This window comes from Drosophila virilis, unplaced genomic scaffold (genome assembly GCF_030788295.1).
Source record: "Drosophila virilis strain 15010-1051.87 unplaced genomic scaffold, Dvir_AGI_RSII-ME tig00001170, whole genome shotgun sequence".
In the NCBI taxonomy this organism is placed as follows: domain Eukaryota; kingdom Metazoa; phylum Arthropoda; class Insecta; order Diptera; family Drosophilidae; genus Drosophila; species Drosophila virilis.
Window position 1 is genome coordinate 1,716,544 of NW_027212828.1, and position 144,179 is coordinate 1,860,722.

The following is a 144,179-nucleotide window of genomic DNA, read 5'->3' on the forward strand; positions in this document are numbered from 1 at the left end:
TTTATTCTGTGGAAATGACATAGGTCAATTTTCTGCAGAGTTTTCATTTTCGGCCTTCTAACTCACGATAGTATCACTAACCAAACAACATATAGACTAGACATGAGTACCAGAAGTAGACACAAAATGTATCGGTGGCATCTGGTCCAAAATCGCGGGTAAGGGAGTAAGATATACATATGATGTATTTTTGAACCGCTTACTCTACAGAAAAGTACTTGGCGCACTCTCTTCCATAGGATTTGTGCGATAGAACGGCAACGCTGTTAACTTTTATCTCGCTCGCAAATACTCTCAGCCAACAATGCTTTCTCTTTATGTTTAGCGATCGTTTAAGTGCCTTCTAAAGGGTAGAAATGCCTCAGCATTTGGGAAAAATTGAATTTGTGCGCAGTTTTGTTCGTCGGACAAATACACACACACACACACACATTAAAACGATCCCTAAACATAGAGAGAGCATTGAGAGCTGAGAGTAAGTGCGAGCGAGATAAAAGTTAACAGCGTTGCCGTTCTCTCGCACAAATCATATCGAAGAGAGTGCGCCAAGCAGTTTCCTGTAGAGTAAGCGGTTCAAAAATACATCATATGTATATCTTACTCCCTTACTCGCGATTTTGGACCAGATGCCTCCGATACTTTTTGTGACAACGCTGTTTGTATGTGATGTCCAGTCTATATGTTGTTTGGTTAGTGATAGTATGGAGCTTTAGGTTTAAATAATGGCAACAAGCCAAAAACAATGTGCCGATACATTCGAAAATACTTTCAAAACTACACAATTGATAGCGCATTTCAATCTACAACAATAATGCAAAGGAAAATTTATGTTCATCATTAGAATGAAAAAATGTGTCACATAGTGTTCTTATAAAATTATTGTAGCTTTAGTAGCAAACGCTTTAATTCTAATGTATTTTATTATCGAATAAGAAATATTCATCGATAGCCACATACATACGCTCTTGATGGTACTATGTTGCTAATTCTTGATTGGATGTTGATACTATATGAAATTTAAATGAGAAATTATAGAAGTAACAGATAATTAAACTAACACAAAGATATTTTTATTAAGTGTGTAATGCATTGATTTTGATATATGTATATTGATTAAAAAGTTATAAAAATGACTTGTCGATTAATATATCATCAATTCTATTTCGTACATTTATGTACGGCTACATATTGATGCATTTATTTGCAAATATTCATATGTATATGCTTAAATGGAGTTTAAATTGTGCGCGCTCCATTACATAAATATAAATATATAGCTTATCAACATATATTTATTTACATACGAGTTCAAATAAAATTTTGTAACTATGTAGGAATATATACTAATCTTATTATATATATATATATATATATATATATTTTTTTTTATTATTATATATTATATTATAAGACATGTACCTATAAATATGTGTTGTGTATAAGTATGTATACATACGTATATGTATATGTGTGAAAGGTAATGGATCTTTGAAGATACACATACATACATAAATGTTCAAAGATTTTAGTACAGCCAGTGCGTCGCAATTGCTCGGAGTTCGCTTTTCAGAAATTAAAGCTTTAAAAGCTACCTTTAACTTAACTTTTACGTGAAGCTTAACTAAACAACACGAATCCTTTCAGTCTTTTTTAAGATTCTACCAAGCATAGAGTAATGTGGTTTAATTTTCTACAAAAAAATTGAACAAATCAATTTTATATAGTAAGAGTTTTAAAACATAAATTAGCTCTATCTGTAAATAGTCTGTGTGTGTTAAATTTATACTGAATAATGCAGTTAAATTTTTATTATAATTATATTCATATTGTGTGTACACACAAATTTTTTATTATTGTGTGAATGCATGAATATACATACATACATACATATGTACATATGAAAATCCTTATTGTATATACATATGTATGTACATAAATTACGTGCATTATGAATGAATATGCATTGCAACGCTGTAGGGCCATGTGAAAACAAAATGTACATACGTATACATACTACATTTATTCATATATAAACTGAATTTTTAAATATTGGAATTCCAAATGACCAAATAAATTCATACAGTGGCTTGCGAATGATGTACTTTGTGAGTAGGTGTAAAATCCATATATGTACATCATTTTTTTTTTCTAATGTAAAAACAATTTCTTGACATACTGTAAATATATGTACATACATACATACATATCATTTCTAAAGATACATATGTAAGTATGTATATGAGTACGGACATAGTACCAATTTGTATATATGTATGTACGTACATACATATACATATTTATGTCTATGAAGTTGTCGTCGTATTTAGCTTTGACGATTGAATATTTTTTACGATTGTACGGACGTTTGTTTTGATTGGTACATACATACAATGCCTTTGCACAGTTACAGCCATATAAGTGTTTGTATGTATGTACGTACATAAGTGCATATTCTTACTATTAAAATAAAAAACCCTCTTACGCATTTCCATAAATTTATTTTTCAGTAATACTTATTTATAAAATCGTAAAAAATAAAGTAACTTAATATAGATTAAAAAAAGGCCACAACTAATACGAATGTACCGCTTTAAAATATGTAGTAAGTGTACCGTTTAAGAAAATTTAAATATAATTGAAATTGACAGGTACTAGTTTGGTTACACATAAAAAAATATATGTAAACATCGGCTTATTATACCAGCGGGTTTTGGCCGAAATTGCCCATGGAAAATTTTGGGCTACAAATTTTAGAAATTACTTTGTCACCCAGTTCCCGTCCGCGGAAAATTTAAATTTACCCGCCCATCTTGATTTTCATTTCTTTTTAAAATCTTAATTAACCCTTTGACCCACATTTTCCATTCATTTCACAAGGATCTTTGAAAATAAGAATGAAGCAAATACGATAGTAATAAATAAATATGAAAATTTCCGCCAAATTTCCGGTTTTGGAAATTCATTTTCTCGAAGAACTTTGCAAACGACCTTACATTCGAAACTTCTCTCATGTAGTTAAGATCCAAAACTCTCAGATATTGGCGAAACTGAATTAATTTACACAAAGATCTGAAAAAAGCCATTTCCGTTTTTTTCAAAATCACACGTAAACACGTATTCATTAGGTTCTTAAGTAGGGCTTTAAAAATAAGTTTGAAGCAAATCAGATCGAACTAAAAACTTTTGTCAACACATCTTTGATACGCATTTCCCATTGAGGAAGCTAGGAATGAGTTTTCAATAAGATTCCTAGAATTGAATATCAACTAGAAACTCATCAAATCCTTGATCCCTATTTGGATGGATTTTCCGCTCAAATTAATTTAATAAGAGTTAAGGAACCAAACTTGACATGTAGCTTCTAAAATAGTATATGAATTCAAGCATATTTCATATAATGGCTATCTCCGATCCCGGCTACCACTACATAGCCATAAATAAAGTTAATAAACCAATTTATATTTCCTAAACCAACAATTTCAATGCAAGTGTCTTTTTGGGAGTATAAAATTTTACAATAGCACATTAATATGTACTGCAGAAAATTGATTAAGATTGATAAAGAAAAACACAAAAGTTTTGTGTTTTGGCTGGGCACGTGTTAGTTACAGCTAGCGCAAATTGCAAGAATTTCTGTATACATATTTATACACACACATACACATTCATGCGCACCTTCTCTGAATTTAATAAACAGCATAGCAATTGCGATTGTATTGTTTTCCGTGCTGCTATTTAAATTAGTTTTTTTTCTTATTACGACTCAATTGTTGGAGTGACTGTTTATTGAAGGCAGTTGCAAATAGTGTGGGCTGTTACGAAGCAAACGAGCTCGTAGCGCGAGCTGAATTTGGTGTTTGTAGAAGAGGAGCTCCCGACTAGAGTCTCATATTTTTTCCACTTGCGGACGCTCTTCCGGCTTGGGCGGGTGCGTTAATTAACAATTAGTCATGCAGTCAGAACAGTTTTATATATAGAGATAGAGATAGAGCAAAAGTACCGCTTCCTTAAATAAACAGCTTATCAAGTTGTTTTTATTTACATAAGTGCCCCAAAGTTTTTCTTCCAAAACTTTAAAACTGCGCTCTCGAAGTAAGGGCTCCATTTTAGGTACTCTTTTGGAGATGTCGTCATGTTTATCAGCTGTTGATACATCAGCTGTTTATGGTTATGATACTTTACCATTTTCTACAACATCGATAAAAATCTCGAGGCTATTACTTAGAGGCTAGCAATTAAGAGTTTTTTATTCTCCCAACATTTGATATAGTAGTCCTATATAGAAAGTATTTTGCTCAAAATTAGGGAGTATATTGATACTTATACATGCTGGGTATGTATAAGTTTATTTTACAAGAACTTAAAGCATTAACTTATCGACAGTTATGTGACATAGTGCACGGGTCCGGTTGATGAATGAATATTGACCCCTTATTACCTGAAGCAGCCTGTTAGGCCGAAAGGGTCAACGTTTGGCAAGCACTAGCACCTGCATATGTACATAGGTTATGTGACAGATCACTTATGTTTGTAAATGATTTTAAGACCAGCGGAAATTAGTTTAATAATTAAAATCTATAAATATACGAAATACAAAGGATCGATTATAAATATAAATACTATTATATACATATATATGTATAATTCATCACAATGCCATTATATATTTATCATTTATCAATTCAAACCCAAAATCATAAAAAAGAAGGGCGCGCGTCAGACGCGTGTCAATAATTAAATTTTCCTTTGCGCCCATGATCTGCCCATTCATACAAATTAGTGTGTGCAACCAACAGGCACACAAGCGCATTATTGCCCTATTCATATACAAAATATGCAAGTATACGTGAATGGCGAGTCCAAAATATTTTTAATGCAGACATGGCAAGATTTAGGTACCAACGTTATCGAGCTAAAATGAAAAAATTTCGCATCGACGTGGCAAACCCTTTCTCTATTTTATATTACTCGTACCTTCAAAAGTGAAGATATGCCACCGACTTTTGAAAAAATTGAATTTGTGCGCATTTCTGCTTGTCGGACACACATTGAAACGATCCCTAAACATGAGAGAGCACTAAGAGTAAGTGCGAGCGAGATAAAAATAAATAACGTTGCCGTTCTATCGAACAAATCATACGGAAGAGAGTAAGCCAAGCAGTTTCCTGTCGTGTAAGCGAATAAACAGATATCATATGTATATCTTACTCCCTTGCCCGCAATTTTGGACCAGATACCACCGATATTTTTGTACCCATTTTCCTTCTACAGTCGCGGACAAAAGTATTAAGTTTAATATCATCTCATTTTATTGTATGCCCTATTGGGGTTTCTCGATACTTTAATTCGGTCTTCTGAGCGTAAAATATTAACCTAGCTTTCGTCGGAGAATAGAACATCGTTCCAGTAACGCTTCGATTTAAACTTTTTGGCAGATGCCAATCTCTTCGATAAGTTAATACTCGAAATAAGTGGTTGCGTCTTGCAATTCTCGCATTGCACTCAGCCTTGGTTAGTACCCTCTGTACAGTTTTGAAGCGAATTCCTTTAACAGTCTCTTCTTTAACCTCTGAACCAATTTTTGGGGTTTTCTTGATCTTACGTATTATTTTGGCGAAATGATAACCCATATCCTTTAGTGGGCGGCTGTTCAGCATTTTCTACCGTAAGCTCGTCCGAATGCAAAAAAATATATAAATTTATCCTTAAAGAATTTTTTCTAATATTTTTTTATTTTAAAATAACGGTTCGTGCAGATTTGCATTGACGTGAAAAAGTCTAACCATATCAAAAATAATATTTAAATAACAACATTACATTGAAAATTGCCAACACTTTTGTCCCTATAAAATTACGGGTACTTGGAATTAAATAATTATTAAAAATTAACCATGGCACCAATGCTTATAAAAATAATTGAATTGCTTCCACGAATAGCTAATAATCGCATAAAAATATAAAATTATTAAATATTGGACGGTATATTGGACAAAATCACAATAAGACTTAATAATACTAAATTGCCAATGCTCTTGTCCGTGACTGTATGTATATTTAACGAAAAAGTTTTGAACTTCCGATGAATAGTACTTTTGCTTAATCCACGAAATTCATGCTCTATATAAATTATACATTGCCCTAGATACTAACGATAAAATTAAATTCTTAATTAAATTATTATTATTTGTAAGAAATAAAAAATCAATTAAGAAATAAAAGGGCACATTTGTGTTTTAAAGATATATTTTACTGTTTTATTTTTATTTTAATTATAAAGTACAAATGTCTAAATGGAGGAATAAAAATGTCATTAATTTAATTTAAAGGAATTATATAAATATTTGCATCGACTTATAAATACATATTTTCTATGGAGCCAACTTCGTTACAAAACTTGCTTCCATATGTCAACACAAATTTGGCAGAGCTCATGATCAGCGCTAGAAACCTAAAAAAATTTATTTTGTCGCCAGTCAGGGACTTTGTCAGAGCAGTAATAGCAACACATTCAATTGTGCTGTTATGTTTGTATATTCACGCGTACAAACATATTTGTTTGCACAGCCCTATGAGGGCTGAAGCTGAGAAGCTCTGAAGCTGAGAGTACATTCTATTTTTAAATATTTCGCTCTCCGGCTGTGAAAGCGCAATGATACAGATTTCGTTTTCGTTCTCAATTTTCAAATAATCAAGCTGTATAGTATTTTTTTTGTTGTATGGCGTTACTTATTTTTTTAGTGTTTGTATTGTCTTTGTCTGAACCCTTGTCCGACACCAAATGCAACTAACGCTACGCGCTCGTTAGAGTAACATAGAGAACTTAAAAAAAATCTTTCCTTGGCAGGGTTCGAACACGCAACCGCATTCCTTGCTGCCGACTCTACTCAACAGCCACACTAGCCAAAAAAATAGTTTCCTCAGTAGGGTTCCAACTTTGAACAGACCATGCTGCTTGCCGCCGCCTCTACTCAACAGCCATACCAATAATTGAGTCTAAATGAGAAAAAAAACGCATTAAAATAGCAGAACAGAAATCAATACAATCGCAATTGCAATGCTGTCGATAGAATTCAAAGCAGGCTCGCAGGGATGTGTGTGTGAATATGTGTACAGAAATTCTTGCAATTTGCGCCAGCTGACCTAAACGCGAGGCCAGCCAAATCGAACTATAGATTGTTTTATTTATTTGATTTATATCTATAAGGTAGTAGTGGGGAGATAGTGATAACTATATTATGAAAGATACATTATATATATATATATACTATTCTTGGTGACTATGCTTGGTGACTCCAGCTCTTATTATTTATTGCTCAAAAAACGGGTTTGGATAACGATTTTTATCGATGAGGCGAGTTATCGCAAATAAACTTTTTCTGCGCAGGCACTAGAAGGACCTACAGCTAAAATTTCAAATTATCTTTAGCTGTTATAGGTTCTGAGATCCTTGCTTTTAGACATACAGATGAACGGACGGACAGACAGAATCGGCTCGGCTGTTGATGTTGATAAAAAATATATATAGTTACTTTATGGGTTCGGAGATGATTCCTTCTGCCTGTTACATACATATGCACAAATAATTTATACCTATGTGTAATGGGTGCAGGGTATAAAAACGATTGCACAATACTTTTCAAATTCACTTTACGAGTGCTTCACACTCATCGTACAACTCACGCCTCTATTGTGAAATGTCAAAAATTCGGTGGTTGAAGTTTCGTGTTCGAATTCATAGCCAAGAATGAATGTCAAACATTTTGAAAAATACAGGTCTCTTTTTCGCAACATGCAATAAATGCCTGTTTCAGCGATTTTTGATAGTTGTATGCAAGTTTTATTGTGAATATTAGTCAGACAATTTTTGCAAAGTCCGCAGTTTTTGAATGGTAAACGCGAAGCTATCTTAAAAAATTCTTTTAAAAATTCATTTAAGACTTGTGTGAGACTATTCGGAAATTTGTCTCCTGGGTAGCTAAAAGTTTTAAGAGTAGATCGGTTTAAACTTACAGGAAAATTGATCTGATACATGCTTCACGCTTCATGCTTCAAAGGTCAATCGCATTTTTTTTTCAAATATGTGTGTTAAATATAATTTTGTATCTTACATTTTAAGTTAACTATGTGGACCGGGTATGCCCAGAAAATCATTATTAATCTTTATTTTGTAAGGAACCTTTTGGCCGGGGTACTGCGACTCAGTCTCACCAGCGACTAACAAGACATTTATAAGTTCGCTAGGATTGAGGGTTTAAGGGAGGTGGAGGGGGGGGGGGGGTGAATGTAGTGAACGTACCGACCAAAACCCACCTCTCTCTCTATGTCTACAAAAACTACTCCACTAGCTCACAGCCTCGTACTACCTATTCTAGCGGGCAGTAACCTCGCTCCAGCTACACTATCGAGCCTTGGCCTCTCACCAACTACACTAGCGGGCCTTGGCCTCGCATCTCCGTCACTAGCCGGCTACAGCCTCGCGCCTCCTGCACTGCCGGGCCTTAGCTTCGCACCAAACACAATAGCCCTTTAGGTTAGGGTGAACCTCGGATATTTCCGATGTTTAGTACATGTATGTGACCGCCCCAGAATAAGAAAGTCAGCATTTTCTCGTCGTTACTTTAATTACATTCAATTTATTCACTAGTTTTATTCACTTCTAACCCACTGAGCTTGCTAAACTGGGACCCTGCCGCACTGCTTTGGAGCCCTAGCCCTCCGCTGTACACTTGTTTGATATCACTCGCGCTCCTTGTTCGACACGTGTACTCACTCTGAACGTTGTCCAAAAAGTGCCGGCTCGCTCGCTAGCGAGCTGTGCGCTTGCCTCGGCCGCGAGCTTTCACAGCCTCGCTTCGGAGCTTTCGCTCTTCGCCGCCGAATTGAAGCTGTACTCTCGAAGGCAGTGTTGAGCAACCGATCAGCTTCAATTAATTAGCTTCAATACCTCGGCATATTGCCTTAACTGGTCTTATTACTAATACAATGTTTACATACTATACAATACTTATATCCTATAACTATAATTATTAACTGTTGGGTGGCTACCTTAGTGGGCGCCTCACAATTTAAAAAGCTGATGTTGATCAACGAGCAGCCCATAAAAGCCAGGAAGCTGAAAGTTTGATTGTTGTTACCTTACGTGATGTAGGAGCGCGTTGAGATGCATGTGTGGAAAAATCGCGACTAATGCGGTGAAATAAGCGGACGTTTATAATTCGGTTTTAAAAGTATCTCCACAAGACTTACATTGGTGGACGCTATTGATTTCAATTCTTGGTTCTTTATTCAATTAGCTTAAAGCTTGTAAAATTTAACCTTCGATTTAAAGATACTACTCACTGTCTACAGTCTATTGATAGTTATAGATTTTAAGTCAATGTTTTCTTAAAGAAAACTTATTGTGTAGGTTATTGAAAAAATCTCATTGTTATCATACAAACTTCTAGATTATTTTAAGCGTTGGTTGCTACAACACTCATCAAATTTCTTACAGGTCGAGCAACATTAAAGTTATTGATAAACGCATATTCTATAATGTAACGGCTAGAAGAAACAGCAACCGAAATAAGGCTATATCAGCCAATTTAGAATACATAAACATATATATTTTGAATTGATTTGAAGATATCTTTCTCAATTCTTAGCACAATAAAAATGACAAGTAAGAGGTTCTAGTCGGGAGCTCCCGACTAGGGAATACCCTGAACCCTCTCATTCCAACACCAAGAGCATTTCACTCAACGTTTGAAGTAATAAAGATGAATTTAAAAAAATAAACGTTCCCTTGGCAGCTACACCAGCCAAAGAAAAAAAAATGTTATCCCAGCTAGGGTTCGAACTCGCAGCAGACCGAAACACTTGCTATGCCTCTACTCAACAGCTACACCAATAATTAAATATTATCGAGAAAAAAAGAATTAAAATAGCAGCACAGAAAATAATCGCAATTGCAATGCTATTGGTATATGTATGTATGTATGTATGTATGTATTGTGTGTATACATGTATAGAGAAATTCTTGGATTTTGCACCCCATCCAATTGCGCAGTAAAACATAACTGGGGTTTTCTTAAAGAAATTTTCTACAGCATGTCTTATTGTACCATATAATATTTGTGTATCCTCAAAAAGTCAATTGCATAAGAAGTCTGGTGACTGTAGCTCTTAATATTTACCAAATGAATCGATATTTATCGATTGCTCGTAAACGCACTAAGTTATCGATTATCAAAAACAAACTCGATCTGTTTAGGTACCAGAAGGACCTACAGCTCAAATTTTAAGTCTCTAGCTCTTATAGGTTCTGAGATCCTTGCGTTCATATATACGGACAGACGGACGGACGGACAGACAGACGGTCATGGCTAGATCGACTGGGCTATTGATGCTCATCAAGAACATATATACTTTATGGGGTCAGAGATGCTTCCTTCTGCCTGTTACATGCATTTGGATTCTGCACAAATGCAATATACCCTTATACCCCTTTTTAATGGGTTCAGGCAAAGTCAATCTAAGAACTTAGATGAGTAACGCCATACAACAACATGCTGCCAAAGACAATCTAAACACTAAGATGAGTAACCCATACATTTGCATGCGACGTAAAATTTCTAGCCTGGCTTCCTTAACTGGCCTTTACGATTTCGCACGACATGGCACCCGAATGCTGTTCATTTAGACGAACTAATGCCGAAGTCATGGCTTGCTGAATATGACACTAGCAGCAAAACTAATCGAAAACGAAATCTGTATCATTGCGCTTCCACACCTGATAGAGCGAAAAAGCTAAAAGAAAAAAAGGAGCACAATAAAGTTTGACTTCGTAGACCCCCAAAACCCCAATAAACAGAGGCACTCGAAATGTATGACCTGCATAACCTTATTCAATCAATGTTTTGTCGTCTGCGGACTGTAATAGATGCTAATGGCCAATATACTTAATATTAGTACCACAATGGCTGCTTCCTAGATTAAGTTATGTATATATGTATATAGTAATAGTTTGCATTTTGCAAAGAATTATTTGACAACGCAATATTTGCCTTATTTTAGTTTTGACTGTTTTTTTTTTACATTTACGTTTTGAATTTTGTTATGTTTTTGGCTTATATCTATAAAGAATACTTAGAATAATAATTATATGCAAAGAAAAAATTAAGAAGAAATAGTTTAAGTCGGTAAAATATAAGATTAACAAGTAAGAGGTTCTAGACGGGAGCTCCCGACTAGGGGATACGCTGAACCCTCTTATTCCAACACCAAATAAATTAATAAAAAAAGTTCCCTTGGCAGAGCTCGAATTTGCAACTGACCGCATTACCTACTGTCGACTCTACTCAACAGCCACACCAGCAAAAAAAAAATAATAATACTTTCCCCGGTAGGGCTCGAACTCGCGACAGACCGCACCACTTGCTATTCCTCTACTCAGCAGCCACACCAACAATTAAGTACTTATGATAAAAAGAGGAATTAAATAACATTACAAAAAAAAGATGCCTTTACCATGCTATTAGAATGCGAAGCAGACGCGTATGAATGTGTGTGTGTACATGTATACAGAAATTCTTAAAGCTGCTGCCTCATTCAATTGCGCAGTTGAATATAACTTTGGTTTTCTTTAACCGATCTTTATGAAATTTTAAAAACACAATATCTTATTGTACCATAGAATATTTGTGTATTCTGAAAAAATCAATTGCATTTAAATTGTGGTTTAAATTGGTTGGCAATAAAAGTTGGGTTATAAACTTGATTTATAGCTCTGCGGTGGTAGCGGGGAGGTAGCGATAGGTATGAAATGAAAGATACTTGAAATATCTATAATATTCTAGAAGCAACATATCATGTATGGTGGCTCTAGCTGTTATTATTTACCCAATTTGCTAAAAAAAAAAAGGGTGTCGATATCGATTTTTATCGATTGCTTTGAAACGGAGTAAGTTATTGATTATCGGAAACAAACTCGATCTGCGCGGGAACTAGGATACATCTAAAATTTCAAGTCATTAGCTCTTATAGGTTCTGAGATCCTTGAGCTCATACATACGGACGGACGGACGGACGGACAGACGAACATGGCTAGATCGACTCGGCTATTGATGCTGATACTTTATGGGGTCGGAGATGCTTCCTTCTGCCTGTTACATACATTCGGAATTTGCACAAATACAATATAACCTTATACCCATTTTTAATGGGTTCAGGGTATAAAAATGAATTTGTGTGATGTTTTTCATTTTGCAAACAATTACTTGACCAACTGTTTGTACTTATTTAAACTCATATTCTTGCTATAAGCACAGTGCGCCTTCGCTAAACGTAACCCATTAAACTTGGCAAAAAGTTTATAGGCACACATTCAACTTTTAATAAAAGTTTACATATATTTTTTGAGTAATAATTCCATAACGTTAAATTAATATTTTTTTAACGGAAAATTTGGGTCTACAAATTGCTATAATATAAACTTTGTTATACAGCAGTTTCGCAAGATCTTGAATAGGCTGCAGCGTCTATCTATACTAGATTGCATTCATATTAAAAAGTATATAATGCCGATTTCGTCTGTTTCAACTTTTGTCTTTGCCTGATAAGGCACATATACATACACGTTTATGTACATGTGTACGTACCTAGTACATTTTCTGGCGTATGTTGTTGAAAGTTATAAGTTTTAGCAAATCCATTTTTCTCTACTTACCCTTTTAATTATTAATGTAGTATAGATTTGCCTTAAATCCGAATTCCAGTTTGCATTCGAATACACAATCATATGTACATACATACATATACACATATTTGCTTTTAATAATCCATTTGTATATATTTATATACACATGGCCTTCATCAGAAAATCCATTTTTTTAAAACAAATATATATGTACATATATACATTGAAGTACGATCAGTGATTAGAGTGGACCAAATTAACTAGGGCTATAAGATGTGATTGGTGTGTGGATAATTAAAAAGGCAGAATAATTTTTTTAATGCATACTAGGAGCACGTAATAAAACCGGTTGAAAAATCGTTGTTTTCTATGTAAATTGTATGAATTCAGAAAGAAGTTCGTTTCGTTCATCCTAAAGAGTTTGTTAGCAAATACAGTTCAATCTACTGTTCGGACAGTACTTAGACTTAATCAATTGCAATGGGATGCCTATCTCGAGCTATTCAGCTCATAATATTAGTTGGCCTAATGGCATCTGTAAAAAATACTGCGGTGTATGAATACGAAAAGTGGCCTCAAAGCGGCAATGTGATAATCAAATTAATAGCTGTTATGGTTGAACCCATCAGTTATATACAGAAGAGTCCCGACAATGACTTTTTAGTTCGTATCTTCAACTTGTTTGGTGATGTTATATCTGAGCTAGATGAAGTTGGCGAATTTAATGTTGCTCAATCATTTCGGTCGGTTTTACGAAATATTGAAAACGTCAAAAACAAATTGACTGGTGTTCCCCAGAATATTGAATGGGCATGCAACGTTGGAAATAAAAATCTTTTCGATCTGGCAGTAGATTCCAAACAATGGAAAACGAAGCTTACAGATAAGAAACGTATTTATAAAAGCGATTGTCATGTTGTGGAAGACTTGATTTACATGGGAATTATACAATTGCATGATTGCTGCAATGTAACCATAACACCAATTATATCAATATGCCAGAGGTTTCGTACTCTACTAGCTAATGGTTCTGGTTATATGTCTAATATGGGTCATATTCTCAATCGCATTAAGATTTGCTTGGAGAATAAGTCTATTTATTTAGAATATACGATTCGATTTTATCATTTTATTAACAGTGAGATTAATAATCTTATTCGTAAATTTATTAGACTACTGCATATAAAAGTTATGTACTCGAAATGTTGTATTTCATTGGCACTAGCCCAAAAATCTGAAAAAAAAACATAAAAATATAATAAGGAAGTAAAATATTTGTCTTTTATTAAAATCAACTTATTATAGATTGTTTTAATGGGATATATGCTAAACCCAGGTCGGTAAAATGTTGAATTTATTATTTACAAATATTAAATAAGTCCTCGATTTTTTATTACAAAGAAGTATACTTATTGTGCTGCGTTGTAACATATGTAGTTTTTCTGGGCGCACTGCACATTTTGTATAGTGCAGGAGTTCAGAAATTCTATTGATATATTGAAAATGATCGTAGGAAAAAAATCTGTGCTGGTACTAATTGCGTATTATATAAACGTCCCCGAACCCATAAATTGTACATATTTATATTTTTAATATATTATATATGTATGTATACTTTTAAGCAGAATCAATAACCGAGTTGATATACATACATACATATGCATATACAAAGGCGTGCCCGGTTTACGTCTGTATCTACGAAAACAAGTCTCAGTCATAAACATATCGCATTTAAATCGTGTTTTATTTTGTGCAGCCAGAACAACGATCAATTAAAAAGTAAGTTCTTGTAACAACAACAAGATTTTTGTTTTCAGTATAGCTAGACAAATCCCGGGATTTATTAGTGTTACCGTGACCCTTATATATAAGCATATTTTATTATTATCGGTCTAGTATAGCATTAAGCTCTTTAATAAGTATTCTTTTTGAGGGCTAGAGAGGGATTTTATCTTTGGCGTGTCGAAGTCACCTGCTCTTTCTTCTGTTTGGGTTTTCAATACAAGTTTAAAGCAGATTCTCGGCCTCATGTTTTTTTTTCGCACTCAATATATTTAAATTTATTTTTGAAATCAAAAACTTAATAAAAATATTATGCTCTGTGCATTATCGATACGTTTTTATTTATGCTGTATGCCTGTTCCTTGTACGCATTCATCGTAAGACTTCCGAATTTGTAAATGAACAATCACGACTTGTTGGGAATAAAATAACATGGTTGAAAATGTCAGTAAATAAAATAGTATAACAAATAGTTAGTACATAAAATATTTTCTGCAATATTGCAAAAACTACATTGATGATGTTTGCTGTTTACATAAATTCTATTAAACATCAACTGTGTAATATCAGTTGCCAATAACGTGAAATTCTGGAAAGAATATCTATTATCACCGCATAAAAAATGTTTTCCCCATTTTTTGTAAATGTACATTATTGACAGCAATAAGAACGTAAGTACTCAAAATAAAACTCTCGCCAGGAAGTACTATCAGGCAACGAGTATGTTTATTTTGAAGCAAGCGAAATCATGTTGAAATTATAATTGATGTATGTATGTATTTTGTAAGGTAATTCTGAATTGGTGGTAGAAAAGTTGATTCTTTCGAAGCATTACGATATTATTAATATTCGTTTATATTATAAAAACATCGCTTTAAGCTCTGATGCATTTGACTATGTGGAAAGTCTTGAGGTATGCAAGCATCATAAGATTTTACTCCAGTCAACACACCTTCTTCAATTTGAGCTTGACGTCGCACTCTAAGTGCTGAAACGCGACCATTTTTTATTTTAATGTCAAAAAATATTTCCAACTCCTCAATTTTACTAAATAATAATTCAAAGTCACGTTCAGCATTTTGAAGAAATTTACATCGAATTTCATAATTTCCAAAATAAAAACAGTTGAAGAGTCGTTGAATCCGAAACTCAAGCTGCCGCATAACATATTTGCTAGTAAGCTCAGTCATGGCGAACACGTCAAATGCAACGTCAAGACCGTGTCCGGCGGCACATTTAAAGATTTGGGACGAATAAAGTTGGGAAAATTCCATGTATTCTTTACAGCAGCCTATATCACACTTAAATTTCCAGTTTTGCAAAATAAATCGTTGAACATCTGCGTAGTATGTAAAGGTCTTTTGAGTCGCGAATAATATGTTCTGTGTGTATTCCAGTGCTTCGTCAATAACCTCGGAAAACATTACATGAAAAAATTCCATTTCCGCAAAATAATTGGTTAGTAGTAATTTAATAGCAGTAGGTTGAGTTGCTGGAATTTGGCGAAGCTGTAGCAACAGGGTATAACTTGAGTTCTTGGCAATTTCGAAGAAAATCTCAGAATCTCGGGCAAAAAATCTAGCCACGTCGGCCGCTGTATAAAAAAACACCGATAATTCATATAATTTTGTTAATTGATGCTCTGTATTTTGTTGGGTATTGTCTATGAGAGATAGCAAAGTAGACGTCGTTAGATTTTTTTGTAATTGCTCCAAAAAATTTCTTAGTTGGTTTTGTAATGATTGCTTAGAGGCCTCCGCTGATCTCATAGCATTATAAAATTGGATCGGGATATACTCTCCATTAAAAGTTTGCGTCCATTTATCGTGTCGAGAAAAAGGCTTGCTTGCATATTTACTGGATTCAATGGATTGTAATGTTGCTGCTACACACAACAGCAATAAAGCAATATAACTCCAATGGCTCATCACTACCACTAAATGGGACAAAATGTAAAAATTATTTAATACATTCGCTATTAATAAAGTATACAAACTTGGCATACTTACACATTTTTTTACAAGTAAATAAACTTATTGACGATTACTGTTGAAAAGCCGAATACCGAATGACGTAAAACGAACGTACGTTCAAATATAGAACATATATGCTGTATGTGCAAGCATTAAGAGATCTAAAAATAGATTATTTTTCAAATTAAATTGAATGTGGTCTTTTTGAAATTGTTAAAGCCAAACAATTGGTATTAAGCATGTATAGTCATGTTATTTATATACTTTTTAAACTAGATCGATTTTCGCGCTTGACTGGCTATTCTATTTTCAATGTACCCCCTAGTCGGACACCCGGGGGTAAAATGTTTTAGTTCTTATATATGGATCTGAAACCGGTTAGGGTTTTGTGGATTTTGTGGATATGTTAAATTCTTAATCAACATCAGCAGTCCATCCAATCATGTTTTTATACTTGTCTGTCCGCCGTTCCCATTAAAATTTAAATGAATGAAATTATAAAGTATTGTCTTGGGATTTTTATATACGCTGAACCCATTGAAAATGGGTAAAAAGGATATAATGTACTTGTGCAAGTGTATGTAATAGGCAGAAGAAGGCGTCTCCAACCCCATAGTGTTTTTAAATTCTTGATCAGCATCAATAGCCGGGTTGATCTAGCCATGTCTGTCTGCCTTTTCATATGTTTAAACACAAGGATCTCAGAAACTATAAGAACTAAAAACTTGGCAGCCGAACGCCGGCCTCAAAAGCCGAACATTCAGTATGAAGCCGCATCTCGCTCAACGCATAACGTCGCGGCTGATGCGTTTTCTTAATATATGTATGTATGCCATTTTTAAATCCTTACAGCCCAAAAACATATGTGTGTATGCATGTGCCTCGCTCATTGCTTTGCGCACTTGCGTCCATCTCTTTCTCCCTCCCCGAGATCTACAAACATTCCTATGTTTGTATTGTGTGGATGTGCGCACAAGTAGATCGCGGCGTTTGTCGCCAGAGGTTATTTCTTCAATTGTGTGCCTTTTGTGCCTGTGGTAGCAATAGGCACTCACATTTAAATGCTCTATCATGTATTTCTTCGTCCAGTCAGGCATGATGAGAAGAATTTGATCAAATTTTATTTAATACACAATTAATTGACCTAAACAAAATATTTATATTTATTTTCTTTTTTCTGTAGGGACCTATTTTGCTTAAAATACAAAAATATCTTAGTCGTATTTCTGCCAGGGTAATTCATCGTTGGCTTGTCGAAGAATTTAAGAAAGACCAAAAATTGAAGCACACTCTTTCAAGTAAGCAGTTGTGTGAAATTATTAAAGGGTTTGTTCATGTGCAAAATTGCTATTTTCCATGCTTGTTGTAGGGGTAAGGATACCTGATCGCTGGCATGTGTGCATGAGAACTAACCACGCACACTAACACACTTTTCTATATGGATGGAAGCATTAATGCGCTTGTGTGCGTGTTGGTTGCCTGTCTGCCTGCCCGATGCAAATTTGACAAAATTTGAAGTTTTTGGCATTTGTGAATTTCGAGCTCTACACACACACATATACACACTCACAAATGTGTGCGAATGAGCTGATCAAATGTTTGTCGTGAGGCAGAGATATTTTTATCAATGGGTGCTTAAATTTAGGCGACTGACACTGTTTTTGTTTTTTTTTTGGCATGCCTGCGGTGGGCTTGCAGCCGCAAAAGGTACAAATGTATAAAAAGGCAATGAAAATGGTAAGGATCCAGACGCAAGCTATACATTCTGATCGTTAATAGCCTGTCATAAAACCCTTTAAAATCATTAAAAAGAAGGGCGCGCGTCAGACGCGTGCCAATAATGATATTTTCTTTGCGCCCATGATCTGCCCATTCACAGACTTTTTTAATGGGGGTCTGTGTGTAGAGGTCCAAAATCAGAAATCCTAAAATCTTGTTAAATTTGCATCGGGGACAGGCAGGCAGGCAAGCAACAGGCAAAGCGCATAAATGCTTATATTCATATACAAAGTATGCAAGTATGCGTGAATAGCGAGTCCAAAATATTTTAAATGCACACATGGCAACGCTTGGGTACCAACGATAGCGAGCTAAAATGCAAGAATTTCGCATCGACGTGGTAAACCCTTTCGCTATTTCATATTAGCCGTGCCTTCAAAAGGGTAGAAATGCCTCAGCATTTGAGACAAATTGAATTTGTGCGCAGTTTTGCTCGTCGGACAAATACACACACACACACATTGAAACGATCCCTAAACATAGAGAGAGCATTAAGAGCTGAGAGTAAGTGCGAATGAGATAAAAGTTAACAGCGTTGCCGTTCTATCGCACAAATCATATGGAAGAGAGTGCGCTAAGCACTTTCCTGTAGAGTAAGCGGCTCAAAAATACATCATATGTATATCTTACTCCCTTACTCGCGAGTTTGGACCAGATGCCTCCGATACATTTTGTGACTGCTTTCCGGTACTCATGTCCAGTCTATACGTTGTTTGATTAGTGGTATAAGGGTATATTGTATTTGTGCAAAATCCAACAGTAATAGGTAGAAGGAAGCATCTCCGACCCCATAAAGTATATATATTCTTGATCAGCATCAATAGCCGAGTCGATCTAGCCATGTCCGTCCATCCGTCCGTATGTATAAACGCAAGGATCTCTTGAAATTTTAAATGTAGGATCTCCTAGTGCCTGCGCAGATCGACTATGTTTCCGATAATTGATAACCTGCCCCGTTTCCAAGCAATCGATAAAAACCAATATCGATATCCTGTTTTTTGGGAAAATTGGGTAAACAATAAAAGCTAGAGTCTCTTTTATTTTATAACTATCGCCACCTGTTCGCTACCACCCCACAGCTATAAATCAAGTTAATAACTTTGTTTGCCAACCAATTTGAGCCACAATTTAAATGCAATCAACTTTCTCAGAATACACAAATATTTTATGGTACAATACCGTATACTGTAGAAAATTTCATAAAGGTCGGTTAAGAAAACACCAAAGTTATATGTAACTGTCCAATTGGATGGGGCAGCCTGCGAAACTTTAAGAATTTCTGTATACATGTACGACACACATTCATGCGCGTCTGCTTCGCATTCATTCATTCAGTAGCATGGTAATTGCTACTTTTTTCTGTAATGCTTTTTTAGTTCCTTTTTTATCATAAGTACTTAAATATTGGTGTGGCTGCTGAGTAGGGGCATAGCAAGTGGTGCGGTCTATCGCAAGTTGCAGCCCTACCGGGGAAAGTTTTGTTTTTCTGGTGTGGCCGACAGAAAGTAATGCGATCACTTGCGAGCTCGAACCCTGCCAAGGGAATTTTTTTATACCATGAACGCATTAAAAATGGGTATAAGCAAAGACATTATAAACACTAAGATAAGTTACGCCATACAACAAAATGCTACTATGCAGCTTGTTTTATTGAATATTGAGAACGAAAACGAAATCTGTAGCATCAGCTTCGGCTCTATGAGGGACGTGCAAGCAATTATGTTTGTCTGCGTGTGAATATTCATATATAACAGAATATTTGAATTTGTTGTTATTCACTGCTCTGGCAAAGTCTCTTGCTGACAAAGAAACAATTTTCTGTAAAAATTATATAAGTTCTTAAATTTTCCTGTAAAGTTAATCGTTAATATCTAGGGTAATATATCATTTAAATAAACCATGCATTTCACAAGCACTGACAAAGAAACAATTTTCTTAGTTTTTTAGCGCAGATCACGACCTACCCAAAATTTATGTTGATATAGGAATGCATTTTGTGTACTGAGTTTGGCTCCGTACAAATAAATTTGTATTTTTAAGTCGATGCAAATATTTATGTAATTTTTTATATTTCAAATTACTAATTAAATTATTATTATTTCTAAGTAATACAAAATAAATTAAGGAAATAAACGTGCAAATTTGTTATTTTCAAAGATACATTTAAATAATTTTTATTTTTTTTATTTTATTATTTTTTGTTCGAATGATAAAGAAAAAAGTACGCAGGGAACACCGCGAGGAGGCCATTATAATTATAATAGGGTCATAACTAAATATGACCTTCGAGTCGACTTGGAATGTAATTGTATTTTTAGCACTCTTTTATTTCTTAATTGGAGAAGAAAAATAATATTAATTTAATTTAAAGAAATTATGTAAATATTCGCATCGACTTTGAAATACATATTTTCTGCGGAGCCAACCTCAGTACACCAAATGCATTCATATATCAACCCAAATTTGGGATAGGTCACGATTTGCGCTAGAAAACTAACAAAACTAATTTCTTGCCAGCTAAAGCCAGAGCAGTGAATAACAACACATACATATATACTTTAAGGTTCTTATGCATGTATAATTCACGCATACAACGAAAGCTGCACGCACGCTATTGGCTGAGACAAGAACTTTTCTCGAGTAAACACCGTCCAAAAAGAAAAGTGAAATCAATCTATGTGTGCTATTTTCTTAACATAGTTATTGCACAAGAAGCGACTTCTGTAAAAATTATATAAGTTCTTAAATTTTCCTGTAAAATTAATCGTTAATATCTAGGGTAATATATCATTTAAATAAAGCATGCATTTCACAAGCACTTGCGTCGATCGTAAGTTCTAAACTTTTTTGCTCAATGTACTTCGAAAACGAAGCGACGCAAAGCAGCATCGACCAGCTTTGCTGAAGGCAGGCAACAAACTTCGTAGCTCGTGTCAGCATCAGCAAGCCGCGACTTCAACATTCGTTTGTCTGGTCTTTGGAGACAAACAGTCGGCAGGCATGCCGTACGAAGCCTCAAAGGCCAGATGAAAGGCCAGGCTAGAAATTTAGCGTCGCATTCAAATGTATGGGCGTTGCTCATCTTAATGTTTATATTGTCTTTGGTATAAGGGTATATTGTATTTGTGCAAAATCCAAATGTATGTAACAGGCAGAAGGAAGCATCTCCGACCCCATAAAGTATATATATTCTTGATCAGCACCAATAGCCGAGTCGATCTAGCCATGTCCGTCTGTCTGTCTGTCCATCTGTCCGTATGTATGAACGCAAGGATCTCAGAACGTATCAGAGCTTGTGACTTGAAATTTTAGCTTTAGGTGCTCCTAGTGCCCGCGCAGATCGAGTTTGTTTCCGATAATCGAGAACTTACTGCGTTTTCAAGCAATCGATAAATATCGATATCGATATCCTGTTTTTTGGGCAATTTTGGTGAATTATAAGAGCCAGAGTCACCAAACTTGACATATAGCTTCTAAAATAAAATATAGATATGTATTTGATATGTTCAGGGTATCCCCTAGTCGGGAGCTCCCGACTAGAACCTCTTACTTGTTGTTAATGCGTTCGTTACGATGTTAAAAAAATTATTTATAAAATAATATTGTTACAACTTTTTGCATCTACGTTTTGCATTCTCTTTTCTGATCTACAATCGAGATTATAATTGGTCTGCAATTCAAGACCCTACTTGCAATATGAAGATTCAACACTTATTATACCCTAAACCCATTAAAAATTACTAAAAATGGTATATTGTTTTTGTGCAAAATTTAAATGTTTGTAACAGGCAGAAGGAAACATGTCCGACCCCATAAAGTATATAGATTCTTGATCAGCATCAATAGCCGATTCGATCTAGCCATGTCCGTCTGTCTGTATGTATGAGCGCAAGGATCCTAGAGCCTATTAGAGCTACAAACTTGAAATTTTAGATGCAAGTCCTCCTGGTGCCTGCGCAGATCAAGTTTGGTTCCAATAATCGATAACTTCCTCCGTTTCTAAGTAATCGATAAAATCTACGCAAATCCTGTTGCTTGGGAATTTTTTGTAAATAATAAGATCTACAATAAACAAAGTTGACATATAATTTCTAGAATAGTACATATATTTGCATGTGGTGCTAGAAGAAGAGGGTTCAGGGTATCCCCTAGTCGGGAGCTCCCGACTAGAACCTATTACTTCTTTGTTTTTGCTTAGTGTTTCTTCTAATGAATTTCAGTCGGGCACCATCTTGAATTTGATGCCATGTACATACAAATCTTTTCATTGATTTATGATCGCTAAGGTCTCTAACTCGAGGCTAAGGAATATTGAATCTACCATTGTTAATCCTTATGAAAAGTAGAAAAAGGATGAACTTTACTCTTTTTTCTTGTAAAATATGTCCCCGTAGCCTAGAGAGCTTACATTGCTCGGCTTAATGTCTTGGGTAGTTGTTGTAGTGCATTGAAGGCAACTAGTTATATTTCTTAAATCACAAACTTTTTATCTCTCTTTGTTACATGTCACTTACATTCTAATTGTAAAAATATATCTCCTTAAATGTGAGCATAGGCTAATTAAAAGTAATGGACTTTTGTATATAGGAAATGAATTAATTTCTTTCTAATCCAGCCGCATTAGGTTTTTTGCTACCTTTTACACAAATAATAAATTGAAGACTGCGCAAATGTATATTTATCTATTCTAAGATGTAGTATGTTATCTTCGCCAATTTTAAAAAGTGCAGAAGTCTGTCATTGTGCTCTCGTGCTCATTCATAAAAAAGTTGTAATTAGAATTCGGCGACACCAAACGGGTATTAGCTTATTAAAGGCATTATTTCTCCATATTAACAGTACCGAAAGCACGGTGTTGGTGAATAATAAGCCAAATAAAAATTAAAATTTCAGATATGCAGTTGCTACAAAAATAAAACTGAATGGTTTATAGGCATTGATAATGCGGAAAAACACTCAAGATAAAGAAAATTCACTCAGATCGAACAATGAACAAAATAGCTGGTAACTACTAGCCAACTACAACCACAAACACAGTAAGGCGACAAAAACAGGAAAATTAATATGTCCTTTGTATATATATAATATTACCCAGCATTGCAAATTTAAATAATACGCAGAACACGCCGACGCTATTAAAACTCAAAAGTTTCTTGTACCTGTCACTAAATAAGGCATCATTGATAATTATATTGCAGAGGGATCTTACCTGCTTATTATTACTACAATTTGGAAATATGTGAATTTTTCATCGATTTAAATTTAGCGCACAGTCCAGTTTTTTGAGTATTTCCAAGTATTTAGCTGCTTTAGCTAAGATGTGGGCTCGCCAGACGAGTTTACGTTCTAAAAAAGAGAAGGCAATAGCATATTGCATTGCTTTTCAGAAGCGCGGTCCATGGTAGTTATCGGGGCGCAGCGTCAACATTCGTGACATTCGTAGATTTTTACAATTCAGTGTGATATAACAATAAAGAGGTGAGAAAAATAAAAAATTTCTCTGAAATCGTAAAATTTACGGAACAATAATAGTTCTCCCAAATTTAAAATAAATAAATAATTAAAATATATATAGATAGCTAATGTAATGCGAAACGAATATGTAAAACCAATCAATTGTGGACAGAAGAATTCCCACTAGATATATCCGTTTTAATGTCAGAAATTGATCGAAATTGATTGAAAGCAGCTACCAGTCGTCTGCAGTAAGTAAATAGTTTCCAAAATAGTTGAAGTTGACTATTAATTTAAAAAGCAGAAGCCGTAAGGAAACGTGTTGAACGAAGCATTGAACAAAAAATAGCAAAAATATACATTGGAATTTTTTTTCTGGTAGCAGGCATTGAATTTTGTACAATCATGTGGTTGGTAAATGGATTTTCCATGTTACTTTTGCGAAAAGCAGTTTTGCTTACATTGCATTCGTGACACGAGAGTGTCCTTTTGCAGCAGGCTGTTTACGTTTGGTTAATTACATTTCCCAGAGTCATGTAAATGTGAAAATAAACAAGCTCTATTAGAATGATATAAAAGTCGGGTTTCTTTCTGCGAAAGGTAATTTACTCTTTGCTGTTTTGGTCCCGTGTACCTTGCAGTGCCACTATTTGCTCTTTTTGAGGGGTTTTGGTTGATTTGTCAATGTCCATAGGTTGGGGTAGGTCCTGTTTTGGGAAAGGCATGTTATTCTCAGCGTTTGCTTGCTGAAAAATATGCTTTTACCTACTTGCGATTTGTTATTGTCTGGCAGAGCTGATGCAGGTCTTTAGGACGTGCCAAAAAATATGTCGCTCAAAGAATTTTTTCTGCCAGAAATAAATAGCCTCAAGGCATCTGTTCTGTATTTCTCGTTAAGAGATGCAACCAAAGTACTGTCGCACGTCATTCTTGCTTTATTAATGGGGAGCGTTAGTGTACGCTTCATCTCCTCGTAGTTCTTTATAATGGTCAAACTTCCTTGGCGCAGAGTCCTCACTAAATTAGATAAATAGTTCATTTTAGCGTATGCAAAGTCAAGTCTGTTAATGATGGCTTTAAAATTCAGTGGCGTGTCATACTAACACAGCACCATATGAGCAGGGCCTTTTGTTTTATTTCTAATAATAAAGTGCCTGTTAATGTTTGGAACTTCCTGAATAGTTTTCAAAACATTTTATTCGTTGTATGGGCGGCTTTTCGTCATGAAACGTACGTTTCTTATTTTCCCTTAAAGTGAAGTACTGACTTCTCAATATCTAATGTTTCGTTGCATTATATGTCTTTTAATATTTCTACTTTGGTTACAGTCGCAGACGTGTTGGCAATTTTGCTTTTTAAATCTTTTAATTTTTGTTCAACCAATTGAGCCTGACTTGCATGTGCACCGGCACATTTTGTATTAAGTTTTGTCGGACCACTATTTCTCGTGTTCGTTTGTTTAACATTGTTTCAACGTGATTTTTGTGTAAGCTGGATACTAATTCTTCTAGCTCACTAACACTCGGAAGAGTATTATTCTATGTTGAACATAGTTCTCACAAAGATTTATTTTACAAGCAAGCTAAAACGATCTTATGATTACAATTTTTGCATGTAATTTTTCCATAACATGAATTTTAAATAGGCACTCTTCTTATATGCCTTTTTGTTTTATGTGTGTGTTCTTTTCAAAAATTAAAGTAACCGTCCGCCACTGTGGTTTGCGTTGTCTTTTGCAAGTTCATATATCTTGGGCTGTTGCTGCTCGTTTTGTTCTGGGTATTTTATTTTTTCAGTGGATCGCGAATTCATTGTTGGACGCCAGTTAAGCAATTTCTCGCGTGCGCCGTCACTCACAGACGGTACAATGGCAAAGTCTCTGAAGATTATGTTCTCCAGTGGTTGCCCAGAGTTGATTCTGTTGCTTTATTGTGGCGCAGAAACAGTGCGCTTGCTGGATGTATGAACAGAACTGAATTGCAATTACAATATTAGTGCAGCTTAAGCTAAAAATAATAACTCCAAATAACACACTACAAAATCATGCTCGGCAAGTCGACTCAGCATAATTGTAGGCGATAACGAAAACTCCTGCTACAAAGTATCTGACTGTTGCATCTAGAGCGCCGAACTCAAATGTTTGTGTGTCTGTACATATGAGGATTACTTAATAGCTAAGAGGATTACTTGTTAACTTACACATTTATTTGACCGCGAAACGTTACTCACCAAAGTTTGACCCCGATTTCCACCAAGGAGGACTGAATTTTCGAAAAGAGTGAAACCTGAAAAGTGAATTTAAACAACGATTTTTGAAAATAAGTTTGAGGATGATAAACAAAAAAGTTTTATACAAACGTTTGCGTTTGATCACCAATAAGTCAGTTAGGCAGGTCAAACAGTTTAAAATATAGAGATATAGTGCCTATAGATATCCATTGTATATGTTAATTATATAATTTATTTAATTTTTCAGATTTGCAAAAAGTTGTTCACAAATGCAAATATGCGCATATAGTGACATTATGTCGGATTTGAATATAAATAATGCAGGCACTACCAACGTCTTAGATCCTGGAAAAGTTTTGGAAACTGCTGAGAAATTATTACGAAAGAGGCATGAACATTCATTCGATGGGGAAAGTGCCGTCAGTTATTCATGGGATCATGACGACAACGATGTTATTACAGGCTGTGAGCACGAAAACTCTGAAACCACCAATAAAAGATTAACTTTATCGTTGGACAATCAATTAGAAAAAATGCACATTGACACTTCAGATTTAACTTGCACTTTTTCCACAAGGATTACCGAAATTCCTGAAAGTTCTGGAGTTACGCAGCTAAATATGCAGGATTTTGAAGCTCAGCGCTGTCAAAAAATTAACGCCGATAAAACTGATGGTAACAGTGTTGATTGTGATACTTCTAAAAATTATGTTTTGCATGAAAGTGTTGCTTCTCAGTTAGTAACAATTCAACACGGAAAGCCTTTATTTCCCCCCAATTCGGTTAGTCCAACTTCCGGAAATGAGTTGTCACATATACTTCCTAGTGGGACACAAAGCACGATTGCTAGTCCGTCTAAATCAAATGAAACGTGCTGCTCGAAACAAAATCTTCCATTCCTTTTGAAATCGCAATCACTTGACTTATACAATGAGGGCTGTGCAATATTTAATATTGATGAACACCATAACCATCATCTTCCTAATATCACAGAGCATCGGTCTATCGAGAGCCAGTTTCAACTGATAGCGCCAAACACCGACTCATTGAAACATTGTCAAGGTGAGATCATTGACAAGTATGCTGGAGAATTACGTCAACGTCCAGCACAGCGACCAAATATTGCATCAACATTATTTCAATCTGCAGAATCCCGACCAATTTATCCAAACGTTCCATACAGTCCATATGGCAGTCCGTACGGTAGTCCTCGGTCAGTTCGACGCAGGCCTCCTTTACGTGAATCACGTAGAATATCCATTGAGAAATCAGGAAGTTTTCTTCAGCTTAATCAATATAAACTTATGGATCAAATAGGCCAGGTATTTAAAATGTAATTTTTAAGCAAATGACTTTTATTAAAGACTTTTTTGGTAGGGTTCATATGGACTTGTAAAGTTGGCTTATTCTGAAGAAGATTCGACACATTATGCTATGAAGATTCTCTCTAAAAAGCGCCTACTACGACAGGCTGCTTTCATGCGTCGTAACCCAAAACAGACAACATCTCCGCTGGATCGGGTTTATAGAGAAATAGCAGTTTTAAAAAAACTGGACCACCCTAACGTTGTAAAATTAGTGGAAGTTCTAGACGATCCAATGGAAGATTCCTTATATATGGTTTTTGAGTTAGTTAAAAAAGGAGAAGTCCTTTCAATACCTACTGAAAAGCCATTATCAGAGAAGCGGGCGTGGAGTGTGTTTCGAGACTGTTTACTAGGATTAGAATATTGTAAGTATAATTTTTTTCTATAATTTAAAATAAACAATCATATTCGGCTTATTTAAGATGGTTTCTAGTAATTAAGAAAATATTAAATTTAGGAAGATTAAAGAGATTATCTGTCTAATGCTCTAATCCTTATACCCCCAAAATATGGCCAACTTGTAGCAATGATATATACTCGATCTGTATATACTTAGCTAGTTAAATTAAGTTATTCTAGCGGATAAAACCTAAAAGGAAGCTCAAAAATCAGTATTTGGATATCGATTGCTCGCAAAAAGGGAATGTTCTCTAGCTCTTATAGCTTTGAGATCGACGCGTTCATATATATTGACAAAATGATGATGGGCATGGGTCGATCGACTCCACTATTGACAATATGCATACAGTATATACTTTATGGGGGGATACTGTTTTCTGTCATTTACATCAATTCGCACAAAACCGTTATAATCTTTAATAAAACATTTAGGTGCACATTGAGGACCTAAAAGAATATTAAAAAATTTGTACTGACTGGCGGGTCACGACGGGACACATGAACAATACACAGAGGAAACGTTTAAGAGACTGACAAGTTGAATTTGGAATAGAATTTTGAAAATATCTTATCGTGCATTTTCAACAAATAAGGTATCTACATTTATAATAACAGTTTCATAGCATTTACAGTTACAGTTACAACAGTTGTATCTATAGCAGCGACTGTGTCCTGGCCTGCCCAGTACAAATTTGTTGCTTCAAATTCAAGACTTCAATCTACGATCTTGAACGTTATGCCTTAGTGTCCTATAAAATTTAACGAAGATAGCGGATTCTGTAATTAACAGGAGCCACCGTATCTTGACATAAAATATGCCTACCTGCTTTAGCGCAAACGTGCACTGTTGGCTTTTATTACCATGAACAGATATGTTTCATCGCGTAGCCCAGCGACTAAATTCTTCCAGGTTGATTTGGAACGTGCCAAACAACTCACTATTGATGTGGTCCGATGCTATAAATACATCTGCGTCGGTCGCTATGATGGTGTCATTGATATCGGAGTCTGCCAAATCGGGTACAGGATGTCCAGTATGGGTATTAACTGCAGCTATGCAATATTGGATATTGTATCTCTCTAGCCAGCAATAATGTTCCGACTTTCCAGAAAGGAATACAGAGTAAATTCCGCACTAGGAAGAGAGACTTAAGTTTGCACTTGACTAATGATGATACTCAATCAAACGCTTGCAGAATGTCCGAAAAGACAGCAGAATAGTATTTGTCGCATTCAAGGGCATCTAAATTATAGCTACAAACGCGATGGACTTGCTTTGGCCCCTCCGTGAAAGGAAATACAAATCGGTGCGACTGAATAATCTTGCATGTACGGCGATATTATTTTAAAATTTGCATATCCTTGCGTTTCTTAAATTTCATTATAATAACTGCACTCCATTCAGACGAGAGTGGCAACAGCGAAACATGCAATTAAAGAGGAATACCAAAAATTAGACTGATTTGGAATAGACTACCGGGAATTGTTTTTAGGAAACCACATGTAACAGCAACTTTTTTTGGACGAAGCTAAGTTGAAATACGTAAGAATCGTTGCATGCTAAAAGTTAAGTCCTCTCCATCATCGTATTAGATGTGCACCAGGTAGCAATTTTTTAAATCGTCTGATGGAGCAGCCTTTATCCAAGTCAGGATAAATTCCGGAGCTTCAATTCTGAACAAGATACTTACTGAGTTCATGATTTGCTCTACGATATTCCTGTTCGTTTAAATGTATTGAACGATTTTCTGTTGCTTCGCCTTACATTAAAAACGGGAAACGTTCGCAAGCCTGGGGAGTCGACTCAACTTCAGCCCTCACAACCTTGATTTATTCCCAATGTTTTTTTTATTGTGCTCTCCAAGCGATTATACTAAAATCTATAATCTCTATAGACCACATCTTATAACCCGCTTGGGTCAGCGATATAACAGCATCACCTTCATTTTCTAGCCGTAAGTGTAGACCTTTGCAGAATATTGCTCAAATGGCTTACAGTAGACAGTACATCTTTAGCACCGCGTTGTTGCCCCTTGCAAACCAATTTTTGCGCCCGGTCTTCGTCTGACACTACTTGCCTTACTGCTCGCAAATTTTTGGCTAATATGTCTACATTGAAATTCAATTTCACCATTCCTTGTGAAAATAAATGTTTCTCATGATTTGTTCCCAATTTAATGGGATGATTGTTCGCAAGCCTAAAGATGGAAATCACCCTTTCTCTGTCAACCTTCAAGCCCCTTCGATACAAGATGCTGCCACAAAAAACGAAATTTGTCTTCAGTTATTTTCTCTAATCGGTATCAGTATGTTAGAGGCCTTATTTTTAAACTTACATTTTTTTTATAGCTGGCACTTCCCTAGATTCGGATATAAACGCATAATCAGGAACATAGTTAAATTCGACGAAATCTGATTTTGATATCGTAGCGGGTTTTCGTTATACAGTGAAATGATCGGTCGACTTAAGGTGGTTATGTATTAATAGCCGTTAAAGCCTTTAACAATTCTGAACCTTCGTGTCTTACTGAGCTTACTGATGCTGAGATTGTTAAAGTTACTTTTTCAGTTAAAGTTACTTTCTCTCCAAGCGCTCTGGTGCTATTTTTCCAGTCACTTTTATAATATAACTTACTCTAATTGTACATATTATTTCTCATTTCCCTCTTCTAATAGCTATTTACTGAACAAATATTCTTCCTGGGCCTGAGAATATTCCTAGTTGTCTACTATAGAAGTGTCCTCTCTTCCTTTATTCAACCACATCTAATTCCTTTTTATCAATGCCATAAGTCTTCTTTCTTTCCATTTTATTGAAAATAACCTTATATCGAAAAATGGAAAGTCTGATATAAGAAAATACAGGGGTGTTGCTAATCTGTCTGATATCTCCTAATTATTTAAGATATTTATTACTTTGACTTTTCCGCATTACTGCAAAATAGTTATCTCTTCTATACATGGGTGCGAAAACAAACTTTCAACTGCGACCAACCGGTTGACTACCTGGAAACTGGTTAATATTGCATCAGGTGTAGCTCAATGAAGTCATCTTGGAGCTGTTTAAATTATCTTCCTTCTGTTATATCTCATGCTTATGTACTTATGTATGTAGATGATGTGAAAAAAATGCTTTCTTACATCACTTCTAACTGAAAGATGATTTGAACTCCTTGCAACTCTGGTGTTCGGCCGATCATTAACATTTAAATTGTCCAAAATTTATGTTTATATCCTTTAATTGTAATTTGCTTTATCGTGTTAGCTCTACAATCGAAAATAATAATAAAGACCTAGGGTTTTTTTTATTCTAAGCTCTTCAATCTCCAAATTGCTACTGTTATTACTGAGGCCAAAGATGTTCTTTTTTGTATTAAGCTGGGATCCCAATCTTCGGTTATATTCCATCCATATTCCAGTAGGCTTCTTCCGGAGGCGTTGTCTTCCTACATAAGGTAACATTGATTCTCCTTTTCTTCAATTCTCTGCTCCCTCCAAATTATTGCCCTTAATTTCTACGTACGTACACGACAGACTACACATTGCACAATTCATTTCGTGTTTTATGCAAGAATCATAATAGATTGTACTTCGTGTTCTCCATAGAACTCTCTCTAGTTGCTTTCAGGATATCTTCGGGAACTCACTAACCATTTCCATCTATGAGTAGTGCCATATATTGGTGGTGGTTTTGTTATCAACCCTATAAACCTAACATTATAGTCTCTTTTAAATTTCTTCTCCCTTTTATATCCTTTTTCCTCTGTCTTTTTTAACGTGAAATACTCTTGTTACCTAAAATAAATGTAGTTTTTTTTAGTTTCTTTTTGGTAGTAGACTCTTATTACGTCACTCACAAATTCAGATGTGGGGGCATAGCTGGCGTGTCGGGCGAATAAAATACGTGGGTGTATTAGAAATATTTGTCATTATGGTATCTAAAAAGAACATAGCGCTCCATCAATTCCGAAACTTAACTTAGCTTTGTGGAACACTTCATACATATATCGCGTCTTAGCTCCAGTTTATTTTCCTCCAGTCGAACAAATATATTTTTTTTAAATATCTGCATATGTATTTCAGATACTCAAATTTCCCTTAAAGTGTAGTTAACGACGAATACTTTACTCAATCAGGTTGCATATAGACATGAGTGTAGCTATATTTATAAATATTCGCCAATCCATCTAATAAATCAGGTATAATGATTTTTCTTTTTAAATATAAGTAATAGATATAAATACTTTGCTATCTTTAAGTATTATCTGAATTCGGCAGTTTATAGCCGGCTCCGCAGGACAAACAGTTTTTAAGTTATGTTCCTCAAACATCCCTATCGATTCCATCTTGCTTTATTTTCTCCAATAATTTGCTTTCTCATATATTATTTATTATTTTATGTCTAATAGTGTTTCTCTAAGTTGTCGGCACTTTGAAACTCTATAAACTTACATTTCTTATAAAGCTATAAAACGTCGCTTTCATTTGTTTCCTTTGCACTAACATTTTTAAAATCATAACATCTATCATTTGTATTTCCATTTTATCTCTGCCAGTTTCAATCATAAATTTTAATTAACACTGTTTGAAAAAACCTGTACCCTAAAAAACCCATTGAAGACAAATGTGACATTTTTTAAAAATGTGTGAAATGTATTTACTTATGCTGCATTTTACAAATTTTGCAAAAATGTGACATTTTCAGAAATGTATAAGAAATGTGTTCAGTAAACAGAAGCTAATACTTCTAAATAACTTACATATTGTACGGAAGCTATTGGCTGGGATACGACTCTCAGTCTTACCAGGCCCAGCAAGTTACAAGATATTCATAAGTTCACTGGGATTGTTTGCATAAAGGAGGGGAAGTGAATATACCAACCAGACTATACTTCTTTCTGTATGTTCACAACAACGACTCTACCGGTCCGTGCCCTCGCACCCCTTGCACTGCATGCTAACACTCTAGGTTAGGTGGAACATCGGCTATTCCCGATGTTAGCACAAATATGATCGCCCGAGAATACAAAGATCAGTAATTTCCTTCATGTATTTCCTTATATTCACTTTATGCACTTGTTCATTGGCTACTACCCTACTGTATTTCCTGAACTAAGGCCCTGCCGCACTGTCTTGGCGCCCTAGCGCTCCGCTGCATTCTTTGCACTTCGTCGCTCATACTTCTATTTACTGCACATTTACTCAACCTGATGGTCGTTCAAAAAGGTCGTCACGCTCGCTAGCGAGCAGTTCTCTTGCCTCAGCCGCTCGACTTCGACGCGAGCTTTCGCAACTTCACCTCGGAGCTTTCGCTCTTCGCCGCCGAAATGAAGTTTCGCTCTCGAAGGCTGTGTTGAGCAACAGATCAGCAACGCAAGGTTGCTCCGACGGCCGGTGGTTAATTTCGGACTTAATTCAAACTGGGCTCCTTGCCCTTGACTAGCTTTAATACATCGGCACATTGCCTTAACTGTCCTTATTACTAATACAATGCTTATATACTATATAATGCTTATACCCTATAATTATAATTATGAACAATGGGAAGGCTACCTTAGTGAATCCGCTCGATTCCGCCACACTTGTATTGACCGTCAGCGATATCTCGGGCAATAGCCCGTCCCACGAACTTTGGTGGCCCTCGATAAATTGAACCATCATGGTCTTCACGGTCCGGTTGGTCCTGGCGTTAGGATTTTCTTGCGGACAGTACGGGGCGGTGTACTGGACCTCTACATCCAAGGACTTCAGAAAAGCCTTGAAACTACGGCTATTCAATTGTACTCTGTTGTGGCACACGAACTGCCTGGGTACGCCGAACCTACTTAGAATCCTATCTCGGAATGCGGTCTGCAGGTGTGCTGTGGCACTCCTGAGAGGGACCAATTCCGCCCACTTTGAAAAGGTATCATGGAACACCAATAGTATCGACGCAGGGAACTGCCATTGGCTCTGGTACCTGCCTCGTCAGCATATGTCAAGCCGGTTTGAGTTGCTAGCTCTTGAACTTTTGACAGATTTCGCAGCACTTCACGTACTTGGCGGCGTCGCGGAACATACGTAGCCCAGAGATATCTGGGCCAATCGCGACAGAGCGTCGTGGCATTCCTGCAATACCTTCTGTCGCTGATCACTATACACGCGTAGTTTCTAAGGAATGTAATCCTCGTCATCCGTTCGGTGACCTTCTATGTATTCTCTTCTATGTATTCCGAGAATTTAGCCGGCTCTGCGGTGATTCTAGCACGCATACTCGGGTATGCGTGTGTGACTTGGCTACCATTGCTTGTTGACAGGACTCTAGAGGATGTCTTGATAGTGCGTCGGCCACGAGATTGAGCTTCCCTCGACGGTAGTGGACGTCGAATTGGAGCTATTGTAGCTCCAGTGCGCATCGCGCGGTCCTTCCTGAAGGGCTCTTGATCTTGTTCGGCCACTTAAGTACCAGATGATCCGTTATCACGTCGAAACGGGACCTCCATAGGTAGCATCGCGTCAGGCTGCAAGAAAGTGGTGGAAGTGGTGGAAAAGTCCGGACAAGCCAGCACGGAAGCAGTGGTCAAGCTATCCTTCAATTGACGCAATGCCTCCTCCTGTTCTTGTGTCCATGCCTATTTTCCCTTCTTTAAGAGCGCTTTGAGCTGCTGTACATGAGTCGCGAAGTTGGGAACGAAGCGCCTGTACTATGACGCCACCCCGAGACATTGACGCAACTCCTTACAATTTGTCGAGACATATCGTTACGTATCGCCTCCACCTCTTCTGGATCGGTACGTATTCCTTCCCCGCAAATTACGTCTAAGGTAGGCCAACCTCTCCCTGAAGAAACTGCACTTCTTTCTATTTAGCCTGAGATTGGCTGCCTTAAACCGGCGAAATACCTCCCTTAAATTCTCTACTTGTTCTTCTCTCGTTGCCCCTATTACCACGATATCGTCAAGGTAGGCAAACGCATGAGGCTCCATTTGCGTCTAAGGCTCCTTGAAAAGTTGCACATGCCGAATGCAAGCCAAATGGGTTTGCCGCCGCGCATTGGAACAGACCTCTTCTAGGGATTGTGAATGCTGTGCATTTCAGACTATCTGACAAGGATGTGGTTGATCCGGGGGACGGGATAAGCATCCGGAATGGAATGCACATTGACCTGCCGGTAGTCGATGCGCCACTCGCCAGTCTTCTTCTTTACTGGGTTGATTGGGGCGCAGTGCGGATTACGCGACGGCTCGATGGCATCTGCCTGGATCAGCTCATCTACCTGTTCGTCGATCACCCTCTGCATGGCCGGATTATTCGGGTAGTATTTCTGCTCCAACGGCTTGTCATCTTTCAACCGGATGTGGTGCTCAGCGGTGTGCGAGACGCCCTGCTGCCCCTCGAACAGTGCCAGTTCTGATTACAGGAACTCCCTAATTTCCGGATCCAGATCCGCTGGCCACTCTGCCTCTCCGATGCTAGGCTCACATTTTGGTCGCCTAGATTGTGCAGGTGTTCATATCTGCCTAGCACAGGGTATGCTCGACTACTTAATGCCCTATTCTTGTAGCACTGCTATTTGTGAGCTCGAACTCTGTCTTTGTTTTTTAAATTTATCTTTATTACTTCTAACGAGCGCGTTGCACGAAGTGTATTTGGAATTGGAATAAGAGGCCTCAGAGTTGTCCCTATTCGGGAGCTCCCGACTAGAACCTCTTGTTGCATGTCATGGTGTTCAATTTTAAATTAATTGTATTTGAAATGTTTATTAAATTTTTCTGATTAAAGTCGAAATTGATGTCGTGAATAAAACCATTTCTGATATGTAGACACTGTCGTTCGACGCACAAGCACGAATTAGTGTTATTCGACAATCGATCTCCATTCATATATACTATGTATGTATCAATACTATCACTAACCAAACAACATATAGACTGGACATCACATACAAACAACGTTATCACAAAATGTATCGGAGGCATCTGGTTCAAACTCGCGAGTAAGGGAGTAAGATATACATATGATGTATTTTTGAACCGCTTACTCTACAGGAAAGTTCTTCGCGCACTCTCTTCCATATGGTTTGTGCGATAGAACGGCAACGCTGTTAACTTTTATCTCGCTCGCAAATACTCTCAGCCAACAATGCTCTCTTTTTATGTTTAGGGATCGTTTAAATGTGTGTGTGTGTGTGTGTATGTGTCGGACAAGCAAAACTGCGCACAAATTCAATTTTTCTCAAATGCTGAGGCATTTCTACCCTTTTGAAGGCACGAGTAATATGAAATAGAGAAAGGGTTTGCCACGTCGATGCGAAATGCTGGCATTTTAGTTCGCTATCGTTGGTAAGGGTACCCAAGCGTTGCCATGTGTACATTTAAAATATTTTGGACTCGCTATTCACGCATACTTGTATATTTTGTATATGAATATAAGCATTTATGCGCTTGTGTGCCTGTTGGTTGCCTGCACCCGATGCAAATTTGACAAGATTTTGGGATTTCTGGTTTTCGACCTCTACACACAGGCACACACACACACAAATGTGTATGAATGGACAAATCATGGGCGCAAAAGGAGAATTCATTATTTATATTATCTTTATGATTTTGATGAAAGAATGTTGATCCCTGCAGCACCCCGTTGGGTCGAAAGGGTAAACTTTTGGCAAGCACTTGCACCTGCAAATGTATGTCAAGAGACTGATCACATTACTAATATTATGACCAGCGGATGTTTGTGTAAAAATTAAAATCTGTAAAATATTAAAATATAAAAAATAAATATCATCGATCATATATTTATAGTTCTAATACTTATTTTGATTGATAAGCTTTTTCATATTTGAATTTGACGATTTACCAAGGGGTTAACCTTCATTCAACAATTCAAACTCAAATCATGAAAAAATAGGGCGCACGTCAGACGCGTGGCAATAATGAATTTTTTTCCCAATACTTTAAATACTGGAACTCATTCATTTGCCAAACCTTAGTCATCCTTAATAAGTCGTTTATATCTGTCTCCAACAAAAACAATTTTTTTGTCATGCTACTGCAGACTACTGATAAGCTGTCTTATTATCGAGTCTAGAAAAATATTGCGGAGTCTCTCGTTAATGGTTAATAAGCGCTAAACTAGCCAATATTCATATCAAATTAATAAATATTAAAATGTTATGAACATATTCCTTTTATAACAGTGCATTATCAAAAAATTATTCATGCGGACCTAAAACCCGGAAATTTACTACTGACAGAATGTGGGCATGTCAAAATTGCAGATTTAGGAGTATGTAATGAGTTTCTTGGAGAGGATTCTATAATGAGTAATGGCTCAACAGGCGGTACACCAGCTTTTCGTGCACCCGAAACTCTCGCTTTGGGCAAGGTATGTAACATCAAAAGTATGAGATATCCTCTTGTTTAAGAAGGCTTTCGTTTCCTCAGAATGTGTACTGTGGTCGTGCAGCGGATATTTGGGCTTTGGGAGCAACGTTATATTCTTTGATTTTTGGAAATGTTCCATTTATAGCAAACTCCATACCCATGTTATATGAAAAAATAAGAAACGAGGATGTTGTTTTTCCAGGAACACCAGAAATAAGCAGTGATTTGAGAAACTGCATTCTTCTAATGCTTAAAAAAGATCCAGCAAAAAGAATAACTCTGCCTCAGCTGAAGGTAGTACACAAAATTTATACAAAACAAGAAAAATTACATACGTTGAGAATCTATTCACATTTAATTTTAGATAAGCTCATGGGTCACCAGTAATGGGTTGTATTGCTTACCAACTGAAGAAGAGAACTGTTGTTTGGTACAAGTAGACGACGAAGATATAAATTCTGTTGTTCGCAGTATTCCAAAGCTGGATACTCTTATATTAATCAAAACAATGCTTAAAAATCATTCCTTTGTAAATCCCTTCATGAGGGGTATTTCCGGTAGAGCTCCTCAACCGGGCGGTTCCAGATTCGAAAAATTTATTCAAGCTGGTAGATCAAACTCAGCACCGGGCTCATATTTTGTGGCATTGGACAGGTAAATTATATATTTAATTGTATTGCAAAAAAATATTTATATATTTATTTCCAGAGACCCATCAATGGACAGTGTACTTCCGGCGTTAACTGAACATTGTCCTATCCAAAAAAATGATGAATTTTAAGTAATTAATAAAGTTATCTTAGAAAGAACAGGGACCGAAAATAGCCATTTATTATATACATTATTGAACATTTGTTAAGAATACCTAAGATGCATAAAACTAATAGTTTTTATTCCGTCTATATACGATAAGTCGGGATTTCGCGAAATTCCATCCAAAGGGTTACATTCAACTTTTTTGCTTACTATCTAGGTTCAGAGTATCTCCTAGTTGGAATCTTAAACTATAGGACCTTTACTATTATTAGTGTTTATAACAATGTTCTGATTGTATAATTTAAAGAATCTGGGTTGTAGCAATTGTGACGTAGTGCAACTTAACAATCAGTGATAATTGATATTTTAGTTTTAACCGTAAGTCCGAATAATATACATTCTTTAGCAGTATCAACAGTCGAGTCCATATAGCCATGACCGTTTTTGCGCCTGCCTGTTTCTAAAAACTCATTTTTTTTCAAATTATCGTCATGAAACATTGGAAAGGTCTGTCGTTCTGTTGCAGGTAGTACATTGTCGGAACCGGCTGGATCGAAGTATACAATTTAGCTCTTTAAGAGTGGGCTAGAAAAAATGTTACGTTTTTTTTCCAAAATACCTACACAACGTTTTGTAATTATGAGCTTTTTATGTTTTCTCCCATATTTGGAAAAATAAACCATAATTCTAGAAGGGCATTAATTAAATCCTATTTTAAGTATTTGATCGGATGTCACTCATTTTGCATTTTGAAGCCTTCGAGCCTTTTTTATGATTTTCTTTGTATCAGAAATAGACATAGGTAGTAAGTATATCAATAGTTACTCCACCATTCTATCGGACTTATAATATTTTGCAAATATTTGTGAAATTTAATTTAAGGTGTTGAAAAACTTTCAGGTGTAAGCTCATTCGCTAAGATATTAGTGAAAATTTATTTGAAGCGTGTTTCGCAATCTTTAGAAAATTTAGCCCCCCCTGGGTGATAACTACGAGTCAAAGGTTGTATGTGCAAAGTTTCAAGTTTTGACCAATCGGCTTCAAAGAGCTATATAAGACCATATTTTTTGTATTTATTATATTTTATGTATACTGGTATTGTGAAAATTGGCGAAAAAATACACAATATGCAACTGTTTTTTTTTTATTATACGATGTATTTGATTAATTTTCAAAGACCTGTTAAAAAAGTTTATTTAATATGCATTCCTCTTGGATGGTAAATATAGGTCTAAGTTATATGAATTTTATGTGCTTCAAATTGATTATCAAATTTGAGATTGTACGGATAAATTTAACAATTCTATGGGCGGAAAATGGGTAAAATAATAACATAGGAAAGGTTACTTAAAAGAATCTTGAGTTAAACAATTATCGCCAAAGGCGTTCAATCATTATGATAGTTCTTTAATACATTATATATCAAGAATTATGGTTAAAGCTTTAAATCTCACAGTTTTTTTTTATATATGCTGTTAAGGATTTACGTAATAAATGCTTACAACATTATACAAAAGTGTTTTTTTTTTTAAATTGTTTGGATCTTAAATTATTTGGTGCCACAGGAAACTCGTTTAAAAAAAAATTTTTTTACTGTTTTAATGATATGTCTCCAAACACCCACAAATATATTTTTAATAGATAAAATTATAGCAAGATATAAAAAATGTTTTAAGCCCGGAAAAAAATTAAAAAGCTTTCAAATAAATATACATTTATTAACATTGTCAATGTTTGTCAGTGTCTTCAAAGGGCGGCATTCATAAACTCGAATTGTGATATTTCTTATACAACTAGATTTTTAATAGAAAAATATCAAAAAACAAGAAAAATTGCTCCAGCCTGGTTAGAGGATACCCCGAACCTTCTTGAGCTAACCAGATGCAGGTCGCTCTCCTTGCTCAATTCCTTTCATAAATCAAAATACATTTTAAAATACGAATTAAGCTCCCCTTTTTGGAGTCAACTTCTCAAATACCTTCAGCACAAAAACAGAAGAAAACATACGTTACAATCGCAACCATGTAGTTCTGATGGTGTCAAGCGGAGAACCTATTTTAATGACCTGATACATCACCGTTCGTTAGGTAATTCGCTAATCAACCGTCATGCGATGGTCCCCTAAAAAAGATGACTACTAACGAGTTTTTTCAGAGTCCATATCAAAGGGAGTTTGCCGCTGGCTCTCCAGAAGACCAGCTTCAAAAAGCAATACAGCTTCACAAAAACAATAATAAAAAAAACCTATAATGCTTTTGTGCAAATGTATGTAACAGGATCAGCATAAATAGCCGAGTCGAACTACCTATGTTCTGTCTGTCCGTCCGTATGTATGAACGCTAGGATCTCAGAACCTATAAGAGCTATCAACTTGAAATCTAACGTTGATCCTCCTAGTGTTTGCGCAATACGAGCACTAACCATTGAAATGCCTTGCGTTGTATGGTTATTTGTGTGAGTTTTTTCCTATAATCGATAACTTACTCAGTTTCCAAGTTGTCGATAAAAATCGAAATCCTGTTTTTTGAGAAAATCTCGATAGTTATAAAAGCTAGACGAATACACATCGCTTCTAGAATAGTATATATATATATTAAGTATCTTTCATTTTTTATACCCTGATATATATATTCTTGATCAGTGCCAATAGTCGAGTCGATCTAGGCATGTCCATTTGTCCGTCTGTCAGTATGAGCGCAAGGATATTAGAACCTATAAGAGATAGAGACTTGAAATTTTTGCTGTAGGTCCCCCTAGTGCCTGCGCAGTTCGAGTTTGTTTCCGATAATCAATAACTTAATCAGTTTCCAAGCAATCGATAAAAATCGATATCGACATCCTTTTTTTTGAGAAAATTGTGTGAATATTAAGAGCTAGAAAACCAAACATGATATGTTGCTTCTAGAATATTATATATATTGTAGGAAGCTAATGGCCGGGGTAAAGTCTCGATCTTACCAGGCTCAAAAACCTTACAAGATATTTGTTAGTTGCTAGGATGATGGTTAAGGGAGAGGAAAAGTGTTGTAAATGTCGCTACCCTGTCTTCAATCCTCCTACCAGAAATGCCTGCGCGTATCTGAAACGACCTAGCTGACCTTCTGCGTTCTATGGATAGCGCAGCGGTTCCTGCCGAAGTCTCAACACTCACGCAAACTACTGCTGGGATTGCTATCATGAGCGATCTTATGATGCCTTCTCTCTCGATACGCTACACTTTAGGTTAGGAAACATGTTGTTATCATGAACGACGTAATGAAGCCTGGTCTCCCGTTACACTACGCTTTAGGCTAGGAAAAGGGTTATGTTGAGCACCGGCTTGCAACGGTGCCCGAGTTTAGTGTTAATAGAATATGAAAAGGATTAGTATATAAACATTACTTTATTCACATTTCTTTCGTTGTAATTATTATGCACTACCCTACTCTGTTTCCCTATGAAAAAACTATGCCACACTGTCTGCAGCTCTAGCGCTCTGGAACCTATTTAAGGTTATGTTTTTCTCTATTTTTTTCGACTCACGTCTTTTCGCTCTGATCGTCACCGCAATAGTGCCAGCGCGTTCGCAACTTCGCCTACCGAAGCTTTCGCTCTTCGCCACCGAATTGACGTTGACTATCGAAGACGGTGGCTGTGGCGGATGGCGGCTAAATTCAAATTAAAATTCCTGTGCTCGCCCCTCCACGTTTTGAGTTGCAGTTGCACTACTCTCCTCGGGGATCTTTGGGAGACGGCGTAGAGTATTCCGAGGAAATTGGCTATTCGGGTCAATCTCCAAATGGTGGGTGGCGAGGCGGCGGTGGATTAACGGTTCTTCAGATTCGTCATCCTTTACTAACTCGTAAGGCACCGAGGGCTTCGGTACCGGCTAGTCTCATTCCTCGACAGGGGTCCTAGCTGTGGCAGAGCTGGTCGGCTTCCGTGCCGGCTATTAAGGCGTGCTACCTCCGCCGATGACGACTCGACTTCCGACGAGGACGAGGACGACGAGGAAACTCCCGTTCCCGCCTACTCCATCGTTCCGGATTCCGGCATTGATATCGTGTGCTCGCCCGTCCCGAGCGGTATAAGTTCTTCCACGTCCGCTGGATCGTCCGCCTCGTCGGCGACATCGGCGAGGGCGATGCTAACGGGGAGACGGGGGCTCTTCTACGTACGGTGGCGAATTCCGCGAAAACGGAGCAGCGACAACCACGGTCGTCACCTCGACGACTATTAGCCTGACCATCCCGTCCAAACCTTCCATTATTGGTCCGTTGGGAGTATACTAAAAAAGTCGCGACCAGGCGGGGGTCGCGGTGGCGTGCTCCGGCGCCGGTTCCGGGGAAAGGCTCGGTATTCCCGCTGCTGGCGTCCTTGTCCAACGAGATCCAAATAATTTCTGGGTCTATCTATAAATTCAACTTATTCGTTAATTTATCCATTACTTATTTGTTATAACCTATCCTCACAGTGCGGCTTACATTCAACTTAGCTTATTCTTACTACGCTCCTAGTGTTAGTCAAATCTAAGTTTAGTACAGGGGTTACGGTCGGCGTGTCGCTCTCACTCTTCACAAACACGTGGGCCTCCATAGGTAATAGTTTCTCTTCTTCGTCATCAATCATCTCTTGTTAGAATGGCTCCAACTGCGAAATATTGGCCATCCTCTTCTTTCGTTCGCCTGACTTGATCACCGCACGATGTTGGGGGACTTAAGCTCGGCGACCTGATAGCGACCTGCCCTGGTCCTTTGATGCTCGCTGGAGATTGCTGTTGGCGATATAAAAGATTTCTTTTTGCCGCCGTGGCTTTCCTGAGAGGAATCAATTCCACCCACTTCGAAAAGGCATTATGGAACACCAGTAGTATTGTGTTGCCATGTTAAGACCGTGGAAGGGGTCCGACGAAATCCGCTCAGAGTACTGCCATCGGCTCTGCTACCTGTTTCGTCAGCAGACGTCCAGCCGATTTGAGTTGTTCGCTTTAGAACTTCTGACAGATTACAAAGCGCTTCAAGTACTTGGCGGCATTACGGTTTTCCTCACGCCTTGATGTCCGGCCGTGGAAGCGCCATGGCATTCTCTCAATACCCTTTGTCGCTGAACATCAATTGCAACTGTTGCAGTTCTAGTGCCCATCGCGTGATCCTTCCTGAAGGAACTCTATCGAGTTGAGCCGCTTAAGTTTCAGATTATCCGTTATCACGTCGAACCAGTACCCTTCTAGGTAGCATACCATACGTTTGCAGGCACTCTTTCTCGGTGACGGAATGGTTCACCTCAGCTTTCAACTAAAACTCAACTTCAGGCTCGCGTACGCTATAGCCCGCTCCAGTTCCTCAATCGTCTGCAACACTGCGCCAAGGCCACCCACGTCAGCCTCCAAGACGAATATGGCGAAAAAGTTTGGACAAATCAACAAAGTAGCAGTCGTCAAGATGTAGTTCAATTGAAGCAATGCCTCCTCCTGTTCTTTCATTTCTACCCCTTCTTTAAGAGCGCTGTGAGCGGCTGTACCTGAGTCGCGAATTTGCGAACGAAGTGCCTGTACCATGATGTCATCCCGAGACACTGCTGCAACACCGTACAATTTGTCGGGGCCCTCAGGTAACGTATTGCCTCCTTCTTCTCTGGATCCGCATGTATTCCTTCAATGCAGATGACATGTCCCAGATAGGCCAACCAGTCCCTAAAGAGGCTGCACTTCTTCCTATTCAGCCTGAGATTGGCCGCTTATTGCCGGCGGAATACTATTCTCATATTTTCTACATGCTGCTCTTTCGTTGCCCCTATTACCACAATATTGTCTAGGTAGGCGAACGCATGAAGCTCCATCTCCGGCCCTATTACCGTGTCCATGGCTCGCTGAAAGTTTAAATACGCCGAATGTTATTGAATGAATGTTAGCCATTGGTAAAGATCTCTTTCTGGGACTGTGAACGCCGTAAATTCCCGACTATCGGCTGCCATTGGTATCTGCCAGTACCCGTGCTTCAAATATATAGTGGAGATGAACCGCGATTGACGCAACTGCTCGAGGATGTGATTAATCCGAGGAACAGAATAAGCACCTGGGATGGAATGCGCGATAAGTTGCCGGTAGTCGATGCACATGCGCCTCTCGCCAGTCTTCGTCTTGACTTAGACTAATGGGCCCTATGCGGACTACGCGACGGCTCGATGGTGCCTGCCTGGATCAGCTCAGTCCCCTGTTCGTAAACGACTCTCTGCATGGCCCGATATTTCGGGTAATATCTCTGCCTCTTTGATGCTGAGCTCGCTCTACGCCTCGCCTTCTCTGTGCACCACTCCAACACCAGGTGCATCTCGATTATTGCTCCGCTCTTTCAGTTGCCAGATGGTAGCAGGCGTTTGCCCGCCTATCTCCACTGTAGCGACGATCCGGCCTTTCAGTGGGTGTCTGATTAGTCCCATGCTCCGAGTCCCATGTGTGTCGGCGGCGACCCGATATCGGCCTGGGCGGCGCCGTTGCCCGTTTCCCAGTTCCGTGCGGTGACAACAATCCTGGCTACTTCTGCCTCGGTTTTTACATACAGAAAAAGACGGGTGCGTTGGGACATTCACTGGCAAAGTGCCTTTCCTGTATGCACCTACGACACGCTCGTCGCGGATCATATCCGGTTCCGGACTCCTGGCTCATCATCTGGTGGCAACTTCAGCAGGGGCCGTCACCGGCGGGTCACACAACGGTCGGCCCGGAACCGATGGGAGTAGACCGGAATGGGTTGACGTGCCTCCACGGAGGCTGTACCGTCCTCGCCCACTCTGCGCTACTCAAACTCGAGACAATCTGACTCCCTGACCTGTTTCCCGAGTATTCCGCTTACCGTCTAATAGCCGTCTTATACTCTTCTTAATACTGACCATGTCCTATTCCTCAGCCCACTACTCACGAACCAACGAGCAGCCCTGTCGCAGACTAACTTACCCATTCTTCGAGGAAATCTATCAAGCGCAATACCATCCCGCAAATTTTTTTCTATTGCTTTTCGCACCAAACAATTTGTTTGTGTACGAATAATTGTTTTTTGAGTGTTTACTTGCTCTATCTTGCGCACCGTTTTCGTTTTGCTCTGCGCTCTCGCAACTTGCATACGCATTTAATAATTATGTCGTGCTGTGAGAAACCGTGCACGTTCAAGCAGGCTGACGATTCTGCACTGCCGCAATTTGTTAATTGCATGCTAAATGTGCAGGTCTCACTGGGCGTGATTGCGACAAGATCGCTGCAATTGCCAAGAAGGGCTGCGGTGGCTTGCGTTGGTCGTGCCCAGAATGCATCGACAAGCAAATTAATTTCTCCAGAATGTATAATTCTGTGAGAAGTCAATTCTTAAAATTAAATAATGTGGCTAAGCAGCTCTCGAGTAATTTCGACTCGAGTTTCGAGTTGCTTGGCAAATATAAATTTGAGTCCCCAACCAATCGCCGGTTGAAGCCTCAAGTTTTGCAATTGCCCTCTACGTCTGTTCAGACACCTATGACTTTCTTGTCCCTTCCTAGCAACTTGGAGGTATCTCCAATGTTGTCTTTATCGCCTTCTCCAAGCGACTGTTCAATTACCCCTGTTTCAACCCTTGTACTAGTCCCAGTAGAGCCCGTACCTGATCCCGTCCCAATCAATCAAACTGCCTCAGCCCCGTCAGTTCCTGGCCGCAAAGGTAGACCTGCGCGCAATATTGCCCAGATTGTTAAAAACAATCATTGTGCCTCTTTAGCTCCTCCAACTCCTGTATTACCTACAGCCCCATCAGCGCCTACTTTAACGGTATTTGCCCCTCGTAGGCAAGTTTTTGTGTCTCGACTTTCGTCGGACACCACTTCTGAGTCATTGGCAGCCTATATTGCTAGCAAATCTTCTGCTAGCGTGTCAATAACCAAATTTAATTTTTCCAGCCCTCGTGAAATATCATCATTCAAAATAAATGTTTCACATGATATGTTCCCAATCATTTATGATCCCAAATTTTGGCCACCACACAAGATTGTTCATTAGTTCAAGCCTAAAAAGCGTAACCAGCCTGTCACCCTTCCAGTCCCTTCAATACAGGGTACCATTTCTGCCACAAAAAACTAGCTTCATCTTCTGACCAAATCTTTATTCATTATCAGAATGTCAGAGGTCTCATTTCAAAGCTTAAAAATCTTTTCATGGCCAGCACTTCCTTCGATTCGGATATAATAGCATTTTCAGAAACATGGTTAAACTCAACCATATCAGATTTTGAGATTTTACTGAATAACTTTATTTTGCTTAGAAATGATCGGCCGACTCGAGGCGGTGGGGTGTTAATTGCCGTTAAAGCCACTCTCTAGTCTGAACTATCTTTTAGTACGCCTTCTGACGCTGAGATTGTCTCAGTTAAGGTGTCTTTTCCTACACGGAATATCTATGTAACATGCTCTTATGTCCCACCTTCTTCTGATATTCAAGTTTATATGAATCATATTACTTGTATTAAAGAAGTTTCTTCACACGTGCGTGATAATGACCTATTAATGGTGTTGGGTGATTTTAATTTGCCGAACGTCTCTTGGTCATTATTCACTGCTGAAAATATCTAGTACCCTCAGCACAGCACGATTTTGTAGACTGCATGCTTGATCTTTCGTTGTTTCAAATCAATTCAATTTCTAATCATATGAATAGAACACTTGACCTTGTATTTGTTAACGACTACCTTATTTCTAATGTTTCTAGGTCCCCTCCTTTATCTCATCCTGAGGATGTCATCCAACTTTAGAGATTGCTTTCGCAAAGGAAATTATTCTTTGCTGAATCAGCTTATTTATTCAACCGATTAGTCTTTCTTATATGATTCAGTTGATATGAATACAGCCAATAATTTTTTTTATATCACCTTAAACTCCCTCTTAGATGTGTGTATTCCTAAGTCAATTCCTTCGACTACTTTTTCAAAACCACCCTGGTTTACTCCCAGATTATCACATCTAAAAAATGTAAAATCCAAATATTTTAAAAAGTTTAAAAAGTCTGGTTGGTGTACAGACTTGGCTAAATATTCCATAGCCAAGTCGAACTTCTTTCTTCTTAATTCTCAATGCTATGAGAATTATCTAACTCGTTGTAAAAGGCAGTTCGCCCGAAATCCGAGACAGTTTTATAACTTTGTAAACTTGAAGCGTAAATCTTCAAGTTTGCCATATTCTTTCTCTCTTGGGATGGATAAAGCTAGCAATGACACTGATTCTGCTAACCTCTTTGCTAATTTTTTCCAATCAACTTACTCTTCAGTCTGTTCTAATACTAATTCTTACCCTTATACTATTTCTTCCGCTAGTTCTATACCTCCCCCATTATTTCATACTCCTCTCTCCTACTAGCTATAAACTCTTTAAAATCTTCTTACTCTCCTGGGCCGGACAATATTCCTAGTTGTCTACTCAAGGAGTGTAGTTCTTCCCTTTTTTATCCATTGCTAAGGCTTTTTAATCTATCCCTTGAAACTTCTGTCTTTCCATCTCTTTGGAAAGAATCTTATATCATTCCGCTTCACAAGAAAGGTGGGAAGTCTGATATACAAAATTACAGGGGCATTGCAAAACTGTCCGCTATTCCTAAATTATTTGAAAAATAATATGCGGACGATGTCAAACTTTTTCTATCATACACTAACCCCCTACATCATTCTCGTCTACAAGACGATGTGAACGCTATGCAACTTTGGTGTTCGGCTAATCAATTGCATCTAAATTGTTCAAAGTGTGTGTTTATGACATTTAATCGTACTACACCTTATCTTGTCAGTTATACAATCGACAATATCCCTGTGCAACGTATACTAACAGTTAAGGATCTAGGCGTTATTTTTGATTCTAAACTCTGTTTCAATCTTCATATAGATACCATTGTTAATGAGCCAAAAGGTGTACTTGGATTCATTAAACGATGGTCTAAAGAGTTTAACGATCCTTTTATAACAAAACTTCTGTACATCTCTCTTGTTCGCCCTATCCTTGAATACTGCTCTTGCATCTGGTTTCCACAGTATAACAACAGCCAGGATCGTATTGAATCTGTTGAAAAGCAATTTCTGCTGTTTACCCTACGAGGTTTAAATTGGGACCCTAATCTACGGTTGCCGTCCTACTCCCGCAGACTGCTTCTTCTCAACCTTCCGTCGTTAACCAACCGTAGGACAATTCTCGGTGTTTTCCTTCTACATAAGTTGATTATTGGCGACATAGATTCTCCTTTTCTGCAAAGCTGGATACTCTTATATTAATCAAAACAATGCTTAAAAATCATTCCTTTGTAAATCCCTTCATGAGGGGTATTTCCGGTAGAGCTCCTCAACCGGGCGGTTCCAGATTCGAAAAATTTATTCAAGCTGGTAGATCAAACTCAGCACCGGGCTCATATTTTGTGGCATTGGACAGGTAAATTATATATTTAATTGTATTGCAAAAAAATATTTATATATTTATTTCCAGAGACCCATCAATGGACAGTGTACTTCCGGCGTTAACTGAACATTGTCCTATCCAAAAAAATGATGAATTTTAAGTAAGTAATAAAGTTATCTTAGAAAGAACAGGGACCGAAAATAGCCATTTATTATATACATTATTGAACATTTGTTAAGAATACCTAAGATGCATAAAACTAATAGTTTTTATTCCGTCTATATACGATAAGTCGGGATTTCGCGAAATTCCATCCAAACGGTTACATTCAACTTTTTTGCTTACTATCTAGGTTCAGAGTATCTCCTAGTTGGAATCTTAAACTATAGGACCTTTACTATTATTAGTGTTTATAACAATGTTCTGATTGTATAATTTAAAGAATCTGGGTTGTAGCAATTGTGACGTAGTGCAACTTAACAATCAGTGATAATTGATATTTTAGTTTTAACCGTAAGTCCGAATAATATACATTCTTTAGCAGTATCAACAGTCGAGTCCATATAGCCATGACCGTTTTTGCGCCTGCCTGTTTCTAAAAACTCATTTTTTTCAAATTATCGTCATGAAACATTGGAAAGGTCTGTCGTTCTGTTGCAGGTAGTACATTGTCGGAACCGGCTGTATTGAAGTATACAATTTAGCTCTACACAACGTTTTGTAATTATGAGCTTTTTATGTTTTCTCCCATATTTGGAAAAATAAACCATAATTCTAGAAGGGCATTAATTAAATCCTATTTTGAGTATTTGATCGGATGTCACTCATTTTGCATTTTGAAGCCTTCGAGCCTTTTTTATGATTTTCTTTGTATCAGAAATAGACATAGGTAGTAAGTATATCAATAGTTACTCCACCATTCTATCGGACTTATAATATTTTGCAAATATTTGTGAAATTTAATTTAAGGTGTTGAAAAACTTTCAGGTGTAAGCTCATTCGCTAAGATATTAGTGAAAATTTATTTGAAGCGTGTTTCGCAATCTTTAGAAAATTTAGCCCCCCCTGGGTGATAACTACAAGTCAAAGGTTGTATGTGCAAAGTTTCAAGTTTTGACCAATCGGCTTCAAAGAGCTATATAAGACCATATTTTTTGTATTTATTATATTTTATGTATACTGGTATTGTGAAAATTGGCGAAAAAATACACAATATGCAACTGTTTTTTTTTTATTATACGATACGCATTTGATTAATTTTCAAAGATCTGTTAAAAAAGTTTATTTAATATGCATTCCTCTTGGATGGTAAATATAGGTCTAAGCTATATGAATTTTATGTGCTTCAAACTGATTATCAAATTTGAGATTGTACGGATAAATTTAACAATTCTATGGGCGGAAAATGGGTAAAATAATAACATAAGAAAGGTTACTTAAAAGAATCTTGAGTTAAACAATTATCGCCAAAGGCGTTCAATCATTATGATAGTTCTTTAATACATTATATATCAAGAATTATGGTTAAAGCTTTAAATCTCACAGTTTTTTTTTGTATATGCTGTTAAGGATTTACGTAATAAATGCTTACAACATTATACAAAAGTGTTTTTTTTTTAAATTGTTTGGATCTTAAATTATTTGGTGCCACAGGAAACTCGTTTAAAAAAATTTTTTTTTACTGTTTCAATGATATGTCTCCAAACACCCACAAATATATTTTTAATAGATAAAATTATAGCAAGATATAAAAAATGTTTTAAGCCCGGAAAAAAATTAAAAAGCTTTCAAATAAATATACATTTATTAACATTGTCAATGTTTGTCAGTGTCTTCAAAGGGCGGCATTCATAAACTCGAATTGTGATATTTCTTATACAACTAGATTTTTAATAGAAAAATATCAAAAAACAAGAAAAATTGCTCCAGCCTGGTTAGAGGATACCCCTTCTTGAGCCAACCAGATGCAGGTCGCTCTCCTTGCTCAATTCCTTTCATAAATCAAAATACATTTTAAAATACGAATTAAGCTCCCCTTTTTGGAGTCAAGTTCTCAAATACCTTCAGCACAAACACAGAAGAAAACATACGTTACAATCGCAACCATGTAGTTCTTATGGTGTCAAGCGGAGAACCTATTTTAATGACCTGATACATCACCGTTCGTTAGGTAATTCGCTAATCAACCGTCATGCGATGGTCCCCTAAAAAAGATGACTACTAACGAGTTTTTTCAGAGTCCATATCAAAGGGAGTTTGCCGCTGGCTCTCCAGAAGACCAGCTTCAAAAAGCAATACAGCTTCACAAAAACAATAATAAAAAAAACCTATAATGCTTTTGTGCAAATGTATGTAACAGGATCAGCATAAATAGCCGAGTCGAACTACCTATGTTCTGTCTGTCCGTCCGTATGTATGAACGCTAGGATCTCAGAACCTATAAGAGCTATCAACTTGAAATCTAACGTAGATCCTCCTAGTGTTTGCGCAATACGAGCACTAACCATTGAAATGCCTTGCGTTGTATGGTTATTTGTGTGAGTTTTTTCCTATAATCGATAACTTACTCAGTTTCCAAGTTGTCGATAAAAATCGAAATCCTGTTTTTTGAGAAAATCTCGATAGTTATAAAAGCTAGACGAATACACATCGCTTCTAGAATAGTATATATATATATTAAGTATCTTTCATTTTTTATACCCTGATATATATATTCTTGATCAGTGCCAATAGTCGAGTCGATCTAGGCATGTCCATTTGTCCGTCTGTCAGTATGAGCGCAAGGATATTAGAACCTATAAGAGATAGAGACTTGAAATTTTTGCTGTAGGTCCCCCTAGTGCCTGCGCAGTTCGAGTTTGTTTCCGATAATCAATAACTTAATCAGTTTCCAAGCAATCGATAAAAATCGATATCGACATCCTTTTTTTTGAGAAAATTGTGTGAATATTAAGAGCTAGAAAACCAAACATGATATGTTGCTTCTAGAGTATTATATATATTGTAGGAAGCTAATGGCCGGGGTAAAGTCTCGATCTTACCAGGCTCAAAAACCTTACAAGATATTTGTTAGTTGCTAGGATGATGGTTAAGGGAGAGGAAAAGTGTTGTAAATGTCGCTACCCTGTCTTCAACCCTCCTACCAGAAATGCCTGCGCGTATCTGAAACGACCTAGCTGACCTTCTGCGTTCTATGGATAGCGCAGCGGTTCCTGCCGAAGTCTCAACACTCACGCAAACTACTGCTGGGATTGCTATCATGAGCGATCTTATGATGCCTTCTCTCTCGATACGCTACACTTTAGGTTAGGAAACATGTTGTTATCATGAACGACGTAATGAAGCCTGGTCTCCCGTTACACTACGCTTTAGGCTAGGAAAAGGGTTATGTTGAGCACCGACTAGCAACGGTGCCCGAGTTTAGTGTTAATAGAATATGAAAAGGATTAGTATATAAACATTACTTTATTCACATTTCTTTCGTTGTAATTATTATGCACTACCCTACTCTGTTTCCCTATGAAAAAACTATGCCACACTGTCTGTAGCTCTAGCGCTCTGGAACCCATTTAAGGTTATGTTTTTCTCTCTATTTTTTTCGACTCACGTCTTTTCGCTCTGATCGTCACCGCAATAGTGCCAGCGCGTTCGCAACTTCGCCTACCGAAGCTTTCGCTCTTCGCCACCGAATTGACGTTGACTATCGAAGACGGTGGCTGTGGCGGATGGCGGCTAAATTCAAATTAAAATTCCTGTGCTCGCCCCTCCACGTTTTGAGTTGCAGTTGCACTACTCTCCTCGGGGATCTTTGGGAGACGGCGTAGAGTATTCCGAGGAAATTGGCTATTCGGGTCAATCTCCAAATGGTGGGTGGCGAGGCGGCGGTGGATTAACGGTTCTTCAGATTCGTCATCCTTTACTAACTTGTAAGGCACCGAGGGCTTCGGTACCGGCTAGTCTCATTCCTCGACAGGGGTCCTAGCTGTGGCAGAGCTGGTCGGCTTCCGTGCCGGCTATTAAGGCGTGCTACCTCCGCCGATGACGACTCGACTTCCGACGAGGACGAGGACGACGAGGAAACTCCCGTTCCCGCCTACTCCATCGTTCCGGATTCCGGCATTGATATCGTGTGCTCGCCCGTCCCGAGCGGTATAAGTTCTTCCACGTCCGCTGGATCGTCCGCCTCGTCGGCGACATCGGCGAGGGCGATGCTAACGGGGAGACGGGGGCTCTTCTACGTACGGTGGCGAATTCCGCGAAAACGTAGCAGCGACAAGCACGGTCGTCACCTCGACGACTATTAGCCTGACCATCCCGTCCAAACCTTCCATTATTGGTCCGTTGGGAGTATACTAAAAAAGTCGCGACCAGGTGGGGGTCGCGGTGGCGGGCTCCGGCGCCGGTTCCGGGGAAAGGCTCGGTATTCCCGCTGCTGGCGTCCTTGTCCAACGAGATCCAAATAATTTCTGGGTCTATCTGTAAATTCAACTTATTCGTTAATTTATCCATTACTTAGTTGTTATAACCTATCCTCACAGTGCGGCTTACATTCAACTTAGCTTATTCTTACTACGCTCCTAGTGTTAGTCAAATCTAAGTTTAGTACAGGGGTTACGGTCGGCGTGTCGCTCTCACTCTTCACAAACACGTGGGCCTCCATGGGTAATAGTTTCTCTTCTTCGTCATCAATCATCTCTTGTTAGAATGGCTCCAACTGCGAAATATTGGCCATCCTCTTCTTTCGTTCGCCTGACTTGATCACCGCACGATGTTGGGGGACTTAAGCTCGGCGACCTGATAGCGACCTGCCCTGGTCCTTTGATGCTCGCTGGAGATTGCTGTTGGCGATATAAAAGATTTCTTTTTGCCGCCGTGGCTTTCCTGAGAGGAATCAATTCCACCCACTTCGAAAAGGTATTATGGAACACCAGTAGTATTGTGTTGCCATGTTAAGACCGTGGAAGGGGTCCGACGAAATCCGCTCAGAGTACTGCCATCGGCTCTGCTACCTGTTTCGTCAGCAGACGTCCAGCCGATTTGAGTTGTTCGCTTTAGAACTTCTGACAGATTACAAAGCGCTTCAAGTACTTGGCGGCATTACGGTTTTCCTCACGCCTTGATGTCCGGCCGTGGAAGCGCCATGGCATTCTCTCAATACCCTTTGTCGCTGAACATCAATTGCAACTGTTGCAGTTCTAGTGCCCATCGCGTGATCCTTCCTGAAGGAACTCTATCGAGTTGAGCCGCTTAAGTTTCAGATTATCCGTTATCACGTCGAACCAGTACCCTTCTAGGTAGCATACCATACGTTTGCAGGCACTCTTTCTCGGTGACGGAATGGTTCACCTCAGCTTTCAACTAAAACTCAACTTCAGGCTTGCGTACGCTATAGCCCGCTCCAGTTCCTCAATCGTCTGCGTCAACACTGCGCCAAGGGCACCCACGTCAGCCTCCAAGACGAATATGGCGAAAAAGTTTAGACAAATCAACAAAGTAGCAGTCGTCAAGATGTAGTTCAATTGAAGCAATGCCTCCTCCTGTTCTTTCATTTCTACCCCTTCTTTAAGAGCGCTGTGAGCGGCTGTACCTGAGTCGCGAATTTGCGAACAAAGTGCCTGTACCATGATGTCATCCCGAGACACTGCTGCAACTCCGTACAGTTTGTCGGGGCCCTTCTTCTCTGGATCCGCATGTATTTCTTCAATGCAGATGACATGTCCCAGATAGGCCAACCAGTCCCTAAAGAGGCTGCACTTCTTCCTATTCAGCCTGAGATTGGCCGCTTATTGCCGGCGGTATACTATTCTCATATTTTCTACATGCTGCTCTTTCGTTGCCCCTATTACCACAATATTGTCTAGGTAGGCGAACGCATGAAGCTCCATCTCCGGCCCTATTACCGTGTCCATTGCTCGCTGAAAGTTTAAATACGCCGAATGTTATTGAATGAATGTTAGCCATTGGTAAAGATCTCTTTCTGGGACTGTGAACGCCGTAAATTCCCGACTATCGGCTGCCATTGGTATCTGCCAGTACCCGTGCTTCAAATATATAGTGGAGATGAACCGCGATTGACGCAACTGCTCGAGGATGTGATTAATCCGAGGAACAGAATAAGCACCTGGGATGGAATGCGCGATAAGTTGCCGGTAGTCGATGCACATGCGCCTCTCGCCAGTCTTCGTCTTGACTTAGACTAATGGGCCCTATGCGGACTACGCGACGGCTCGATGGTGCCTGCCTGGATCAGCTCAGTCCCCTGTTCGTAAACGACTCTCTGCATGGCCCGATATTTCGGGTAATATCTCTGCCTCTTTGATGCTGAGCTCGCTCTACGCCTCGCCTTCTCTGTGCACCACTCCAACACCAGGTGCATCTCGATTATTGCTCCGCTCTTTCAGTTGCCAGATGGTAGCAGGCGTTTGCCCACCTATCTCCACTGTAGTGACGATCCGGCCTTTCAGTGGGTGTCTGATTAGTCCCATGCTCCGAGTCCCATGTGTGTCGGCGGCGACCCGATATCGGCCTGGGCGGCGCCGTTGCCCGTTTCCCAGTTCCGTGCGGTGACAACAATCCTGGCTACTTCTGCCTCGGTTTTTACATACAGAAAAAGACGGGTGCGTTGGGATATTCACTGGCAAAGTGCCTTTCCTGTATGCACCTACGACACGCTCGTCGCGGATCATATCCGGTTCCGGACTCCTGGCTCATCATCTGGTGGCAACTTCAGCAGGGGCCGTCACCGGCGGGTCACACAACGGTCGGCCCGGAACCGATGGGAGTAGACCGGAATGGGTTGACGTGCCTCCACGGAGGCTGTACCGTCCTCGCCCACTCTGCGCTACTCAAACTCGAGACAATCTGACTCCCTGACCTGTTTCCCGAGTATTCCGCTTACCGTCTAATAGCCGTCTTATACTCTTCTTAATACTGACCATGTCCTATTCCTCAGCCCACTACTCACGAACCAACGAGCAGCCCTGTCGCAGACTAACTTACCCATTCTTCGAGGAAATCTATCAAGCGCAATACCATCCCGCAAATTTTTTTCTATTGCTTTTCGCACCAAACAATTTGTTTGTGTACGAATAATTGTTTTTTGAGTGTTTACTTGCTCTATCTTGCGCACCGTTTTCGTTTTGCTCTGCGCTCTCGCAACTTGCATACGCATTTAATAATTATGTCGTGCTGTGAGAAACCGTGCACGTTCAAGCAGGCTGACGATCCTGCACTGCCGCAATTTGTTAATTGCTGGCTGTGTGAGAATATGATGCATGCTAAATGTGCAGGTCTCACTGGGCGTGATTGCGACAAGATCGCTGCAATTGCCAAGAAGGGCTCATATGAATAGAACACTTGACCTTGTATTTGTTAACGACTACCTTATTTCTAATGTTTCTAGGTCCCCTCCTTTATCTCATCCTGAGGATGTCATCCAACTTTAGAGATTGCTTTCGCAAAGGAAATTATTCTTTGCTGAATCAGCTTATTTATTCAACCGATTAGTCTTTCTTATATGATTCAGTTGATATGAATACAGCCAATAATTTTTTTTATATCACCTTAAACTCCCTCTTAGATGTGTGTATTCCTAAGTCAATTCCTTCGACTACTTTTTCAAAACCACCCTGGTTTACTCCCAGATTATCACATCTAAAAAATGTAAAATCCAAATATTTTAAAAAGTTTAAAAAGTCTGGTTGGTGTACAGACTTGGCTAAATATTCCATAGCCAAGTCGAACTTCTTTCTTCTTAATTCTCAATGCTATGAGAATTATCTAACTCGTTGTAAAAGGCAATTCGCCCGAAATCCGAGACAGTTTTATAACTTTGTAAACTTGAAGCGTAAATCTTCAAGTTTGCCATATTCTTTCTCTCTTGGGATGGATAAAGCTAGCAATGACACTGATTCTGCTAACCTCTTTGCTAATTTTTTCCAATCAACTTACTCTTCAGTCTGTTCTAATACTAATTCTTACCCTTATACTATTTCTTCCGCTAGTTCTATACCTCCCCCATTATTTCATACTCCTCTCTCCTACTAGCTATAAACTCTTTAAAATCTTCTTACTCTCCTGGGCCGGACAATATTCCTAGTTGTCTACTCAAGGAGTGTAGTTCTTCCCTTTTTTATCCATTGCTAAGGCTTTTTAATCTATCCCTTGAAACTTCTGTCTTTCCATCTCTTTGGAAAGAATCTTATATCATTCCGCTTCACAAGAAAGGTGGGAAGTCTGATATACAAAATTACAGGGGCATTGCAAAACTGTCCGCTATTCCTAAATTATTTGAAAAATAATATGCGGACGATGTCAAACTTTTTCTATCATACACTAACCCCCTACATCATTCTCGTCTACAAGACGATGTGAACGCTATGCAACTTTGGTGTTCGGCTAATCAATTGCATCTAAATTGTTCAAAGTGTGTGTTTATGACATTTAATCGTACTACACCTTATCTTGTCAGTTATACAATCGACAATATCCCTGTGCAACGTATACTAACAGTTAAGGATCTAGGCGTTATTTCTGATTCTAAACTCTGTTTCAATCTTCACATAGATACCATTGTTAATGAGGCAAAAGGTGTACTTGGATTCATTAAACGATGGTCTAAAGAGTTTAACGATCCTTTTATAACAAAACTTCTGTACATCTCTCTTGTTCGCCCTATCCTTGAATACTGCTCTTGCATCTGGTTTCCACAGTATAACAACAGCCAGGATCGTATTGAATCTGTTGAAAAGCAATTTCTGCTGTTTACCCTACGAGGTTTAAATTGGGACCCTAATCTACGGTTGCCGTCCTACTCCAGCAGACTGCTTCTTCTCAACCTTCCGTCGTTAACCAACCGTAGGACAATTCTCGGTGTTTTCCTTCTACATAAGTTGATTATTGGCGACATAGATTCTCCTTTTCTGCAAAGCTGGATACTCTTATATTAATCAAAACAATGCTTAAAAATCATTCCGGGGTATTTCCGGTAGAGCTCCTCAACCGGGCGGTTCCAGATTCGAAAAATTTATTCAAGCTGGTAGATCAAACTCAGCACCGGGCTCATATTTTGTGGCATTGGACAGGTAAATTATATATTTAATTGTATTGCAAAAAAATATTTATATATTTATTTCCAGAGACCCATCAATGGACAGTGTACTTCCGGCGTTAACTGAACATTGTCCTATCCAAAAAAATGATGAATTTTAAGTAAGTAATAAAGTTATCTTAGAAAGAACAGGGACCGAAAATAGCCATTTATTATATACATTATTGAACATTTGTTAAGAATACCTAAGATGCATAAAACTAATAGTTTTTATTCCGTCTATATACGATAAGTCGGGATTTCGCGAAATTCCATCCAAACGGTTACATTCAACTTTTTTGCTTACTATCTAGGTTCAGAGTATCTCCTAGTTGGAATCTTAAACTATAGGACCTTTACTATTATTAGTGTTTATAACAATGTTCTGATTGTATAATTTAAAGAATCTGGGTTGTAGCAATTGTGACGTAGTGCAACTTAACAATCAGTGATAATTGATATTTTAGTTTTAACCGTAAGTCCGAATAATATACATTCTTTAGCAGTATCAACAGTCGAGTCCATATAGCCATGACCGTTTTTGCGCCTGCCTGTTTCTAAAAACTCATTTTTTTCAAATTATCGTCATGAAACATTGGAAAGGTCTGTCGTTCTGTTGCAGGTAGTACATTGTCGGAACCGGCTGGATTGAAGTATACAATTTAGCTCTACACAACGTTTTGTAATTATGAGCTTTTTATGTTTTCTCCCATATTTGGAAAAATAAACCATAATTCTAGAAGGGCATTAATTAAATCCTATTTTGAGTATTTGATCGGATGTCACTCATTTTGCATTTTGAAGCCTTCGAGCCTTTTTTATGATTTTCTTTGTATCAGAAATAGACATAGGTAGTAAGTATATCAATAGTTACTCCACCATTCTATCGGACTTATAATATTTTGCAAATATTTGTGAAATTTAATTTAAGGTGTTGAAAAACTTTCAGGTGTAAGCTCATTCGCTAAGATATTAGTGAAAATTTATTTGAAGCGTGTTTCGCAATCTTTAGAAAATTTAGCCCCCCCTGGGTGATAACTACAAGTCAAAGGTTGTATGTGCAAAGTTTCAAGTTTTGACCAATCGGCTTCAAAGAGCTATATAAGACCATATTTTTTGTATTTATTATATTTTATGTATACTGGTATTGTGAAAATTGGCGAAAAAATACACAATATGCAACTGTTTTTTTTTTATTATACGATACGCATTTGATTAATTTTCAAAGATCTGTTAAAAAAGTTTATTTAATATGCATTCCTCTTGGATGGTAAATATAGGTCTAAGCTATATGAATTTTATGTGCTTCAAACTGATTATCAAATTTGAGATTGTACGGATAAATTTAACAATTCTATGGGCGGAAAATGGGTAAAATAATAACATAAGAAAGGTTACTTAAAAGAATCTTGAGTTAAACAATTATCGCCAAAGGCGTTCAATCATTATGATAGTTCTTTAATACATTATATATCAAGAATTATGGTTAAAGCTTTAAATCTCACAGTTTTTTTTTGTATATGCTGTTAAGGATTTACGTAATAAATGCTTACAACATTATACAAAAGTGTTTTTTTTTTAAATTGTTTGGATCTTAAATTATTTGGTGCCACAGGAAACTCGTTTAAAAAAATTTTTTTTTACTGTTTCAATGATATGTCTCCAAACACCCACAAATATATTTTTAATAGATAAAATTATAGCAAGATATAAAAAATGTTTTAAGCCCGGAAAAAAATTAAAAAGCTTTCAAATAAATATACATTTATTAACATTGTCAATGTTTGTCAGTGTCTTCAAAGGGCGGCATTCATAAACTCGAATTGTGATATTTCTTATACAACTAGATTTTTAATAGAAAAATATCAAAAAACAAGAAAAATTGCTCCAGCCTGGTTAGAGGATACCCCTTCTTGAGCCAACCAGATGCAGGTCGCTCTCCTTGCTCAATTCCTTTCATAAATCAAAATACATTTTAAAATACGAATTAAGCTCCCCTTTTTGGAGTCAAGTTCTCAAATACCTTCAGCACAAACACAGAAGAAAACATACGTTACAATCGCAACCATGTAGTTCTTATGGTGTCAAGCGGAGAACCTATTTTAATGACCTGATACATCACCGTTCGTTAGGTAATTCGCTAATCAACCGTCATGCGATGGTCCCCTAAAAAAGATGACTACTAACGAGTTTTTTCAGAGTCCATATCAAAGGGAGTTTGCCGCTGGCTCTCCAGAAGACCAGCTTCAAAAAGCAATACAGCTTCACAAAAACAATAATAAAAAAAACCTATAATGCTTTTGTGCAAATGTATGTAACAGGATCAGCATAAATAGCCGAGTCGAACTACCTATGTTCTGTCTGTCCGTCCGTATGTATGAACGCTAGGATCTCAGAACCTATAAGAGCTATCAACTTGAAATCTAACGTTGATCCTCCTAGTGTTTGCGCAATACGAGCACTAACCATTGAAATGCCTTGCGTTGTATGGTTATTTGTGTGAGTTTTTTCCTATAATCGATAACTTACTCAGTTTCCAAGTTGTCGATAAAAATCGAAATCCTGTTTTTTGAGAAAATCTCGATAGTTATAAAAGCTAGACGAATACACATCGCTTCTAGAATAGTATATATATATATTAAGTATCTTTCATTTTTTATACCCTGATATATATATTCTTGATCAGTGCCAATAGTCGAGTCGATCTAGGCATGTCCATTTGTCCGTCTGTCAGTATGAGCGCAAGGATATTAGAACCTATAAGAGATAGAGACTTGAAATTTTTGCTGTAGGTCCCCCTAGTGCCTGCGCAGTTCGAGTTTGTTTCCGATAATCAATAACTTAATCAGTTTCCAAGCAATCGATAAAAATCGATATCGACATCCTTTTTTTTGAGAAAATTGTGTGAATATTAAGAGCTAGAAAACCAAACATGATATGTTGCTTCTAGAGTATTATATATATTGTAGGAAGCTAATGGCCGGGGTAAAGTCTCGATCTTACCAGGCTCAAAAACCTTACAAGATATTTGTTAGTTGCTAGGATGATGGTTAAGGGAGAGGAAAAGTGTTGTAAATGTCGCTACCCTGTCTTCAACCCTCCTACCAGAAATGCCTGCGCGTATCTGAAACGACCTAGCTGACCTTCTGCGTTCTATGGATAGCGCAGCGGTTCCTGCCGAAGTCTCAACACTCACGCAAACTACTGCTGGGATTGCTATCATGAGCGATCTTATGATGCCTTCTCTCTCGATACGCTACACTTTAGGTTAGGAAACATGTTGTTATCATGAACGACGTAATGAAGCCTGGTCTCCCGTTACACTACGCTTTAGGCTAGGAAAAGGGTTATGTTGAGCACCGACTAGCAACGGTGCCCGAGTTTAGTGTTAATAGAATATGAAAAGGATTAGTATATAAACATTACTTTATTCACATTTCTTTCGTTGTAATTATTATGCACTACCCTACTCTGTTTCCCTATGAAAAAACTATGCCACACTGTCTGTAGCTCTAGCGCTCTGGAACCCATTTAAGGTTATGTTTTTCTCTCTATTTTTTTCGACTCACGTCTTTTCGCTCTGATCGTCACCGCAATAGTGCCAGCGCGTTCGCAACTTCGCCTACCGAAGCTTTCGCTCTTCGCCACCGAATTGACGTTGACTATCGAAGACGGTGGCTGTGGCGGATGGCGGCTAAATTCAAATTAAAATTCCTGTGCTCGCCCCTCCACGTTTTGAGTTGCAGTTGCACTACTCTCCTCGGGGATCTTTGGGAGACGGCGTAGAGTATTCCGAGGAAATTGGCTATTCGGGTCAATCTCCAAATGGTGGGTGGCGAGGCGGCGGTGGATTAACGGTTCTTCAGATTCGTCATCCTTTACTAACTTGTAAGGCACCGAGGGCTTCGGTACCGGCTAGTCTCATTCCTCGACAGGGGTCCTAGCTGTGGCAGAGCTGGTCGGCTTCCGTGCCGGCTATTAAGGCGTGCTACCTCCGCCGATGACGACTCGACTTCCGACGAGGACGAGGACGACGAGGAAACTCCCGTTCCCGCCTACTCCATCGTTCCGGATTCCGGCATTGATATCGTGTGCTCGCCCGTCCCGAGCGGTATAAGTTCTTCCACGTCCGCTGGATCGTCCGCCTCGTCGGCGACATCGGCGAGGGCGATGCTAACGGGGAGACGGGGGCTCTTCTACGTACGGTGGCGAATTCCGCGAAAACGTAGCAGCGACAAGCACGGTCGTCACCTCGACGACTATTAGCCTGACCATCCCGTCCAAACCTTCCATTATTGGTCCGTTGGGAGTATACTAAAAAAGTCGCGACCAGGTGGGGGTCGCGGTGGCGGGCTCCGGCGCCGGTTCCGGGGAAAGGCTCGGTATTCCCGCTGCTGGCGTCCTTGTCCAACGAGATCCAAATAATTTCTGGGTCTATCTGTAAATTCAACTTATTCGTTAATTTATCCATTACTTAGTTGTTATAACCTATCCTCACAGTGCGGCTTACATTCAACTTAGCTTATTCTTACTACGCTCCTAGTGTTAGTCAAATCTAAGTTTAGTACAGGGGTTACGGTCGGCGTGTCGCTCTCACTCTTCACAAACACGTGGGCCTCCATAGGTAATAGTTTCTCTTCTTCGTCATCAATCATCTCTTGTTAGAATGGCTCCAACTGCGAAATATTGGCCATCCTCTTCTTTCGTTCGCCTGACTTGATCACCGCACGATGTTGGGGGACTTAAGCTCGGCGACCTGATAGCGACCTGCCCTGGTCCTTTGATGCTCGCTGGAGATTGCTGTTGGCGATATAAAAGATTTCTTTTTGCCGCCGTGGCTTTCCTGAGAGGAATCAATTCCACCCACTTCGAAAAGGTATTATGGAACACCAGTAGTATTGTGTTGCCATGTTAAGACCGTGGAAGGGGTCCGACGAAATCCGCTCAGAGTACTGCCATCGGCTCTGCTACCTGTTTCGTCAGCAGACGTCCAGCCGATTTGAGTTGTTCGCTTTAGAACTTCTGACAGATTACAAAGCGCTTCAAGTACTTGGCGGCATTACGGTTTTCCTCACGCCTTGATGTCCGGCCGTGGAAGCGCCATGGCATTCTCTCAATACCCTTTGTCGCTGAACATCAATTGCAACTGTTGCAGTTCTAGTGCCCATCGCGTGATCCTTCCTGAAGGAACTCTATCGAGTTGAGCCGCTTAAGTTTCAGATTATCCGTTATCACGTCGAACCAGTACCCTTCTAGGTAGCATACAATACGTTTGCAGGCACTCTTTCTCGGTGACGGAATGGTTCACCTCAGCTTTCAACTAAAACTCAACTTCAGGCTTGCGTACGCTATAGCCCGCTCCAGTTCCTCAATCGTCTGCGTCAACACTGCGCCAAGGGCACCCACGTCAGCCTCCAAGACGAATATGGCGAAAAAGTTTAGACAAATCAACAAAGTAGCAGTCGTCAAGATGTAGTTCAATTGAAGCAATGCCTCCTCCTGTTCTTTCATTTCTACCCCTTCTTTAAGAGCGCTGTGAGCGGCTGTACCTGAGTCGCGAATTTGCGAACAAAGTGCCTGTACCATGATGTCATCCCGAGACACTGCTGCAACTCCGTACAGTTTGTCGGGGCCCTTCTTCTCTGGATCCGCATGTATTTCTTCAATGCAGATGACATGTCCCAGATAGGCCAACCAGTCCCTAAAGAGGCTGCACTTCTTCCTATTCAGCCTGAGATTGGCCGCTTATTGCCGGCGGTATACTATTCTCATATTTTCTACATGCTGCTCTTTCGTTGCCCCTATTACCACAATATTGTCTAGGTAGGCGAACGCATGAAGCTCCATCTCCGGCCCTATTACCGTGTCCATGGCTCGCTGAAAGTTTAAATACGCCGAATGTTATTGAATGAATGTTAGCCATTGGTAAAGATCTCTTTCTGGGACTGTGAACGCCGTAAATTCCCGACTATCGGCTGCCATTGGTATCTGCCAGTACCCGTGCTTCAAATATATAGTGGAGATGAACCGCGATTGACGCAACTGCTCGAGGATGTGATTAATCCGAGGAACAGAATAAGCACCTGGGATGGAATGCGCGATAAGTTGCCGGTAGTCGATGCACATGCGCCTCTCGCCAGTCTTCGTCTTGACTTAGACTAATGGGCCCTATGCGGACTACGCGACGGCTCGATGGTGCCTGCCTGGATCAGCTCAGTCCCCTGTTCGTAAACGACTCTCTGCATGGCCCGATATTTCGGGTAATATCTCTGCCTCTTTGATGCTGAGCTCGCTCTACGCCTCGCCTTCTCTGTGCACCACTCCAACACCAGGTGCATCTCGATTATTGCTCCGCTCTTTCAGTTGCCAGATGGTAGCAGGCGTTTGCCCGCCTATCTCCACTGTAGCGACGATCCGGCCTTTCAGTGGGTGTCTGATTAGTCCCATGCTCCGAGTCCCATGTGTGTCGGCGGCGACCCGATATCGGCCTGGGCGGCGCCGTTGCCCGTTTCCCAGTTCCGTGCGGTGACAACAATCCTGGCTACTTCTGCCTCGGTTTTTACATACAGAAAAAGACGGGTGCGTTGGGATATTCACTGGCAAAGTGCCTTTCCTGTATGCACCTACGACACGCTCGTCGCGGATCATATCCGGTTCCGGACTCCTGGCTCATCATCTGGTGGCAACTTCAGCAGGGGCCGTCACCGGCGGGTCACACAACGGTCGGCCCGGAACCGATGGGAGTAGACCGGAATGGGTTGACGTGCCTCCACGGAGGCTGTACCGTCCTCGCCCACTCTGCGCTACTCAAACTCGAGACAATCTGACTCCCTGACCTGTTTCCCGAGTATTCCGCTTACCGTCTAATAGCCGTCTTATACTCTTCTTAATACTGACCATGTCCTATTCCTCAGCCCACTACTCACGAACCAACGAGCAGCCCTGTCGCAGACTAACTTACCCATTCTTCGAGGAAATCTATCAAGCGCAATACCATCCCGCAAATTTTTTTCTATTGCTTTTCGCACCAAACAATTTGTTTGTGTACGAATAATTGTTTTTTGAGTGTTTACTTGCTCTATCTTGCGCACCGTTTTCGTTTTGCTCTGCGCTCTCGCAACTTGCATACGCATTTAATAATTATGTCGTGCTGTGAGAAACCGTGCACGTTCAAGCAGGCTGACGATCCTGCACTGCCGCAATTTGTTAATTGCTGGCTGTGTGAGAATATGATGCATGCTAAATGTGCAGGTCTCACTGGGCGTGATTGCGACAAGATCGCTGCAATTGCCAAGAAGGGCTGTGGTGGCTTGCGTTGGTCGTGCCCAGAATGCATCGACAAGCAAATTGATTTCTCCAGAATGTATAATTCTGTGAGAAGTCAATTCTTAAAATTAAATAATGTGGCTAAGCAGCTCTCGAGTAATTTCGACTCGAGTTTCGAGTTGCTTGGCAAATATAAATTTGAGTCCCCAACCAATCGCCGGTTGAAGCCTCAACTTTTGCAATTGCCCTCTACGTCTGTTCAGACACCTATGACTTTCTTGTCCCTTCCTAGCAACTTGGAGGTATGTCCAATGTTGTCTTTATCGCCTTCTCCAAGCGACTGTTCAATTACCCCTGTTTCAACCCCTGTACTAGTCCCAGTAGAGCCCGTACCTGATCCCGTCCCAATCAATCAAACTGCCTCAGCCCCGTCAGTTCCTGGCCGCAAAGGTAGATCTGCGCGCAATATTGCCCAGATTGTTAAAAACAATCATTGTGCCTCTTTAGCTCATCCAACTCCTGTATTACCTACAGCCCCATCAGCGCCTACTTTAACGGTATTTGCCCCTCGTAGGCAAGTTTTTGTGTCTCGACTTTCGTCGGACACCACTTCTGAGTCATTGGCAGCCTATTTTGCTAGCAAATCTTCTGCTAGCGTGTCAATAACCAAATTTAATTTTTCCAGCCCTCGTGAAATATCATCATTCAAAATAAATGTTTCACATGATATGTTCCCAATCATTTGTGATCCCAAATTTTGGCCACCACACATGATTGTTCATGAGTTCAAGCCTAAAAAGCGTAACCAGCCTGTCACCCTTCCAGTCCCTTCAATACAGGGTACCATTTCTGCCACAAAAAACTAGCTTCATCTTCTGACCAAATCTTTATTAATTATCAGAATGTCAGAGGTCTCATTTCAAAGCTTAAAAATCTTTTCATGGCCAGCACTTCCTTCGATTCGGATATAATAGCATTTTCAGAAACATGGTTAAACTCAACCATATCAGATTTTGAGATTTTACTGAATAACTTTATTTTGTTTAGAAATGATCGGCCGACTCGAGGCGGTGGGGTGTTAATTGCCGTTAAAGCCACTCTCCAGTCTGAACTATTCTCTTTTAGTACGCCTACTGACGCTGAGATTGTCTCAGTTAAGGTGTCTTTTCCTACACGAAATATCTATGTAAAATGCTCTTATGTCCCACCTTCTTCTGATATTCAAGTTTATATGAATCATATTACTTGTATTAAAGAAGTTTCTTCACACGTGCGTGATAATGACCTATTAATGGTGTTGGGTGATTTTAATTTGCCGAACGTCTCTTGGTCATTATTCACTGCTGAAAATATCTAGTACCCTCAGCACAGCACGATTTTGTAGACTGCATGCTTGATCTTTCGTTGTTTCAAATCAATTCAATTTCTAATCATATGAATTGAACACTTGACCTTGTATTTGTTAACGACTACCTTATTTCTAATGTTTCTAGGTCCCCTTCTTTATCTCATCCTGAGGATGTCATCCAACTTTAGAGATTGCAATGCTAAATTGTAATCCTTTCATTTCGTGCTCATCAGCCAATAAGCCCCGCTATTGCTTTCGCAAAGGAAATTATTCTTTGCTGAATCAGCTTATTTATTCCACCGATTAGTCTTTCTCATATGATTCAGTTGATATGAATACAGCCAATAATTTTTTTTATATCACCCTAAACTCCCTCTTAGATGTGTGTATTCCTAAGTCAATTCCTTCGACTACTTTTTCAAAACTACCCTGGTTTACTCCCAGATTATCACATCTAAAAAATGTAAAATCCAAATATTTTAAAAAGTTTAAAAAGTCTGGTTGGTGTACAGACTTGGCTAAATATTCCATAGCCAAGTCGAACTTCTTTCTTCTTAATTCTCAATGCTATGAGAATTATCTAACTCGTTGTAAAAGGCAATTCGCCCGAAATCCGAGACAGTTTTATAACTTTGTAAGCTTGAAGCGTAAATCTTCAAGTTTGCCATATTCTTTCTCTCTTGGGATGGATAAAGCTAGCAATGACACTGATTCTGCTAACCTCTTTGCTAATTTTTTCCAATCAACTTACTCTTCAGTCTGTTCTAATACTAATTCTTACCCTTATACTATTTCTTCCGCTAGTTCTATACCTCCCCCCATTATTTCATACTCCTCTCTCCTATTAGCTATAAACTCTTTAAAATCTTCTTACTCTCCTGGGCCGGACAATATTCCTAGTTGTCTACTCAAGGAGTGTAGTTCTTCCCTTTTTTATCCATTGCTAAAGCTTTTTAATCTATCCCTTGAAACTTCTGTCTTTCCATCTCTTTGGAAAGAATCTTATATCATTCCGCTTCACAAGAAAGGTGGGAAGTCTGATATACAAAATTACAGGGGCTTTGCAAAACTGTCCGCTATTCCTAAATTATTTGAAAAAATAATCACTTCGAATTTGCAGCATTTCTGCAAATCAGTTGTTTCCCCTGTTCAACATGGATTCGTAAAGAATCGGTCAACTACGACCAATCTGCTTGAGTTTACTTCCTTGGTAAATGATGATTTCCTTTCGAAAATGCAAACTGATGGCATTTACACTGACTTCAGTAAGGCGTTTGACTCTGTGCACCATGGCATTTTACTTTTTAAACTTGACCTATTGGTTTCCCTCTGTCCCTTTTACTTTGGATTAATTCTTATTTAAAAGGTAGGACCCAAAGAGTAATACTGAGGTTGACTACCTCTAAAAGGGTTCACGTTACTTCTGGTGTTCCTCAAGGTAGTCATCTTGGACCTTTACTCTTCACTCTTTTTATAAATGATCTTCCCTCTGTTATATCACATGCCCCTGTACTCATGTATGCGGGCGATGTCAAACTTTTTCTATCATACACTAACCCCCTACATCATTCTCGTCTACAAGACGATGTGAACGCTATGCAACTTTGGTGTTCGGCTAATCAATTGCATCTAAATTGTTCAAAGTGTATGTTTATGACATTTAATCGTACTACACCTTATCTTGTCTGTTATACAATCGACAATATCCCTTTGCAACGTATACTAACAGTTAAGGATCTAGGCGTTATTTTTGATTCTAAACTCTGTTTCAATCTTCACATAGATACCATTGTTAATGAGGCAAAAGGTGTACTTGGATTCATTAAACGATGGTCTAAAGATTTTAACGATCCTTTTATAAGAAAACTTCTGTACATCTCTCTTGTTCGCCCTATCCTTGAATACTGCTCTTGCATCTGGTCTCCACAGTATAACAACAGCCAGGATCGTATTGAATCTGTTCAGAAGCAATTTCTGCTGTTTGCCTTACGAGGTTTAAATTGGGACCCTAATCTACGGTTGCCGTCCTACTCCAGCAGACTGCTTCTTCTCAACATTCCGTCGTTAACCAACCGTAGGAAAATTCTCGGTGTTTTCCTTCTACATAAGTTGATTATTGGCGACATAGATTCTCCTTTTCTGCTAGGGCGTCTTCAATTCTCTGTTCCGGCTAGACCAACCAGAAATTATAGCCCCTTATTACTATCTACGTGTACAACAGATTACGCTATGCACAATCCATTTCGCGTGCTATGTAAAAATTATAATAGTTTGTATCACGTTTTCTCTACCAAACTGTCTCTACCCCAAATAAAATCGTTGCTTTCTGAATACCTTCGGGAAGTCGCTGACCATTCCCAGCTATGAGCAGGGGCATAGCTTGCCGGACAGGCTGAAAAATTTTCCCCCACCGGGTCGGTGATTTCCCATTACTTTTCTCTTTGTCCTATCTACTTAACACTCTTTATCTAACTTACATTGCTTTACTTTATTAACAATCTTCTTACTTTCTTTTTTCCTATTTATTTATTCTTTATTAATATAGCAAATTAAGATTATTTTTAATTTTACTTGAGATCACTTTTTTCCTACTTACAACCTTCTGCTTAGATGTAGGCTCTAATAGCGTCACTGACAAAATTAGCTGTGAAAAGGGGCACAGCTGGCCGGAATGGCAAATAAAACACCTCCATCGGTCGGTGATGCTTTTAGGCTTGTAGCATATAATTCTATTGTACAATCTTTTGAATAATGAGGAAGATACTCGTTTTGTACTAAAAAAAGGGAGTATTAAGGGAGTATCGTTAATGACCAACTGAACGAGTACGGAATAAATCGTTCATGACCGACTGAATAGCTGAACGGGCGAACTAAATGACCGATTTAGTTCACTCATCAATGAATAAGTTCCGTAGTTCATTTTAACGACCCGGTCAATCGAACTTTATCTGAACTAAGGGACACAACTCTAGTTGTAAGCTTCTCAGGTCGGGTTCCGATTTCTGACGCGGCCGTCCACCAAAGTCGTATGGGATAGCGGCTCCAACGTTTTGGCATACTGAGATTAAAACTTGGTGGGCAATTTTCGTTCCGTCGGTGTATTTATTTCACTTATGTCTTTTTCTTTTATGAAGGAAATTTATATTCCTTTGCCGATAAACTTTATTTCATCATTTTGGTCTCTGTTTTTCTATTGTTCTTGTGTTTTTCCGTCTATTTCACAAAACCTAAACCAAACGACAGAGATAGGCTATCTTCGGCATTCTGAACATCTAATACCCTTGCTTATAGGGTTTTGCCCGCATCTAAGAAGCAGAGGGCAAATAGTTATTGCTTAGCTTGGTCAAGATATATTTTGATAAACAAAAAAGGATTTTAATCAAAAAACTGGTTTTCGCCCGATCGTTCCTATGGCAGGCATATGATATAGTAGTCCGATGTAAATAATATTTTGTGAAAATGAAGGGAGCATAGTGAAATCTTTAAATGCCGTGTTTAATTAAAAGATCTTGAATGACAAAAAAGTTTTCCATACAACAGCTTAATTTTCGACCGATCGTTCCTATGGCAGCTCTATGATATAGTGATGCGATCTTAATATTATTATACCCTGAACCTATTAAAAATAGGTATAAGGGTATATTGTATTTGTGCGAAATCCAAATGTATATAACAGGCAGAAGGAAGCATCTCCGACCCCATAAAGTATATATATTCTCCATCAGCATCAATAGCCGAGTCGATCTAGCCATGTCCGTCTGTCTGTCCGACCGTCCGTCCGTCCGTCCGTATGTATGAACGCAAGAATCTCAGAACCTATAAGAGACTTAAAATTATAGATTTAGATGCTCCTAGTTCCCGCGCAGATCGAGTTTGTTTCCGATAATCGATAACTTACTCCGTTTCCAAGCAACCGATAAAAATCGATATCGATATCCTGTTTTTTGGGCAATTTTTGTAAATAATAAGAGCTAGAGTCACCAAACTTGACATATAAGTAGCTTCTAAAATAGAATATATATATGCATTTGGTGTTGGAAGAAGAGGGTTCAGGGTATACCCTAGTCGGGAGCTCCCGACTAGAACCTCTTACTTGTTTTTGAAAAAATTATTGGCTTGTCAATATATCTTTACCAATCTCGGCAGTTATTAGTTTAATTATGCTTCTCATGCATGTATATAGGCAAAATCTTCCAGTGATCGAATGTTAGGTTGTTTTTGAATATAATAAATTAAGCAATATATAAACCAAATATTATTGAGCGCAAAAAATCGGTCGAAAAATTAGTTTTTTTTTTTTGACAATTTATTCTAATTTCCAAGATATTTTCACCATATGTTTCAAACAAGCCTTGGGCGTGCTAAATGACAAATGTTTTTTGTTTTAAAATGGTTGCATTGTATAAGTAATGTTTGCGCATTAGATTACTTTTTTTTACATTTATAAATGTGCATAAGCAGGGGCAGTTTTGAAATTGTAATTGAGCATTTTTGTTTCCCCAAGGCATAAAAGTTGTAAGAAATTACGAAATTAAAAATTTGAGACAATTTATATCAACCTACAAATAATAATAACAAATTAAACATTAATTCGGTTTCAGGGAAGTGTACAGACCGATCCGTCTTACAATGCTACAGATGTTCAGTAACTGTAGAGAAGTATTTTGTTGACAATGCAACAGTTATGACACCCTTGTGCTCCAAATTCCAGGAGTCCTCAATTTATATGGTCCAGTGTCCATATTCTACGATGTGTTTAAAAACGATCTCTAACTTACATCTTCAAAATGGACAGATGCAAGAAACCGTAACAAGAGGTTTTGCACAGCAGAAGAACACTACTCAGGTTTGTTTTTTAAAAATAAAATCCATATAAGATGGACAATGCTTTAAATCAAGCTAAAATAATAATAAATAAATAAATAAAAACGGAAAATCAACATTCTGTTTGTCATTACTCAACTACTACTGATTTGTTATCAACGCACAGCCCAAACCGCAAGGGCACTAACCATACAACATATGTATGGTTAGTGGTACTAGCTAGGAACCTTAAATTTTAAGTTATGTCAGTAATTGGTTTACTGTCCGATCAGTCACTTATAATGGTCAATCTATAAATTTATTTCAAACGTGTTTTACCTCTTCCGTTCTTTTTCTCTTACAGGTATTTCGCAATAAGCAGTGGGAGCAGGAGCACTTAGTGCAGGAAGTGTATAAGGAAGGCTGCACTGAAATTCCGGCCAACAACTTGGCGGGATCAAAAAATGTTCACTTCAATTCATCAAATTTCTTAAGTCTTGAAAGAAAACTGCTAAGCATGATTATTTTATTCAATGTGATCCCATTTTGGTGTCCCACACAACTATATAATTTAAATGTGTTTAATTAACAGTTGTGATAATTTATAAATAAACTATCAACTCGGAATGCCCTTTTGTGATAAAACACTTCAGTTGTTTCAATTAGCGTTTAACTATACTGACTAGAATGATTTTTTTTTTTTTTTTTTTATAAACTAGGGGTTTCCTCAATTTTTATAATTACACAAATGATCGCATCCTATAAAAAATCTGATTATCTTCGGAAACCTCTACTACCACATTATAAAAAACCCTTATAAATACCACAATTTTTTAATTAAGCCAACTCTACAAACAATTGTCTTTAAATGAACCCATGCTGTCACAAAAAAAGTACAAATTTCTTATATAATTGACGAAGTTATATATATATCATCAATAAAGCTGAATTAACTCAAAATTGAGATCAGCGAGATTGGGATGGTAAATAATCACAAAATTATTCAAATAATACGAAAAATAAATATTTGTGTAATAAGCACTACAACTGGTAACACCTAGCAGTCTATTAAGTTTTGGTGCATTTGTCTTGAGTGCGTTCGACTAATGCTTTCCCTGCTTAAATATAAATACAGTAATTTTATTTTAAAATCAATTTATGGGAGGCAGACCACTACTTTTTGCGCAATGCCTGATGGCTCTAGGCTTTTGTGTCTCGATACGATTTGAAGACAAAAAGTTTGTCTTTTTATTGAGTTGAGACGAAACAATGTAAGCACCGACTAATGAGACTAATGTAACATTTCTAATGTATGTCTTTTGTTATAGTGTTGTTCTTTTTGTCAAATGGCCATCGCTTATTTATTTATTAATTTATTAATGGTCGACAAAACAAGTGTCTTCCTTATTACTCAATAGATTATACAATAGAATTATATGCTAAAAGCCTAGTTAAAGAATACAATTTTTTAAATAGCATCACCGACTGATGGGGGTGTTTTATTTGCCAGTGCGGCCAGCTGTGCCCCTTTTCACAGCTAATTTTGTCAGTGACGCTATTAGAGCCTACATCTAAGCAGAAGGTTGTAAGTAGGAAAAAAGTTAAAAATAATCTTAAAATGCTTTATTAATAAAGAATAAATAAATAGGAAAAAAGAAAGTAAGAAGATTGTTAATAAAGTAAAGCAATGTAAGTTAGATAAAGAGTGTTAAGTAGATAGGACAAAGAGAAAAGTAATGGGAAATCACCGACCCGGTGGGGGAAAATTTTTCAGCCTGTCCGGCAAGCTATGCCCCTGCTCATAGCTGGGAATGGTCAGCGACTTCCCGAAGGTATCCTGAAAGCAACGATTTTATTAGGGGTAGAGACAGTTCGGTAGAGAAAACGTGATGCGAGCTATTATAATTTTTACATAGCATGGAAAAGGATTGTGCATAGCGTAGTCTGTTGTGCACTTAGATAGGAATAAGGGGCGATAATTTCTGGTTGGTCTAGCCGGAACAGAGAATTGAAGACGCCCTAGCAGAAAAGGAGAATCTATGTCGCCAATAATCAACTTATGTAGAAGGACGACACCGAGAATTGTCCTACGGTTGGTTAACGACGGAAGGTTGAAAATAAGCAGTCTGCTGGAGTAGGATGGCAACCGAAGATTAGGGTCTCAATTTAAACCGTGTAAGGCAAACAGCAGAAATTGCTTCTGAACAGATTCAATACGATCCTGGCTGTTGTTATACTGTGGAGACCAGATGCAAGAGCAGTATTCAAGGATAGGGCGTACAAGAAAGATGTACAGAAGTTTTGTTATAAAAGGATCGGTAAAATCTTTAGACCATCGTTTAATGAATCCAAGTACACATTTTGCCTCATTAACAATGGTATCTATGTGAAGATTGAAACAGAGTTTAGAATTAAAAATAACGAATAGATTCTGTTAGTATACGTTGCAAAGGGATATTGTCGATTGTATAACTGACAAGATCAGGTGTAGTACGATTAAATGTCATTGTCTGGTTACGCAGCCAAAACAACTGGAGCGACGTCGCAACTGATAAGAGCAGCATCTTAATTTTATCTTATAATACTCGCTCTGCAAAGCAAGTGCCTAAATCTCGCTCTTAAGAATTCATTTACATAAAGCTGCCGCTCTTCGCTGTAACGATCGTTTGATTGCCCTAGCTTTACTTATGCAAAGGCCTCGATGCTGCGCATCGAGCTTAGTTAAGTCAGTTCGCTTCATGCATTTGGTACGCATCGGCCACTTGCATTACTCAAAATTATAACTAATAATTGTCTCTACGCTAAAATTGGCACGTACTAATTCGGGTTCGCTTGCCTATATATAAACTATTGTTCTTAAATAATAAGCACAGACCAATTCGGGTCTGCCTGCTTCTCGTAACTTTAAGAAATATAAAACAATTTTGAACACAAAAAATAAATAGTTAATTATTTCTATTTGTGAAAGCTATTGAAAAAGCTCAATAGCGCAACATTTGGTGACCCCGACGTGATTTTTATGGAATTTCGTTTTGTGCACTTTATATACATACATACTTATCGCCGTCGCTTTGCCTACTCTCTCGGCCGCTTAAAGTCTCTGCTCATTCGTGCGGTACTTATGTAAAAGCTATTGCCGTTGCTTCATTACATAGCTTGACACTTGCGTTCGCCGAAGTTCTTATTGTACAACTATTGTTTTTTGAATGGTTTGCATGTACTAGCGATCACCGTTGTTAATTACTCAGCTAGTTTCGCACGAGCTTTCTATCGCGCTTCTAATGGCAACCGAAAATAATGCCTCTAGTGCAGTGCCCTCTACAAACAGGGTGACCTTTCTGAAGCGCAAAGCCATTTCAATTTATGACAGTTTGTAAACACTTCGAAATGTTAGTGTTAGGCTGAAGCAAATCGAGCGGCTTCAGACCTCATTTGATATTACACACACTAGCCTCGAAGAACTAGACTTTGATGAAATCGGTAACCAATTGCGTGAGGACTTCCACGAGTTAGCAGTTTCTATGGAAATTTCGGTTCGGAGTGAAATTACGAAAGGTGTCTCAATATTGCCCTGCTCAACATTTCGCGATCAATCTGTGCTGCCCTCGCAGACAGTTAGAGCTAAGGCACCGCCAACACTACCCTCAATAAAGTTGCCTACGTTCAGTGGTGGCTACACAGAATGGACCGACTTTTATTCTATGTTCACAACCGTCATAGAAAATCATCCTGATCTAGCAGATATCGAAAAGCTGCAGCATCATCGATCGTACCTGAAGGATACAGCGCTGGACGCGATTCGATCATTGGAAATAACAAACGATAATTATGCCATAACACTTAATTTATTGGAGAAAAGGTTTAATAATAGACGTTTGGTTTTTCAGGCACACATACTTGAGATATTGGGGCTTAAGAGGGTGGCAGGTGGATCGGCCGTGTCGCTAAGGGAGTTATCCGACCAATTCAACGCACATTTTCGCGCGTTAAGGAGCATGGGCAACTCTGAACAAATCGCTGGATGCATCATTGTGCAGATTATTTTACAAAAGCTGGACCCAATATCACAAGCCAAATGGGAAGAAGGGCTAGAGGATTCGTCGTTCGTTAATTTAATATCATCGTGGGAGCATATAGCTACGTTTCTGGAGCAGAGATGCCGAACAATGGAAACCGTAAATTTTGCTATGGCAACCTATGCCCCTAGCCATCAGGTGGGAAAAACTAGAGCAATTAACACACGTAGATCGTCATTTATCGCCATTAGCCACGACGCCCCTGTCTGCGTCTTTTGTGACAGCCCTGGTCATTATATCCATAATTGTGCCCGGTTTGAAAATTTGAATTAGGGAGGCAAAACGAGTTGCACTGTGCTTAAATTGCCTAAGGAAAGGTCATCAATTGCCATCATGCAGCTCTGGTTGCTGTCGGACCTGCGGGGCTAAACTTCATTCTCTGCTGCATTTAAACAATTCCGTATCTCCGTCTGGTCAGCTGACTGAGCCTGCAAATTCATCGCCGATAGCCCATGCCTCTTTCGCTAAGTCATCGTCATCTACCTCCACATCTCCAAGCCTTTCGTCGGTTCCTGACCCTGGAACGCAAACTACAAAATCATCCAGATCTGAAGATTCAATATTCAAACTTTCTAAAGAAATATTTGGATCTTGGTCATATGTCGCCTGTTGCTCCAGAGTCTATAGGACTTTGTCAATACTTTCTTCCTCATCACTGTGTCTTTAAAGAAGACAGTTCAACGACAAAATTGCGAGTTGTTTTCGACGGCTCAGCAGCTACCTCGTCAGGTCATTCATTAAATGAACTATTGATGGCTCCACCTGTTATTTAAAGCTCGCTGTTTCATATCCTTCTTCGTTTTCGTAATTTCCCGATCGCCCTAACAAGAGATATTGGAAAAATGTATCGCCAATGCATTCTGTGGCGAGACTCGCCAGAACAGGATATAAAGATTTTTAAGCTGGATACAGTTACATACGGAACAAAGCCAGCTTCATTCCTCTCTATCCGTGCTATGCATCAGCTGTCTATGGATGAGGAAACTAATTTTTCAATTGGATCTCGGATTTTGCGGCGTGACTTCTATGTTGATGACCTCATTTCAAGGGGTGATTCAATTCAAGAAGCAAAGGAACTTCTTAATCAGACGGCTGGAATCTTGGCAAGTGGGGGCTTCAAGTTGCGAAAGTGGTGCTCAAACAATTCTGCTGTACTGAAAGGGATACCCGTAGAGGACAGAGAATATTCCCTAAAGTTTGATGATGGTAGCGACATCACCAAAACTCTTGGACTCGCTTGGGACTCAGCGTCGGATCGATTGTTGTTTTCGTTTTCGTCCATTCAGCAGAGATCTAAACCATCCAAAAGGTCAATACTATCGACCATAGCTCGCTTGTATGACCCGCTTGGACTCATAGGGCCGGTAATTGCCAAGGCTAAAATCTTTATGCAGCAGATCTGGAAGGAGAAGCTTGAGTGGGACGAGAGCTTGCCATCATCACTGGCAAAAGCTTGGCATGATCTTTGCTACAGTTTTGAGAAATCAGAGTTTCTTAAATTTCCTCGTCTCGTGTCAATACCTGCAGCAGAGTTAGTAGCTCACGGTTTCTGCGACGCCAGCATCGAAGCATATGGGGCCTCTGTCAACGTCCTTTCTCGACGAACATCAGCCAGTTGTCAGCTGTTGTGTTCCAAATCGCGTGTAGCTTCTCTGAAAACAATCACAGTTCCAAAGCTAGAGCTCTGTGGTGCCGTCTTATTATCTAATCTCATGCGTCAGATATCTAAAATGAATCTGTTTGATGGAAAATTCTACTGTTGGTCGGATTCTTCTGTATGCCTTTCCTGGATAAGGACCGACCCTGCAAGCTCAATGTGCTTGTGGCTAATCGCGTCACAGCAGTTCAAGAGCTAACTCATGGCATGGAATGGCGTTACGTGCCTACTTCACTCAACCCGGCAGATATACTCTCGAGAGGATCTACGCCCAGTGAATTAGATCAATCGGCACTGTGGTTCAACGGGCCAGAATTTCTAGGTAAAAACAAATTGGAATGGCCTGCTTCTTGCTTGTCAGAAAGGACAGAACTCGAACTTAAGAAAAGGGTCCTTATTGCGTCATCTCCCTTCGTTGATATAACTGTCACTTGTAAATACGTCAACTCATTTGATACAATGCAGCGTATATTCGGATATATTTATAAATTCATACACAGAAGCAGGCATCCTGGACTAACAGTGTCTGATATACAACATGGGACCCAACTCTTACTAAGGTTCGTCCAGAGAGCACACCTGTGGGAAGAGATCAAATCATTGCAATCGAGAAGAGTTGTTAAACCGTCCAGTTGTATCGCATCACTTTACCCTTTTTTGGATGATTTCGGAATTCTTAGAGTTGATAGGCGCTTGAAAAACTCTTCGCTGGATTTCGACGCTCGCCAGCCAATAATTCTCCCGTGTAACCACCCCATCACAAACTCAGTCATGACACGGTTTCACAATCGGGACTTACACGCTGGTCCACGGGCACTTCTTGCTCATATTCGGTTGCAGTATTGGCCGATTGGTGAAAGGAAGACCGTATCCAAGGTGGTTGGAAAATGTGTGAGATGCTTTCGTGCCAAGCCTCGATTAATAGAGCATATAATGGGTGATCTGCCCAAAGAACGTTTGACTGCTTGTCGAGCCTTTGAAGTCTCTGGTGTTGACTATTGTGGACCATTCTTCTATAAGCCAGACGTACGAAATAAAGCTCCAGTCAAATGTTACATGGCTGTCTTCGTCTGCTTCGCGACTAAAGCGGTTCACCTGGAACTGGTCCAGGATCTGTCGACAGCTTCTTTCTTGAATGCGCTTAAGAGGTTTATATCGACTCGAAGCAGGCCATCTCAGATATGGTCGGATAACGCTACCAACTTTGTCGGCGCCAAAAACGAGCTTCTGGATCTCAAGCGTCTATTTACAAGTCGTAATCATATTGAGTCAGTGCATAATTTTTGCATGGCTGATTCCATTGATTGGAAATTTATACCTCCTCGTTCACCGCATTTTGGCGGCCTTTGGGAAGCAGCAGTGAAGCATCATTTTTATTGTGCAGTTGGATCTTGTGTTGTCAACTTCGAAGAGTTTCGCACCCTAGTCTGCCACATAGCATCGATAATTAATTCCAGCCATTGTTTCCTCTTTCAGAAGATCCAGCAGATCTAGATGTGCTCACTTCAGCTCATTTCTTGATTGGTGGACCCAGCTCATCGTTCTTTGAACCTGATTTGACGCACCTTCAATTCAATCGTCTGGATGGTTGGCAACGCGTAACGTACCTCCAACAACTGTTTTGGTTTCGCTGGCGTGAAGAATACTTAACGATGCTTCAACAGCGCTCCAAATGGCGTACTCCGAAACCAGGCCTATGCGTCAACGACATAGTACTCGTAAAGGATGAAAATCTCCCGCCTCTAAGGTGGCCACTGGCGAGAATCACAGAGTTAATCGTGGGAAAGGATGGAGTCGCTCGAGTAACCATTTAGCGCACCGCAACAGGAGAAGAGCTGCAAACAAGCTATGCCTATTGCCCATCAGGGAATTTGTTGAAAGCCCATGCCTTCCAACGGGGGGAGAATGTCTGGTTACGCAGCCAAAACAACTGGAGCGACCTCGCAACTGATAAGAGCAGCATCTTAATTTTATCTTATAATACTCGCTCTGCAAAGCAAGTGCCTAAATCTCGCTCTTAAGAATTCATTTACATAGAGCTGCCGCTCTTTGCTGTAACGATCGTTTGATTGCCCTAGCTTTACTTATGCAAAGGCCTCGATGCTGCGCATCGAGTTTAGTTAAGTCAGTTCGCTTCATGCATTTGGTACGCATCGGCCACTTGCATTACTCAAAATTATAACTAATAATTGTCGCTTCGCTAAAATTGGCACGTACTAATTCGGGTTCGCTTGCCTATATATAAACTATTGTTCTTAAATAATAAGCACAGACCAATTCGGGTCTGCCTGCTTCTCGTAACTTTAAGAAATATAAAACAATTTTGAACACAAAAAATAAATAGTTAATTATTTCTATTTGTGAAAGCTATTGAAAAAGCTCAATAGCGCAACAGTCATAAACATACACTTTGAACAATTTAGATGCAATTGATTGGTCGAACACCAAAGTTGCATAGCGTTCAAATCGTCTTGTAGACGAGAATGATGTAGGGAATTAGTGTATGATAGAAAAAGTTTGACATTGTCCGCATACATGAGTACACGGGCATGTGATATAACAGAGGGGAGATCATTTATAAAAAGAGTAAAGAGTAAAGGTCCAAGAAGATTAGAGTTAGAGTTAGAAGCTCACGGTTTCTGCGACGCCAGCATCGAAGCATATGGGGCCTCTGTCAACGTCCTTTCTCGACGAACATCAGCCAGTTGTCAGCTGTTGTGTTCCAAATCGCGTGTAGCTTCTCTGAAAACAATCACAGTTCCAAAGCTAGAGCTCTGTGGTGCCGTCTTATTATCTAATCTCATGCGTCAGATATCTAAAATGAATCTGTTTGATGGAAAATTCTACTGTTGGTCGGATTCTTCTGTATGCCTTTCCTGGATAAGGACCGACCCTGCAAGCTCAATGTGTTTGTGGCTAATCGCGTCACAGCAGTTCAAGAGCTAACTCATGGCATGGAATGGCGTTACGTGCCTACTTCACTCAACCCGGCAGATATACTCTCGAGAGGATCTACGCCCAGTGAATTAGATCAATCGGCACTGTGGTTCAACGGGCCAGAATTTCTAGGTAAAAACAAATTGGAATGGCCTGCTTCTTGCTTGTCAGAAAGGACAGAACTCGAACTTAAGAAAAGGGTCCTTATTGCGTCATCTCCCTTCGTTGATATAACTGTCACTTGTAAATACGTCAACTCATTTGATACAATGCAGCGTATATTCGGATATATTTATAAATTCATACACAGAAGCAGGCATCCTGGACTAACAGTGTCTGATATACAACATGGGACCCAACTCTTACTAAGGTTCGTCCAGAGAGCACACCTGTGGGAAGAGATCAAATCATTGCAATCGAGAAGAGTTGTTAAACCGTCCAGTTGTATCGCATCACTTTACCCTTTTTTGGATGATTTCGGAATTCTTAGAGTTGATAGGCGCTTGAAAAACTCTTCGCTGGATTTCGACGCTCGCCAGCCAATAATTCTCCCGTGTAACCACCCCATCACAAACTCAGTCATGACACGGTTTCACAATCGGGACTTACACGCTGGTCCACGGGCACTTCTTGCTCATATTCGGTTGCAGTATTGGCCGATTGGTGAAAGGAAGACCGTATCCAAGGTGGTTGGAAAATGTGTGAGATGCTTTCGTGCCAAGCCTCGATTAATAGAGCATATAATGGGTGATCTGCCCAAAGAACGTTTGACTGCTTGTCGAGCCTTTGAAGTCTCTGGTGTTGACTATTGTGGACCATTCTTCTATAAGCCAGACGTACGAAATAAAGCTCCAGTCAAATGTTACATGGCTGTCTTCGTCTGCTTCGCGACTAAAGCGGTTCACCTGGAACTGGTCCAGGATCTGTCGACAGCTTCTTTCTTGAATGCGCTTAAGAGGTTTATATCGACTCGAAGCAGGCCATCTCAGATATGGTCGGATAACGCTACCAACTTTGTCGGCGCCAAAAACGAGCTTCTGGATCTCAAGCGTCTATTTACAAGTCGTAATCATATTGAGTCAGTGCATAATTTTTGCATGGCTGATTCCATTGATTGGAAATTTATACCTCCTCGTTCACCCCATTTTGGCGGCCTTTGGGAAGCAGCAGTGAAGCATCATTTTTATTGTGCTGTTGGATCTTGTGTTGTCAACTTCGAAGAGTTTCGCACCCTAGTCTGCCACATAGCATCGATAATTAATTCCAGCCATTGTTTCCTCTTTCAGAAGATCCAGCAGATCTAGATGTGCTCACTTCAGCTCATTTCTTGATTGGTGGACCCAGCTCATCGTTCTTTGAACCTGATTTGACGCACCTTCAATTCAATCGTCTGGATGGTTGGCATCGCGTAACGTACCTCCAACAACTGTTTTGGTTTCGCTGGCGTGAAGAATACTTAACGATGCTTCAACAGCGCTCCAAATGGCGTACTCCGAAACCAGGCCTATGCGTCAACGACATAGTACTCGTAAAGGATGAAAATCTCCCGCCTCTAAGGTGGCCACTGGCGAGAATCACAGAGTTAATCGTGGGAAAGGATGGAGTCGCTCGAGTAACCATTTAGCGCACCGCAACAGGAGAAGAGCTGCAAACAAGCTATGCCTATTGCCCATCAGGGAATTTGTTGAAAGCCCATGCCTTCCAACGGGGGGAGAATGTCTGGTTACGCAGCCAAAACAACTGGAGCGACCTCGCAACTGATAAGAGCAGCATCTTAATTTTATCTTATAATACTCGCTCTGCAAAGCAAGTGCCTAAATCTCGCTCTTAAGAATTCATTTACATAGAGCTGCCGCTCTTTGCTGTAACGATCGTTTGATTGCCCTAGCTTTACTTATGCAAAGGCCTCGATGCTGCGCATCGAGTTTAGTTAAGTCAGTTCGCTTCATGCATTTGGTACGCATCGGCCACTTGCATTACTCAAAATTATAACTAATAATTGTCGCTTCGCTCAAATTGGCACGTACTAATTCGGGTTCGCTTGCCTATATATAAACTATTGTTCTTAAATAATAAGCACAGACCAATTCGGGTCTGCCTGCTTCTCGTAACTTTAAGAAATATAAAACAATTTTGAACACAAAAAAATAAATAGTTAATTATTTCTATTTGTGAAAGCTATTGAAAAAGCTCAATAGCGCAACAGTCATAAACATACACTTTGAACAATTTAGATGCAATTGATTGGTCGAACACCAAAGTTGCATAGCGTTCAAATCGTCTTGTAGACGAGAATGATGTAGGGAATTAGTGTATGATAGAAAAAGTTTGACATTGTCCGCATACATGAGTACACGGGCATGTGATATAACAGAGGGGAGATCATTTATAAAAAGAGTAAAGAGTAAAGGTCCAAGAAGATTACCTTGATGAACCCCAGAAGTAACGTGAACCCGTTTAGAGGTAGTCAACCTCAGTATTACTCTTTGGGTCCTACCTTTTAAATAAGAATTAATCCAAAGTAAAAGAGACATAGGGAAACCTATTTGGTCAAGTCTTAAAAGTAAAATATCATGGTGCACAGAGTCAAACGCCTTACTGAAGTCAGTGTAAATGATATCAGTTTGCATTTTCGAAAGGAAAGCATCATTTACCAAGGAAGTAAACTCAAGCAGATTGGTCGTAGTTGACCGATTCTTTACGAATCCATGTCGAACAGGGGAAACAACTGATTTGCAGAAATGCTGCAAATTCGAAGTGATTATTTTTTCAAATAATTAAGGAATAGCAGACAGTTTTGAATTCCCCTGGAATTTTGTATATCAGACTTCCCACAATTCTTGTGAATAGGAATGATGTAAGATTCTTTCCAAAGAGATGGAAAAACAGAAGTTTCAAGGGATAGATTAAAAAGCTTAAGCAATGGATAAAGAAGGGAAGAACTACACTCCTTGAGTAGACAACTAGGAATATTGTCCGGCCCAGGAGAGTAAGAAGATTTTAAAGAGTTTATAGCTAATAGGAGAGAGGATTGTGAAATATTGGGGGGAGGTATAGAAGTAGCGGAAGAAATAGTATAACGGTAAGAATTAGTATTAGGACAGACTGAAGAGTAAGTTGATTGGAAAAAATTAGCAAAGAGGTTAGCAGAATCAGTGTCATTGCTAGCTTTATCCATCCCAAGAGAAAAAGAAGATTTATGCTTCAAGTTTACAAAATTATAAGACTGTCTCTGATTTTGGGCAAATTGCCTTTTACAACGAGTTAGATAATTCTCAAAGCATTGAGAATTAAGAAGAAGGAAGTTCGACTTGGCTATGGAATATTTAGCCAAGTCTGTACACGAACCAGACATTTTAAACTCTTTAAAATATTTGGATTTTACATTTTTCAGATGTGATATTCTGGGAGTAAACCAGGGTGATTTTGAAAAAGTAGTCGAAGGAATTGACTTAGGAATACACACATCTAAGAGGGAGTTTAGGGTGATATAAAAAAAATTAATGGCTGTATTCATATCAACCGAGTAATATAAGAAAGACCAATCGGTTGCATAAATAAGCTGATTCAGCAAAGAATAATTTCCTTTGCGAAAGCAACTGCGGGGCTTATTGGCAGATGAGCACGAAATGAAAGGTTTACAATAGAGCATTGCAATCTCTAAAGTAGGATGATAGACATCCTCAAGAAGAGATAAAGGAGAGGACCTAGACACATTAAAAATAAGGAAGTCGTTAACAAATACAAGGTCAAGTATTTTATTCAAATGATTAGAAATTGAATTAATATGAAATAACGAAAGATCAAGCATGCAGTCTATAAAATCGTGCTGTGCTGAGGGCACTACATAATTTTCAGATGTTCGGCAAATTAAAATCACCCAACACCATTAATAGGTCATTATCACGCACGTGTGAAGAAACTTCTTTAATTATATATTTAATAATATGTTTCATATAAACTTGAATATCAGAAGAAGGTGGGACATAAGAGTATGTTACAGAGATATTCCGTGTAGGAAAAGACACCTTAACTGAGACAATCTCAGCGTCAGTAGGCGTACTAAAACAGAATAGTTCAGACTAGAGAGTGGCTTTAACGGCAATTAACACCCCCCCACCTCGAGTCGGTCGATCATTTCTATACAAAATAAAGTTATTCGATAAAATCCCAAAATCAGATATGGTTGAGTTTAACCATGTTTCTGAAAATGCTATTATATCCGAATCGAAGGAAGTGCTGGCCATAAAAGATTTATAAAGCTTTGAAATAAGACCTTTAACATTCTGATAATGAATAAAGATTTGGTCAGAAGATGAAGCTAGTTTTTTGTGGCAGAAATGGTACCCTGTATTGAAGGGACTGGAAGGGTGACAGACAGGTTACGCTTTTTAGGCTTGAACTCGTGAACAATCATGTGTGGAGGCCAAAATTTGGGATCATAAATGATTGGGAACATATCATGTGAAACATTTATTTTGAATGATGATATTTCACGAGGCGTGGAGAAATTAAATTTGGTTATTGATACGCTAGCAGAAGATTTGCTAGCAATATAGGCTGCCAATGACTCAGAAGTGGTGTCCGACGAAAGTCGAGACACATGCCTACGAGGGGCAACTACCGTTAAAGTAGGCGCTGATGGGGCTGTAGGTAATACAGGAGTTGGAGGAGCTAAAGAGGCACAATTGTTTTTAACAATCTGGGCAAGATTACGCGCAGGTCTGTCTTTGCGGCCAGGAGCTGACGGGGCTGAGGCAGTTTGAACTACTACTGGGGGGCTACAGGGGTCTGAACAGACGTAGAGGGCACTTACAAAAGTAATTACAAAAGAGGTCGATGTCGATGCATTCTGGGCACGACCAACGCAAGTCACCGCAGCCCTTCTTGGCAATAGCAGCAATCTTGTCGCAATCCCGCACAGTGAGACCTGTACATGTAGCATGCATCATATTCTCACACAGCCAGCAATTAACAAATTGCGGCAGTGCAGAATCATCAGCATGCTTGAACATGCACGGTTTCTTACAGCACGACATAATTATTAAATGCGTATGCAAGTTGCGAGAGCGCAGAGCAAAACGAAAACGGTGCGCAAGATAGAGCAAGTAAACACTCAAAAAACAATTATTCGTACACAAACAAATTGTTTGGAGCGAAAAGCAATAGTAAAAATTTTGGAGAGCGCGATGAGCAAGCAGAAAGTATGCAGCGAACACACGCACAAACAAGTGTATGCACAGGGGAGCACCAAAGCAAAAGAATCAAAACAGGCAATAACAACAACACGGAACTGACGCCGCGTTTTATAAATGCAATAATTAACAGACTTACGCTGCACAACAGTTTGGTATATTGTGAAATCATTCTTAGAATTTGCCTACAACGTAGAATATGACTGGCGCCAAAATACCGTACGAGTGAGGGGACGGCGTTGTCGCGCTGACGCCGAGTGTAGTCCAGCTTGCGTGTTACACATAGATCGATGAGTGAGTAGAAAATGCCAGCATATGTGTGCAGACGATTGCACACGCCGATTGGAATTCGCTTCACTCTTAAAGTTTGTGAGTCAACATGGAAGACCAGCCGCAAGAAATTAACAATACTGCGACATATATATATTCTTGATCAGCATCAATAGCCGAGTCCGTCTGTATGTCTGTCCGCTAGTCTGTGCGTGTGTATGAACGCAATTATAGCTGTAGGTCCTCCTAGTGCCTGCGTAGATCGAGTTTATTTCCGATAATCGATAGCTTACTCCGTTCCCAAGTAATCGATTAAAATAGATATATGCATCCTTTTTTTGAGCAAATAGGGTAAATAATAAGAGCTATAGTCACCAAACATGATATGTTGCTTGTACATTTTTTTTATATGTATATATATATATATCATGTATCTTTCAATCCAATTTAAGCCATAATTTAAGTGCAATTGAATTTTTGAGAGTACACAAATATCTATAGTACGACATGATATACTGTTGAAAATTTTATTAAGATGAGTGTTGCTCTATTGAGCTTTTTCAATAGATTTTACAAATAGAAATAATTAACCTTATTTTATTTCTTGTGTTCCAATTTGTTTCTATATATTTTAAAGGTAGGAAAAGCAGCAGACCCTTATTTGTCTGTGATTATTATTTAAGAACAATAGTGTTATATAGACAACCGAACCCGAATCGGTACGTGCCAATTTTAGCAAATCAACAATTATTAGTTGTAGTTTTGAGTAATGCAAGTGGCCGATGTGTACTAAACGCATGAAGCGAACGGCATTGAGACCTTCGCATAAGTAAAGCTAGGGCAATCAAACGATCGTTACAGCAAAGAGCGGCAGCTCTATGTAAATGAATTCTTAAGAGCGAAATTTAGGCAATTGCTTTGCAGACCGAATATTATAAGGTAAATTAAGATGCTGCTCTTATCAGTTACGAGGTCGCTCCAGTTGTTTTGGCTGCGTAGCCAGACATTCTCCCCCCGTTAGAAGGCATGGGCTCTCAACAGATTCCCTGATGGGCAATAGGCACAGCTTGTTTACTGCTTTTCTCATTTCTCCTGTTGCGGTGTGCAAAATGTCTACGCGAGCGACTCCATCCTTTCCGACAATTAACTCCGTGGTTCTCGCCAGTGGCCACCTTTGAGGCGGCAGATTTTCATCCTTTACGAGCACTATGTCGTTGACGCATAGGCCTGGTTTCGGAGTACGCCATTTGAAGCGTTGCTGAAGCAGTGTTAAGTATTTTTCACGCCAGCTAGACCAAAACAGTTGTTACTGGTCTTGAATTGAAGGTGCGCCACATCAGGATCAACGAACGATGAGCTGGGTCCACCAATTAAGAAATGAGCTGAGTGAGCACATCTAGATTTGCTGTATCTTTTGAAAGAGGAAACAATGGCCTGAAATTAATAATCGATGCTATGTGGCAGACTAGGGTGCGAAACTCTTCGAAGTTGACAACACAAGATCCAACAGCACGATAAAAATGATGCTTCACTGCTGCTTCCCAAAGGCCGCCAAAATGCGGTGAACGAGGAGGTATAAATTTCCAATCAATGGAATCAGCCATGCAAATATCTGTACTGAATCAATATGATTGCCACTGATGAATAGATGCTTGAGATCCAGAAGCTCGTTCTTGGCGCCGACAAAATTGGAAGCGTTATCCGACCATATCTGACATAAACCTTCTAAGCGCATTCAACAATAAATCTGTCCGCAGATACTTGACCAGTTCGAGGTGAACCGCTTTAGTCGCGGACTGCTTACTCTCAACCTTCCGACGTCAACCAACCGTAGGACAATTCTCGGTGTTGTCCTTCTACATAAGTTGATTATTGGCGACATAGATTCTCCTTTTCTGCTAGGGCGTCTTCAATTCTCTGTTCCGGCTAGACCAACCAGAAATTATCGCCCCTTATTCCTATCTAAGTGCACAACAGACTACGCTATGCACAATCCTTTTCCGTGCTTTGTAAAAATTATAATAGTTTGCATCACGTTTTCGCTAAAGAACTGTCTCTACCCCTAATAAAATCGTTGCTTTCAGGATACCTTCGGGAATTCCCAGCTATGAGCAGGGGCATAGCTTGCCGGACAGGCTGAAAAATTTTCCCCCACCGGGTCGGTGCTTTCCCACCACTTTTCTCTTTGTCCTATCTACTTAACACTCTTTATCTAACTTACATTGCTTTACTTTATTAACAATCTTCTTACTTTCTTTTTTCCTATTTATTTATTCTTTATTAATATAGCAAATTAAGATTATTTTTAATTTTACTTGAGATCACTTTTTTCCTACTTATAACCTTCTGCTTAGATGTAGGCTCTAATAGCGTCACTGACAAAATTAGCTGTGAAAAGGGGCACAGCTGGCCGGACAGGAAATAAAACACCTCCATCGGTCGGTGATGCTATTAAGAAAATTGTATCCTTTAACTAGGCTTTTAGCATATAATTCTATTGTACAATCTTTTGAATAATGAGGAAGACACTCGTTTTGTCGACCATTAATAAATAAATAAATAAATAAATTAGTTACCTCTTGAACTGCTGTGACGCGATTAGCCGATTAAACGGCGCCACAGAGCTCTAGCTTTGGAACTGTGATTGTTTTCAGCGGAGCTACATGCGATTTGGAACACAAAAGCTGACAGCTAGCTGATGTTCGTCGAGAAAGGACGTGGTCACAGGCCCCACATGCTTCGATGAAACCATGAACTTCTAACTCTGCTGCGGTATTTTCTCGTGTCGAGGAAATTAAAGAAACTGGGCCTTCTCAAAACTGCAGCAAAGATCATGCCAAGCTGTAGCTAGGGATGACGGTAAGCTCTCGTCGCACTTAAGCTTCTCCTTCCAGATCTGCTGCAAAAAGATTTTAGCCTTGGAGATTACCGGCCCTGTGAGTCCAAGCGGGTCATACAAGCGAGCTATGGTCGATAGTATTGATCTTTTGGACGGTTTGGATCTCTGCTGAATGGACGAAAAATAAAACATAAACCTATCCGACGCTGAGTCCCAAGCGAGTCCAAGAGTTTTGGTGATGTCGCTACCATCATCAATCTTTAGGGAAGATTCTCTGTCCTCTACGGGTATCCCTTTCAGTACAGCAGAATTGTTTGAGCACCACTTTCGCAACTCGAAGCCGCCAATTGCCAAGATTCCAGCCGTCTGATAAAGAATTTCCTTTGCTTCTTGAATTGATCACCCCCTGAAATAAGGTCATCAACATAGAAGTCTCGCCGCAGAATCCGAGATCCAATTGGAAAATTAGTTTCCTCATCCATAGACAGCTGATGCATAGCACGGACAGAGAGGAATGAAGCTGGCCTTGTTCCGTATGTAACTGTATCCAGCTTAAAAGTCTTTATATCCTGTTCTGGCGAGTCTCGCCACAGAATGCATTGGAGAAAATCATCCGGTGCTGAAACGTGTACGCATCGATACATTTTTCCAATGTCTCCTCTTAGGGCGATCGGGAAATTACGAAAACGAAGAAGGATATGAAACAGCCATCAATATTTCAATTAATGAATAACCTGACGAGGTATCTGCTGAGCTGTCGAAAACGACTCGCAACTGTATCGTTGAACTGTCTTCTTTAAAGACACAGCAATGAGGAAGAAAGTATTGTAAAAGTCCTATAGACTCTGGAGCAACAAGTGGCATATGGCCAAGATCCAAGAATTCCTTTAGAAAGTTTGAATATTGAATCTTCAGATCTGGACGATTTAGTAGTTTGCGTTCCAGGGTCAGGACGTCCCCAGACATACCAAACTTCGTTTGAAGGGTAAACGAACTAAATATTGGCCACTAGGCAATCTGATATGAGTCTTTACGAAAAGTTCTTCACAAATATTTTCTTCCTTTGAAGTGGTAGGTGTAATTTCCAAGCAGGATTCTATCTCCCAAAATCTTCGCATCAATTCATCAACACGATCTTCAGAACTTGACTCAAGTTTGCTGTATAGTTACAAGCCTTTTTGAACAAATTAACTAGCACTGCTTTGTGTGCAACGTAGTTCGAAGTTTTATATTTTTTTTCGAATGTATTTATTTACCGCACAGGGCACTTATTATAATTTACGAAATCTTACAATATTGCTCGGCAGTCAGCTCGAAATAGTTGTGCCTTGCTTGCGATCAAACGAAAAACAAAACTATATGCAAAACGAACGAAATTGAGCTCCTCTCAGAACGATGGGCAGCGAGAGTCAATGCAGGAGGCAAAGGGGCCGATGAAGAGAGTAGGCAGCAACTTACAAAGAGCAAACATAATTTGCTCTTAAGCTGTATTTATGATTATTGTATTCTGCTGTTACTGAAGAAGCGTTAAATACTCTTCGCGCCAACAGGCCCAAAATACTTGTTGGAGATATGTGACGCGCTGAAAATAGCTAAGCCGATTGAAATTAAGCTTCCTTAGATCAGGCTCAATGTATGACGAAGATGGCGCTGTACCCAGAAAGTGTGCGGGTGTCAAGACGTCAGATCATCGGGATGCTCTGAAAGTGGAAGTAATGGACGAGAATTAATAATTGCCGTGATGTGGCAGACGAGCGTGCGCAGCGAATCGAAGTCCAAGATGGAAGGGCCGACAGAGCGATAAAAGTGGTGCTTCGCAGTCTTCACAGCGGCTTCCCATAGCCCGCCAAAGTGTGGAGAGCGATGAGGGATGAACGACCATTTAATTGAATCCGAAAGGCAAAACTCGTGAACAGCTTCGACATGCTCGTCACTCAGGAACGGGCGGCACAGATCTGCCAGCTCATTCTTAGCGCTTACGAAGTTTGACGCATTGTCAGAGCAGATCCTTGAAGGTCGAGTGCGAGTCAAGATGAACCGTTTTAGGCCGTTTCGAAACGATATTGTAGACGAATCCTTTACAAGCTCTAAGTGTATTGCCTTTGTAGCGAAGCATATGAACTGGCTAATGAAGCATTTCATGGGAGGCCTGTTGCGGACTTTACTCTTGTAGAAGAATGGTCCACAGTAATCAACGGCAGTGATCATAAAAGGATACGATGTGTCGAGACGATCAGCTGGTAGATCTGTCATTATGTGCTCTACCAATCGTGGCTTGGCACGAAAACAGATTGTGCATTTGGCAACAATACTAAAGACTGTTTTACGACCGCCAATGGGCCATTGGCGCCGATTCGAAGCCAATACGGCGCGAGGTCCAGCATGCAAATTCCGTTTATGAAAGTGGATTATTATTGCTCGGGTCACAGGATGCTGGCGAAGCAATATAATCGGATGTCGCGCTGAGAAGTCCAACAACGAATTTTTCAGTCGTCCACCGATGCGGAGTAAGCCGAAGTCGTCGAAAAATGGCACGAGAGAGGCCATTGAGCTAGACCGTTTGACGGGCCTTCCTTCCATAAGTCTAAGAGTAGCCATTTGCACTGACCGTAGCAACAGATGTGTGCCATGACGCACGTGGCTTACAGTTAGCTAAGATTCTCGGATTCGATTTACAAACTTGTAAATGTATGTAAAGACGCGTTGAAGCTTGGAGAACGAGTTGATGAAATTGCAGCCAATTGGGAGATCAAGTTGCGCTGCAGTTCCGAGTAAAACCTTGTGTCGGAGTTCTGCAAGGATTCGGCAGGTACACAGGAAGCAGGCCACTCTTCCTTTTCTTTTCTGACAAAGCTTGGGCCATGGGCCCATAACGGAGACCTGGAAAGCTCACTGGGCAGCGCTCCTCGTGAAATTATATCCGCCGGGTTTAATTCAGTGGGAATATGATGCCATTCCATGCTAGTAGTGAGCTCTTGGATGGCTGCGAACCGATTGGCAACGAAAATATTGAATTTGGAAGCATCATTATGAATCCAAGCTAAAACTACAGCAGAGTCTGAGCAACAGTAATAACGACAGCTAAACACTTTTAGTTGGCAGATTTCGCTGAAAAGTTCAGCCAATAATGCAGCTCCGCAGAGTTCCAGCTTTGGTACAGTGATGGTTTCCACAGGCGTGACACGCGACTTGGAACACAAGGGACGTACGCTTGTGTTGCCATGGCACTTTAAAACTGTATAGACGCATGCCCCATAAGCGCTCAGGCTGGCATCACAAAATCCGTGAATCTCAACTGTGAATTGCTGAGTCTGCTCAAAATCAGCGCAGAAGTTGACCCAGGCTGTGCTTAAGTGTACAGGCAAGCTCTCATCCCAGTCCAGTTTTTCTCTCCAGAGATCCCGCATAAAAATTTTAGATTTTGTTATTACAGGACCAACAAGACCGAGGGGGTCGTAAAAACGAGCAATTGAGGAGAGGATCGATCGTTTTGTCAGTCTCGAGGGTAGCCTCAGTGGAAAAAAGAAAAAAGAGAACAGTCTGAAGCGGGATCCCAAACGATATCGATATATCGCTGCCATCGTTGAAGTTAAGCAGCGAGTACAGTAGCGTCGCTAGAACACAATTTTCGCAGCTTAAAGTTGTCCTTAGTGAGTAGTCCAGAAGTTTGCTTCAATATCTCAACTGCTTTCTGAACACAGCTACCACCAGAGATGAGATCATCCACGTAGAAATCCCTTTTAATAATGTCAGCGCCAATAGGAAATGCCTTCTGCTCATCCATGGCCAGTTCGTGCATAGCCCGCACTGAGAGAAACGATGCTGGTTTTGTGCCGTAGGTAACGGTGTCTAATTTGTAAGTCTTTGTATCTTCTGATGCTTAGAATCACGCCACAGGATACATTGAAGATAGCTGTCTGCTGGTTCGACTCGTACGCATCGATACATTTTGCATATGTCGCCTGTGAGGGCGAATGCGAATGTACAAAAACGCATCAGTATCTAAAACAGTTTCGGTTGGATGGTAGGACCTGCCATCAGTGCATCATTCAGCGAGTGTCCAGAGGTAGTAGCTGCCGATCCATCAAACACGACCCTTAGCTTGGTTGCAGTACTATCCTCCATCAGCACGCAGTGATGTGGCAGATAGTATTTGCATTGGCCCAGTGCAGCTAAGCTATTAAGTGGCATATGATTTAAGTCAAGATATTCCTTGGTAAATGCTGTATGCTGGGTTTTCAAAGTTGGATTTATTTATTTATTTATTTGTTTATTTATTAATGGTCGACAAAACGAGTGTCTTCCTCATTATTCAAAAGATTGTACAATAGAATTATATGCTAACAGCCTAGTTAAAGGATACAATTTTCTAAATAGCATCACCGACCGATGGAGGTGTTTTATTTCCTGTCCGGCCAGCTGTGCCCCTTTTCACAGCTAATTTTGTCAGTGGCGGTATTAGAGCCGACATCTAAGCAGAATGTTGTAAGAAGGAAAAAAGTGATCTCAAGTAAAATTAAAAATAATCTTAATTTGCTATATTAATAAAGAAAATATAATAAATAGGAAAAAAGAAAGTAAGAAGATTGTTAATAAAGTAAAGCAATGTAAGGTAGATAAAGAGTGTTAAGTAGATAGGACAAAGAGAAAAGTAATGGGAAAGCACCGACCCGGTGGGGGAAAATTTTTCAGCCTGTCCGGCAAGCTATGCCCCTGCTCATAGCTGGGAATGGTTAGCGACTTCCCGAAGGTATCCTGAAAGCAACGATTTTATTAAGGGTAGAGACAGTTCGGTAGAGAAAACGTGATGCAAACTATTATAATTTTTACATAGCACGCGAAAAGGATTGTGCATAGCGTAATCTGTTGTGCACGTAGATAGTAATAAGGGGTGATAATTTCTGGTTGGTCTAGCCGGAACAGAGAATTGAAGACGCCCTAGCAGAAAAGGAGAATCTATGTCGCCAATAATCAACTTATGTAGAAGGAAAACACCGAGAATTGTCCTACGGTTGGCTAACGACGGAAGGTTGAGAAAAAGCAGTATGCTGGAGTAGGACGGCAACCGAAGATTAAGGTCCCAATTTAAACCTCGTAAGGCAAAAGGCAGAAATTGCTTCTGAACAGATTCAATACGATCCTGGCTGCTGTAATACTGTGGAGACCAGATGCAAGAGCAGTATTCAAGGATAGGGCGAACAAGAGAGATGTACAGAAGTTTTGTTATACAAGAATCGTTAAAATCTTTAGACCATCGTTTAATGAATCCAAGTACACCTTTTGCCTCATTAACAATGGTATCTATGTGAAGATTGAAACAGAGTTTAGAATCAAAAATAACGCCTAGATCCTTAACTGTTAGTATACGTTGCAAAGAGATATTGTCGATTGTATAACTGACAAGATAAGGTGTAGTACGATTAAATGTCATAAACATACACTTTGAACAATTAAGATGCAATTGATTGGCCGAACACCACAGTTGCATAGCGTTCAAATCGTCTTGTAGACGAGAATGATGTAGGGGGTTAGTGTATGATAGAAAAAGTGTGACATCGTCCGCATACATGAGTACATGGGCATGTGTTATAACAGAGGGAAGATCATTTATACAAAGAGTAAAGAGTAAAGGTCCAAGATGACTACCTTGAGGAACACCAGAAGTAACGTGAACCCTTTTAGAGGTAGTCAACCTCAGTATTACTCTTTGGGTCCTACCTTTTAAATAAGAATTAATCCAAAGTAAAAGGGACAGAGGGAAACCTATTCGGTCAAGTTTAAAAAGTGAAATGTCATGATGCACAGAGTCAAACGCCTTACTGAAGTCAGTGTAAATGACATCAGTTTGCATTTTCGAAAGGAAAGCATCATTTACCAAGTAAGTAAACTCAAGCAGATTGGTCGTAGTTGACCGATTCTTTACGAATCCATGTCGAGCAGGGGAAACAACTGATTTGCAGAAATGCTGCAAATTCGAAGTGATTATTTTTTCAAATAATTTAGGAATAGCGGACAGTTTTGCAAAGCCCCTGTAATTTTGTATATCAGACTTCCCACCTTTCTTGTGAAGAGGAATGATATAAGATTCTTTCCAAGGAGATGGAAAGACAGAAGTTTCAAGGGATAGATTAAAAAGCTTTAGCAATGGATAAAAAAGGGAAGAACTACACTCCTTGAGTAGACAACTAGGAATATTGTCCGGCCCAGGAGAGTAAGAAGATTTTAAAGAGTTTATAGCTAATAGGAGAGAGGAGTGTGAAATAATGGGGAGAGGTATAGAACTAGCGGAAGAAATAGTATAAGGGTAAGAATTAGTATTAGGACAGACTGAAGACTAAATTGATTGCGGTCTAGTTTCCTTTCTAAATTAAGGAATCGGCGAAGCGCCTGTTGACAGAAGTCATCCAGCTGATCCAGGCTTAGTCGAAGCGGTAAGCGAACTGAATACTCGCCAGTCGGCAGACGCTTAAAATTGGCCTGAAAGTGTGCCTCGCATTCACGCTCCTCCCTGTTTGGTGATGACTCAGGCTCGGTACAAGATTCCAGCTCCCAAAACCGACGGATTAATTCGTCAATCTGTGCATTCGTCTGCAGATGCGAGTCTAGCAGCAGATCTGGATTCATCACTAATTGCCTAGCCACGGCTGATCTGGCCAACGCAGGGCAGATCGGAAAACAGACTGGCTCCGATCAACATGTCGATTTGCTGAGATTTGAAGAATTCAGGATTAGCTAGTTGTATGTTTGACGGAATGTTCCATGATGCAGGGTCAAAGGTGAAGCCAGGCTGATTATCGGTGATGGATGCTGCAATCAATGCCGGGATGCATGTAGAGTATTCAGACACTCGAGATTGGACATTGATGTTTACCGAAAAACCATCTGACAAAAACGCTGCATCACCAATGCCAGAGACGACTGCTGTGGACTTGAATTTGCGCAGCTGGTGCTGATGAGCAAGACGAGAGGTGATGATGTACAATTGCGACCTCTGGGTCGGGCACCAAGGATCCAGCGCGATTTTTTACATTGATGACGGCAGTGGCAAGTAAGACAACATCGTGCTTAAGATGCTGGTCGATGAAGAGTGTCGACGATGAAGTTGCCGCCAGGACGTTTTGAGATGACGTATAAGTTTCGACTTCTTGAACATTGTGTGAGCTAGAAGCAACGCTGTGACTGCTTGTGTTGCCAAGATGCAACAGGCTATGATGTTTGCTTCCACAGACTCTGCAAGTGCTGGAACCACAGACTCTCAGCTGATGTCCCCTTTGCAGGCAATTAAGGCACAGCGAAAGCCGTTTGGCTTCATGAAGGCGCAGCGAGGGCGATAATTTTAATGGCAGACATTTATAAATGGAGTGGCCTGCGGCTTCACAAAATACATATGCATATGTTCCATTCTTGGTCACCACAAACGTTCTTCTTCTACTGTTGTTCTGGCCCACCTGGGAGCCAGGCGTGTACATTGTCGTCGCGTGATGCGCATTTTTCAGCCTTTGACAACGTTTCTCATTGAAAGCTGTAAGCCGCTCACATGATGGTATGACGTACAACGGCGCATCATCCCCCCAGCTAGCTTGCGTAGCGCTATCTAGATTTTGCAGCAGTGTGTGTACTATGTTGCAGCCGGCAATCTGTTCCACTCTGCCCATCGATTTTAACGCACGTAAATGAGAGTTGACCTTATCTGAGAATTCGCGCAGTTGTGTCGTCGCACCCTTATCCACCTTTCTTAAACCCAAAATTTCAGCAATATGTGCCTGAAAAACAAGACGCTTGTTATTAAAACACTTATCAAGCAGTTCTAAGGCGGCAGCATAATTAGCGTTTGACATTTCCAACGAGCGAATTGTATCCAGCGCTGTTCCTTTGAGGCATGTCCATAGATGCTGAAGTTTTACAATGTTGGTCAAATACGGATCCTTATCAATGACCGTGGTGAACATATTCGGGAAGTCAGACCATTCTGCGTAGCTTCCAGTAAACTCCGGCAATTTAAGTTGAGGCAATCGAGAGTGGTTTGGAACAACAAAAGTAGAGCGCGGATCATCGGCTGCAGCGGAATTGAAAGTGGAGCAATGTGGAGTCTGCTGAATCTTGCTTCGGTCTCCGCGCTCGCGTTGAAGGGACACTCGTAGCCGCCTAATGGTTGACTCAAAGCTTGACTGAAGATCCTATTCAACGCTGGTCTGACTCACATCCAACAAACTGTCATAGATTGTTTCAAATTTCGCCTGCAAGTCAGATGCTATGCATATGAAATCTTGCAGCTGGTAGTCATCAACATCGCGAAATCGCACGGGATCAAGTTCAGAGAACAATATATTGACTCGATCACTTAAATTCTTAATCTTTGCTTTAAGAACTGCAGCCTGTGTTCCAACCGCCACTTGATTAGCAGCCTCATTTTCATTTGCACTTGCACCTTCATGAAACATTGTTAATGTAGCGCACAACAAAGTTCACACAGCCGAACTACAATACAAAATTTGCGGGCACAAGTGTTTGTTTTAGCAAGATAGCGTATAGCTGGTTAAAGCGCGCGACGATTAACGGCGATTTTTCTACGGCGTCTAGGTACAACGACAAACTGTATGCATATGCACAAGCAAGCGGTTAAGTACAGTTATTAGAGAGACCTGGTTAAATTCATCACTTTACGTTGAGTCTCGCAGCACTTAACGCACAACCTTTTGTGAATATGCGCAATGAAATTATAAAACAAAATGCGAACAGAAGGGAAACGAAAGAGTAATAAAGAAAAAAGAAAGAAATCACGTCGGGGTCACCAAAATGTGTAGTTACAAGCCTTTTTGCAACAAATTAATTAACACTGCTTTGTTTGCAACGAAGTTAGAAGTTTTATATTTTTTTTCGAATGAATTTATTTACCGCACAGGGCACTTATTATAATTTACGAAATCTTACAATATTGCTCGGCAGTCAGCTCGAAATAGTTGTGCCTTGCTTGCGATCAAACGAAAAACAAAACTATATGCAAAACGAACGAAATTGAGCTCCGCTCACAACGATGGGCAGCGGGAGTCAATGCAGGAGGCAAAGGGCCGATGAAGAGAGTAGGCAGCAACTTACAAAGAGCAAACATCCTTTGCTCTTAAGCTGCAATTATGTTTATTGTCTTCTGCTGTTATCTCTACCGGTCATTTGACCAAACATTTGCTTTGCTTTACCATTAACGTAGAACCACTCAAGCGCGGTCCGCCTCCAGAAACTACCCAACCAAGCCGTGTTTTTTGAAGACACGGTAGTCCTGGGAGAAGCCTTATCTGGCCGACACTGAGAAGGTCATCAAAAAGGGTAGTACCAAGCAGCAAGTCCACGCGTTGAGGCTTAAAGAAAGACGGATCTGCAAGTTTTATGTTATCGGGAATGTTCCAATTCGTCATGTTGATAGCAAAACTCGGTTGACTATCAGTTATGTTAGGCGCTTCCAGAACTGTGAGGCATGTTGAGTATTCAGAGATTTGAGACTGTATTGTGAAAGTGACCATGTTTCCTTCTGTTTCAAAACGATAATTTCCTAGACCAGAGAAAAAGGCTAAGGACTTGTGCTTCTTTAGCTGAAGCTGTTGAGAAAGGCGCAAAGTTATAAGGTGAAGCTGAGAACCGGAACCCAAAAGGGCACGACAAGGTATCAAAGTGCCGAACCGATTTTTAACGAAGACCATAGCGGCGACATCACTACTGAAATACTGGGAAACAAGGGAGGTGGAGGTAGATGGCGACGACTAAGCGAAAGAGGCATGGGCTATCGGCGATGAATTAGCAGGCTCAGTCAGCTGACCAGACGGAAATACAGAATTATTATTATTTAAATGCAGCAGGAAATGATGTTTCGCCCCGCAGGTCCGACAGCATCCAGAGCTGCATGATCGCAATTGGTGACCTTTCTTTAGGAAATTCAAGCACAATGCAACTCGTTTTGCCTCCCAAAGCCGTAATGCAGGGGTCAAATTTCCAAACCGGGCACAATTATGGATATAATGACCAGGGCTGTTACAAAAGACGCATACAGGGGCGGCGTGCTTAGTAGTGATAAATGACGATCTACGTGTGTTAATTGCTCTAGTTTTTCCTACCTGATGGCTAGGGGCATAGCTTGACATAGCAAAATTTACTGTTTCCATTGTTCGGCATCTCTGCTCCAGAAACGTAGTCATATGCTCCCACGATGCTATTAAGTTGAATCCTCTATCCTTTCTTCTCACTTGGCTTGTGATGTTGGGTTCAGCTTTTGTAAAATAATCTGCACAATGATGCATCCAGCGATCTGTTCGGAGTTGCCCATGCTCTTTAACGCGCGAATATGTGAGTTGAATTATTCGGATAACTCTCTTAGCGGCACGCCCGACCCACCTGCCACCCTCTTGAGCCGCAATATCTCAAGAATTTTTACCTGAAAAACCAACCGTTTATTATTAAACATTTCTCCAATAAATTAAGTGCTATGGCATAGTTATCGTATGTTATTTTCAATGATTGAATCGCGTATAGCGCTGAATTTATTGAGGGTAGTGTCGGCGGTGCCTTAGCTGTCTGTGCCTGCGAGGGCAGCACAGATTGGTCGCGACATTTTGAGCAGGGCAATATTGAGACACGTTTCGCAATTTCACTCCGAACCGAAATTTCCATAGAAATTTCTAACTCGTGAAGTCCTCACGCAATTGGTTATCGATTTAATCAAAGTCTAGCTCTTCGAGCCTAGTGTGAGTAATATCAAATGAGGTCTGAAGCCGTTCGATTTGCTTCAGCCTAACACTAAGACCGCAATCATCAATCGCACTAAGTGGCGAATTAGTTAGAGTATTTCGAAGTGTTTGCAAACTGTCTTTGCGCTTCAGAAAAGTCACCCTGTTTGCAGAGGGCACTGCACTAGAGGCATTATTTTCGGTTGCCATTAGAAACGTTGATACAAAGCGTGTGCGAAACTAGCTGAGTAACTAACAACGGTGATCACTAGTCCATGCAAACCGTTCAAAGAACACTAGCTATAATAACTTTGGCGAACGGGAGTGTCAAGCTTTGTAATGAAGCAACGCCAATAGCTTTTACATAAGTACCGCTTAAATGAGCAAAGACTTTAAGCGACCGAAAGAGTAGGTAGTATATAAAGTGTAGTACACAAAACGATATGTCAGGTGGTGTCTTTTAAGATTATTGGTTTAATGTAAAGCATATAATCTTACAACAACAAATCACTTCGGGGTCACCAAAATGTTGCTCTATTGAGTTTTTTCAATAGCGTTCACAAATAGAAATAATTAACCTTATTTTATTTCTTGTGTTCCAATTTGTTTCTATATTTCTTAAAGTTACGAAAAGCAGCAGACCCTTTTTGGTCTGCGCTTATTATTTACGAACAATAGTGTTGTATAGACAAGCGAACTCGAATTGGTACGTGCCAATTTTAGCGAAGCGACAATTATTAGTTATAATTTTGAGTAATGCAAGTGGCTGATGTGTACCAAATGCATGAAGCGAAGGAACTTAACTAAATCGATGCGCAGCATTGAGACCTTCGCATAAGTAAAGTTAGGGCAAAAAAGCAATCGTTAGCGAAGAGCGGCAGTTCTATGTAAATATATTCTTAAGAGCGAAATTTAGGCAATTGCTTTGCAGAGCGAGTATTATAAAATAAATTAAGATGCTGATCTTATTAGTTGCGAGGTCGTTCCAGTTGTTTTGGCTGCGTAGCCAGACAATGGGTTTTTTTTCGGTATTCCAACAATTAGGGGAGTCTGCTTTGACTCATATCAACTACATTATAATTGCGATTGAATTGTGTTCTGTGCTGCTATTTAAATACGCTTTTTTATTCTCATTGAGAGATAATTATTGGTGTGGCTGCTGCGTAGAGGCGTTGCCATGTCGCGTGGCCTGTCGCGAGCCCTGCCGAGGAAACTATTTTTTTTTTGTGGCTACTGTGGCTGTTGAGTTAAGACGGCGGCAAGTTATGCGGTTAGATGCGAGTTCGAGCCCTGCCAACTGAATATTTTTTTAAAGTTATTTTTATTACTACAACCGAGCGCGTGCGCGAGAATCATTTGTTTTTGGAATAAGAGGGTTCTCCTAGTCGGGAGTTCCCGCCTGTAATCTCTTACTTGATTGTATTATCACCACATGGTATTTTATAAATGACACTACTGTAGTTCACCATTTGTATTTTCGCCTTTTTATTATTAAAGAATTTTCGTAATGTGTGTGTGGGCTTATGGGCTGCTTTTATTTCTTTTCTGTTGTAGCAGTCTAAGTTTATCCGCTGTTCCGATAATCTTGGTACATATGTTGGAGATTTCTATATTTTTTGAGATTCTGTTGGCTTTTGTGTTTTGATATGTTGTCTTTTAAATAATTTTATAACCTTAATACTAATAAATTTGTGTTTAATTTCTTTATAGGGATATTGCGTCCGATCTGTTTGTCATCCATCTTATATAGCTTGGTATTGTATATATAATCACACTTTTTGGGTGGTTACATATTAAGGTCAACATTCGTCAAGAGGCTTTGGGTTTCATATACAACTTTTGAGTGGGTTGTCCACTCTGTTTACCGATGCGTCTAAGAATGGTAGCTTCCCGTCTTGTTCTGGTTTCACTGTGATTTGATATTTAAAATGTTTTGAGCTTCTGATTCGTCCATTACAGCAAAAAAATCGTATACATATTTGGGCTGAAATTTGGGGTTTCTTGTCAATTTATTAGAAATATTGTCTAAAAGTGCTTCCATTATTCTATTAGCTATGACTTAAGAGATCGGTGATCCCATTGGCATTCCTTCTAACTCTATGCACATTCTGTCTTCATATTTATAATACATGTTTTCCTGAATACAGAATTTAACAAAAACGATAAACAATTGTTTTGGTACAGTTGTATGTTCCCCTTATTTCGTCCATTTCCGTCGTGTTGTGTCCTCAAAAACGTTTTCAAGAGCGCAGTTTCAATTCGGCGGTGAAGAGCGAAAGCTCCGAGACGAAGGTGCGAAAACAACCGCCGAAGTTGAGCAACCGAGGCAAGCATATGCCCCGCTAGCGAGCGAGTCGGCACTTAGTGATCGACCGTCAGGGTGAGTACTTGCGTGTGCAACGGAGCAGTACGACAGGGCCTTAGCTTAGGGCTACCGTATTGGGTAGCTTAGTGAATGTGAATAAAATGAAGTTAGTAAAGAAAGTTGATTAGTGTTTTCTTTTTCTTATTAATTCCAACCTCGAGAACCGGAGCTAGCTGTTGTTCGACATAACCCAGTGTACTGTGTGTAGGCTTAGCCTGCCGATCACGTGAGCAATTCTCGCCGTGTACATGTGAATCGAGACTTAGCCTGCCGACCTCGTGGGCGATTCCGGCCGTGTATGTGTAAATCGGGGCTTAGTCTGCCGACCGCGTGAGAAATCCCGGCAATGGGTATGTACTTCCCTACCTATCCTATGAACGTAATTGGAGGCATGGTTTGTTTGAAGCGTTTTCTCCCCCCTCTAAGCTCGCCATCACTGCAAACTAACAAATCCCGCGTGACTTACTGGTCCTGGTAAGATTGAGAGTTGTACTCAGGCCAGTAGCTTTCTTACAATCAAAATAGCCATGTTCGTCTGAAGTTTAGAAGCTAAGGGGCGAGAGACTCTAAATTTGAACGTAGGTTCCCTTTGTGCGTTTCCAATCAATAGATGAAACACGATATCGATATCCTGTTTTTTGAGCAGCTTTCTAAGGTTTTAAAGAGCTAGAATCACCGAACGTAGCTACTTCGATAGCTTTCATTTTACAGCTGTATATAGCTTTGTATACCCTGAACCCATTTAAAATGGGTAAAAAGCGTATATTGTATTTGTGTTAAATATGAATATATGTAACAGACAGAAGGAAGCATCTCCGACCCCATAAAATATATATATTCTTGATAAGCATCAATAGTTTATCTAGCAATGTCTGTCTGTCTGTCTATTCGTTTGAAGTTTGAACCCTGCCAAGGGAACTTCGTTTTTTTTTTTTAATTTATCTGAAACGAGCGCGTTGCATTTGATGTGGGAATAAGAGAGTTCAAGGTATCCTATACTCGGGCAGTCCGCACTAGAGCATCCTACTTGTTTTCTTTGCTCTTAATACCCTGAGCCTATTAAAAATGGGTAAAAAGGGCACAATGTACTTGTGAAAATGTGTGTAACAGGAAATATCTTCGGCCCCTTAAGGTATATATCTTCTTGACCAGCATCAACAGCCTAGTCGATCTAGCTATGTCTGTCTGTCTTTCCGTCCGTCCGTCTGTTCGTATTCATGAACGCAAGAATATCTGAACCTATAAGAACTAGAGACTTGAAACGTAGGTCCTCTTAGTACCTTATCAGTCACACCACTCACGAAACCACCAAGAAGTAGCAAATAAATACCTAGCGACTAAAACCATATTTAAACCACTTAATAAGTACATATGCATCTACATACCAATAAAACGATGACCACATGAACTAGGGTACATTGCCCCACATTGTATGGATACCAATGTCAGCACTTTAACAGGCTGCAGAAACATCAAAATCAGCGACCACTTGAGACGTCAACTTAGCAGTCTTGAACCCACCAACAGCAACCACACATTCATATATAAATACATACACTCTTATATATTGTAATACTTAGGCTTCTTAAGAACGACACTTGGTCGAATAAATCAGATCGTATTTACAATTCAAACTGGACAGATGTGCATGTCTTTATTTTCAAATTCATAATTAATATCTACATAACCAACGCTGGCCAAGGGAACTTAACCCTTTCACCTACAACTTGTTACCATCGACCACGGCCACGAAAGTAACTGGCGCAGCCGACAACTCGGAGGACACGAAGAAGAGACTTTGAGGAACTCTCACTCCCGAAAGATGTGAAGGATTCTATTATCAATAACGTAAGTCTGGTCTAGACGGGAGCTCCCGATTAGGGGATACCCTGAACCCTCTTCTTCCATTTAAGAAGCTATAAGTCAAGTTTGGAGACTCTAGCTCTTATTATTCACCAAAATTGCCCAAAAAACAGGATATCGATATCGATATTTTTCGATTGGTTGGAAACGGAGTAAGCTATCGATAATCGGAAACAAACTTAATCTGCGCAGGCACTAGGAGCATCTACATATAAGTCTCTAGGTCTTGTAGGTTCTGTAATCCTTGCGTTCATACATACGGACAGACGGACAGACAGACAGACGGACATCGAGATAAAGAATATATATACATTATAGGGTCAGAGATGCTTCCAACGGAACATCATGTGGACGTGACCAGAGTAACAATAGAACACCAAATGAACGAGACCAGAGTAACAACAGACAACAGAAAGAGTACAACAACGAAAGTCACAATCAACAACAAGAACTTACTAACAATAATAGATAAATTATCAAGATTCGCAACAGAGTACACAATACCGTTTAGAAACAGTATAAATGTTGCTAAATCAATCAGGCACTTTATGACACCTTTGGGATACGAAAGAAGATTGTTTGTGATCAGGGCGCAGAATTCAAAGGAAATGTGTTCATTGATTTTTGTAAGCAATACAATATCACCAGACACGTCACATCATTCAAATAATCCTCAAGCAATTCACCAGTTGAAAGACTTCGGTCGGGAGCTCCCGACTAGGGGATACCCTGAACCCTCCTCTTCCAACATCAAATGCATATATATATATTATAATTTAGAAGCTATATGTCAAGTTGGGTGACTATAGCTCTTCTTATTTACCAAAATTGCCCAAAACTAGGATATCGATATCGATTTTATTGGTTGCTTGGAAACGGAGTAAGTAATCGATTATCTGATACAAGCTCAAGCTGCGCGGGCACTAGGAGCACCTTCATCTAAAATTTCAATTTTCTCTAGCTCTTATAGGTTCCGAGATCCTTACGTTCATACGTACAGACAGACGGACAGACAGACCACCCACGAAACCACTAAGAAGCAGCAAATAATAAACTAAAAATATTCAAACCACCAAATACGTACATAGACACATATGTAAGTACATATGTATCTACATATACCAACTGTCCCACACTGTATAAATTAATATTTAAATAAAAGTTCCAAGCGTATTTTCGTATAGGACTTTATATTGATTATTTGATTATTAAAGAAACACAAAATTAATTAATAATTTATGGTTTATAAAACACTAGGCCTATACGCCGTAGAGAGTGAGTTAATTTATACGCGAACTCGATGGGCCGATGTGCCTCAGTAAAAGCCGAATTAAAAACTAAACTTAAAAATGATTGATCAAAATTAACTGAGCTATTGTGTGCTTTTCACAATGGCTGCTAGAATGCTTAGCTTGCGCCTCGGGCGCTGCCGTCGTGTAAGAACATCCGGCCCAGAGCTATGTCAGCATCTTTGGCTGGTGTTATATTGCATTTTGCTGACCCCTGTTGGAGCCATCTGGAGCTGGTGTCGTTGGCCTCCGTTAACTGCTCCCCTTTTAAGTTAAGGCCGCCCTCGGTCGCTCCTATCTCGGCGATCACCTTCTTAATCTCTTTGGTCGAGGTCATGTTTTTGGTGAACCGACGGTAGGTGACTCCGATGCAAATTATGGTGCAACAAACAGCAGCCAACAAGAAGGCTATTACCACGCTGTCGACCCTTCCATTTTCGTCCTTGACTTCCTTGATGATCTCCTTACGTTCATTTAAGCGATGAAGACAAGGGAGGCTCAGCACGTCTTGGTGGCCGGTGACGTTCAGAAGGGGAGATGCCGGGATGCCGGGGAACTTACTCTGGACGTTGTTGCGATTCAAGTAATTAGTTTCGTTGATCAGAGCCCAATTAACGAACGTGATTAGATTCGTTCCGTGAACCCAAGTCTTACTACTGTTGTCAGTGCAAACCTTAGCAGGCCGGTTATTGATGATCAGAATTCCGTCATCGATCCATGTGATCGGGTCTAAGTGACTCGGCGGCATTTGGCAGTTTGCCAAGCCACCAGCATTCAGCTCTCTGGTACAAGAGCTGGTCGGTGGAAGTTAACAAAAGGTTCCTCGCGGCGTGGAAGCGCAACTCTTAAGGGCAAGCACTTGATCTCCACACTCAGCTATAATGTTGTCGTCAATTTGTAGCACAGCATTCTCATGTGCAACTGGATACAGCATCACCTTTCTCCAAGCCATTTTGTGTATCGGGAACTTAATGATAAAGTGAAGGGCATTAACAGATTATAATACTTTCACGAACGCAACGCACATAAGGTCAGCTATTGAAGTACCTGTTGGTTCATCAATCCGAACATATTTGAAATCTGCGTGATCTAATATATTTGGGCTTATGGTATTAATTCTTGCAAGGATAACAGCGAGCATCAAATTCTGCATTTCTATCAGCAACATTCTTTTCCGAGCTAAAAGAGTTTCGTGTAAATGCCCAGAATCTATCTAATTTTTTTTGCAGCTTTTAGTATTGTGTTGACACTTGAAGTGAGTTGATTGATTTGTTCCTGAACTTTTGTGTTGATAGCTGCCTATTAAAACTTAAAGGTGAAGCCTAGTGGCACAAATGTTGAAACTTATAGTTAAATTCAAGATGCATAGAATCGATGTATTATTTCAGGTCTCGCCCTACTTAAGGTTGTCCTTGTGGACCCCCCTCCCTCCAATGAGAACGGTCGTGCCAAGGTCTGCCTTTACGATCCGTTCTTCACATAAGGGCGTACGTTTATGGCCAAGCCTGTGGTTTCTTTTTACTAGGACTTTTTCGCCTACTTTGCTGATATTTCTCCTTCAGGTTCGCCTGACCTGATGACCGAATGTATTGTCGTGTTATACTCAATCGTGGCTAGCATTATTACTTCGACTGAGTCACTGATGTTTCTCTCCAGCTTGAGGCAACGTGCAAGCTCGGCTAGAGTGCTCGTCTTGGCCATTGGAGGTGCTATGCAGCGGGGGCGCATTAACAATATGGACTCCGTTGTTTAACAACAGGGTCTTTATCATTTGAGAATTGATCGAAAGTTCGTTGTCGCAATAAATTGTTCTGGCTCGTGGAAAGAAATTCATGAGCTGCAGTAGTGGAGCTTTTAAGTCCCCAACAGTGCGCGACTGAGTTGGTTGTACGACTGCAAATTTAGACAATTTATCAACACAGGTAAAAAAGAAATTTTTGTCCGTGGAAAAAATATCAATGTGTAGAAATTCCCCAGGAGTCTCAGGGATCGGAGTTTCTCCCAGTTCTTGTCTTTTAGGGTGCCTATCGTATTTGGCTGCTGAGCAGATTCTACAACTTTTCGTAATTTCCTTAGCCAACTTCGCCATTTTAGGGAAATAGTATTCTGATATCACTTGCTTAACATTTTCTTGAGCTGCTCTATGCGATCTATTATGTTCGGCAACGAGAAATTTTCTCCTCTCATCAACGTTGAAGACATCTGCAACTCGGTTTTTGCAGTGCCAGAACTTTTTGCCTAGAACTAAGCATGCGAACTAAGCCATGGAGGGCGTTAACTGCATTTGGATTAGTCAAGTCAAAGAGTTCATCTTGAAGGGCTGAGCGATCAGTGAAGCTCACTTCATGGCGTCCCCGAAAAGAATTAAGTTGCGTTTGGTGGGGACGCGAACCTCTTCAATAACAATTTGATTTTGGAAACAATTAAGTGGCTTTTCGGTTGACTTAATTGTATAGGTCGAGGACAGCTCGCTGTGGGCTGTGGCTGCGCAGGAGTAAGTATTCAGCTCGTCAAGAGCACTGAGCTGTTGTCGCGATAAGCAACTAAATTCTCCTTGCCTAGCTTATTAAATATTCGCGGATTCGTTTCCTCAATGGACGCCTTCCATCTTTTAATTTTGGCGTTCGGGTTTGAATCAGAAACGGCAAAAGTTTGTGGTCCGTGAAAATGATAATCTCTTTTACCCCATATAGGTAGTGACGTAGCTTGCTAAGGGTCCAAACTGTAGCCAAAAGTTTCCACTCGTTGGTGGCGTAGTTCCCCTACGGGGGTTTCAATGTTCTGGAAATCATTGAGATGGGGCGACCCTCTTGAGAAAGCACTGCCCCTATGCCGTAAGTTGCAGCGTCTGTCGTTAGATCAAACGGCTTCTTAAAGTCAGGGTATCTGAGCATGACGTTTTCTGATCATAAAATGTTGCGCTGAAGCTTAGAGAATTCTACTGGAATGTTTCGCGATCTATGTTTACTTACTGACCCATTCTGGCCCTTTAAAAGATCAGAAATGGGTTTTGCTATTGAGGCAAAGTCTTTGATGAAACACCTATAGTAGCTGGCCAGTCGTAAAAATGATCTGATCTCGAATATATTCTTTGGTTCCTGGAACTCCTGAATCGCTTTGACTTTTTCAGTGTCCCTTGTAGCTTCATTACTGGTTTCCACGAAACCAAGAAAACCTATGCTTTTCTTAAAAAACTCGATTTTTCCTTGGAGATTCACACATGTGCCTCGTACAGTCTCTTTAAGACCCACTCTACATGTTAGACATGAGAATTTTCATCTTTTGAGAAGACGATGACATCGTTAACATAGACATAGCAAGATTTGCTAATTTGCTCACGCACTACGTCGTCAAGTCAGTTCTTCAACCCAAAGGGAAGTCGACAAAATTCGTACTGCCCCCCATTAACTGCAATGGCTGTTTTTTCACGGTCGCGCTCTGCTAGAGTCATATGGTGATAGCCGGATTTTAGGTCCAATGTCGAAAAGTATTTAGCTTTGCCAAGATTCCCTAAAATCATTAGAATGTTAGGCAGTTTGCGAAAATTCATTACGAGGCGCATATTCTTGTTACCAAACTCGTCCGTCCCCTTCTTGTCCACCGCCTAAATGCGGTTGTTGTAGGGGGAAACAGATTTTTTGATGATACCGTTCTTCAGAAGGCTTTGAATCTCTAATTAACGGATTCCGCTGCTCCCATGGGATAGGGGTACAGTCGGGCATAAACTGGTTGTTCATCAGTGGTCCTGATGGTTGCCACCACTGATGTGTTATAGGGAAGTGCTTCTTCCGGATCTGCAAAGGCCTTATGTTTGCTTTTTAGCATTTTTATGAATTTATCTTTTACAACAACGGGCGTGTCGGCGCTGTCAACATTGGTAAAGTTAACATCCGCGCACTTGTGGTATTCGATTTGTTCAGTTTCTGCGCCACATTTGAATTGGCCAGAAGTAAGACAAAGCGACATTCCTGCTTGCATGAGCAAGTCGTACCCCACAATTCCAGCAAACGTGGACAGGTCTGGGAGTACGAAAAATGTGGCAATTTTGCCGAACAGAGATATAAGGCACTTATGAGAGATATTCGTGGTGCAGTGTAGAGAATGGGTAGAGAAGGAAGAATTTACTGCGCACACACCTTTTATGTATGTATTGTAATTTGTATGTGGCCTGATATAATTCATGGAAGCGCCCGTGTCGATGAGAAATCTCGTCTGGATCCCTGCTGCTCTCCTACTGATGTAGGGCCTGAGACGAAAACACGCAACGCATAATCTCTGAGCTTCGTACAGAGCCCATGTGCCATGCTTGGTTCGTGGGACATGTGATGACCTTATTGGTGAGAAGAGTAAGCTTTTTCTCAACCTCGTCATAGTATGGTAAAATTGTTGATGACCCCTGTCTTAGGGTGCTCATCTCTTGCTCTATGACGTGAATGCCTCTTTTATCCCTGTATGTGAAATCGAGACGGTTTATTATGGCATCAAAATTCATTACTGTGGCAAACTAACCCAAAACGCCATCAGCAGCCTCCCTAATTTTGCTCTTAATAATAATGACCGCCTGGTAGTGGATTGAGGTGCCGTCGTATTGCTTGTAAATTTTATATGCCGCTATCACAGCTTGTCTCCAAGAGGCGTACGTCTCTGGCACCCCCGTAAATTCTGCTAAGCATTTAACGGCGCCCAATGGTTCATTACGTTGGACGTCGTTTCTGATTTCCACCGGCTCAAATGCCTGGACCGGCGGTGTTTCTATACTACTGGCAGATATTCTGCCTGCCAATTCTTGTTTCTGAGCGTTCTTTCCTTCAGTACTGCGCTCTGTGCTTCTAAGGCGGAGGACACTGCGGCCTGCACCAAAACCCTAAGCTGCTCAGGCTCCATTCCTTACACCTGTTGTCAGCGATTTTTTGCGGGACGGCTTCCCTATCTAAGGTGGTGGAGTCGTCTGACGCAGATCCCCGCGAACACAATTTCAAGGGCAAATCAGCAACAGAGAATTAAATGAATGCTAACAGACGAGAGTTGATTGAAAATTGCTGATGGATGCAAAATTGTGTTACTTAAAGTAAGTTGGGAACACAATTACTGCAAATTTATGTTTCTCACTTATGTTTTTTTTTTTGTATTTTATTTTAAATAAATCACGCAAATTGAAAAAAGTTTGTGCCAAATGATGGCCCACTTACATTTTATTTGATCCTAGAAGGGTTGTTCTTCTATGTCTAACACTACGGCTTCCCACGCTGTAGATGCGAATGCTTTTTTATGATTGTTTACTTCGCTGCCCAAACCCGCTTGCGCGCTGGTTTGTTGACAAGTCGCTGGCCGAAGAACTCTAGCGGCTTCGGAGTATTAAATGGCCTTTTATTGGATTTGCGCCGATGACGTAAATTGATGTAGGTCAGGCACAGCTTTTATTGTTTGAACTGGTAGGTTGGGTATTGGTTTTACACAGCGCGAAGTGTCCTGTACTGGTAGACTAGTTCCTTACACTGCACAGCGCTCAAAATAATTAAAACGTTGGGGGCTAATTAATATTTAAATAAAAGGTCCTCGCGGATTTTAGTTATAGGACTTTATTTGGATTATTTGATAATTGAAGAATTACAAAACTTTTATAAAGCACTAGGCCGATACGCCGTAAAGAGTGATTTAATTTATACGCGAACTCGATGGGCCGATGTGCCTCAGCGAAAGCCGAATTAAAATCTAAACTTATTAAAGATTGATCAAAATTAACTAAGATATTGAGTGCTTTTCATAACGGCTGCTAGAATGCTTAGCTTGCGCCTCGTGCGCTGCCGTCGTGCAAGAACATCCGGCTCAGAGCTATGTCAGCATCTTTAGTTGGTGTTATATTTCATTTTGCTGGCCCCTGTTAACTCCTAAGAACATCCGACCCAGTGCTTTATCAGCATCTGGAGCTGGTGTCGTTGGCCCCTGTTAACTTATAGACACCAATGTCAGCTTTTTGACAGGATGCAGAAACATCAATATCAGCGACCACTTGCGACGTCAACTCAGCAGTCTTGAACCCATCAACAGCAACCACACATTCACTCTTATATATTTTAATACTTAGGCTACTTAAGAACGACACTTGGTCGAATAAATCAGATCGTATTTACTATTCAAACTGGACAGAAGTGCATTTCTTTATTTTCTAATTCATAATTAATATCTACATAGCCAACGCTGGACACGGGAACTTAACTATTTTACCTACAACTTGTTATCATCGACCATGGCCACGAAGGTGACTCCCGCGCAGATCGAGTTTGTTTCCGATAATCGATAACGTTTTTGAGCAATTTGGGTAAGCAATGAGAGCTAGAGTCACCAAACTTGATATGTAGCCTCTATAATATTATATATAACATGTATCTTTCACTTTATACCTATCACCACATGCACGTTACCAACTTACCCAACTTATATTACCCACCAATTTATGCCACTTTATTAATGCAATTGGCTTTTTGAGAAGACACAAATATTCCATGCCACAAAAAGATGTACTGTAGAAAATTTCAAAGAGATCGCTTAAGAAGCGCGTGTCAGCAGCAGGCGCAAATTCCAAGAATTCTTATAAGCAAATTATAACAATTTATAATTGTTTCTATTAAAAACAACTACAACTGTTTATTCTAGAGCAGGTTAAGAACTAACTTGACAAAATTGGGCTTAATATTTATAAGTGTCGAACTGCCGCGGCTGTTGGTGTTTTGTCTCCGTTGCTTTGTCGCCGCTACTACTGCTTACGCCGTAGCCGCTTTGTCGCCATTGCCGCTTTATTGGTTGGTGTCGGGTGTCCAGGTTGAATCCCACGGTAGAGCTGTTCCACGGTGGCTCTTAGGAATGCGCTGACTTGGCGCACGTGTCGATTATTGGTCATGCACCTTAGCCGTGATCGTTGGGCACCCTGCCCATGAGTACTTCCTCTAAGTATTTGTAATAACTCTTTTTCACTCCTCCCCCTTTAGACGCGGACGTCCTCGGACGGGTAGTGTTGGAGTGGAAATGGCGGTCGAGCAGCGTCCCCGTTGATTTGTTGCGAGATGCTTCTTTGCCTAATCAGGCGAACGACTACTGCCACTATTAAGATGAGCAGTGTACCTGAGAGCGTAATGTTATCGGGTTTCGTATTGGTGTTGCTACTCCTAATGATTTCCAGTTCTTTTGACTTAATTTTGATCTCGTTCAACATTTGTAACGAAAGAACTTCGTCAACTTTTGTTCTTTCCTCCATTAATTGAAGAAAAGGTAGAGTTGCTTCTGCGAACATCATTGTGTCCGACACGTACTCGTCTTCTCCAATTCTTACTGTAGAGTTCTTGAATTGGATAAGGAATACTGCTTTTAAGTCCATTGTCTCCTTATCGATGCCGTTTGAACCCTTTAAATCGCTAAACATAATCGTACCGGTGAAAAGTTTTTCGTGTGGGCACATGTTGGCTATTAGCTATTGTACAATCTGCCATCTAGCTTCTCGGCAAATATGTAATGTATGTGTCGTTGCTTAATTCTACAAAGTTGTTTTTACTACAAATAACCTTATCGTTATGGGCTTCACAATTTTCTTTAATTCCGAAAATATGTTGCTGGCATTTAACAATTTTATCAAAATTTTATTTCTTTATTCTGTTTCCTTTTTATACCCTAAACCCATTAAGAAGGGGTATAAGGGTATAAGGGTATAATATATATTGTATTTGTGCAAAATGTAAATGTACGTAACAGGCAGAAGGAAGAATCTCCGTGCATATATTCTTGATCAGCATCAAGAGCCGCGTCGATCTAGCCATGTCCGTCTGTCTGTCTGTCCGCATGTATGAACGCAAGGATCTCAGAACTAATAAGAGCTAGAGACTTGAAATTTTAGATGTAGGTGCTGATAGTGCCTGCGCAGATTAAGTTTGTTTCCGATAATTGAAAACTTCTAAAATATTATACATATGTGAAGTATCTTTCATTTTATACCTTATACCTCCCCGCTACCACCGCACAGCTATAAGTCAATTTAATAACCCAACTTTAATTGCCAACCAATTTAAGCCACAATTTAAATGCAATTGACTTTTTCAGAATACACAAATATTCCATGGTACAATGAAATATACTGTAGAACATTGTATAAAGATCGATTAAGAAAAAAACAAAGTTATATGCAACTGCACAATTGAATGGGACAGTAGCTTTAAGAATTTCTGTATACATGGACACACACACATTCATGCGCGTCTGCTTCGCATTCTAATAGCTTGGTAATTGCGACTTTTTTCTGTAATGTTATTTTAGTTCCTTTTTATCATAAATACTTAATTATTGGTGTGGCTGCTGAGTAGGGGCATATCAAGTGGTGCGGTCTGTCGCAAGTTCGAGCCCTACCGGGGAAAGTATTTTTTTTTTTTTTGCTGGTGTGGCTGTTCAGTAGAGCCGACAGTAAGTAACGCAATCAGTTACGAGTTCGAACCCTGCCAAGAGAACTTTTTTTTATTTAATTTATTTGGTGTTGGAATAAGAGGGCTCAGGGTATTTTCTAGTCGGGAGCTCCCGGCTAGAACCTCTTACTGGCTTAACTGGTTTAAATAACATGGCTGTACAAATTTCTTTCGTTAACAATGGGATGCTTATGATATAGATTATGCTCTTACAGCTCGTTGTTATTTTGATTTTAGAAAATTCTAATAATTCTACTGCGGTTGTTATATTTTCGATTTCAATTTTAGACAAAATTACAGAACTTATTGTGTTTGTTTTAGCCCAATCGAGAGCGTAAAATGAATTATTTAATTCTTCTTTTAAGATATGAAGCTTATATTTTAGATTAGTAGCTTTTTCTACCTTAAACTTTTTGTTTTCTGTTTCGGATTTTATCATATTATTTGCTACTTCGCTTAATTTATTAATTCTTTTGCTTAAGACTCTATTTATAACTAATTGATTGTTATTGTTTTCTAATTGTTCGATCATTTTAGTGATATGAATTTCTTGGTCATTGTGGGCCAGTGTACCGGCCAGTGTACCTGTGCCCAGTGCCTCTATTGCTCTAACTTTTCGTTGGGTTAGTTTGAGCCGTCGTAGGTCAGTTTCGGACTTTGAAAGTTCAAATGTAAGGTTTGTGGAAAATTGGGCGTGTTCTTTCTATTTCGTTTAATCTGTTCGATAGGTTAGCGAACGCCATTTCGTATTCCTCTACGTAAAATACGTGGATAATTGTAATTGGCATTTTGTACGGCTGCAGCGCCGGTTTTTATCGGAATACGCTGAGAGTGTGAGTAGTCTTAGATAGTTGCCTTACCGAAACAGGTCAGCAAGAATTGATATTATTATTGTGGATAATTCAACCATTTTGTGTGTTGATTGTAGTTTTTCTATTTTCTGCAACTTTTTCTTTTCTGTACTTTGATGTGATTTTTGAGCCAAGTCTTTTATCGATCTTGGCATATACTGTGTCTCTTGTCTCATACTGTTTTATTATTTTTTGCTTGCTGTTATGATAGTGCAAATCTTCATCATGTTTTCTTTTTTTATTTTCTGATTTTAGTTCTTGTATCTTCTTATCCCTGGGGTATTCCGTGGTAAGGGGGAATGGGTGTCGGAGCAGTACGACTCTAGTATCTATGGTAGGTTATGTGAGGTAATTTGACGAGCTATCGACGCTATCTACCGTTGCAGTTGTGCTATTTATTTGGGGTTTGGGGGATTTCTGGACAAAGCGTCCGCAACTACGTTTGAAGGTTTGCATCGTAGTATATGATTGTACTCTTGAAGGTAGCTTTTTCACCTTTTGAGTTTCCTATTGTGTTGTGTTGTTGTTAAATGAAATTCTATTGCGAATTTGAGGTAAGCTAGTATCACATCGTTTGAGGTGAGCGTCCTCTTTACTTTATTGAGTGCGTCCAGTGTGCTGTTTCAAATGTCAAGAGTCTGCTTTTTCTCCTCTAAGAAGAGTTGTTTCGCTAATTTTCCATAATCGTAGATAAATCTCTATAATGACTCAATAAGCCCAGAAAAGAATGCAATTCCTTGAGGGTGGTGGGCATGGGAAACTTTCCTATTCCCTTAATTTTTCAGAATTGGTTCTTACCCCGTTTGCCGATATGGTAAAACCTAGAAAATCGACTTGGGTTTAGAAAAACTCACATTTGTCGATTTGTATTTTCATATTCGCTTTGCCTAGGGTCGTGAAGATCTTTTCAAGGTGAAGATCTTTTCTAGGCCTGATCGTTCTCGGACTGACTAACGACGATAATATCGTCGATGTAAGCGTAGCATATTTTCCAACGTGTTCCCTTAGATTTTCATCCAGCGCCCTCTGGAAAATTGATGCCGAATTTTTCAGCCTAAATGGAAGTGTGGTAAACTCATATTTCCCTCCGTTAACAGAAAATGCTGTTTTTTTTTCTAATCTCCCCCGTTGAGTGGAATTTGATGAAAAACACTTTTCACATCGAGCACGAAAAAATATTTGTTCTCGCCCAATTGTGCGATTATTTCTCCGATTACAGGGATCGGATATCGATCCGGAATTGTTACATCGTTAAGTTTCCTATAGTCGATGACAATACGAAACTTCTTCCCTCCTGACGCATTACTCTATTTAAGGACCACCTATACGGGTGCATTGTACGGCGACCGTAAGGTCTTATAATGCCGTCGCGCAACAACTGATGTAAAGGCTTTTCTACTTCTCCTCAGAGAAGCAGGGTAGGCTTAATGCTTGTTATGCACAGGAACGTTTTATGTCGTTCTTATCTCGCATAACACTTTCATGCTGTATGTCAGTTTTTCGTCCGTGTCTTCGAACAAGTCTGAGTGTCATTGAGTGTTACGAGCAATGAGATTTTCCTGTGGGTTTGACATGTGCCCAGTTCTTACTTTAATATTATTGACCGCTTGTTATTTTATTTTAATTCTATAGGCCTCAACCATGGTCGGCATACATTCGATTGTGCCTTCGCATGCGGTCTGATCAGGTAAAATGGTAGCTCCTTCTAACTCCGCGCTTTCGAAATAGGCTGGTTCATCAACGTCTGTGTAATAAAACACACGGTTCGGTCTCTTCTACCGCTGGCCCAAAAGCTTTAGTAGCTATCTGGCACTGTCGTGAGAATTTCGGAGGAGGTCTGATAGTTGCTGTAGGGCGGCGTTTACCCACGAAATCATTTACCTGGGGCCTGTTCATAAAATTAATATTTTACAAAGAACTGTTGGGGTATAAAGTAGTGTGCATATGTCGGCTGAAGAAATTGTTTGGCTTGTTGAGTTATTATTGGTTGTGTAATCTGGTAGTTCGCGACTGGTCTTGGAATGTAATACAGTATCGGACAAATTTTTCTCACTGTCCGGAGCTATTATTTTGTATAATTTTTGGTGGTTAGTATTTAGGATTAGGGTGAGCTAAAAAATATATATAGTGACATATCCATAGTCGCACCCACCCTTTAACATAACTTAGCACATAAGCATAAGCACAATTATAAACATTTCTAATATTGTAAACAAAGAGCCTGGTGATAACATCGACATTGGTCAAGATCAAACTGTCCCCCTTTGGTAGACATAAACAATTCACCCTAAATATCACGCCACTGTCAATGTTCCCATCAGAGTACTATCCCACGCATAATTGCTGACGCAGCTCAAACTTCACTCAATTTTGACTCAAACTCTCTCAAAGCGAAGTTTGCTAAGCGACCGCAACAGTTAGATAAATCAGTTCATATTCGGGAAGCAAATCTGAATGTACTCAACAAAAGTAGCCGTTAAGTGAAAATAATAAATTGAAATATATTTTTTTATAGTAACCTAACGTGCAAAACTTAATTGGCGCAGCCGGTAGGATACGTCGGGAAAAATTAAAGATCGCTAAAGGATAATTAATTCCCAGATCTAACGCACAATCGCGACCGAAAGTGTTGTCGGAGTGTAATAAAAATTTTCTCGAATACGTATCCGCACAAGAACCTTCGGGTCATTAGTAGCTTAATAATATTGACCCTTTGGGCAATAAAGCTACTACAGTTAATAACGACTGGCTTTGCATATCGTTTGATCCCTGCAATACGTTATTACTGAGTCTTTTTAAGACACACACACAAAAAAAAAAAAAAACATTTACACAATAATCCATCACAAACTTTAACTTAAAATAAAAGTGCAAAATCAAAGAACAATAAAGTTCAAACCTACAAACTCAAAACTATTCAAAAAAAGTGTATTACACCAAGATGACAATGGAATTATCAGAACAACACCTCAACCAGGCCCTTTCACAACTTAGACAGGTGCCAAGCTTTGACGGATCAACGGATCAACTAAACGCCTTCATTAAAAGGATAGATTACATCCTACACCTGTATCCAACCCGAGATGTTAGACAACATAGCATCTTATACGGAGCCATCGAATTGCAAGTCACAGGAGATGCTCAGAGAATATCACAAAGGACAGCAGCCAACACTTGGCAGGAGCTGAGAAACGCATTGATTGAAGAATACAAAGTGCAGACACCATTTGAAGAACTCCTTCGACGCTTATACAACACGAATTACCAAGGAAACGTCCGTAAGTTCATCGAGGAGCTCGAGAATAAATCTTTTGTTATTTTAAATAAGTTAGCACTAGAAAATATACCTAGCAATACAACCCTTTATACAAATGCTATGAATAACACAATCAAAGATGTTATTACAAAAAAATTACCAGATAGGCTTTTCATGATGTTAGCCAGACACGACATTACGTCGACACAAAAACTAAAGCAAGTAGCTCAAAGAGAGGGATTATATGAAAATAGCGTTACTGAAAAACCTAAAAATAATAATGTTCAGGGAAATCCAAATAACAATCGTAGGAACATGGGAAATTATCAGCAAAATGCTAACCCAACCACCATTTCAAGTGGCTATTCCAACACGAATCAGAGTTATCACGCACAAAATAAACAGCATAATAAGTCCGAAGACAATCAGAAAGCTCACCACGAGTTCCAACAGAAATTAAGTCAAGGTAGATACCAAAATCCCTTAAACTACCAAAATCAGTCCCATTCACGCTTGAATGCACCAAACCCTCCGACTAAACGTCAAAGAGATAGTAACAGTGGGCAGATGAAAATGGATACATCCGAAAATTTTCATCAGCAAGCCTCGGAACAAACAGAAGAAATCCATTCATAAAATTGATTATGAATGACGAAGTTCTAAAATGTGTCATCGACACAGGTTCAACCATTAATCTAATGAAAACTAACCGCTTAAATTTTCCAGTTTACAACGAAACATTAAAGGTTCACACCATAAATGGTGTTATTGAATTAAAACAAAGTATACGATTAGGAGCAAGCAAAATTTGTCCGAGCAAACAAAAATTCTATATTCACGACTTCTCAGAGCATTATGATGTTCTGATTGGGAGAGAATACCTTGAGGCATGTCAAGCAAAAATAGACTATGCACAAGGATCCGTAACCTTAGGAGAATTTAACTTTTGTTTTAGATATAACGACGAAGAGGTCGAAGAGGACATGACCGCACAAGAGTGCCTTGATCCACCCTCAACAGAGGACAGACCATTTAACTTCGCTATTAATAATGAATTAATAGAAAACAATGAGTTTAGGCTAGAGCACCTAAACTCAGAAGAAAAAGAAAAAATAAAAAAAGTTTTACATGAATTTCGTGATATCCAGTACCATGAAGGTGACAATTTGACTTTCACTAGTACAATTAAACACAAAATTCTAACAAAACATGAGGACCCAATTTACAAGCGTCCATACAAATATCCTCAAATATACGATGAGGAAGTAAATAAACAAATAAGCGATATGATAAAACAAAATATCATACGTAAATCCAAATCCCCTTACTGCTCACCAGTAATAATCGTTCCAAAGAAAAACGATGCATCTGGAAAGCAAAAGTTCCGGTTAGTCATAGATTACCGCAATCTCAATGAACTAACTATTAATGATAAATACCCTATCCCGATCATGGATGAAATATTAGACAAACTTGGAAAATGTCAATATTTCACAACCATTGATCTAGCCAAAGGCTTCCACCAAATCCAAATGGATCCTGGTTCAATACCCAAGACCGCATTTTCGACTAAACATGGCCATTACGAGTACACTCGCATGCCATTCGGTCTTAAGAATGCACCTGCAACGTTCCAACGTTGTATGAACAATCTCTTAGAAGATTTAATTTTTAAGGATTGTCTGGTCTACTTAGACGACATTATTATTTTTTCCACTTCATTGGAGGAACACATTTTGTCGCTACAAAAGGTATTTAAGAAGCTTAGAGAAGCTAACTTAAAACTACAGTTGGATAAATGCGAGTTTATGAGAAAAGAAACTGAATTTCTCGGTCACATAATCACAACTGAGGGTATAAAACCAAATCCCAACAAGATACAAGCAATTGTCAAATTCCCAATTCCAAAAACCCCAAAAGAAATTAAATCATTTCTAGGATTATGTGGTTTCTATAGGAAATTTATACCAAATTTCGCTAATATAGTAAAACCATTAACACTTAAATTAAAAAAAGGAGCAAAAATCAATATAAAAGACAGAGACTACGAACTAGCGTTTGAAAAGCTAAAAGTACTCATAACATCCGACCCAATTTTAATATACCCTAACTTCGAAAAACCATTTTCATTAACTACAGACGCGAGTAATATGGCAATAGGGGCCGTCCTTTCGCAAGAGCATAAGCCTATATGCTATGCAAGTAGAACTCTCAACGAGCATGAGTTAAATTATTCAACGATTGAAAAAGAATTATTAGCAATCGTTTGGGCCACTAAATACTTTAGGTCCTATCTCTTTGGTCGACAATTTCAAATCCTTAGTGATCACAGACCACTCGTCTGGTTAAATAATATGAAAGAACCTAACATGAAATTACAAAGGTGGAAGATCAAGCTAAATGAGTTTGATTTCCAAATTAAATACGTCCCAGGAAAAGAAAATTATGTGGCAGATGCTCTGTCCAGAATTCAATTAAACGAAAACTTCTTAGGCGAAGATACAATTAGCACAAGAGCAACAATACATAGTGCTCAAGAAGACAACAGTAACCATTTACAAATCACAGAAAGACCACTTAATTATTATAATCGACAAATAGAATTTGAAAAAGGAACCGAGAACGAAACAAAAGTTACGAATTACTTTCACAAAACCAACATAAAAATTACGTACAAAGACATGACTAATACGCATGCCAAAGAATTAATAAAAGAATACTTATGCACAAAGAAAAGTGTGCTATACTTCCACAACGAAGCAGATTTTCCAATTTTTCAAGAAGCCTACTTAGAAATAATAAGTCCGAATAATTCAACAAAGGCAATGAAAACTAGTACAAAATTAATAGACCTTCAAACATACGCAGAATTCAAAGAATTAATATTAAAAAAGCACAAAGAATTATTACACCCAGGAATTGAAAAAACTATCAATTGGTTCAAAGAAACCCACTATTTCCCAGATTATCAAAATTTAATTCAAAATCTAATAAATGAATGTGAGATTTGCAACATCGCAAAAACAGAACACAGAGATACAAAATTAACTTTCGAAATAACTCCGGAAATCGCTAATATCCGAGAAAAATATGTAATGGATTTTTACATAGTAGGAGATAAACAATTTTTATCTTGCATTGATATCTATTCAAAATTTGCATCATTAATAGAAATAAAAAGTAGAGACTGGCTAGAAACCAAACGAGCTATATTACAAGTGTTCAACCAAATGGGTAAACCCATCGAAATAAAGGCAGACAAAGACTCAGCTTTTATGTGTACAGCTTTACAATTATGGCTAAAATCAGAAGCAGTAAATATTAATATAACCACTAGTAAAAATGGTATATCCGACGTAGAACGATTTCATAAGACAGTTAACGAAAAACTAAGAATCATTAACAGCGACTCAGACGTCGAAAATAAACTTACAAAATTTGAAACTATACTCTACACGTACAATCATAAAACAAAGCACAAAACGACTAACAGAACACCAGCGGACATATTCATATATGCAGGTACACCAGAGTATGACACTCAAGCTAATAAAGAAAAACTAATAAATAACCTCAACAAAAAACGAACAAATTATGAAATTGACACTAGATACAAACACTCACCGTTAGTTAAATCAAAGACGACAACCCCGTTCAAGAAAACAGGAGAACTAAGACAAATCGACGACAAACATTTTGAGGAAACTAACAGAGGCAGGAAAATAACACATTACAAAACCAAATTCAAAAAGAAAAAGAAGACTAATCAAAGCAAATATAACAATTACAGGTCAACAACAGACAGCGATCAAAACATACAAGCACCAGCTTAAATTAATTATTATAATATTACTATCAATAACTGTAAACCATATAAATGCACAGAGTATTGAAATTAATCCTATCAAAGCCCATAACGGATATCTCATATTTAAAACAGGAACCATAGACATTCCGACAGATTACGAATTCCACTGTTTAACGGTTAATATAACAAAAACCGAAGAAACTTTTAACAATTTAATTGAACAAAGTAAAGAATTCAATAACCTTATACAAATCGAATACCTAGTAGAAAAATTAAACAGAGAAATAAACGGCTTAAAAATAGCCAAACGTAGCAAAAGAGGTTTAGTTAACATAGTAGGAACAGCATATAAATACTTATTTGGAACATTAAATCAAGAAGACAAAGCAGAAATTGAACAAAAAATAAGCAACTTAGCAGAAAACAGCGTTCAGGTTAACGAATTAAATTACATAATAGAAGCTATAAACAAAGGAATAGAAATCATGAACGAACTAGATCAAGAGAAACAAAAAGGAAAGAAATTAGATATCCTTATATTTAACTTACAACACTTTACAGAATATATAGAAGACATTGAGATGGGAATGCAGCTCACAAGATTAGGAATTTTTAACCCAAAATTACTAAAACATGACTATTTGTTGCATGTTAATTCTGAGAAATTGTTGAATACAAAAACTTCCACTTGGTTTAAATCAGATACAAACGAAATACTGATAATATCTCATATTCCTCGAGAAATAATAAAAAGCCCGGTATTCGAAATAATTCCATACCCGGATGAAAATAATAATATTTTGACAGAAATAGCTCATAAAAAATATTTTACCCAAGATAAAAAAGTTTATAGCAGAGAAACAAAAAAATTAATTAATAATGAATGTTTAACAGGAATTTTAAACCAAATAACATCAGAATGTAGTTATACTAAAATTTTGCAAAATTTTCAAATCAACTACATAGAACCAAATATAATTTTAACTTGGAATTTACCAAAAACTATATTAAACCATAATTGTATAAATAACGAAATAACAATAGAAGGAAACAATATAATAAAAATCTTTAATTGTTCACTGCAAATTAATGAAATTTCAATTTCAAACAATGTGTTAGATTATACTCAAAGCATTTACGTAAGCAATGATGTTATAAAATTAGAACCACTTTCGTTTGTACAAACGAAACAAATTATAAATGCACATACAAAATTTAACAATGTATTCCAGATAATTACAATAACCATATTTGTAATCATATTAATAAGTTTAACACTGTATTTGACATATAAGTTCAAAAGCATACCTAAGAAATTAATTATAAAATATAAAAAACCCAAAGTAGAAGAAACACCTACAATAATAGGAGATATACCAATTGTAAAAGAAGAAAATGTTACACTATATCCAAACTTAAACACCTGAGGACAGGCACTTTTCTAATGGTTGGGGGAGTGACATATCCATAGTCGCACCCACCCTTTAACATAACTTAGCACATAAGCATAAGCACAATTATAAACATTTCTAATATTGTAAACAAAGAGCCTGGTGATAACATCGACATTGGTCAAGATCAAACTGTCCCCCTTTGGTAGACATAAACAATTCACCCTAAATATCACGCCACTGTCAATGTTCCCATCAGAGTACTATCCCACGCATAATTGCTGACGCAGCTCAAACTTCACTCAATTTTGACTCAAACTCTCTCAAAGCGAAGTTTGCTAAGCGACCGCAACAGTTAGATAAATCAGTTCATATTCGGGAAGCAAATCTGAATGTACTCAACAAAAGTAGCCGTTAAGTGAAAATAATAAATTGAAATATATTTTTTTATAGTAACCTAACGTGCAAAACTTAATTATATATATAATTTTTGGTGGTTAGTATTTAGGATTAGGGTGAGCTAAAAAATGTCGAATTGGTAGAGGTGGCGGTTGTTGTCTAATTATGGGTATAAAAGAATTTCTCTGTTCTTGGTTCTCTAATAAGTTGCAGAAATGCAAAGCCCTTACTACATCTGGTTTGTTTTCATGAACACTTATCTGATTAAGAATCAAAGACAACTGGTGGTATACCGTTTGGTAAAATTCGGTAACGGACAAACGACCCTGTGTCAGTTAGAACATCGGATACTCGATAGTTTTCAAATCTCGCTTATCGGCGTAATGTTCTGTAAGACACTTGGAATGGCTTTCCAATTCATTGGGGTATTGTATGACTCAAGCACAGTACCCACTTCTCCTATTACTTTATTGAGTATTGCTAGTGTAATTAAATAATATTTATAGGTATTGTCTTGGCCCTTATAAATGGCTATTTTCTTTTCGATGTTTCTCTTCCATGACCTGGATGCGGTTTTATCTCCTGAGAAATCCCTTATTAAACTCGTTATATCGGGAACCTTTTCTGAATATCTGGATATCGGCTATTTTACCATTAATGGCCTGGCGTATTATTTCGCCTCACTGAAGTGTGTCCGTAATTAAAGACTAAATTACTTTATTTAGCCCTGGACTCGTGTACGGGTTGCTAGATAAACCGAGTTTCATATTAGCTAGCGCGTCAGAATGATCTTTTTCGCGCATTTTTGATGAATCGGACAACTTTAGACTCTTGCTTTCTATTATTTTTTTTATTTTTTATTGTAGAACCAGTGGCTAGTTCTCTCCTTCTATTCTGGAGGTTCCCTCGAGAGTTGCAGAATTGGGTTTTTTACACTGCAGGTACAGTGTTTAGTTTATTTATCGTTTACATTTTGGTATTGAGAGCCTAATGATTAAGCGTGGTAAAATATAAAAATTATAACAAGGTTTTGTAAATAGCATTTGAGATCACTTAATTTAAAAGCAATAATAGGGTGTATCGATTTTAAAATATTCCAAAATATAAATTGTGGAATTATTCTTGGTTGGCCTTAGCCGGTCTCTGCTCGGGTACCAATTAAAACAATTAATAATTGTTATTTAAAAAAAAAAATAAATAAAACAACTGTGTATTTATAGTGCTGCGTAAGAACTAACATGACAAAATGGGGCTTAATATGTACAAGGCTCAAACTGGCGCGGCTATTGGCGTTTTGTCGCCGTTGGTTTGTCGCCGCTGCTACTCCTTTCACCGTTGCCGCTTTCTCGCCGTTGCTGCCTTATTGGTTGGTGTCGGGTGTCCAGGTTGAATCCCACTGTGGAGCTGTCCCACGGTGGCTCTTAGGAATGCGCTAACTAGTGTCGATTATTGGTCGTGCACCTTAGCCGTGATCTTTGGGCAGGGTGCATCAGTTTTTCCTATTAGTATTTGTAACAACTATTCTTAAATTAAATGGACACACACAATCATGCTCGTCTGCTTTGAATTCTGTCAACAGCACTGCAACTGCGATGTTTTGTTCTTTTGTGCTGCTATTTTAATTCGTGTTTATACCCTGAACCCATTTATATATAAGGGTATATTGTATTTGTGCAAAATCCAAATGTATGTAACAGGCAGAAGGAAGCATCTCCGACCCCATAAAGTATTTATATTCTTGATCAGCATCAATAGCCGAGTCGATCTAGCCATGTCCGTCTGTCTGTCCGTCCGTCCGTATGTATGAACGCAAGGATCTCAGAACCTATTAGAACTAGAGTCTTGAAATTTTAGCTGTAGGTCCTCCTAGTGCCTGCACGGATCAAGATAATCGATAACTTACTCAGTTTCTAAGCAGTCGATAATTATCAATTTCAGCATTCTGTTTGTTGAGCAAATTTTGTAAAAAAAATAAGAGCAAGAGTCACCAAACATGATATGTTGCTTCTAGAATATTATATATAAGTCAAGAATCCTTTTATACCTATCGCCACCTCCCCGCTACACCACACAGCTATAAATCAAGTTGATAACCCAACTTTTGTTGCCAACCAGTCACAATGCAACAACAACAACAACAAACTAAACAAATTAAATGCAATTGACTTTCTCAGAATACATAAATATTCTATGGTACAATAAGATATACTGCGGAAAATTTCATACATATCTTTTAAAAAAACACCAAAGGTTTATGTAATTGCGCAATTGGATGGCGCAGCAACCTTGAGAATTTCTGTATACATGTTTATACACTTTTATCTGTAATGTTATTTTAGTTTCTTTTGTATCATAAGTACTTAATTATTGATGTAGCTGCTGAGTAGAGGCATATCAAGGGGTGCGGTCTGTCGCGAGTTCGAGCCCTACCGGGGAAAGTTTCTTTTTTTTTTGCTGGTGTGGCTGTTGAGTAAAGTCGACAGCAAGTAATGCGGTCAGTTGCGAGTTTGAACCCTGCCAAGGGAACGCTTTTTAAAAATTTATTTGGTGTTGGAATAAGAGGGTTCAGGGTATTCCTAGTCGGGAGCTCCCAACGAAAACCTCTTACTTTTTTAAATTTATATAATGCTGCTTCTCTAAAATTAGTAGACAGTCTGAAAAACATTGACTGATGCCTTAATAAATATTATCATTAAATTGACGTTATATAAAGTACATGACTATATTTATTAATTTAAAAGCGCGCGCATTTCACATGTATACCAAATTGTGGTGGTGTAAAGTGAGTCTTTTCCAACATGTTTACTTCAAATGTGCTCAAAGAAGCAATAATCGATTTAATCTGTAGCCTGCCATAACGTTACAGACTTTTGCATGTTGTTAGTTAACAAAGATTTGTAAATAGTCTAACTATTTAAGCCGGTAAGGAGCTATTGAAAATAAATTGTTTGCAGAGTTTCGTAGGCATTTTAATAAAAATAGCTATTACTATTTGACGTGAACCGTTTGTGTGCGAATACCATTCGCACAGCTGATGTTAAATATACCCTCCCCACCGACCATTTCAATCCATTGAGTAAGAAATAAAAACAGATAAACCGACAATCTGAGTTTTTTTTACCGTTTTAAAATACATGAGGCACAGATTGAGTTGGTCCGCAAAGGCAAAAGCAAACCCAAAAAAGGCTAATTTACCATAGGAAGCAACAACAAATTCAAAGTAACAACAGTGCGCACGAAACCCCATTTTCGTCCTCTGTTCTGATCAACAAGAGGTTTGTCAGCCATGATGAGGAAATAGGAAACTTAGTGCAAAGAAAAGGGATAAGTAATTCCACTGCGTTCTTTGCAAATTTCATTGTCGTTCCGACAAAGCAGGGGGTAGAAATAACAACAGCACAATTTGGGTACTTATGTTGTTGTTGCAGAGCCGAGTCTCGGAGCAAGTAGGTGGAATATTTGAATTCCGAAAATTCAGTTTTTTATGTGAAGACGGAGCACTTTGGCATAAGCGCTATGTGCACTTAAATTTTCGGAGCCTGACTGAATTAACCAAAAATAAAATGCGTGAGGTGGAAGGAGTTGATTTTTCATCCAAAGTGTCAAGTAAGACATGTATGCTGAGTAAAATACACGTACACCCTTTTTCCCATTCAACGGAAAACAGAGCGAGTGAACTTTTGGCACTTGTTCATTCCGATGTGTGCGGACCATTTGAGACAAAATCACTTGGCGGCAATCGATATTTTCTATTATTCATCGATGATGAGTGTCGGCGCATCTTTATATATTTTCTGAAAGGGGAAGTTGAAGTTTTCTTAAAGTTTGTCGAATTTAAGCTTTTGGTGGAAAAACAAACAGGTAGACGGATAAAGTATATTCGCAGCGACAACGGGCGCGAATACGTGAACAAAGTTAACGGTATAGCACGGCAATTAACTATAACATATACGACTCAGCAGAACGGCGTGGCTGAGAGGGCAAACCGTACCTTGGTTGAAATGTCACGATGCCTGCTAGTCCATTTTGGTTTAAAGGCGTCTTTATGGGCAGAAGCGATATCTACAGCAGTTTATGTGCGCAACCGATCACCCACAAGTGCGCTTACAAATATGATGCCCATAGAAGCATGGAATGGTAAAAAACCTTCAATTTGTCATTTTAAAGTTTTTGGTTCCATTGCAGTGTCTTTGGAAAAGGGTAAGCGGCTAAGCAAATTCAGTGCCAAGGGATACGTAGGGTCGGATATGCCATAGATTTAAAAGGATATCGTATTATCCGAGCACTGGGCAAGTAGTCGAGAAGAGAGATGTGCTGTTCGATGTGCATTACGGCAGTGAGCCGGGCGATACTGGAGCCGTTACATTTGGTTTGCTAACGTGTACAATTAAAACAAGTAAGAGGTTCTAGTCGGGAGTTCCCGACTAGGGGATACCCTAAACCCTCTTCTTCCAACATCAAATGCATATATATATTCTATTTTAGAAATTTCAAATTTGTTGACTTCAGCTCGTATTATTTACCAATATTGCCCAAAAACACGATATCGATATCGATTTTTATCGATTGCTTGAAAACGGAGTAAGTTATCGATAATCGGAGCAGTGGATAACAACACATTCAAATATGCTGTTATGTATGTATATTTACACGCATACAAACATAATTGCTTGCACGGCCCTCACCGAGCCGAAGCTGAGACCAAATTCTATTTTTAGCTTTTTCGTTCTCTCGACCGTGAGAGCGCAATGCTACAGATTTCGTTTTCGTTCTCAATTTTCAAAAAATCAAACTGCATAGTAGCATTTTGTATGGCGTTACTCATCTTAGTGTTTATATTGTCTTTGGTTCAGGGTATTCCTTAGTCGGGAGCTCCCGACTAGAACCTCTTACTTGTTATATCCTGAACTCGTCAAAAATGGGTAGAAAGGGTATATTGTATTTGTGCAAAATGTAAATGTATGTAACAGGCAGAAGGAAGCATCTCCGACGCCATAAAGTATATATATTTTTGATCAGCATGAACAGCCGAGTCGATCTAGCCATGTCCGTCTGTCAGTCTGTCCGTCTGTCCGTATGTATGGACGCAAAGATCTCAGATCCTATAAGGGCCAAAGACTTGAAATTTCAGCTGTATGTCCTCCTAGTGCCTGCGCAGATCGAGATTGTTTGCGATGATCAATAACTTACTACGTTTCCAAACAATCGATAATTATCGATTTCAACATTCTGTTTGTTAAGCAAATTGTGTAAAAAATAAGAGCTAGAGTGACGAAACACGAAATGTTGCTTCTAGAATATTATATATATGTCAAGTATCTTTCATTTTATACCTATTGCCACCTCCCCGCTACCACCACACAGCTATAAATCAAGTTAATAACCCAACTTTTGTTGCCAACCAATTTAAGCCACAATTTAAATCAAATAGACTTTTTCAGAATACACAAGTATTCTATGGTACAATAAGATATACTGTAGAAAATTTCATAAAAATCTTTTAAAAAAAACATCAAAGTTATATGTAAATGCGCAATTGGATAGCGCAGCAGCCTTGAGAATTTCTGTATACATGTTTATACACTTTTTTCTGTAATGCTATTTTATTTCTTTTTGTATCATAAGTACTTAGTTATTGGTGTGGCTGCTGAGTAGAGGCATATCAAGTGGTGCGGTCTGTCGCAAGTTCGAGCCCTACCGGGGAAAGTATTTTTTTTATACCCTTGCAGAGGGTATTATAATTTTGTCGTGAAATGTGTAACGCATAGAAGAACTCATCTCCGACCCCATCAAGTATATATATTCTTAATCAGCATCAACAGCCGAGTCGATATAGCCATGTCCGTCTGTCCGTCTGTCTGTTTCTATGCGAACTAGTCCCTCAGTTCTAAAGCTATCTTAATGAAACTTTGCAGAACTCCCTCTTTCTGTTGCACGCAGCACATATGTGAAAACCAGCTGGATCGGACCACTAAATCATATAGCTGCCATAGGAACGATCGGTCGAAAATTAAGTTTTTGTATGAAAAAAGATTTTGTTTTTCAAGATATCTTGACCAAACTCGGCATTTATTAGTTTTACTATGCTCCTCATATATGCAAAATCCTATTAAGATCGGACCCATATATCATATAGCTGCCATAGGAACGATCGGTCGAAAATTAAGTTGTATGAAAAAACATTTTGTTTATCAAGATATCTTCACCAAACTCGGCATTTACTATTTTCCCGGTACTTCTTAGATAGGGGCAAAGCACTATGAGCATTATGACAAGATTGGGTCTGCAAGGGTATTAGATCTTTGGCGTGCCGAAGATAGCCCTTCTTTCTCGTTTTTTTTTTTTTTGCTGGTGTGGCTGTTCAGTAGAGTCGACAGTAAGTAACGCAATCAGTTGCGAGTTCGAACCCTGCCAAGGGAACTTTTTTTTATTTAATTTATTTGGTGTTGGAATAAGAGGGCTCAGGGTATTCTCTAGTCGGGACCTCCCGGCTAGAACCTCTTACTGGCTTAACTGGTTTAAATAACATGGCTGTACAAATTTCTTTCGTTAACAATGGGATGCTTATGATATAGATTATGCTCTTACAGCTCGTTCTTATTTTAATCTTAGAAAATTCTAATAATTCTACTGCGGTTGTTATATTTTCGATTTGAATTTTAGACAAAATTACAGAACTTATTGTGTTTGTTTTAGCCCAATCGAGAGCGTAAAATGAATTATTTAATTCTTCTTTTAAGATATGAAGCTTATATTTTAGATTAGTAGCTTTTTCTACCTTGGGCGTGTTCTTTCTATTTCGTTTAATCTGTTCGATAGGTTAGCGAACGCCATTTCGTATTCCTCTACGTAAAATACGTGGATAATTGTAATTGGCATTTTGTACGGCTGCAGCGCCGGTTTTTATCGGAATACGCTGAGAGTATGAGTAGTCTTAGATAGTTGCCTTACCGAAACAGGTCAGCAAGAATTGATATTATTATTGTGGATAATTCAACCATTTTGTGTGTTGATTGTAGTTTTTCTATTTTCTGCAACTTTTTCTCTACTGTGTCTCCTGTCTCATACTGTTTTATTATTTTTTGTTTTTGCGTGTATCGTCCTTTGTATGTGCCCTTTATGTTTTCTGATGTGAATAGTTCATTTACAATTTTGGGTTAACCCCCTTGTCTTAAGTATCTATGGTAGGTTATGTGAGGTAATTTGACGAGCTATCGACGCTATCTACCGTTGCAATTGTGCTATTTATTTGGGGTTTGGGGGATTTCTGGACAAAGCGTCCGCAACTACGTTTGAAGTTCCTGGCTTGCATCGTACTTTATGATTGTACTCTTGAAGGTAGCTTTTTCACCTTTTGAGTTTCTTATTGTGGTTCTTGTTGCTAAGAGCGAAAGTTAAAGGTTGATGGTCGGTGAATATTATTACTTTTGAAGTTTCATACAAATACATACGCAAACTCTGTAGGGCCCATACGATGGCTAACATTTACTTCTCATTCGTGGCGTAGTTATCGTCCGCTTTGGAAAGTATACGCGACATGTAGCTATACGCTTACAGTCCTACTCTAACACTGCTCCGATAGCATAGTTTTATGCATCGGTTGTTAAATGAAATTCTATTGCGAATTTGAGGTAAGCTAGTATCACATCGTTTGAGGTGAGCGTCCTCTTTACTTTATTGAGTGCGTCCAGTGTGCTGTTTCAAATGTCAAGAGTCTGCTTTTTCTCCTCTAAGAAGAGTTGTTTCGCTAATTTTCCATAATCGTAGATAAATCTCTATAATGACTCAATAAGCCCAGAAAAGAATGCAATTCCTTGAGGGTGGTGGGCATGGGAAACTTTCCTATTCCCTTAATTTTTCAGAATTGGTTCTTACCCCGTTGCCGATATGGTAAAACCTAGAAAATCGACTTGGGTTTAGAAAAACTCACATTTGTCGATTTGTATTTTCATATTCGCTTTGCCTAGGGTCGTGAAGATCTTTTCAAGGTGAAGATCTTTTCTAGGCCTGATCGTTCTCGGACTGACTAACGACGATAATATCGTCGATGTAAGCGTAGCATATTTTCCAACGTGTTCCCTTAGATTATCATCCAGCGCCCTCTGGAAAATTGATGGCGAATTTTTCAGCCTAAATGGAAGTGTGGTAAACTCATATTTCCCTCCGTTAACAGAAAATGCTGTTTTTTTTTTTCTAATCTCTCCCGTTGAGTGGAAATTGATGAAAACCACTTTTCACATCGAGCACGGAAAAATATTTGTTTTATTTTTATTCGATTTTTCTGTGTGTTTGACATGTGCCCAGTTCTTACTTTAATGTTATTGACCGCTTGTTGTTCTATTTTAATTCTATAGGCCTCAACCATGGTCGGGATACATTCGATTGTGCCTTCGTATGCGGTCTGATCAGGTAAAATGGTAGCTCCTTCTAACTCCGCGCTTTCGAAATAGGCTGGTTCATCAACGTCTGTGTAATAAAACACACGGTTCGGTCTCTTCTACCGCTGGCCCAAAAGCTTTAGTAGCTATCGTCGTGAGAATTTCGGAGGAGGTCTGATAGTTGCTGTAGGGCGGCGTTAACCCACGAAATTATTTACCTGGGGCCTGTTCATAAAATTAATATTTTATAAAGAACTGTTGGGGTATAAAGTAGTGTGCATATGTCGGCTGAAGAAATTGTTGGCTTGTTGAGTTATTATTGGTTGTGTAAACTGATAGTTCACGACTGGTCTTGGAATGTAATACAGTATCGGACAAATTTTTCTCACTGTCCGGAGCTATTATTTTGTATAATTTTTGGTGGTTAGTATTTAGGATTAGGGTGAGCTAAAAAATGTCGAATTGGTAGAGGTGGCGGTTGTTGTCTAATTTTGGGTATAAAAGAATTTCTCTGTTCTTGGTTCTCTGATATGTTGCAGAAATGCAGGGCGTGGCTTAAATCTCCCTTGATTGCCAGGAGTCGAGGTAAATCGGCATTTAGACCTCGCACGAGCGTGTCCAAGGCCTTGCCTCGGTAACTGTTAGTCAAAGCTATTACTACTTCTGGTTTGTTTTCATGAACACTTATCTGATTAAGAATCAAAGACAATTGGTGGTATACCGTTTGGTAAAATTCGGTAACGGACAAACGACCCTGTGTCAGTAAGAACATCGGATACTCGAGAGTTTTCAAATCTCGCTTTTCGGCGTAATGTTCTGTAAGACACTTGGAATGGCTTTCCAATTCATTGGGGTATTGTATGACTCAAGCACAGTACCCACTTTTCCTATTACTTTATTGAGTATTGCTAGTGTAATTAAATAATATTTAGTTTCATATTAGCTAGCGCGTCAGAATGATCTTTTTCGCGCATTTTTGATGAATCGGACAACTTTAGACTTATGCTTTCTATTATTTTTTTATTTTTTATTGTAGAACCAGTGGCTAGTTCTCTCCTTCTATTCTGGAGGTTCCCTCGAGAGTTGCAGAATTGGAGTTTTTATACTGCAAGTACAGTGTTTAGTTTATTTATCGTTTACATTTTGGTATTGAGAGCCTAATGATTGAAATATAAAAATTATAACAAGGTTTTGTAAATAGGATTTGAGATTACTTAATTTAAAAGCAATAATAGGGTGTATCGATTTTAAAATATTCCAAAATATAAATTGTGGAATTATTCTTGGTTGGCCTTAGCCGGTCTCTGCTCGGGTACCAATTAAAACAATTAATAATTGTTATTTAAAAAAAAAATAAATAAAACAACTGTGTATTTATAGTGCTGCGTAAGAACTAACATGACAAAATGGAGCTTAATATGTACAAGGCTCAAACTGGCGCGGCTATTGGCGTTTTGTCGCCGTTGGTTTGTCGCCGCTGCTACTCCTTTCACCGTTGCCGCTTTCTCGCCGTTGCTGCCTTATTGGTTGGTGTCGGGTGTCCAGGTTGAATCCCACTGTGGAGCTGTCCCACGGTGGCTCTTAGGAATGCGCTACCTAGTGTCGATTATTGGTCGAGCACCTTAGCCGTGATCTTTGGGCAGGGTGCATCAGTTTTTCCTATTAGTATTTGTAACAACTGTTCTTAAATTAAATGGACACACACAATCATGCTCGTCTGCTTTGAATTCTGTCAACAGCATTGCAACTGCGATTGTTTTGTTTTTTTGTGCTGCTATTTTAATTCGTGTTTATACCCTGAACCCATTTATATATAAGGGTATATTGTATTTGTGCAAAATCCAAATGTATGTAACAGGCAGAAGGAAGCATCTCCGACCCCATAAAGTATTTATATTCTTGATCAGCATCAATAGCCGAGTCGATCTAGCCATGTCCGTCTGTCTGTCCGTCCGTCCGTATGTATGAACGCAAGGATCTCAGAACCTATTAGAACTAGAGTCTTGAAATTTTAGCTGTAGGTCCTCCTAGTGCCTGCGCGGATCGAGTTAATCGATAACTTACTCCGTTTCTAAGCAATCGATAATTATCGATTTCGGCATTCTGTTTGTTGAGCAAATTTTGTAAAAAATAAGAGCAAGAGTCACCAAACATGATATGTTGCTTCTAGAATATTATATATAAGTCAAGTATCATTTTATACCTATCGCCACCTCCCCGCTACCACCATACAGCTATAAACCAAGTTCATAACCCAACTTTTGTTGCCAACCACTTTAAGCCACAATTTAAATGCAATTGACTTTTTCAGAATACATAAATATTCTATGATACAATAAGATATACTGTAGAAAATTTCATACAGATCTTTTAAAAAAACACCAAAGGTTTATGTAATTCCGCAATTGGATGGCGCAGCAGCCTTGAGAATTTCTGTATACATGTTTATACACTTTTTTCTGTAATGTTATTTTAGTTCCTTTTGTATCATAAGTACTTAATTATTGATGTGGCTGCTGAGTAGAGGCATATCAAGTGGTGCGGTCTGTCGCGAGTTCGAACCCTACCGGGGAAAGTATTTTTTTTTTTTTTTTTTGTTGGTGTGGCTGTTGAGTAGAGTCGACAACAAGTAATGCAATCAGTTTCGAGTTTGAACCCTGCCAAGGGAACGTTTCTTAAAAATTTATTTGGTGTTGGAATAAGAGGGTTCAGGGTATTCCTAGTCGGGAGCTCCCAACGAAAACCTCTTACTTTTTTAAATTTATATAATGCTGCTTCTATAAAATTAGTAGACAGACTCAATGAGGTTGACTGATGCCTTTATAAATATTATCATTAAATTGACGTTATATAAAGTACATAACTATATTTATTAATTTAAAAGCGCGCGCATTTCATATGTATACCAAATTGTGGTGGTGTAAAGTGAGTCTTTTCCAACATGTTTACTTCAAATGTGCTCAAAGAAGCAATAATAATTCGCACAGCTGATGTTGTTAAATATACCCTCCCCACCGAACCTTTTCAATCCATTGAGTAATAAGGAAAAAGAGATGAACCGACAATCTGAGTTTTTTTACCGTTTTAAAATTCATGAGGCACAGATTGAGTTGGTCCGTAAACGCAAAAGAAAACCCAAAAAAAGGCTAATTTACCATAGGAAGCAACAACAAATGCAAAGTAACAACAGTGCGATCGAAACCCCATTTCGTCTCAACAAGAGGTTTGTCAGCCATGATGAGAATATAGAATTCTTCTGTGCGTTGATTGGGATACCTCCCCTCAACAGGTTATGGGCCCAGACAAATTATTGGGAAGCGCATTAAGAAAATCATAGTGAAAACTACATTTTAGCTAACGAGCTAGAGGAATTCTAACGAGAAAACTAATTCGCTGACAGCTGTCAAGTTGTGCATAAAATGCGTTCTCTATATCAAATAGACAAGCTCGAAGACAAGAATTGCGATTCTTGGGTTGTACAAATCCGCAGTGTTCTGGTGCATGCAGAGCTGTGGGAATTGGCATCGGATTCTCTCAAGGAGGAAGATGCTGGCGAAAGAGCCAATTGGCGCGGCAAAGATAGCGAGGCCCTGGCTATAATTTCTCTAAGCATCAGCAATCGCAATTGGGCTGTATAAAAAATTGTGAGACGTCATTTGCAGCAAAGCTTAAGGTGTTGCACCACCCAACGGAACCGGTGCGTAAGGTGTGTTTATACAATATGCTGTTAAGTTTACAAATGACAGAAGGTCAAAATGTGTGTAATCATTTGTACGCATTTTGTGAAATCTAGAATCAGTTGGCGTCAGTGGGCATAGATATGTCTGTCGAGCTGAAAGTAATCATACTTCTTTCTAGCCTATCAAAAGATAACGAAAACTTTATTGTCGCAATTGAGACGCGCGATGTGTTGCCAGAGTTTGAAATTCTGTACATCAAAGAAAAGGAAGAGGGAGAGAGAAAATCAGATTAAGACAGATTGAGACGCATGCTTTTACAGTTAACGTGAAAAGCAGTGGAAAAAAGACACATACAATAAATTTCGTATGCTTTAATTGTGGCAAGCGAGGCCACATAAAGCAGGGTATCGAAGCATAAGTGCACAAAAGGAAAAGAAGAAAAGCGCGAGCAAAGAAGAAACACAAAAGGAATTCAGTTTTTTATGTGAAGACGGAGCACTTTGGCATAAGCGCTATGTCCACTTAAATTTTCAGAGCCTGACTGAATTAACCAAAAATAAAATGCGTGAGGTGGAAGGAGTTGATTTTTCATCCAAAGTGTCAAGTAAGACATGTATGCTGAGTAAAATACACGTACACCCTTTTTCCCATTCAACGGAAAACAGAGCGAGTGAACTTTTGGCACTTGTTCATTCCGATGTGTGCGGACCATTTGAGACAAAATCACTTGGCGGCAATCGATATTTTCTATTATTCATCGATGATGAGTGTCGGCGCATCTTTATATATTTTCTGAAAGGGGAAGTTGAAGTTTTCTTAAAGTTTGTCGAATTTAAGCTTTTGGTGGAAAAACAAACAGGTAGACGGATAAAGTATATTCGCAGCGACAACGGGTACGAATACGTGAACAAAGTTAACGGCACGGCAATTAACTATAACATATACGACTCAGCAGAACGGCGTGGCTGAGAGGGCAAACCGTACCTTGGTTGAAATGTCACGATGCCTGCTAGTCCATTTTGGTTTAAAGGCGTCTTTATGGGCGCAACCGATCACCCACAAGTGCGCTTACAAATATGAAGCATGGAATGGTAAAAAACCTTCAATTTGTCATTTTAAAGTTTTTGGTTCCATTGCAGTGTCTTTGGAAAAGGGTAAGCGGCTAAGCAAATTCAGTGCCAAGGGATACGTAGGGTCGGATATGCCATAGATTTAAAAGGATATCGTATTATCCGAGCACTGGGCAAGTAGTCGAGAAGAGAGATGTGCTGTTCGATGTGCATTACGGCAGTGAGCCGGGCGATACTGGAGCCGTTACATTTGGTTTGCTAACGTGTACAATTAAAACAAGTAAGAGGTTCTAGTCGGGAGTTCCCGACTAGGGGATACCCTAAACCCTCTTCTTCCAACATCAAATGCATATATATATTCTATTTTAGAAGCTATATGTGAAGTTTGTTGACTTCAGCTCGTATTATTTACCAATATTGCCCAAAAACACGATATCGATATCGATTTTTATCGATTGCTTGAAAACGGAGTAAGTTATCGATAATCGGAAACAAACTCGACCTGCGCAGGCACTAGGAGCACGTACATCTAAAACTTCAAGTCTCCAGCTCTTATAGGTTCTGAGACCCTTGCGTTCATACATACGGACAGACGGACAGATGGACAGACGGGCAGATAGGCAGACGGACATGGCTAGCTAGACTCGGCTATTGGTGCTGATCAAGAATATATATACTTTATGGGGTCGGAGATGCTTCCTTCTGCCTGTTACATACATTTGGATTTCGCACAAATACAATATACCCTTATACCCATTTTTAATGGGTTCAGGGTATAATGAATGTCAATCGAGCGCAGTCCTCGACAGGGATAGCTCATACGACGTAGCCAACGTCGGCTTAATTAATGGCAGTGGTTCAGACGACGAAGCCATCATCGGCCCTAAGAATGGAAATGACTCCGATGACGAAGTCAACGTCAGCATATAAAATGACAGTAGTGGCCACAGTTTCGTCAGTGCAGACGAGGAACTACATATGGGGCCACGTAGTAATATATACATATACACAATTTTATATTTTTCATAGACTTTAAATAAAAATGTACATAAGTAGGTTTGCGCTATTTGGTTACATTGCTTAGAAATAGTTATAATACCCTATTTTAAGAAAGGGCGCCTTGCTGGTCGAAAAATTAAAAATTTCAAAAATCTGCCGGGCTGCTTGCGAGACGATAGCGAGTGGAGAAGAAGAAGAATCCACAAAAAAGGGACAGCAAGAACAGAATTTGTGGTATGCTTTTTTCATTGTCGAGTCAGTTGTTTTGATTATGTTGTTGTTGGTTCTTATGGCAAATGTTGTGAGGTTGTGATTGAATTTTGGGCATCGGCAGAAATGGCTGCAGACAGCCGGGTGATGTGTTTTGCAGCCTTGTTTTGGCTTGTGAAGTACTAGTACTAGGTATAGCCCGGCACCTATGTTATAAAATCAATGTTCTCGAATAAATGATGAAAATGATTTTGAAACTGAGCGGACAATTAACAAACTACTCTCATACAAATGTTTTCCGTCATTTTACCACTATCTCGAGTGGAATTTCCCAATTCGCTGAAACACGTATTCATTATATTCTTATATAGAGCTTTGAAAATAAGTTTGACGCAAATCGGACACAGCCTAAAATTCTCAAAAAAAAATGCGCTTTCCACCGAAGAAGCTTAAATTTTGCAAAAAAAAAAAATGTTAAATACGTCACAAATGTTTTTTTATGTAGATCCATGCAAATGAATTTGAAGGCAAAAGGCCTCCCACCAAAATTTTGACTCCCATTTCCACCAAGGAGGAATGGATTTTTAAAAGGTGTGGAACACCTCTCTAATGAACTTTAGCAATGATCTTTGAAAATAATTTTGAGGCCGATCTGATGGTTTAAAAAAAGTTTCATACCAACGTTTTTCGCTAATTAACCACAGTTGTGGGTGGAATTTTCCAAATTGCTGAAACACGTATTAAGTTCTTCTGTAGAGTTTTAAAAATAAGTTTGAAGCAAATCGAACACCACTTAAAACTTCGCCCAAAAAATCTTTGAATCGCATTTCTACCGAAGGAGTTTAGGTTTTGCGAAAAATGTGAAACACGTCTCAAATGATTTTTCATATTGGGCTTTGAAAATTAATTTGAGCGCGAAACGTCACCCACTAAATCGTTGACCACCATTTCCACCAAGTAGGAATACATTTTTGGAAAAGTGTGAAGCCTGAAATGAATTTGAACAAAACTTTGAAACTGAGTTTGAGGCCAATCGGATGATAAGCAAAAAAGTTTCATACAAACGTTTTTGCGGATGGAATTTCCCGAAACCCCGTCTTAACGTGCACCTTCATCACATAAGGTAACTACAGTGAAATTTTCAGCTTCCTAGATCTTACGTTTTGGCTTGTGCGTTGATCGCCAAGCAGTGAGTCAGTCAGTCAGTTTTATATATAGAGCTTTTGATCCATACGCCATATCATACAGGGTATATATGATTTGGTTCCACACACCAGGTCGCCCAGAAAAGGCGGCGGTAGCACAGCGTTGTGACACTATGTTGCCATGCTGATCCAGCACTTAACAGGATATTGGTTGCGACAGTCATCGTGCAAGATACATGTTGCCAGCTTTTAAGAAAACCATTGTAGGCATTTAGCTTTACTGAAGCTCGAACAATAAGTTACAAAACACGGCGTCAGTGCTTGTTTTAATTCTTTTGCTTTGGTGCTCCCCTGTGTGTTCGCTGCATATTTCTGTTTGTGCATCGCGCTCTCGCAATTTTTTTCTATTGCTTCACGCTCCAAACAATTTGTTTGTGAACAAATAATTGTTTTTTGAGTGTTGACTTGCTCTATTTTTGTGCACCGTTTTCGTTTTGCTCTGCGCTCTCGCAACTTGCATACGGATTTAATAATTATGTCGTGCTGTAAGAAACCGTGCACGTTTAAGCAGGCTGATGATTCTGCAATGCCGCAATTTGTTAATTGATGGCTGTGTGAGAATATGATGCATGCTAAATGTGCAGGTCTGATTGGGCGTGATTGCGACAAGATCGGTGCTATTGCCAAGAAGGGCTGCGGCGGTAGTGCCCAGAATGCATCGACAAACAAATTGATTTCTCCAGAATGTATAATTCTGTGAGAAATCAATTCTTAAAATTGAATAATGTGGCGAAGCGGCTCTCGAGTAATTTTGACTCGATTTTCGAGTTGCTTGGCAAATACAAACTCGAGTCTCCAACCAATCGCCGGTTGGACCCTCAACTTTTGCCATTGCCCTCTACGTCTGTTCAAGCACCAACGACTTTCTCGTCCCTTCCTAGCAACTTGAATGTATCTCCAATGTTGTCCATACCTCTGTATCAGCCCCTGTAGTAATCCAAGTAGAGCCCATAGCTGATCCCGTCCAAGTTATCCAAACTGCCTCAGCCCCGTCAGCTCCTGGCCGCAAAGGTAGACCTGCGCGCAATCTTGCCCAGATTGTTAAAAGCAATCATGGTGCCTCTTACGCTCCTCCAACTCCTGTATTACCTGCAGCCTCATCAGCGCCTACTTTAACGGTTGTTGCCCTTCGTAGGCAAGTTTTTGTGTCTCGACTTTCGTCGGACTCCACTTCTGACTCATTGGCAGCTAGCACATATTCTGCTAGCGAGTCAATAACCAAATTTAATTTCTTCACCCCTCGTGAAATATCATCTTTCAAAATAAATATTTCACATGATATGTTATCATTTGTGTTCCCAAATTTTGGCCTCCACACATGAGTTCACGAGTTCAAGCTTAACAAGTAAGAGGTTCTAGTCGGGAGCTCCCGACTAGGGGATAACCTGAACCCTCTTATTCCAACACCAAATAAATTAATAAAAAAAGGTTCCCTTGGCAGGGCTCGAACTCGTAACGGACCGCATTACTTGCTGTCGACTCTATTGAACAGCCACACCAGCAAAAAAAAAAATAACACTTTCCCCAGTAGGGCTCGAACTCGCGACAGACCGCACCACCTGCTACGCCTCTACTCAGCAGCCACACCAACAATTAAGTACTTATGATAAAAAAGGAACTAAAATAACATTACAAAAAAAAGATGCAATTACCATGCTGTTGGAATGCGAAGCAGACGCGCATGAATGTGTGTATGTACATGTATACAGAAATTCTTAAAGCTGCTACCCCATTCAATTGCGCAGTTGCATATAACTTTGGTTTTTCCTAGCCGATCTTTATGAAATTTTCAGTAATCTTATTGTACCATAGAATATTTGTGTATTCTGAAAAAGTCAATAGCATCTAAATTGTGGTTAAAATTGGTTGGCAATAAAATTTGGGTTATTAATTTGATTTATAGCTCTGGGGTGGTAGCGGGGAGGTGGCGATAGGTATGAAATGAAAGATACTTGAAATATCTGGAAGCAATATATTATGTTTGGTGGCTCTAGCTCTTGTTATTTACCCAATTTGGTAAAAATACAGGATGTCGATATCGATTGCTTGGAAACGGAGTAAGTTATCGATTATCGGAAACTACCTCGATCTGCGCGGGAACTAGGAGCACCTACATCTAAAATTTCAAGTCTCTAGCTCTTATAGGTTCTGAGATCCTTGCGTTCATACATACGGACGGACGGACGGACGGACGGACGGACATGGTTAGATCGACACGGCTATTGGTGCTGATCAAGAATATATATACTTTATGGGGTCGGAGATACTTCCTTCTGCCTGTTACATACATTTGGATTTTGCACAAATACAATATACCATTATACCCATTTTTAATGGGTTCAGGGTATAAAAAGTAAAACCAGCTTATCACCCTTCCAGTCCCTTCACTGCAGGGTACCATTTCTGCCCAAAAAACTAACTTCATCTTCTGACCAAATCTTTATTCATTATCAAAATGTTAGAGGTCTCATTTCAAAGCTTAAAAATCTTTTCATTTCATTCCAGCACTTCTTTCGATTCGGATATAATAGCATTTTCAGAAACATGGTTAAACTCAACCATATCTGATTTTGAGGTTTTATCGAAAACCTTTATTTTGTATAGAAATGCTCGGGCGACACGAGGTGGTAAGGTGTTAACCTTCAGTCAGAAGTTTTCTGTTTTAGTACGCCTACTGACGCTGAGATGGTCTCAGTTAAGGTGTATTTTCCTACACGGAATATCTATGTAACATGCTCTTATGTCCCCCCTTCTTCTGATATTCAAGTTTATATGAAACATATTACTTGTATTAAAGAAATTTCTTCACACGTCTGGATAGTGACCTATTTATGGTGTTGGGTGATTTAAATTTGCCGAACTTCTCCTGGTCATCATTCACTGCCGAAAATTATCGTGTGCCCTCAGCACAGCACGATTTTACAGACTTCATGCTTGATCTTTCGTTGTTTCAAATCAATTCAATTTTTAATCATTTTGAATAGAAGTAACACTTGGCCTTGTATTTGTTAAAGACTACCTTATTGCTAATGTATCCAGGTCCCCTCCTTTACCTCTTCCTGAGGATGTCTATTATCCTACTTTAGAGATTGCAATGCTCAATTGTTATCCTTTCATTTTCGAAAGGAAAGCTTAATTTACCAAGGAAGTAAACTCAAGCAGATTGGTCGTAGTTGACCGATTCTTTACGAATCCATGTTGAACAGGGGAAACAACTGATTTGCAGAAATGCTGAAAATTCGAAGTAATTATTATACCCTGAACCCATTAAAAATGTGTATAAGGGTATATTGTATTTGTGCAAAATCCAAATGTATGTAACAGGCAGAAGGAAGTATCTCCGACCCCATAAAGTATATATATTCTTGATCAGCACCAATAGCCGTGTCGATCTAACCATGTCCGTCTGTCTATCCGTCTGTCCGTCCGTATGTATGAACGCAAGGATCTCAGAACCTATGAGAGCTAGAGACAACAAATTTTAGATGTAGGTGCTCCTAGTTCCCGCGCAGATCGAGGTAGTTTCCGATAATCGATAACTTACTCCGTTTCCAAGCAATCGATATCGACATCCTGTATTTTTACCAAATTGGGTAAATAACAAGAGCTAGAGCCACCAAACATAATATATTGCTTCCAGATATTTCAAGTATCTTTCATTTCATACCTATCGCCACCTCCCCGCTACCTCCCCAGAGCTAAAAATCAAATTAATAACCTAAATTTTATTGCCAACCAATTTTAACCACAATTTAAATGCTATTGACTTTTTCAGAATACACAAATATTCTATGGTACAATAAGATTACTGAAAATTTCATAAAGATCGGCTAGGAAAAACCAAAGTTATATGCAACTGCGCAATTGAATGGGGTAGCAGCTTTAAGAATTTCTGTATACATGTACACACACATATTCATGCGCGTCTGCTTCGCATTCCAACAGCATGGTAATTGCATCTTTTTTTTGTAATGTTATTTTAGTTCCTTTTTTATCATAAGTACTTAATTGTGTGTGTGGCTGCTGAGTAGAGGCGTAGCAGGTGGTGCGGTCTGTCGCGAGTTCGAGCCCTACCGGGGAAAGTGTTATTTTTTTTTTTTGCTGGTGTGGCTGTTGAATAGAGTCGACAGCAAGTAATGCGGTCCGTTACGAGTTCGAGCTCTGCCAAGGGAACCTTTTTTTTATAATAAGAGGGTTCAGGGTATCCCCTAGTCGGGAGCTCCCGACTAGAACCTCTTACTTGTTTTTCAAATAATTTAGTAATAACGGAAAGTTTTGCAATGCCCCTGTAATTTTGTATATCAGACTTCCCAACTTTCTTGTGAAGAGGAATGATATAAGATTCTTTCCAAAGAAATGGAAAGACCGACGTTTCAAGGGATAGATTAAAAAGCTTTAGCAATGGATAATGAAGGGAAGAACTACAACTAGGAATATTGTCAGGCCCAGGAGAGTAAGAAGATTTTAAAGAGTTTATAGCTAAAAGGAGAGAGGAGTGTGAAATAATGGGAGGAGGTATAGAACTAGAGGAAGAAATGATATAAAGGTAAAAATTAGTATTAGGACAGACTGAAGAGTAAGTTGATTGAATCAGAATCAGAGTCATTGCTAGCTTTATCCTTCCCGAGAGAAAAAGAAGATGGCAAACTTTAAGATTTACGCTTCAAGTTTATAAAATTATAAAACTGTTCCTGATTTTGGGGAAATTACCTTTTACAACGATTTAGATAATTTTCATAGCATAGAAAATTAAGAAGAAAGAATTTCGACTTTGCTATTGAATATTTGGCCAAGTCTGTACACGAACCAGAGTTTTTAAACTTATTAAAATATTTAGATTTTACATTTTGTAGATGTGATAATCTGGGAGTAAACCAGGGTGGTTTTGAGAAAGTAGTCGAAGGAATCGACTCGAGAATACAGTTTAGGGTGATATAAAAAAATTAATGGCAGTATTCATATCAACCGAGTCATATAAGGAAGACCAATCGGTTACATAAATAAGCTGATTCAGCAATGAATAATTTCCTTTGCGAAAGCAACGGCGGGGCTTATTGGCTGATGAGCACGAAATGAAAAGATTACAATTGAGCATTGCAATCTTTAAAGTAGGATGATGGACATCTTCAGGAAGAGATAAAGGAGGGGACCTAGACACATTAGAAATAAGTCTATAACAAATACAAGGTCAAGTGTTCTATTCAAATTCTATTCTGGAAGGGTAACAGGCTGGTTACGCTTTTTAGGCTTGAACTCGTGAACAATCATGTGTGGAGGCCAACATTTGGGATCACAAATGATAATGCTGATATTTCACGAGGGGTGAAGCAATTAAATTTGGTTATTGCCACGCTAGCAGAAGATTTGCTAGCAATATAGGCTGCCAATGACTCAGAAGTGGTGTCCGACGAAAGTCGAGACACAAAAACTTGCCTACGAAGAGCAACTTCCGTTAAAGTAGGCGCTGATGGGGCTGTAGGTAATACAGGAGTTGGAGGAGCTATAGGGGCACAATGATTGTTTTTAATAGGTACGGACTCTACTGGGACTACTACAGGGGTAGAAACAGGAGGTAATTGGACAGTCGCTTGGAGAAGGCGATAAAGACAACATTGGAGATACATCCAAGTTGCTTGGAAGGGACAAGAAAGGGGTAGGTGTCTGAACAGACGTAGAGGGCAATTGCAAAAGTTTAGGCTCCAACGAGCGAGTGGTTGGGGACTCGAATTTATATTTGCCAAGCAACTCAAAAGTCGAGAGTTGCTTAGCCACATTATTCAATTTTAAGAACTGATTTCTCACAGAATTATACATTCTGGAGAAATCAATTTGCTTGTCGATGCATTCTGAGCACGACCAACGCAAGCCGCCGCATTGAACAGATGCACAAACAAGTGTATGCACAGGGGAGCACCAAAGCAAAAGAATCAAAACAGGCAATGACAACAACACGGAACTGACGCCGCGTTTTATAAATGCAATAACTAACAGACTTACGCTGCACAACAGAAAACACTTTGCCCAATTTATAAAAGCTTTTTAAATAAAGCACCGAAAAATGCAAAATTTTGAAATAAAAAGCAAGATTAAAGTGTACAAGTAAAACACGTCAATCACTCTCAACTGAGAAATCTCTCTTGATGGTATGGTTCTTTTCATTTGGAGTCTACCGCACTCGCGGTAAGCTTCATCATAATTCGGATCATCGTAAGTGCCGCTTCCAAGCAAAACGTTGGCACTTTGTGGTATAAAATAATCCGATAAACGCAAGTATTTTTTAGTTGTGGCCACTTCGTTTTTGACTCACCTTGGAAAGCACTTATACAAATGCCTAGTTATTTGCCTAAGGATGGTATAGGAATTATAGTTTCAGCTCAATTCCAGTTGACGCTTTGGTGATTTCTTTCATTATTTTGATTTTAAAACATTTCCTTGTAAGTCATAGTTCTTGGTCTGACTCTCTGATAGGTTCTCTTGAGAATCTTATTGCAGGAAAGCTAGATACTGTAAGGGGGTACCTCATCATTCTACAACCCAGACAGTAGCATTGCTGTTGGTAACAAGTTCTTCTTGCCCGTGGTCGTCTTCCTTTCCATTGATTAAAATTGTAGATACTCGTTTAGCAGTTG

General features: G+C 39.1%; 5 protein-coding genes and 2 long non-coding RNA genes across 10 annotated transcripts; 3 read left to right on the top strand and 4 right to left on the bottom strand.

Moving 5' to 3' along the window:
• The first annotated feature begins 1,513 nt into the window (after positions 1–1,513).
• Positions 1,514–38,932, top strand: LOC6635274 (calcium/calmodulin-dependent protein kinase kinase 1). 3 transcript variants are annotated; one of them, XM_032440775.2, is made up of 8 exons: positions 1,514–1,723; positions 26,141–26,955; positions 27,043–27,215; positions 27,271–27,625; positions 36,838–37,025; positions 37,085–37,318; positions 37,389–37,678; positions 37,733–38,932. In XM_032440775.2, the coding sequence occupies exons 2-8, from the start codon at positions 26,163–26,165 to the stop codon at positions 37,803–37,805; spliced, it is 2,106 nt and encodes a 701-aa protein (XP_032296666.1). In that variant the 5' UTR covers positions 1,514–1,723; positions 26,141–26,162; the 3' UTR covers positions 37,806–38,932. The 3 variants fall into 3 exon arrangements, with proteins under 3 accessions (XP_032296666.1, XP_002058777.2, XP_070066901.1); XM_002058741.4 differs by having other exon boundaries at positions 26,141–27,215; XM_070210800.1 differs by having other exon boundaries at positions 1,514–1,672; positions 26,141–27,215.
• LOC26531841 (uncharacterized) lies at positions 13,763–23,493 on the bottom strand. 2 transcript variants are annotated; one of them, XR_011417102.1, is made up of 4 exons: positions 23,420–23,493; positions 16,468–16,592; positions 14,649–16,394; positions 13,763–13,910 (listed from the first exon to the last, which is right to left on the bottom strand). XR_011417102.1 is itself a non-coding variant. In XM_015169325.3 (3 exons), exons 2-3 carry the CDS (start codon positions 16,469–16,471, stop codon positions 15,301–15,303), a joined length of 1,098 nt encoding a protein of 365 aa, XP_015024811.1. In that variant the 5' UTR covers positions 16,472–16,592; positions 23,420–23,493; the 3' UTR covers positions 13,946–15,300. The 2 variants fall into 2 exon arrangements, 1 of the variants encoding a protein (XP_015024811.1); XM_015169325.3 differs by lacking the exon at positions 13,763–13,910 and having other exon boundaries at positions 13,946–16,394.
• Positions 38,933–46,913: 7,981 nt separating the features above from the next.
• LOC138911521 (uncharacterized) lies at positions 46,914–49,385 on the top strand. Its single transcript, XR_011417150.1, has 2 exons — positions 46,914–48,184; positions 48,239–49,385. It is a non-coding gene; the product is annotated as an uncharacterized lncRNA (long non-coding RNA).
• A 7,721-nt stretch (positions 49,386–57,106) lies between these two features.
• Positions 57,107–70,541, top strand: LOC138911501 (uncharacterized). The gene is made up of 3 exons (XR_011417142.1): positions 57,107–57,234; positions 57,289–57,361; positions 70,455–70,541. It is a non-coding gene; the product is annotated as an uncharacterized lncRNA (long non-coding RNA).
• Positions 70,542–89,304: 18,763 nt separating this feature from the next.
• Positions 89,305–89,883, bottom strand: LOC138911508 (uncharacterized). Its single transcript, XM_070210828.1, has one exon. The coding sequence runs from the start codon at positions 89,881–89,883 to the stop codon at positions 89,305–89,307; it is 579 nt and encodes a 192-aa protein (XP_070066929.1).
• Positions 89,884–91,219: 1,336 nt separating this feature from the next.
• LOC138911509 (uncharacterized) lies at positions 91,220–94,254 on the bottom strand. The gene is made up of 3 exons (XM_070210829.1): positions 93,959–94,254; positions 91,662–91,807; positions 91,220–91,479 (listed from the first exon to the last, which is right to left on the bottom strand). Exons 1-3 carry the CDS (start codon positions 94,252–94,254, stop codon positions 91,220–91,222), a joined length of 702 nt encoding a protein of 233 aa, XP_070066930.1.
• A 10-nt stretch (positions 94,255–94,264) lies between these two features.
• Positions 94,265–95,579, bottom strand: LOC138911510 (uncharacterized). Its single transcript, XM_070210830.1, has 3 exons — positions 95,535–95,579; positions 94,659–95,393; positions 94,265–94,579 (listed from the first exon to the last, which is right to left on the bottom strand). Exons 1-3 carry the CDS (start codon positions 95,577–95,579, stop codon positions 94,265–94,267), a joined length of 1,095 nt encoding a protein of 364 aa, XP_070066931.1.
• Between the last annotated feature and the right edge of the window lie 48,600 nt (positions 95,580–144,179).

Excerpts from the sequence above, each read along its gene's own strand:
- LOC6635274 (XM_002058741.4), top strand. The coding sequence starts at position 26,163 with ATGCAAATATGCGCATATAGTGACATTATGTCGGATTTGAATATAAAT. Across the intron at positions 37,026-37,084 it reads AAACTCTCGCTTTGGGCAAG|AATGTGTACTGTGGTCGTGC; the intron begins GTATGTAACATC and ends TCGTTTCCTCAG. Across the intron at positions 37,679-37,732 it reads TATTTTGTGGCATTGGACAG|AGACCCATCAATGGACAGTG; the intron begins GTAAATTATATA and ends ATTTATTTCCAG.
- LOC138911510 (XM_070210830.1), bottom strand. The coding sequence starts at position 95,579 with ATGTTCACCACGGTCATTGATAAGGATCCGTATTTGACCAACATT. Across the intron at positions 95,394-95,534 it reads ATCCGTATTTGACCAACATT|GCACATATTGCTGAAATTTT; the intron begins GTAAAACTTCAG and ends CTTGTTTTTCAG. Across the intron at positions 94,580-94,658 it reads TTGCCACTGCCGTCATCAAT|CACCAGCTGCGCAAATTCAA; the intron begins GTAAAAAATCGC and ends CTTGCTCATCAG.
- LOC138911508 (XM_070210828.1), bottom strand. The coding sequence starts at position 89,883 with ATGACAGATCTACCAGCTGATCGTCTCGACACATCGTATCCTTTTATG.
- LOC138911509 (XM_070210829.1), bottom strand. The coding sequence starts at position 94,254 with ATGAATCCAGATCTGCTGCTAGACTCGCATCTGCAGACGAATGCACAG. Across the intron at positions 91,808-93,958 it reads CGCAATCAATTTAGTCTTCA|CTTAGCTGCACTGGGCCAAT; the intron begins GTCTGTCCTAAT and ends GCCACTTAATAG. Across the intron at positions 91,480-91,661 it reads GAATGATGCACTGATGGCAG|ACACCGTTACCTACGGCACA; the intron begins GTCCTACCATCC and ends CTTACAAATTAG.